The sequence below is a fragment of the Clupea harengus genome, chromosome 8 (genome assembly GCF_900700415.2).
Source record: "Clupea harengus chromosome 8, Ch_v2.0.2, whole genome shotgun sequence".
Taxonomy (NCBI): Eukaryota; Metazoa; Chordata; class Actinopteri; order Clupeiformes; family Clupeidae; genus Clupea; species Clupea harengus.
The window spans coordinates 24,131,166-24,275,344 of record NC_045159.1 but is presented as its reverse complement, the minus strand read 5'-3'; the positions used below and the strand labels follow the sequence as shown (position 1 = coordinate 24,275,344).

The 144,179-nt window shown below is 45.1% G+C and overlaps 4 protein-coding genes across 7 annotated transcripts in view; 1 reads left to right on the top strand and 3 right to left on the bottom strand.

Moving 5' to 3' along the window:
* Positions 1-39,391, bottom strand: part of LOC105896055 (E3 ubiquitin-protein ligase RNF43) — a 75,441-nt gene extending 36,050 nt beyond the window's left edge. Inside the window, exon 1 of the mRNA XM_031572424.2 lies at positions 38,623-39,391. Within this exon, the coding sequence (XP_031428284.1) occupies positions 38,623-38,862 (240 nt within the window). The 5' untranslated portion in view covers positions 38,863-39,391. The remainder of the gene's footprint in view (positions 1-38,622) is intronic.
* Positions 39,392-41,743: 2,352 nt separating this feature from the next.
* On the bottom strand, positions 41,744-44,901 carry hsf5 (heat shock transcription factor family member 5). The gene is made up of 7 exons (XM_042708563.1): positions 44,782-44,901; positions 43,885-44,414; positions 43,406-43,756; positions 43,137-43,231; positions 42,517-43,017; positions 42,220-42,352; positions 41,744-41,855 (listed from the first exon to the last, which is right to left on the bottom strand). The coding sequence occupies exons 2-7, from the start codon at positions 44,399-44,401 to the stop codon at positions 41,800-41,802; spliced, it is 1,653 nt and encodes a 550-aa protein (XP_042564497.1). The 5' UTR covers positions 44,402-44,414; positions 44,782-44,901; the 3' UTR covers positions 41,744-41,799.
* A 2,555-nt stretch (positions 44,902-47,456) lies between these two features.
* On the top strand, positions 47,457-51,745 carry supt4h1 (SPT4 homolog, DSIF elongation factor subunit). Its single transcript, XM_012822783.3, has 5 exons — positions 47,457-47,652; positions 47,770-47,876; positions 49,808-49,863; positions 49,967-50,020; positions 50,131-51,745. The coding sequence occupies exons 1-5, from the start codon at positions 47,584-47,586 to the stop codon at positions 50,196-50,198; spliced, it is 354 nt and encodes a 117-aa protein (XP_012678237.1). The 5' UTR covers positions 47,457-47,583; the 3' UTR covers positions 50,199-51,745.
* An 8,982-nt stretch (positions 51,746-60,727) lies between these two features.
* LOC105896056 (peripheral-type benzodiazepine receptor-associated protein 1) lies at positions 60,728-139,261 on the bottom strand. 4 transcript variants are annotated; one of them, XM_042708559.1, is made up of 31 exons: positions 138,963-139,261; positions 136,915-138,101; positions 99,750-99,857; positions 99,296-99,424; positions 97,047-97,223; positions 95,640-95,783; positions 90,858-91,019; positions 89,292-89,375; positions 89,001-89,090; positions 88,272-88,394; positions 86,985-87,089; positions 86,069-86,119; positions 84,872-84,904; positions 82,590-82,764; positions 81,415-81,510; positions 80,302-80,516; positions 78,871-78,977; positions 78,657-78,766; positions 77,486-78,397; positions 77,038-77,189; positions 76,354-76,866; positions 75,732-76,073; positions 73,952-74,098; positions 71,792-71,879; positions 70,163-70,305; positions 69,366-69,534; positions 67,190-67,243; positions 65,730-65,845; positions 65,444-65,515; positions 64,469-64,600; positions 60,728-63,369 (listed from the first exon to the last, which is right to left on the bottom strand). In XM_042708559.1, exons 2-31 carry the CDS (start codon positions 137,929-137,931, stop codon positions 63,115-63,117), a joined length of 6,021 nt encoding a protein of 2,006 aa, XP_042564493.1. In that variant the 5' UTR covers positions 137,932-138,101; positions 138,963-139,261; the 3' UTR covers positions 60,728-63,114. The 4 variants fall into 4 exon arrangements, with proteins under 4 accessions (XP_042564493.1, XP_042564494.1, XP_042564495.1 ...); XM_042708560.1 differs by lacking the exon at positions 84,872-84,904 and adding an exon at positions 84,380-84,400; XM_042708561.1 differs by lacking the exon at positions 84,872-84,904.
* Between the last annotated feature and the right edge of the window lie 4,918 nt (positions 139,262-144,179).

Sequence of the window (144,179 nt, the reverse complement as noted above, 5' to 3'; positions counted from 1 at the left end):
CTGTTCAGCTGTAGCATGTTTAACACACATGTGATACACGTGATTTTGTCAGATATAACAGATGTACAGGAGCACTGGAGAGGGAGAGAGAGGGAGAGAGAGGGGGCGAGAGGGAGAGAGGGAGAGAGAGAGAGAGAGAGAGTGAGAGAGAGAACGGAGTGAGGGATGAAGGAGTGCATTTAGGGAGAGACATATGGAAAGTGTTGTGAAGGGTGGATCAGAGAGGGCCTCTGCTCTGTGACCAGCCCTGCCTGCTTCTCTGCCCATTCATTTACTCTCCTGCTCCTGCTCCTGCTCCTGCTAAGACTCTGACTCCAGCACACTGCTGCTGCCACCTCTCTCCTCTCCTCTCCTCTTCTCTCCTCTTTTCTCCTCTTCTCTCCTCTCCACTCCACCTCTCCTCTCCTCTTCTCTCCTCTCCACCTCTCCTCTCCTCCTGCCCTCCCCTCCCCTCTCCTCTCCTCTGCTCAACTCAGAGCTACCACATCCAATCATCTCACATCACCTCCTGTCACTTTAGTCCTACAACCTGGCCACTGTATTAGAAACGTCAAACTATAAAAAAGTATTAACCGTCCCCAGGGATTCCTCTCCCTAACCAATACTGCCACACTAGTGAGAGCAAACAGAAAAATAGTCCCTCAGTTTATATGAAAAAAAAGTCCCCTGAGTAAAAATAAAGTGTGGTGCCCTCTGGTTGTTCTGCAGAAGGAGGCAGGGCAGATCACTCCACTGCCAGCCGCCGGGACTTCCAGCATGTGTGGTTTTAACGAGAGACAGGTGTCTCTTTTTATGCCTGTCCATATAAAATAGAAATGATGGTGCTGCCGAGTGAGCTTTTAATATGGTTCTCCTTCTGCAGGATAAGGCGCTTTTACAGCAGTCAGCCCAGTGCGCTCCACTCCTCTCCTACACTCCCGGCACAGCCAACACCTCACTTCTCATCCTCTCCAGATCAAAGGGCAAGATTGCATATGAGCTGAAACGTCCCTCCTTTTTCACCCCCCCCTTCCCTTCCCTTCCCCTCCGCCTCTCTCTTCCTCCCTCCCTATGCATCTGGTCATTTCAGAGTCATTCTCACACACACAGTCCTAACACTCAGTCATTCTCACTCACACACACAGTCCTAACACTCAGAGTCATACTCAAACACACACACACACACACACACACACACACACACACACAGTCCTAACACGCAGAGTCATTCTCACACATACACACACAGTCCTAACACTCAGTCATTCTCACACACACACACAGTCCTAACACTCAGAGTCATTCTCTCTCACACACACACACACACACACACACACACACACACAGTCCTAACACCTCATGCTGTGCAGTGCACTCCTAAAGAGGAGTGAAACTGTGCACCAGCCAGAATCCAGCATGCAACCAGTGGAATTTCAACCCCCCCCCCCCCCCCACCCCTCCTTTTCATGGGACATGTCTTTCTCAGGCAGTGGAGGAGGCCTTCAGACCGGCACAAAGGGGACGGCTGGAGTTCTGCCACCTGAGCCGCACGTCAGATCTCCTATCTCCCTCCTCCACTGTCCGACCCGAGCGCCAAACAGCCCTTAACCCACAATGCAGCGTTTATCTCCATCTGATACCTGTATTGATCTCACACACACAGCCATGTTAAATGAGGTTATACGAGACGGCTTGAGAAAACCCACACCCCGAAGACTGACATTTGAAAGGGAAACCAGGAAACATCAGACTTGTTTCAGACCGAGCGAGGGAATGGAAAAAAAAAAGAGACTAAAAACAGAAGAACTTTCAAATGCAATGTAGCATTTAAGACCAGGACTTGAACTGGGGAGGCATTTAGGGGCAATTAGGCCAGTTTGGGAAGTGCACTCAATAACTCATAGTTACACACTGTAATATGAATTGTGGTGATGATTCACAGTGTTTGCCAGGGGAAAATCCCCAGCATGGTTGGTGACGGAGCTGTGTGTTTATGTGTGTGTCTGCATCTGTGTGTGTGTGCACGTGTATGTGTGTATGCCACTGAGAGAGAGAGAGAGTGCGAGTTAGTGAGTGTGTGTGTGAGGGGGGAGCCTAATTGAAGAAGGGAGTAGTTTTTGCGGGCGAGAAACACATCAAACCGCGCTGTAATGCTGACGTCCCCTCTCCACAAATGAGCTTGTTCTCTCCCGCTGGGTGAGTCATGCCTGCGACGGAGCGAGCGCCCGCCCGCCGCCCGCCCGCCGTGGGGAGTCTCTCTGGCCCAACCCCGTAATCAGCCAGCCAGCCAGCCAGCCAACCAACCAGCCAGCCGGCCCTCCGCATGGCCCAAGCCCCGGGGAGGGGAGGGGGAGAGACGGAGAGTTGGAGTCATGGGATCCACTCCCAACACTGTCCACAGCAGCGCCACATGAAGGCCTCCCCCCTGAACCCCCCGTCTTTATTGTCGAGTCCGTGCCAAAGTGTAAACATGACCAAGTCACACAAACAACCTCCATGACGGCACGCCGTTAAATCTCCCGACATCTGCCAGCGACCTCAAGAGACCGAATCAATAATATAAACGAGGGGGGAGCAGCTAAATGAGATCACAAAAATACCCATCTTTTTCTACCGATGCCAAATGGCCAGCGCTTAGATTATACCTAGCATGCTCTCACTGTAGACAGACGCTGAGTAGAGGAGTCGGTCTGTTAATGATGCTTTACATGACCCCAATGAGGCCCCTCATGGCTCACGGCGCTCACTGGACTTACAGACGGCATCAACGACTCCAGAAAAACATCATCCCGCAGTAGATCAGGGCTAGGACATGCTGATCAGCATTTGGCTCCAGCCTATGATGTGGTATGCAAGGTAGATGATGTCACATATCACTACTTAGCACTAGATCTCAAAATGTAAGGGTGGTTGCTTGAGGCGAAAGAGGGAGAGTCTGGACATTTGAGGGCCAGCCATTGGCTATCTTCGGCCAGCTGTACAGTCCGCCGCCACTGAAAGAGACAGAGGGAAGAAGAGGAAGAGAAGCTTTAGGAGGGAGAGGAGTAGAGAGAGAGAGAGAGAGAGAGATGAGATGAGATGAAGGGGGGGGGGGGGGGGGGTTATCGCCAAAGCCTTCGGCTCACAGCCAGGAGCGCAGGGCAGCTCTCGGAATACCATGGAAAAATGCGAGGCAGGAATGCAGGCTCCTGGGAGCAGTGTAAACAGTCCCGGCCGGGAGAATGCTGCCACACGGCTTTGAAGTCACTGATCCCCCTTCTCTCTGCACCCTCCACTCACTCCACACCCCCCTCCACCACCACCCAATCTTTCTTATCGCCACGGTGATCAGCCAGATTGGGGTGGGGGTGAGGGGGTGTAGAGACGGGGAGGAGTGTGCTGTGGGGAGGGACAACACCGGACAGCGGCAGAAAAGAAATTCTCTTTCACAGTCTTGAAGATTATGCCGGATTGGAGATTTGTGGAAAAAGAAAAAAAAAAAGAGTGTCTGATGGTTTATCTCACCCAGGCCTCCACAGGCTTGATCTGAAGTTTTTTGGTGGAGCATGAATGCACACACACACACAGACATACACACACACACACACACATACACACACACACACACAAACAGACAAAGGGAACATAAACGCAACATGAAAGCAGAGTTGCATCTAACTCCCCCAACCCAGTCACCATTATCTTGCCTGATAAACATCACTGTAGCAGGTGGATATAGGGGTACCAATTTGTCAGTTTATCACAAAACCATAACAATGCATCAAGGCATTTAGCAATCCCTCTCTTCTCTCTCATAGAAACCCTGGGGCTGAAGCCCAGCGGCGTAGCCAGAATTGTATTTTTGGGCAGGCCTCTGTGAAAGTGAGCAGGCACAACCCAACTCAACGTTCATCACAGTGTATTACAGCTGAACTGAAGGCAGTCTTCGGCTAGACCACCACACAGCACGAGTGTGGTAGACTCAATAATCAAGCAAGTTAAATCTTCCGTTCTTTGTTTTCACTGAAAAGGAATTTATAGAAAAACAAAGATTACAGCAAAAAAACACAGTGCCTCTATCCATCATGCATACTTTTCTAATCGGAGGTAAAACAAACGGCCTGCTCTCACAACAACTGAATGCACAATATCGCAACAACAGGCACAATAGCCTACAAGCAGGTTTACATCACTGGAACTATGTGGTCAACATTTTTAAGAATCTCCCACGGCAACAACAACCAGTGTAAGGGCAGACCGCCCTCCTTATAGGGCCACATAATAAAAACCTTATTTGCTTTATGTGCCTTCAGGACGTGTGGCAAAATTAAAAAATTCTCCCTCAGGTTTCAATTTCAATATCTCGAGAACGACTTAAGCTAAAGTTTTGAAATTTGGTATACTTCCACTTGGCGACATTCTTCATTCATGTCCATAGGGGGTGCTGAAACTGACATATCAATATCTCTTTTAGTGTACAGCGACACAATCACAAAGTATATCTATATTACAGCAATTTTTGGAAACCTGCAGATCATTCCTATTTAGTGCGGTTTTAGTAAATAACCCTATATATATATATATATACACACACTATATAATGCCTGTTGTATCATATTTGCTACATGAGTTTTTGAGACGTCATTATAACCTGTTGTATGCGTTGACACGTCTTCTGTCCTCTGATGGATTATCCGTGCACTGTAGGTGCACTGTTGGCAGTAGTGCGCCTTTAAACGCTATATACAAAATGGCTGCCTTCATGTAGTAACTCACAAGTATTTGGCAGGGGCAATTTTTTTAAAGTTACTAATATGTCACTATAATGTACTGTTTTGAAGCGAATTATAATTGCTTCATACATCATTTTATTTATTTTATAGTACAATCTTATTGAAAATGTATGTATCAAATATGATACAGCAGGTATTTAAGGTAATTTATCTGTGAATCCCTCCATTGTCTTTGTATTGCAATTCATGATGCTGACAGAAAAATCATATCTCAGCAACTCTTTGATGACATGAAACTTGGACCCCTTCCTGAAGTAGTGCTAAATGTTGCCTCACCTCAAAAAGTTGCCTCACCTCAAAAAGGTTCCTGTTTGAAAAAAAAAAAAAAAACTAACCAACATAAAATATTCCCTCCATTGTCTTTGTATTGCAATTCATGATGATAACAGAAAAATTATATCTCAGACACCAAACTTGGTTTATGGACTAGAATCCATTCCTGAGGTGCTGAAAACATTTTCATTCGACTACTGGGTGGCACTGTAATAAGCAGCAATGTTAATTTTTTGTATTGCAATTCATGATGCTGACAGAAAAATCATATCTCAGCAACTCTTTGATGACATGAAACTTGGACCCCTTCCTGAAGTAGTGCTAAATGTTGCCTCACCTCAAAATGTTGCCTCACCTCAAAAAGGTTCCTGTTTGAAAAAAAAAAAAAAAAACTAACCCACATAAAATATTCCCTCCATTGTCTTTGTATTGCAATTCATGATGATAACAGAAAAATTATATCTCAGACACCAAACTTGGTTTATGGACTAGAATCCATTCCTGAGGTGCTGAAAACATTTTCATTCGACTACTGGGTGGCACTGTAATAAGCAGCAATGTTAATTTTTTGTATTGCAATTCATGATGCTGACAGAAAAATCATATCTCAGCAACTCTTTGATGACATGAAACTTGGACCCCTTCCTGAAGTAGTGCTAAATGTTGCCTCACCTCAAAATGTTGCCTCACCTCAAAAAGGTTCCTGTTTGAAAAAAAAAAAAAAAACTAACCCACATAAAATATTCCCTCCATTGTCTTTGTATTGCAATTCATGATGATAACAGAAAAATTATATCTCAGACACCAAACTTGGTTTATGGACTAGAATCCATTCCTGAGGTGCTGAAAACATTTTCATTCGACTACTGGGTGGCACTGTAATAAGCAGCAATGTTAATTTTTTTGTTTGTTTTAGTTTTTTTGCCTACGACAAAGAACCAACCCAAATGAAATATTACAAAATGTTCCAAACAATAGTTGTTTTTTGTTTAAATTGGTCAAAGGTACCAATAAACTCAAAATTAGATGCATCAGTCTTTACAGGCTTAAATTACACACGCACATATATGAATATATATTATTCTGTCTTCTTATATATTTTTCAATAATATTGTTATTTCCTAGTCTAACACTTACACAGCGCTATGCAGGACATCTAGTTCAAATACAAATTGAGAACAGTTGTATTGATTTCAAGCTGTTTGTGATTATATTACTATAAAAAAAACAATATTTTATTGAATAATTACATGATGCATTGTAACTCGGTGGGCCTAGCATTACAGTGGGTGGGACAAGGCCAGTTATGCCCGTCCATGGGCTATGCCCCTGCTGAAGCTTGCTGAGGACAGTAGGTCTGTGAAGTCAGGCTATGGAGTCATCTGCCCTCGCGATGTCCCCGAGCCCCTTCTCAGAGCACTTCAATCTGGGCTTTCAACATCTTTGTTCCCGGCAGGCTAGTGATATCAGGGTAAGAATGTGTCCACTGTCCAAAGCAGACTGGCAGGCACCGGTGCCCCGGCCCGGCCGTTTGAGGGAGCCGAGGAATCCGGCAAGGAAGACAGGTAAACACTATTCCCTTAGGAGAACTTTAAAATGAGAGTGTGTGCAACTATATGTGGAGGTATGTATATGTGTATGTGTGTGTGTGTGTGAGTGAGCAAGTGAGCATGTCTGGTTGAGTCATCTTTGCAGACACACAAACACACACACACACACACACACACACACACACACACACACACACACACACACACACACACACACACACACACACACACACACACACACACACAAACAAACTCAGACGACTACCCTGGATTCCAATTTTTCCAGTAAGATTTAATTGATCCCCGGATTAAAGGCTGCTCAAAACACCCAGACAGATGAAATGCCTTAAAAACAGTCATTATCTGAAATTATGGAAGACAGCAGACAAAAGGCAAATGACTACAGCAACAAGACACCCAGGTAATTACCCTTCAGAACACAGGACAATGGCCGACTAAACAGTGTTCTACATAAACATCCCCTGACCACACTCAGACATGTTGAATCTGCACAGCTATACTGCAGTCAAACTCTACACATTATCATAGGCAGCAATGATCTTCATGAACATAACCTTCATCGGGTCAAACATGGCTGGGTCTGAATGTGAACATACTTTTCTGACACACAGACACAGACACAGACACAGACACACACACAGACACACACACACACACACACACACACACACACACACTTGAGAGAGACAGCAGCTGCCCGACTGGAGACACACCAAGTCCAAGAGGGCTTCCTTTTTCACAGGCTGGTGCCACCCCAAACGGAGCGGAGTCAGTGTGCCTCAGACTGCCAAGAAGACAGCCTAAAATTGATCCAAAAGAAGAAGACATAAAAAGAATGTCTGCCATGAGAAAGAAAGTAAGAAAGAAAGAAAGCAAAAAAGAAAGAAAGGACGGAAGGAAGGAAGGGAAAGAGAGAAACCTTTGAGGCACAAGGGAAACCCATTGGGTCCAAAATACCCCCTTTGAGCACACAAGGAACAAAATGGCATTTATTTCAACATCATTCCTCTTTAAAGTGTATTTTTGACATAATTACAGAAGGGGAGATGTCTTGAGTCACCCTGGAGGCCTACGCACACTGCCTCCCACAACAAAACACCACAAGACCAACACTCCCTACATTTTCTGAAAAAATCCGGCCTTTTCCCTGCTCTCTACTTCTGCAAACGATCGAGACTAAGCAAAGAACGAAAGCGCCTGTAAATAGACGTCAGTGGACTCTGTCAGAGTAACACACCCTTGATACTATGGAGCGACAATTTAATTGGTGGCTTTGGTGACACTAGTTGAACTCAACAGCCGCTTTGTTAACCAGTGACTGTTTTTTCCATACGGTGAGATTTATGTAACGGGCAACACAGACAAGTCCTGTCTGGTCCATTAGCATTGATGAGCGCACTCGATAAAGACACACCGTAAAAGTCCCTCCAAGCCTAGACAGTCCCAGCGTAAGGGGGGGAATAATCCTGTTTTATGTAGACAGGAATCCTGGCAGGGACGTTAGACTTCTCAACATAGACCGTCCCAGACAGATTCTTGTGTTTTGACCTTTTCTGGCAGATGTTCTACGTAAACAGTTCTGGCATCCTCGTGTCCTTTGATGCCTCTCCGAGAAGGGCCAAAAAAAGAACATAAAACAAGTTTAGTTTCGGACAGAAACTGGCATATTATTTTTTTGTCCCCTCGCTTTTTAACACAAATATATTGCAAAACCAGTCCAGGCACACTTCCAAGGGCCTCCTTAAGTCATTTCCTGCTGGTATATTTATTTCAATCACGGCTCTTCAAAGAGCGTCTCTCCGCTCAGCGTCGCTTGCTTTTCCGTCCTCGGTTGCCACATTCTCTGAAATGTCACCACCTCAACCGATGCACAGATTTATTACACCACTGCATTTTTTTTTTCTGATTTTCCATCCTAAGCTCATTGAAATGCACATTTTCTTTAGTACCGGAACAGATACATTTTATACCCAGATGACTTGACTTCAAGTTTTTCTTGATGCTTTGTTATTTTTTCCTCATGGCTTCCTCATCCGACCACGAAGTCTTAATAATAAGTCTTAATGTTCAACTCATTTCAAGTCCATCCAAGTACTTAATAAATACCAACAACATTTTTTTTAGCATTTACCACAGACAGGCTTGACTCTATGGCCCAAACCTGTTGGGCCACAATTACGTTTACACGAGGCCACGTTAACCTCTATTAAGGTTACACCAAGACACCTTGCGGAGACTGCCCTATGTATGTGCACCTTTGCGGTGTGTACTTTTCTCTGGAAACTTTGTGGAATAGGATGTCCTTTATGCGGGGGCTTCTGCGCCTGCAACCTGGCCACTGGTTTAGTTGGGCTGCCTCCAGACATGTAATCTAAGAGTCTGTGTGATGCTTAATTAGCTCCACTCCGCTGACTCATTGCAGTGTAATGTAGTGTAACTGTGACAGCAAACTCAGTGCCAGTGGAAAGAGCACAGGAGTGTTGGCTTAAAGGTGCACACCCTTTTCCATAAGGCTCCATTGAGCTAAATTAAACACTAGCTGCTACCTGACTACAGGCTAGTGAATGTGATCCCCAGCACACAGAGTAACAATAGCACCTAGCCGTGTGGCTGAGGCAGAGGCAGAGGCAGCCTGAGGCTGTAGAGAGGGCTCTCCTGCGGTGACCTTTGACCCTACACTGAATCCTTCCCCTGACAAAGACAGATCAGGCCAGCCACCCTATTAGCAGCAGCAGGATGAGGCTTAGATCCTGAAACTGAAGCCTCTCTTGGCATGCACGGTGTCAGTCACACGACTGACAGGGGGGTTTCACTTCCTCTGTGACGGACGGACTGCTTCTGACTGAGCCTCCAGGTGACAGAGACGATGCAAGTGTGTAAGTGTGTGTGTGTGTGTGTGTGTGTGTGTAGACAAGCCTGTGTGTTGAGGTCAAGGGACAAAAGGCTAACCTCACATGGCTGAAAGTAAAGCAATACTGCAGTCGAATATGGACACTATGGACTCAAATGTCACCGCTTTGTGTTTGCAAGTGTGTGTGTGTGTGTGTGTGTGTGTGTGTGTGTGTGTGTGTGTGTGTGTGTGGGAAAGAGAGTACAATTATTACATGGAACACCTATATCTCTTGATATAGCACTCAAAGAGGAGCAGGTTTCTACTACTCGTGATATATGGACGAAACCATAAATTCTTAACATGGTGAGTTGCCTTCAGTTTCATAAAGCACAGACATGAGGTCTGCCTGTAATCCTGTAAGGCAGAAAACAACTGCTTTTATCTGAGCCAGGAAGCTGTTCCATAAGGACTGCTGCTCGGGGAAGAATAGGATCTTAACAGCTTTTATGATGTGAAGCACTTTTTTTTTTTAACATGGGGTCAGGACAAAGAGAAGGGTAAGGAGGGGAAAAAAAACCTCCCACCTCCATTTTAAAGTCTGAATCTTTGTAGGCATGCCAGGACACAGCCTCATTCTAGTGCATACACACCTGCACACGGCAGGAAAGGAGACCTCTCAGATCAGTGGAACTTCACAGGCAAACCGCAGTAAATAACCGCAAAAAAATTAAACTGCTGGCAGTGAAATGGCGACTATTTAGGGGAAACACAGCATTCTTTCCCCACGTCCTCCTTGAGCACTGCCACGTGGGTGGGCCACAAATCAAATGCAGCTTTACAAACACGTCCACTACGGGAAGCAGGCCACCAATCAAAAAACAGCTTCAGTCACCTTTTAGGAAAAGAAGCCATCTTTAGAGTCACACAAACCAAAAAGATCAAATCCTACATAGCCGCCGTAAGGGAAGGTATAAATGACGACGAATTACCGCCCAATAATTCCAAGTCTTATTTGAAAAATTATTGTGTGAATGCTTTTGGGTTTTATTTTTCTTTCAGATAGCACCCTTGATTGAAGGTTTTGGCTGTTTTGAACTGCCGTGGTTCCCCTTCACTGGTGTTCTGATTGCTGGGCTCTCCAACTGCTGAAGGTGTAAAGAGTCTCTTGCTCAAGCACTTGAGAGGAAGCCGACGCTTGTCCACCTTGACCTGCCCCTTGCACACACACGCCTGCGACAGAAGTGGAAAGTGACATACGGCCTTGATGAAACCACACAAAGCAATGACCACCAAATCACTCGGGAGCGAGAGTACTTGAACAGAATCAATGGTTTGCCAGAGATAGCATCACACAGTATTAGGATGGAGAGAGAGAAGGAGAGAGAGAGAGAGAGAGAGAGAGAGAGAGAGAGAGAGAGAGAAGGGGAAATCCCAACTATCTGAACAACTCTTAAAGAAAATACTTAAATAAAATCACATGGGACATCAGAGATGCCACAAGCGCTTGATCCTGTTGATCTCTTCACAGATCATTTCCTTGTTTTACAAGCTTCCTTGAGCAACAGAGCTCTCTCTCTCTCTCTCTCTCTCTCACACACACACACACACACACACACACACACACACACGTCAAATGGTGTGTTTTGATCTCAAACAAGCTTTCCAGGTTATGGCTGGTATGATGTTTCTGGACTGCAATTTTTTTTGCTACAGGGCCAATGGAACATGCCCAGATTTGCTGACTGATTTTGATTCCATGAACAAGGAAACTAATGGGCAATCATCACTTAAAACAGCATACCCTGTGAACTCCTGCGAAGGCACCCTGTGTAAGCACGCGCAAAAATCAGCATTTGCATTTGAAGATCTGTTCCAATACACATCAGAAGGCTTGCGTTATGAAAAGGAAATGTACAGAACCAGCTGGCTTTGCCAGGTTAAACTAGGACTGTGCCCTTTGTACGCTTAAAAATAAACTTGATCAATCAAAGGCACACAGATGAAAAAAAATACTGATATAGCCAAATGTGATGCGACTGAAGGCGCTTGAAAGTGATTCCCATGGAGAATCCTCTCTGGAACACCCTATATCAAAGCCTGGGTTGTGGTTCCCGACTCGGGTTCCATCGGAAAAGCTCCCTGCCTTGTTCCAGTAGCACAGTGGTTTATTGTTCCAGAGCGATGGGAGCCGATAGGGAACGTCCGTATCACTGATGCTCTGTGGTTCTTGGCGCGGTGACAGCATTTCTGTGCAGAGGTGCCAGAGAGACATGTTGTGCAAAAGGTTAGCAAAACACCAGAGGAGTAATATGCCCTACAGTGGTACGCCTGCCGTCTGCCGTGCAACCCCGCTGTTTACAATTACACAAAATTAGATCAAAACATAAAAGAGGACTATTTTTAACACTAGAGGGTAAAGAGTCAAATGTAATGGCTGCACGTATTTTGTTTAAAGTGTGTGGACTGTATTGTGTGTTTTCTGCAGTTCTCATTTTCATATCAACTGAATCATGGCAACGTTTCAAAAGGGAAGAAGAGTAAAGCAGAAGTTGTTGTGCTTTGCATTTGCAAGGTAAGCAGACAATTTTTGCCTTGTATTGCTGAAATATACATTATCAAAATCCCACGGCAATTAGTGGAAAAAGGAAATGAAGTCAACTAAAAAAAAGAGAAAAGAAGGACTAGACCTTGACTTAAACGATGTTTTCCTCCCTACACACCACCCACTGATGACAATGTGGGAGGTGAGCAGACCGGGAGACATCTGGGGAGCTGAATGAGATGCTCCGGGCCAAAACTTCAGGCCCACGGTGACTGGGTTTGCTCAGCGCTGACGGCACCAGTCCACTCTTTCATGTCTTTTAATCTTCCCAATCTCAGTTTGGGGAGCGAGTGAGTCACCACGACAGACTGAGCGCACTGAGTCAGAGGCCTCAGGTGAGAGTTCAGCCTGTGTTCCCCCACCTCTCTCTCTCTCTCTCTCTCTCTCCCTCTCTCTCCCTCTCCCTCTCCCTCTCCCTCTCTCTCTCTCTCTCCCTCCCTCCCTCTCTCTCTCTCTCCCTCCCTCCTCTTTCTCTCTTTCTTTCTTTCTCTCTCTCTCCCTCTCATTCTCCTCTGTTCATATGTGGGCTATGCTAACTTAGAAAAGCTTGTCATGCATGTGTTTGTTTTTTAGCGACATCACAGCACACGTCCTCCCCTGCTGTCTGTCCTGCTGGATCCCTCCAACACACACACACACACACACACACAGTTTGGCTGAGTGACTGTTTTTACTTTAAGAGACAGAGGGACTTCAGAGCCAGAGGGCCTCTGTGCCGGTCGCTGACTGGAGTCTCTGCTGTTCTTGGAACCGCAAGGCAACAAAATACCTCGAAGGCACTGTCTCTTTGGTGAGACGGATGCGTTGAAAGAGACGGAGAGAGAGAGAGAGAGAGAGAGAGAGAGAGACGGATGAGGAGACAGGAGAAGAGGAGGATGGGGGGGGGACAGGTCAATGAGAGAGAAAGAGAGCAGGAGGGAGAGGTAGAAAGAGAGTGGGGGTAGAGAGAGAGAGAAGAGAGGTGTGCCTCGGCATGCACTCCCTCTTGGAAGATTAGCGAGAACATCCCAGCCACCTCCTCTGTCCCCTTCCAGAACAACACACTGGCAGGATGCAGCCAAACAAAGAGGGCCTCAGAAAGAAGGCTACTTGATTCTTCATTAATTCACTGAGAAGTCTCACTAACTAATTAACATCACATTAACAATGAACTGCTTTTCTTGGTTTTCATTACAATGGACAGAAAACCCCCCAAAACCATGGGCTCAATTCCTATACGTCAGCAGGAGCCTGTGCACCTACTGATCTAGCCCACTACCTGAGTTCTCAAATAATAACCGTGTGTCCGAGCATCACACTGATATTACAGCCTTGAGGGGAAAAAAGAGACATAGTTCACATAGTTCTGGCTGAATTCTGCAGAATAAACTACAAATCTTCAGGGGATTATAAAAGCCACTGGCATGCAAAGCCCCATGGTTTGAGGGGGAAGTGGAGCCGGGGCAGGGTGGTTTCCACATAACACAGGGCCCAATATCAAAGGAGATAGCAATCCCAGCTGCACAGGCTCCACTACAGGCCAGTACAATATCATCTGCAGGATCCATCTCAGGCCTGACCGCCTCAACCCACCCACCCCCCCACCCCCACCAATCCCAGGAATACTACTGTTCTGCATACACACACACACACACACACACACACACACACACACACACACACACACACACACACACACACACAGACACACACACACACACACACACAGAGACACACACACACACGGCCAGCCAGAAAAAAAACATTCACGCAGATGAGAAACACACCAAACACAATAACAAACTGTAACACTGGTGAGAAACACACCAAACACAATAACAAACTGTAACACTGGTGAGAAACACACCAAACACAATAACAAACTGTAACACTGGTGAGAAACACACCAAACACAATAACAAACTGTAACACTGGTGAGAAACACACCAAACACAATAACAAACTGTAACACTGGTGAGGACTACACTGATGCCGGGCTTCTAATGACTGGAGCAGGGCACCTGAGGAGCACAATAGGAAGCCAACATTTAGCCTTTTGTCTCAGCACTGCTTTGGGGAGCAGCCTTGTTTGGATTTCTTCAAAAGGCCACAAAGGCAGTGGCATGGCCTTGGCTACAGCACGCCTGAAGTCAGCGCTGGCAGATCCTCATTCAAACCCACGTAACAGCTGACCTCCGGTGCAGCCCTGGCCTCAGGCCATGCCGGATCGGGGCCAGGTCGGGGCCAAATCAGGGCCAGGACTTCGGCGGCTATCTGGAGCAAGCTCTATATGGGAACATACAGGGTATATATGCTTAATAAAAATCTGCCCTGTGCCTAAGCAGGACTTAATTAGAGGTTATGACTGCATCTGATCTGCCTACAGGCACCAAATGACAGAGACAGGAAAAGACAGAGTGGGAGAGAGAAAGAGAGAGAGAGAGAGAGAGAGAGAGAGAGAGAGAGAGCGGGAGGGAGAGAGAGCAAGGCAGAGAGAGAGAGAGAGAGAGAGAGAGCGGGAGGGAGAGAGAGCAAGAGAGAGAGAGAGAGAGAGAGAGAGAGAGGGAGAGGGAGAGGGAGAGGGAGAGGGAGAGAGCAGCTATGCTGTAGTTTAAAGCCAAATGTCTGTCGGACAAAAAGAATGTTGTCCTTGAGCTTTCAGTGCAAGGCAACATGCAACATAATTGTATGTGCTGAATGCTTCTTAAAACTAGATTTAAACCTAACTGGACAAGTAAAAAAAAAAATATCACGTTTTTCTAATCGTGTAAAATGACAACAGAAAGGTTTAGCTTACTAAGGCCCAATGCATAGAAACCAACTGAACGGTGAGACAAGCCTGTAGCATCCATTTACATTTACATTTAGTCATTTAGCAGACGCTTTTATCCAAAGCGACTTACAAGGATGTATACGCATCCAAACTACTAGTCCATACAGATATTATAGGCAAAGTGCTGGAGCCTAAGGTTTCGAGCAGTGTAATTCTCTGATGGCTCCATATGTACACAACACAACACAACAGCGGAGGGCCACAATGAAATACATGAAATGCTAACTAGTTCTACATGAAGTCAAATGAACAAATGAAAGAAGAGACACTCATCCTGCCATTCAAATACTGCTTGACTCAACACCGTTAAACCATAAATGACGAGTCTTTTACATCTTAAGCAGAGAGGAGAGAGTAAAAGGAGAGCCTAAAAATAAGGAAAGTGAGAGATTAGCGCACAGCAGAATGTACAGATATAGCGCTGGTATCTCAAGGAAGTGATAAATCAGGTTTGTATGACTGGAGTGGGACACGTCCATTTGACTGATGGCATTTTAATGTTTGTAGTATTGGTTATCTACTCGGCAAAGTCCATAAATGTCCCTGGAGAATAACCTCAGTTTTAATCGGAAAGGTAAACAATAATCTCGTTTTCTAAACAAGCATATCTCAGGGCTGACACTGCCGTTTAACGGGATCTCTCTGACCTCATGAATAAAGAACATGTTGACGTGCATGGACATAATCTTTACATAAATCAAACAAACAAATAACAACCAAAATAGCAAACCTGCTTCGGAGGGCTTTGCAGAGAGGGGGCACCAAAGACCTCTCTCTAGCATGAAAACCCTGGGAAAGTGATTAGTTGACCTCTGCACAGAGACATTAAACAGCCACTTCCATCTCATTTCCCATAATTAACCCCATTTAAACATCAGGAAGTTGCAGATTTGTTCCAAAACGCATCATCTATACGCGTTCTGAAATCAATTCGGAAACCTTAAATCAAACGCTGAATACCCTAACTTCCCAAGTTCAAGCTAATGACCAGTGGCTTTTATTATAATCGTTGAACTTTCCAGTGTGTCCTTACCTCAATGCGTCAGAAGGATTTTCAATTTGGTCCCATTTGAACATAATGGGAAGAGCAGAGACAAAGGAAAAAGCTGGACGAGCTTGTGGATGACACAATTTCGAACCACTTAATTAGGGAAGGCGCAAGGCATTCGTTTACAAAGACATTCCAGGCATACTGTATCTTTAAAGAACAAGAGCAGTTTAAAAATCAGCTCTTTATTGGAAGGAAATGTTCAGGCCCGGCATGACTGGAGGATGATAAAGTCAAACCTTTCCTCCTCTAGCTCACATCACTCTTTCCCTTTCCATCACTCACTTGTTTTTATTGCGGCAATATTGTCAGTGAACACTTCAGGTTCATCGAGTTGCCATTCCTGCGCTATTTGGAGACGTCACCCATTTGGAGCTAGGACCTTGATGTAGGCTTTATTATGAAGGCTCAGAATGGAATAAAAGCTTGCCGACTATGAAGAGAGGGGGAGAGAAAAAAAAAGAAGAGGGGGAAAAAAGCTTGCACATAAAAGGAACTGATAAGAGATGTGGATTACTGATAAGACACAAAGGCCGTACGTGCAGAAACGCGCAAAAGACTAGAGAGATGAGAAGCTGAGATAAGAGCCAGTGTGAAGGTGGCAGGGGCAACAGGATCTGGAAGAGAAAGAGAGAGAGAGAGAGAGAGAGAGAGAGAGTTAAAGAAAGAGAAAGAGAAAGAGAAAGAGAGAGAACGAGAGTTAAAGAAAGAGAAAGAGAGAGATGCTGAAATGGATGATCTGAAAACACAGAGAAACCTGAACATCTAAAACAAAGGTATTGAGAGAAATAATGTGGGAGAGACACAAGAAGAAGAGAGGAGACACCATGAGAGGAACAAGACCCAAAGAGAGCGAGAGAGAAAAACAAAAGCGTGCCCTGCCTCTTCCCTGCACCTGTGAGCAGCCGTCAGTAAGTCAGCAGAGCCGTCAGGGACCCCAGCAGGCATGGCTTCCTCTCTATAGCGGCAGAAGAATATGTAATCTGTCCACATTCATCTCCATTGATTCCGCTGCCTTTTTAAAGGGCCGTCTGTTGCCTTTGGTGGCTTCTGCAGTCTGTGTCTGTTGGAAAGCACCCAGACGTGATACGCAAGACACACAAAAGAGGGGCCAGATGATGATAATGCCGCAGACCCCCGGCATAAGATAAACACAGTCTGCAGAGCGAAGCTGATTCACAGGTTCCAGTCACAGGTACTTGTGCCATATCTGGTGACTACAGAATCTCAAGCTTAACGTTCTGCTCTGCCGTTCCATGAATGAGCAAGGATTCCGAGACAGCTGGGCTCTGAAACACAATCCCAAACAGGAGTATATGGGCATGCCTTTCGGCACCCAAGACGCCCCTATTTTCCCTCCACGCTATTGAATAAGGCGCTGGTCTCCACTGAAGGAAAATGTTCTCCATCATGAGACCCTGTAGGGGGCAACATGTCTAAGCTGGGTGGTTGGTGGGGGCTTGGCACGGGAGGTTGGTTTGAGGTTCATTGGGGAGTTTCCCTGGTTCCAGGCGTGCTTCGGGCAGTGTGCTGGCTTTCCCTCCTCAGTTCTTGTGCACTGTATGATCTGGTTCCTACAACTCATGACTTGATGACTTGACTGCTGGTGCTGGAAGATGGTGGATGGACTCGCAGGTTTGGCCTATCCCATGACCCCCAGGGGCCAAACTGTGTGTAGGGATTGGGGGTGTCAGTGACAGAGAGAGGACACGCTGGGCCCTCAGGGGGAGAGATGGGCTGCAGGGATAAGGGGCTTATGTTATGACTATAAACAGTATCTGATTTGTGCCGATAGTAGGGCTGTTAGAACAGGCCTTATGTTTCGAGATGGCAAGGGGTGGGGAGGGAGCTCAGTCCTGTCTGTGAGAGAGGGGGTGGATCAGGATGCATAATCAACATCACACCTTCAAAAACACGTTGGCCACTGGGGTCAAAATCCTCTCGATACAAGCTGGAGCACCGAATGTGGTACGTTAATACACGACACAGACTGTGCAGACGCCAGCCAGCAGTGCCTGTTAAAGGGGGAGGGTTATAGTTTAAAGTTTTGCACGCAGGGCTTATCTGGAGGTCTGCAGTGTTGTTTATTCCCCCAACGCTCACTCTCGGAGCTGGGTGAAGAGAAACAAAGGGCTTGTGACATCAAAGGCCGGCCCAGCCAAATCTACAACGCATCACGCATGCAAATGTCAAGGCTTTAATCGTTCGGCAAGACCAAACCCCCGTGGCCTGATCTTCCACCGCTTCGCCCTGACCAATCTCATTTCAAGCCGGTTAGGAGGAGAGCGCAGAGTTTTTCCTGGATCCAGAAAAGCTGCTCTTCATCCATCATCCAACAGCAAAAAAAAATGCAACCAGTCAGTGTGTAGGTTTGACTCCTTTCTTCCTCCTCCTCCTCCTCCTCCTCCTCCTGCTGCTGCTGCTGCTGCTGCTGTGCCAAACATGCCAAATAGCTTCATCCACAGCTGTGAGCAGGCGGCAACCCATCAGTGAAACAATGTGCTCTTATTAAAACTGACCCACTTCAGTCGGAGGGGAAAGGGAGGCTAAATTAAAGGAGACAAAGGGGAGGGGGGAGGGAGCCATCTTCAAGACCTGGCAACTTTTCACAGAGGGTTTTTTTTCTGGCTTTTTTTATTAAACCTTCCAATCTCCCCAGCCTCACAATGTCCGACAGCAGTAGAACGAGTCAAGAGTCTGAGTATTATTTACACAGCCACCTAAAAGTTTGGAGTCCTAGGTCAACGGTGTGGAGTTATTAGGTAGTTTTAAAACAGACAATATTTCAATGTCATCAAATGAGTTAGGCATTTGACTGCCACATAATGCCAGATCTATACAATTCCATACGGTTTCAATCTGTTTTAGTAAGTGTTACAAACATCCAGAAAGTGCCTGAAAGGACACCTATTGATTCAAAAACTGCATATTACTGACAGTGATGTTGTAATCAAAGTATCACTGAAAATGCCCTGTATCTTATAAATTATTGGATCAAAAATACAATGTATGAAACTAGATATAAAAACACTCTACACATCACCGTTCATCTCTGTTGTCGCATTAGTTTACCTTTCAGGTTACTGAAAGGAGGAGGAGAAGGTACAGGAATGGCGTCAACTTCAGAATTCCTTCAGAGTTCCATCATTACAGCAGGATTAGAATCATCTCATCTTTTATCGACAACAGAAACTACATACTACACCCTAAATATGACAGCTGATTCAAAGAAGCAGGTAATGTATTAAATGTAGTGAATGTTTGCCCTGGTGGGAAACGATCCCGCGGGTGGTCTCCGCCTGGGAGGATGTGTAGGGCGTTATAAGTTATGGTAACCCTAGTCATGAGAATGCTGGATGTGCGGATCAGTGGAGCGGCCTTCTGCTGGGGGCCCCACAGTTCACACGAAGGGCTATGGGACAAGCGGGGCTGTGCGGTCCTGTCCTGGACTAATGGTTAGGACCCTACAGGAACTATGAAGGGTTTCTATGGTAATACGCCTGAGCTACCCAAGAGTGCACTAATGCTAACATACACCTGGAATAGAACAGATCAAGCTCCGGCAAGAGTTGGAGGACTCTTCAGTGAAAATCCACAGGTTTTGGTTGAACTGACTTTGACAGGATTTAAGGATTCGAGTCTGGATTAGTCGAATCAGCGGCACCGAGGAAACATTTCAAACCGTTTAGAATGCAACTACAAAACCAAGTGGGTCAAGCTGATGACAACCCAAAATAACACCACATAAACCTTCAGACCAATGCAGCCATCGACCCGTCGCCATGGAAAGTCTCTTTCTGTTAGACTCATGCTGACTAGAACTAAACATATGGGCTTCCTCCATAAACTATAATTCCCTACAAAGAGTCTTGTGCCTGGGAATGCAGCTCCCAGCGGCAGCAGCAGTCAAGAGGTTTTTTTCTGAGGGGGGAGGCGGCCGGCAGCATTATAGCCTGTTGTGTTTCTATTTCGGGTCGTATGGTTAAGATTTACAGAACTGTGTCCTTGCCACCGGACCTCAGATTGGATGAATGGAGCCCTGCTGGCACTGCAGCTCGTCGCTAGTCGCCCTGTGCGCTAACCACATCCTTCTAAATGAACATACATGTGCCGGTGCAACCTGATGCCCACTGGAAACAGCGCTTTAGCTGCATGCTCCCTGCCAGGGATGCCTTGGCTCAGTGTGGACGGGGGAGGCTGGACAGGGCTGAGGGTGGGAGTGTTGGCAGGAGGAGTGGATGGTGGGGATTTTGGCGGCAAGGCAGGAGCCGGAAGGGGGGTGGGGGGGTTAGTTGCCTTTGGACGGGGTGGAGAGGGGTAGAGGAACAGCTGGCCTCTCACTGACAGGTTTTGAATGCTACACTCCAAAAGGGGAGGGCAGTGCTTATTCCCACTGATATTGTTCCAAGGGCAACAGCAAAAACAAGTGATTTTCAGACTAAATAACTAGGCTACTCGCAAATTACTTGGCACTTTTTACCGCAAAGACAGGACAGTGGATTTGGGTCCTGGAAACTAACCGGAAATGGACCAGGACATGGTGTTTGGGCTAGGACAGGCTTCTGGACCATGTGGTGACTCGAGAGTGCGGACATACTGGCACACATTGCGTCGCACGTAAGGTTAGGATGGCATTAATCGCCACACATGTCAACTCAAATGGATCCGCAATGCACACACTGTTGCAGCACCCCCACCCTTCTCTCTCTCTCTCACACACACACACACACACACACACACACACACACACACACACACACACAGTTGAGGGCTCTGAGAGGGAGAGGTGGGATTTGGCACGCAGCCCATTTTTGCTGCTCCCATAGAATTAATGGCCTATTATATAGCTTGCAATTGCAGAAAAAAAGAGAAATGTACACAAAGCATCTTTTTAGCCACTTGTTAATTGGTTTGTTACATTTGCTTCCTTATCAAGAGGATCATCACAAAAGCAGTATGAGAGCGAGCGTGAGGAGAGAGAGAGAGATGGAGAGATGGAGTGAGAGAGAGCGAGAGATGGAGAGTGAAACAAGGGGTAAGGAAAAGATTAAGAGATTAAATTACAGAGAGAAAAACAGTAAATGGAGTATGTGTGTGTGTGTGTGTGTGTGTGTGTCTATGGATCTGAGAGTAAGTGTGTGTCAGAAAGTGTGTCTGTGTTTGAGAGAGAGAGAGAGAGAGAGAGAGAGAGAGAGAGAGACAGAAAGTTTGACAGAAAGAGAGAGGCTAGGGTTCTTGAGAGGCAATGATGAGGACACATTTATGGAGGGGTTCTGTGTGCCACTCAGCACCCCTCCCCGTCCGGTGGCACAAACGCTCTACCCCAGCACCACGCTCCGGCCCTCAGCCCTCAGGCCCTCACAGAACTAGGCCAACCAGCTAAGACATGAACATGCTGATTGTATGCGCTCGATGACATCTTCGCTAACCCCCATCTGGTACACACGGGTGCAGCCGCTTTTTCCCACACTCCCCTCTTGTGGTGCACATCAACACTTCCCCCACCTTACCATGGGGCCAGCAAACGATGACCTCATCATGTATGGGCCCATATGCTCACCCCCCCCCCCCCCCCACACACCACCACCATCCCCCCCTATGGCAATCAGATCCCACAATGCAGCCATGCAACTGTCACATTGGGTCTGGCCCACAACCACCTCCTGCCACCCCCCATACCTCCCAGCAAAAACACACACACACACACACACACACACACACACACACACACACACACACACACACACACACACACACACACACACACACACAAAACCCCTACAAACTGGGCAGTCCACAGAACAGGCCCACTGACCCCCATACCCCTGAGTTATGTGAGCGCAGGGCCGCACGCGAGGTGCCAATGCTGATCCATACAGCTCGTAACAAGTTGGACACACACACTATCGCTGATCTGATATTTCTTCAATCTGTCTCCACAACACGTCGGCTGCATTTACAGGAGCGTTGCTGTGAACCAGGTTTTCATGGTAGTTCCTGTTGTGTTTTGCTCTGTTTTGTTTTCTTAAAACCTCCTTTGGATGCTTGGCAGAATAAAAAAGCTCTCTGATCAAAGAGGTAGATGAGGCGAGTGCACGGGCTGCTGACAGCGTCAAAACCCAAAAAATCCCCTGTTTGTTTACGCTGCATTGCCATGACGATATCAGATAACAGATCTAAAAATACAAGAGGAGAAAGCCGCGGGCATGAACGTGTTCGCAAGTAGCCTTCAGGTTACAAGGAGCAAGGGCACACAGGGGAGGAAGCTCCGATAGATAAAGAGGAAATGCAAGGTTGGCCTCCGGCCGGATAGAAGTACTTCAACCGAACGGTGATGACTCTTTATTAAATATCTCCAAAGGACTGTAAAGTCAATTTACTGTTCCTCTTAGGCTCACTGATTAGGTTTAATCACAAAAAAAAAAACTGAAAAGAATTTCTTTTGAAGTCACCGTCTTGTTAACTCAAGCACACACTCGTATGGAGGGCCACAATGATTTCCAGGTTAAAGTGCAAGGATTTCCATTCGCGGGGGAAACAAAGCCCAGCTTTAAAATAGCCGGCTCAAATGGAGAGGCCCTGTCTCACTTCTATTTACATTAGATTAGGCCTTCAGATGAGAACTCAACAATGAACAATGCCGTTCAAAGTTTTCCAACTCCTCAGCACAGATATCTCAGATGAAAAAAAAATATAAGATATGTTGAGTCGTCTATTTGTACATAGTAGATCACATTATAGTGTGCTACAAAAATCACAGCTCAAAAAAGAGCATCTTTATTAAAGCAACAATACCTCTCTCTCCCTCTCTCTCTCGCTCTCTCTCTCTAGAAATCCAATATCCAACAAGTCATGGGGCAAATAACATTTAAAAAGCCTGTCACTTTGACATATGTTAACAGTCTGTGGGTGTTGCTACTTTTCCTGATTTCACGTTTGTCGAAGCATGGAAGCCCTGTCAGGAGTCACAGCGCCTGAACGAGTCCAACTGGAGAAGCCTCAGTACACCTGCCTCACCAGTCCCATCTTGTAGGTGGCAACAGATCCGAGCCCAAATGAAACGACTGGCGAGACAAGGTGTTAACCTCAGGTGAAAGGAGGTGTACGCCTGGAGACGCTGAGCTTGAAAGGGAGCTTGAAACTCTGACTTGCAGCTACAGTTACTTCTCGTGTCATTCAAAACCCTGCTGCTGAAACCCTACACTGATTTCAAGGGCGGGGCTGAGGCCTTCTTCGCACTATTTATTTTTCCAGGGATTTATTACCTGTTGTCTCTGTCTGCCGGGGCTTTGAAGTGGGAGTTATTAAACAGGTTGGGATCCAAGTGCTGGAGCTCAGTCTTAAAAAAAAAGGTGTAAAAATGCCTAACCGTGTCAATGATTGCCTGGGCCCTGGGAGTGAACCCTGAACTCAAGCCACCACCACCGCCCCACTACACACACACACACACACACACACACACACACACACACACACACACACACACACACACACACACACACACACACACACACACACACACACACACAGTGAAAGGAGGTTAACTTGACTTGTTTATGACTTGCTCCATAACACTTCCTAAAAGCTTGCAGAGGTTGAACAGCCAGGCCTGTTTTCCTTTCTCCAGGTCAGGCACCCGCTGAGCACCCGCTGAGCTATGGAAGAGCCAATGGACACAGACTAGGAGGGGCATAGGCTTTGTGGGGGGTATTTTTTTTCAAGTTCCAGTTTTGTCTCTCTTTTCTTTCTTTCTTTCTTTCTTTCTCCCTTTCTCTCTCTCTCTCTCTTCATCTCTATCTCACACTTTCTCTCTCAATTACCCTGTTTCACAACATTATTGGCTGCCTGGTGGTGCACCTTACTTGGTGGGGAGATAGGAGCAGTCTCACCTTTGAAGATCAAATATGAGGCTTTTATTATATGGGGAGAGGACTTATCTGCCTCGCTCTATCTGATGGTCCGTGTAATGGAGCTCTGGTGTGCGTCTCCACTTTCACTGCCCTGAAAAGCCCGTGGAAGTGACCCAAAAGGAAATTATTATGGCGAGAAAACAAAAGCCTCTGGTCCCTTTTAGCAAGCATGGAAAACATGTCTAATGGCTGTCCCTCCCTCCCTCCCTACCTCCTTCACTCCCTCCCTCCCTCCCTCACTCCCTCCCTCCCTCCCTCACTCACTCCCTCCCTCACTCCCTCCCTGCTCGCCTCTGCCCTCGCCCGCTGCTCCTCGACCCATCTCAAGTTCACCCCGGCAGGTTGAGCCAGTGTTCCGCGCGGGGCCCCCACCATCACCCAACACCCACTCTTCCCAAAACACTTCGACACTAGGCGAGGGTCTCCCAACCATACCCGACGACTCAAATCTCGAGACAATGACGACCAATGACAAATGAAAAATCATTGAGAAATTACAAGGCGACTGGAGACACCAGATGACCCGGTGTATTATCAAAGCCTCACGCCACGGGCTATCCATTTACCAGCATTTAACAAAGGCCCATGCAACTCACCCAGGCTATTTTATGCACATTATATAACTGCCTATAAAAGTTCGTCATAACGGCCCAGCTTTGAACGAAAAGAAGAGAAAGGGATCCTATAAAAGCCATCGCCCAAAGGCAGTGCACTCAAAACACGTAATTTTATCATGTCCTACAGGGCAACCTTTGAAGTTACTATATTAGAACTTTCTGGAAGAAAGCAATCTGAAATGCACACACGATTAGCCAACGACATGAGGCGCAGGCCGAATACCTTGTGAGGCATTGTTGCAAAAAATGAAAAGCTGTGCCAGTCTGTCTGTCTAATGTTTTGCCACAGAGCGGCAGATTCACTTCCTCAGACTCCCAGGGTGCATCTCTTGTCCAGACAGTACCATTGTCCCTGGAGCCCGGGGGGGGGGGAAGCGAGCAGTCCTTTTCTTTTGACTTATTTAGCATTGGAAGTGAATCATGTATTCAGGTCACAGATAAAAACAGATAGACGCTGCCATTGTCTGTCCTCTTTTATTACAGCACCTTTCCTTTGCATGAAAGGCACTGAGGCAGCATCAGGAAATTGATACCAATTTGGAGAGATAAGGGCCCCCGATAATCGTCCAATGAGAAACTCTGATCTTGGCTAGGCGGAGCCCGAAAAGGTGACGTAGTCTCCGGGGTGATGGGTACGCTCTGTGGGAGCAAGTTCCAGGAAGGGTTTCCCCCAACGCTCCTAACAACCAGATGCGGCACAGCCCCAAGTCTGTGGCTGCTAGTGGCATTCCCTGCCAAAACAACACCAATCAAACCCCATCTACTGCTTAACCTGTCTAACATGCAGAGGCCGTCCTTTCGAGTAGAAACAATTGTGGCCTTAACGGAGTCAAATAGGATTTGCATGCAACTACACAAAGACACGTCTGGCTGCACAAGAGCCCGTGCCATACCACACTAAAAGCATGAATGTGATCAGTCCACAATGTACAAATCACATTCCATTCGATATGCCTCCAGTTGGAACAGCTGACATCACTATAACCAAACTCCATTTCTGTCAAACGTGTGCCTATCACCTTCTGAGGGGCCGAGGTGTAGTCACATGACACAGAGCTACAGCACAGTAAGTAAGTGAGGCCCGTGCAGATATGGACAGAGAAATGACTGGTCAATGATTTATTTACTTACTTACTTAATTATTTATTTACTTAAGGTTTGCCTATAGCGATGCTATCATCAATATCTACTTTTCCTAGAGTTCAGAACACCTTGTGATATGGCAGCACAATGCGTGACATCACGGCATCTCTGCTCCACACAGTCTGTAGGAGAACAATGCATGATCTATCCTAGTCGACAAACAGGCAGGGAGACAGCTGTTGATCGTCCCTGCTTTGTCTTTGATCAAGCCGCATTAAACGATAAAAGAGCAGTTTGGGGTTGGGGGTTGGGGTTGGGGTTGGGGGGGGGTATAGTGACCTGACCAGGTCTTCCCGTGTGGCTGTTTGTCTGTTGGTCGTGCAGCAGGCGAGGGTGCTGCAGTGGTGGTGGGAGGAGGCAGAACCTAGCTCTGGGTTTTTGGAAGGACTCCAGCCCCGTAGTGCAAGTCCTCTTTGATAATCGCCCGCGTGTGTGTAACAGTTTTGGGATGCAGCCAAAGTACACAGCGCTTGGTAATAGTTAACAGAGTCAGCAAACAGTGGAAGGCAGCAGAAACACCAGCAGCGGCGGTGGCGGCGGCAGAGGCAGTGTGGAGGTGGGTTACACTACACGCCACTTTTCATCGGCGCTCTTTTCCATGGATGTGTCATTTCTGCCTCCATTTCACACGCCACCCCGTTCTGACTCAACGTCCCCGCACTTCTCTTCCCACAGAATCACTTTCAAAATGGGGTCACGGCGTGTGTCTGATTTACACCAACAGTAGATCAACACGGACAACTTTTATGAAGAGTCCATAAAACGAAATGCGTTCGTCATGACTTCTGGCACCCAAGCCAAACAGCTCGTGATGTTTTGATAGTCAGGCCGGAATCCGTGTCATTTTTTTTTTTAATTGCCAGTGGCACTAAGCTCCCGTCAGAGCTGTTACACCACTGCTCCCGTCAGGTGCTAAATGGAGATGTAATGTCATGAATGGAAAATAACAAACAGCCTTGATGACAGCGTGCCGTATTGGACCCCGGGTGAAAGTATGAAGCCTACAATAACAATAACTGGGTTACAAATGGCTCCACACTGTCAGGGGCTGTGCGAGCACATCTATGTGGAGAAACATTAAAATCATCCTTGGGAGAACATTCCGTGCATGTCCAAACACACGTGTGCGTCTGTGAATGTGCGCTGAATGGAAGGAATGTGAAATCAAGAGCAAACTCGACACTAATTGAGCCCCCGTATTTTTCTAATAAAGGGAAGCACAAGGTTATACAACTATCAGACCGTGCTCAATCATCACCGTCATCATAAGCATCAGTGCCACTCCTTGGCAGGGCATCCCGGGCGAGACTGTAACAGAAAACAAGCACTCCAGAGGAGCAGGACCAGTGTGACTATACTATACTGTACTATCCTATACTATACTATACTGTCCCATACTATACTATAATATACTATACTTTACTGTCCCATACTATACTATACGGTCCCATACTATACTATAATATACTATACTGTACTATAATAAACTATCCCATACTATACTATAATATACTATACTGTCCCATACTATACTATATATACTATAATATACTATACTTTACTGTCCCATACTATACTGTACTATACTATACTATACTGTCCCATACTATAATATATTATACTGTACTTTACTGTCCCATACTATACTATAATATACTATACTGTACTATAATAAACTATCCCATACTATACTATAATATACTATACTTTACTGTCCCATACTATACTGTACTATACTATACTATAATATGCCATACTGTCCCATACTATACTATACTGTCCCATACTATACCATACCATACCATACTATATATACTATAATATACTATACTGTCCCATACTATACTAATCATGCAGCACATTTCCAGTAAAACCACCATCCTTCAGCTTTTGCCTACATGTGTTGTTTCTCAGAGATCAGAAATTCTCCACTGCCCTCCCACTCCCCACTGCACACCCACATAAACACTGTGTGGAAACATGTGTAGGCACTGTGTGTGTATACAGGTGTGGGTGGGTTAAGGTTAGTTTCAAAACTGGTGCAAAATAGGGGCATTATATTTGCCAAGGGCCCCAACCAGGCCTGTCTGAGGCCTACACTGTGCCAGACAGTCCAAGGCCTCAAAAACATGTCATTATCTGAAGGGAGGCCGGACTGTGACAGCCTATGACAGCAGGATCCCAGGGGCCGAGGAGTGGTGGTAAAGGAAAAGCCACACACACACACACGCACACGCACACACCATCTCACTGTGTGGTACTAGGGAACAACCTAAGCCTCTGAACAAAGGGAAGCAACCTTCCCCCTTTAAATAGGCTTTAAATAGCTACCCTTATCAAAACCTGTGTCTGGGCCCTGCTCCATCAGAACTATATATGTGTGTGTGTGTGTGTGTGTGTTCAAAGTGCAGAGCACAGCATAGAGCCCACTTAAGGGACAAGAAGCTATAATGCACTGAGCAAGTGGCAAAGAGGACAGAGAGAGAGAGAGAGAGAAAGCGAAGAGAGTAGAACTGCAAAAGCGATCACTTTAAAGCAATCACAGTAAAACCTTAGCAGGTTTTCTCTATAATCTGGACTGAGAAAGTCCCACTATTTATAATTGTGACCAAACACAATAACCCACCTTCCATGACTAAACAAGGTCAAAGGAGCTCGGACATCCCAAAATACTCCAAACGGCTCCCTAGGCACCGTCGGCATATCGTTTGATCCCGTGCGATCCCTATCCAATCAGCTCGGACCATTGACTGTGGACTTTGGAGCACCGAGGGTCATTTTCCTTTAAAGATTCTAGGACGCAGGAAGTGCCATGTTCATGAAAATGTAAATAGAGAGATTATGTAAGAGATGAGGCTGATACTGCACGCAGGATTGGGCCACAGACCACCTTTTTACCAGCCTCGGAATGTGTCCAGCCCTTAACACTCACTCAACATCACAGAACAGACTGCTTAAACTTACATATCAACATATAAAACACACTCAACACACTCCTCCACTGCACTATTCTACAGGAGAGACACACAATGTAAACTATGAAGCTGTAGGACATTCAAATAGCTTGAGATTTTCATTAGACAGAACTCAGACTGAACTTATACACTTGAGATTTTGAGCCGGGCCTACGGATACAGTACAGGCCGTATCAGTGGGAACAATACACTGGAGTGCTGTGCATTGGGTGGAATCCAGTGTGGTCATTTGAATTCTGTTGAGGATTGCATGGTGTGTGTGTGTGTGGTGTGGCTGACTGTATGGCTCCCGCCAGGATGGAAGGGGTTAAGTGTGTGGGCACAGGCTCCTTGTCCAGCCCCTGTAATCTCACTCCGAGAGACTGGAGCAGCAGTGCTTAAACATTCCTGCACAGTGCCAAGGCATTCACTTTAGGCAGGGAGGGAAAAAAAAGGGAGGCAACGAGAGGGACAGCTTTTAATTAGGGAGGGGGAGAACGAAAGAGAGAGAGAGAGAGAGAGAGAGAGAGAGAGAGAGAGTCAGTCAGTCCAGAGGTCAATTCCGCTGAGCGCGCTGGAGACGACCCTTTCGTGCCAGACATACCCAAAGCATATTTGTGAATGGCTACTCAACTCAGCGGGGGGGTTCCCGTGCCAACCCGGGGGGGGGGGGGGGGGCGCTCCGGGACGCATCAGTTGTCTCGGCAGCATGTGGCGCGGCAAGCGGCCGGGAGGAATTTCTAGTAACATTTTGATCCGGTCTCAGCAGACTAATTGTGAGTGGCCGTTACATCAGGGCGCCATGCTGTGAGTGCACAGCACAGCACTGCACTGCACACCATACCCCCGCCCCCAAGCTGTTTGGTGCATGCCCAAGTATCCCATACACTTTAGAAAACTCTCAAAGGCTTTGTGGCAGTTAAAAGCCATTTTGAGATCCTCCCCGTTTGCAAAGATGTTCGACGTAGAACCCTTAGTAAAACCCCTTTCCATACTAAGAGGACCCTTTGCTAGCCTCCGACAACAGCTGGCCGTGGGGCGATCCTGGCCCTAGTTGTCCTACTCCAGGGGTGTGCTTTCCAAAGGCATTGCTGCGCAGCAACCATGGTAACTGAGTGTGAGAGAGAGAGAGAGAGAGAGTGTGTCATCATAGCATGGCACAATAAAGCTTTTAGCCAATGCAGCCCGGATCAGGAACAGAATAGTTCCAAACTCAGCGGCAATCAAGGAAGAGTTCTTTTGACCTACTACAACCCAGTTCACCAAAAGCATTCCACTCTTCAATGGGTTCTAAGCGGTGGCCAAAGACTTTAAAAGGAGTCCTTCTGTGGGGAAGAGGCTTCTTGTTTTTCGACAACGTACTTCTGTCAGCAACCGCAAACAAACAGAAGATTCTTTATGTCTTATGGTTTTGACCTGGTGAGACGAGTTACAATTCTCACTAGGCCAACTATCCACTCCACACAAACATCCGAATGGTTGGCAGCCGATCTTGCTCGAGATTTAACTCTCAGACCCCCCGTGCCATGGAAGCTTAAAATTTCAGAGCTGTCTGTCGGCACGGAAACACAGTTATTTCAAAGACGTTCTCTCTTCGGGGCGACAGCACTTCCTGACCTTACTCTGTCTGGGTCGACAAAAAAAAAACTCAGGCCAAACTGTCACTCCTCAGTAGCACCCCATAAAACTCAACGCTGTCTCACAGCAAACTCACTTCTGGTATGGGAAAGAAAAATCTGTCAGTTTTCACGTCAAGACTTACATTACAACTGTCGATTACAAAGTGCTGAAATAGATGGCGGTTATTCAAACAAACCCTGAACCCAGAGCAGCACTCCACTACTGCATGCCCTTGGTTACCTTGCATCTTAGGTAGTGTTCTAATCATATCTGGATCATGTTTTCACGGGATGGCATTTTTAAGAAAACATTTACAGGTGAAAATCAGGGCAATCCAATTGTAGATGATATACACACCATCACACCTTATGAAGAACTGGTTTAGTTTTAACAACTATGTTACTTGTTTGAAATCCTTCGGGCCTGTCTGCCGGTATTCTTTAACTGGAAGACATGAGATGAAGGAATGGCACACTGACACTCACTAGACCACAAGCTACACACAAAGACAACAAAACAGGGAGATTTGGTCAGCATGGCCAGCATGAACCCCAATGTCAGCCTACAAGAAATATTTGACCATTACTTTACTGTGCTCCTAGGAATGGTCAATTGATGGTTACTTGTCTTTGGCCTTTCTCTAATACTTTTCCTTCAGGGAGGGCCAAGCCTCAGCCCCAGTGAGAGCCAATGGCAGAGCAAGCACACAATGTCAATAATAAAGCAGGAATCCGCACATACTTTCCCTGTCCCGTCTGAGAGAGTGTCATTACCACACGGGCCAATGTGAGAAAACCGTCTCTCACCACCAACATTCACAGCTTCTTGAGATCATGAAACAGCAAATTAAACTCACTGGCTGTTCCAACTTGCTGCGCCTTCTCAGAGGGTAACAAGAGAAGGCCAGCGTGTTGTTGTTTTTTTCTCTCCAATTGAAATCTATTTGTTTAACCATACGCAGACACACTGCCATGGTAACTAATCTTCTGTAAGGAAACCTATTTTGACTAAAGCCACCTTTTCTAGCCAGACGTCTAGGAGCTCTGATTTGTTGAACAGGCATATTTAAAGAGGGTAGGGTAGGCACTGTTTTACAGGTGCTTAAATCTTTTTAAAAATAAAGACAGAGAAAAGGTCAAAAGCAGGACACGTTGTATGTTTATTGCCAATGCTAGATGCATCAGTGACCATGTGATTTTGGGACGGGGGACAGGGGGGGGGGGGGGGCGGCACATAAAGCATTTTCTGTCAACTTCAGTATCTGAGGTTACAATATGGCTTTTGTTGTCAGGGCTGCTCTGAGATCTAAGTCACTTTGATCCAAGTTAATAGAGTTTAGTAAATGGTCACAGCATGGACCAACCTCTCAGTCTCTCCCTTTGTGTGTGTGTGTGTGTGTGTTTCAGTGTCAGAGTTTTTGGTGCAATGACCCAGAACCAAGGGTTACACACAAAATTAGATTAGCGATAGACCTTTTTTCGTGATAGAAGGAAACTTTGAGGCAAAAGCCTGCCAAATAACTCATACAGCCTGCAATAAAGACTACAAACATACGAAACAGCTTCAAGCTCGAAAGAAAGAAAGAAAAAAAGAAAGAAAGAAAGAAAGCAAGAAAGGGTGAGAAGCGTTCGGCATCGTCTCTAAAACAACTCGTCTTAGGATAATATGGATATTTAGTTTTATTTAATTTTATTAAGTATTTGAATATAATGCAGCATATCAATGATAAGTCATCACAGAACAGAAACACTGAGTGGAGTCACTGCAGGAGTGGAAATAAGAACAGCTGGTATTACACATGAAGCTGCACCCCACACCAACCAGGTGGCTTCGAACAGGACAAGTACAGTGCAAACAAGAGAGAGAGAGAGGAGGCTATGGACGGTCACATGAACTACATTACTATATCAGCCAAGTGGGGCGCAACCTTTACCAAAGCACAATAACACATACATAGTTCCACATCTGCATGCTGAAGTAGAGAGACAGAGACAGACATGAAGGAGATATGCTCCCTAGTCCCTCTGCTCTGCTCTGCTCTGCTCTGCTCTCCACCAGGTCACCTCCATAGCATCATAGCATCTCTGCCTCTGTGCGACCTACATATGATGTGTGTGTGTGTGTGGGAGTACATGAGTGTGAGTGTGAGTGCGAGTGCGAGTGTGAGTGTATGTGTGTATATATACACATATATATATATATATATATTCATTTTCATGATCACATACACTTAGCTGAAATACACCAGTCCTGCAATAAATCCTAGCTTAATGGTTATAATATTCAGTATTTGTTTAAAACTATTTATAGAGCTGTTGACTAAACTGTGTGTTCATTTCGGAGGCTGTGGTTTGTGGTGCCGTTGAATTGTATTGCACTGACATGCGTTTCTATTGTTTTGACCACCTCATTTCAACCAGTGAGGCTAGGCTTAATAACAGAAACACTTTTGTGTTTAATTTAATACAGTTTAACAGCACCACAAACTACATCCTCTAAAATGATCATACAGTTCAATCACCACCTCTATTAAAGTGTTTAAACAATAACTGAACATTATAACAATCGTGAAGGGGCATTTACAGGACAGTTGTATTAGACTGCCTTAGTTTTTCGCTAGGTGTACCTAATAAACTAGCAACTGAGTGCATGTTGTAGGGTAAAGGTTTACATACATGGCACTGTAGATTTGAGCACCACCAGGCTGTCCATAACAACAACAACAGAAACAACAACAACAGCAAACACAACCACAACAACCACAACAACCACCATCCTCTCAAATGCTGACTCTAATTTCTCCTCACTGGTGGTTCTATGCATCTCCTTTCAAGCAGCATAGCTGAAGAACGCACCCGCCCACGATCAGACCTGCCACTTAAGCAGGAGGGCGAGGGCCATGTCCAACTATCCTGCAATGACACACGATACACGGCACTTGAGCAAGTGTCTTCTGCGTGTCAAATGCACACCTGCATTCACACACCGCTCTGGGTAAGCGCATAGTGGCTGGTAAGGCCAGCAGAAACAGGTGGTGGATTTCACAGTGTCTCTACAGATCCAGGTGGGGAGCGCCCTTCTGCCCTCTCTGTGTGGTGTGGCGTGACAGAGGGAGAGAGAGAGAGAGAAGAGAGAGAGAGAGAGAGAGAGAGAGAACCCCAGCATTGACCAGCTAGGGGGCTGGCTTTGTCCAGTAGTTGTCAAAATGAAAAAAAAAATGGTGAGGGTGTTAGAGGACAAGCTCCCTTTAATCTTTGGGAAAGCTGTGTGTGTGTGTGTGTGTGTGTGTGTGTGTTTGTCTGTTGTAGCGTTGGCCTTTCAGTGATACCCCCCTTGTCTTCACTCTACCAAACACACCTTCACCTCTAGCCAGCCAGCCCGCCCGTCCCAGCTCACCCCACCCCACGCAGATCCAGTTCAAGGGTAAGGTAATGCCTTTTCCATACTGAGCAATGCGGTCCCTCAAGCCATGGACTCAGCAGCAAAAACAGGACACGGAGTGCCACTGGGCAGCGCCTGTGGCCTAATATATGGTCACAGGGTCCACGGACTCCACAAAGACCACGCAGACAACATGGCGTCAAGGTTGGGTCATGCCCCATCCACGAGGGCAGTGTACGTCCCAATCTGAAGCATGTCGTTTCACTGTAAAGCTTTGTAAACTATGTGGATGGATTACACGTGCTCACAAGCTTCAAGATGTGGAGATCGGCTTGCAAAACATATGGAACAGAAACGGATAAGACAGGTTGAGATGTTCAGGTCTTGTCTTTTAGGAGGATGCAACAGGTCTGTACAGAAATCTATAGACAGTTATAAATAAGACCTTAAAATACACTCCTGGGAAGCTAGTATTCAGCTTACATCCATAATTATGAGAGAGACAATGGCAACAGAGGCCTTCCAGGCTTTTGCATGAACAGAGCCATGAGAAGTGGAAAAGAATGTGTTGTATAACATGGCCCTGACAGACGCAAACACATTCAGGCATTCCAGGCCAGTTCTAATGACTTAAAAAGAAGGCCCGGTGGACTTAAGGGATTTGCCATCTCTCTACCTCCCCGGCCCCCTAACCTCCCCGCCTCACCCCACCCCAGAAACACATTTTAAAAGCAGCCCCGTGTGGACCAGGACAGGCAGGACAGCCCCCTTTCCTGTGTTCCAATCCAGATATTTCTTAGATGCTTTTTCCGGACCAACAGCTTTGAGGAGGGTGCCTGTGAACTGTCTGAGGCAGATGTGTACAGCCGTGTGATGATGTACAGCCCATAGAGCCTGTCCACATGCGGCCATATATAATACACAGGTGAGGTTTACTTTTTGACTGATGCCAGAGAATAGACACCATCACTGACTCCTGCAAAAAGGGAAGGGATTTAGCTAAACAGGTTTTCATTTCAGCTGGCTTTTTTGGCCGAGTGTGTGCGAAGGCAAAAGCACTGGCTGTGTCTATTCAGTGATTATTCGGTGAACGAAACCTCACCAAACCCACAGTCAAATTATATGTCTCCATGCAAAAAAAAAGAAAAAGAAAAGAGAGACTTTCACTGGGGAGGAGCCCACATCAAAGGCGCCACCACTGTAAGAAAACAATCGGCACAGCGATGATGTGTGCAGGGAGTCCCTAATCAACGGGAAAAGGAAGTACAACAAACAACAGTGGCACAGGAGGAGTAGCGAGCCAACGAGGAGGGGTCAGATCAGTCATTATCTGTTTTGGACGGGGGAGGAAATTTGGACAGGAAATCCATCCGAATGATGGGGGTGGTAGGGTGGTGGTTGGTTGCGGGGGGGGGGGAATCGGAAGGGCAGAGTAAACAGCCTCCTTTTTAATCATCTCGACTCACGTTTTTCACTTGACACACTTTGATCTCTTCCCCTGACGCATCCCCACCCTCCTCTCCGGGACCCCTAGATTGGCAGACAGGGTACAGAGATAGCGCCCCCCCCCCCTCCCACCCCACCCGCCTTAGGAGAGGAAAAGATGAAGACGCACATGGCAAACTCCCGAGACGCAGAAGGGGGGCGATGGCAACACGAGGCAGCATGTTGCTGGGGCTGCCTAAAACTGCCGCTTGGCCCTCTGCTGCTCCGCCTGCTCCAATTATACCTAATGCCTTCGTGGGCCGTCTCTGGAGGACGGACCCCCTTTCAAAGCCTTCAGCAGACCGAAAAGAAAAAAAAGAAGCGGAAAAGGAGAAGTGAAGCCTCGAAAAATGGTTTAGCTTCTTTTAATTGGGAAGAGGGTCTATCAGAGGATTAACTTCAAAAGGTGCAGCAAGCGGAACCCCCCCCCCCCCCCCCCCGCCTTTCACAAGGCCTCTAGGATAGCTGCCTTTTGCCTCAAGTTCAAAGCTATCCCACAGTACACTTCACTTACTCACTGAGAATGCAGTGGGTTTTGTTATGGTGCTTGGTAGGGGGAATCTGACACATCCAAACATACATATGCAAAGATGGCTAAATCATAGGTGTTTATAACCTCTAGGAGATATGGAGATAAAAAAGGCTTTGTGAAAGTGATATATTGAGATCAAAGTAAAGGAAACAGACAGTGGCCACTGAATCAGATTGTGCTAAAATTGCAGTGTTGCTATTCAATGAAACTGACAAAGTAATCAATTTGCTGCTCAACCATGTTCCGGTAAAGTAAAACTTACTATGAGACAAGCCATCCGTCTCAAATGACACAGATGGTTGAAAGGACGACTACTACTGGTAAAGTATCCTAATAATTGAAAATCAGTTGATTTTATTATCCAGTTTTAATCCAGCTGAAATAGTGTGATGCATCTCAATGTACTGAAACATAGCCTATGCCTAAGTACCATCATATACATTCAGTGCAGTAGTGTTTACTCAAATTCTGCCATTGGAACTACTATACTGACACAGACGCTTCACACTAAAGATAAAGCCTTACAGCAAAGTCCTAATAGGCAAGTCTCGCCACTCAGCAGCCATCTTGGCAATGCCTCTGGGCAGCTATTTTGGGCAAACAATATCAGGCCTCTATCTAAAGGAATGGGGAGAGATCCATAACTCCACATAGGATGGTCAAACAGACATTCAAAGTATAGCACGTGAATCTGCATTTAAATCTGACATAAACAGTGTGAATGTTGTTTCCCCAACCGCTCAAATAAGGCTAGAAAAGACTATTCTCCAAGTTGACCTGCTCACTGTGCATGCACCAAATGTCATGGCACGGCTATTACTATGGCAACAGTGGAAATACACAGAACGTGCAGGGAGGAGAAACGTCAGTTATGCGGTTTCCTGAAATGTGATTTGCTCTTACAAATACCCCATGTTCAGGCCTAGCGTTATGGATTGCCTCCTATTTCCCCCATTGCTTTTCCTGTCAGTGACTGGTCTCCTCCCTTATGATGTCTCTGCTTACAGCCTACTGGTGTCCACTTCAGATCACTTAACCATTCAACTTTCCAGTAGTCTAAAGAACATACCCATGTCACAAATGTTTATCATACCATTGACTGATGGAGTTACTGGAGAAAAAAAAAATCAATAAAGCCAAGAGACACAACCTCACACGCACAAACTTAAAGAGTCTTATTGCTTGAGTTGAAGCTCTCTGAATTCAGGTTTTTGCCTGACTTTGGGAAACATTACTGTAACTGAGACTCAACAACCTAACAGAGAATAAGCTCATTTAAGGCCAATAGTAGAGCTCTCTCTCTTCTTCCCCCCTAAAATAAAGTGCTTCCACCATGTCTAATCTTGTGTTTCTCTGTGATCCACCGACAGGCCAGAAAAAGAGGAAAATTCAGGGGCTCTCCTCGCCAACCTGTGGCCTAGAGAAACAACACGCTTAAGAAGATCAAACGTGGTCAGAGAGGTGTAATTACTGTGGGTTATGAAAACTGGCTGTCATGCTCCACCACGGATGAGCGAGTCCAATTCGGAGTAGCCTGGGGATAGCGAGTCAGACACGCCTGAAAACTGAGAAAAGAAAAAGGGGGAAAAAAGAGCTAATCCTAAATGGTAAGAGTGAGCTTCACTTCGAGAAGATATTTCTCTGTCTGTGTGTTTATTTTTTTTTTCAAAACACTCGGGTCGAAAGGGTAAAGCCACACATGTACTCACAAATCAATGTTCGGTTAGACGGTTTATCCAGGGAGCACTCAAATCAATATAACCCCCCCCCCATCCCCCTTCCCCCCACCCCAGTTGGATACTATAACCTTCATAACTTTTACAATTTTTCTAAGTGATGGGAGACTTGGTGACAGAGGACCAAAGAATGTCCCATCCCCTTTCTTCCACTCAGTGTTCTACCCTTCCTCCCCCCCCCCCCCCCCTCCAATCCCCTCAGGGACAGGACTAGAAAGAGAGAACATAAAGTGGCGGGCCAAGGCAACAGAAACCTGTTGCAACAGGTTGGCACTGCAACAAAGAGCATCTCGCATAGTACAACACTGTCTCTGTGTGGTGAGAGAACCCTTTTCTAAAATGAGGACCCAGAAATACACACACACACACACACACACAATCTTTAATTCCATAGCTCTAGTTGTGATGACTGACATGTCAACTGCACCTATCAGTACAGTTCAATACTGTATTTGCACATGCACAAACAACTTATACTAAGGATATGGACCAACTTTGCTGAGAGCAAAGAATTTCTGAGGGCCAATATGAGGATTATCTATCTATGATCCCATGCACTTTACAGCTGATAATCAACACAGGTAAATGCAAACAGATCCATAACCAGAGGTAACAACACCCTACACAAATTGAGCAAAATAATGGACAAAGTACCGTTTCACAAGAGTTTTACACAGTGTTCAGAAATTATTGTAATTTATGTGCATTATATGCCCACACCCTGATTGCAGACGAAGAAACACGTTTTTAAAATAATACGTTCGAGCCAGGACGGCAACAACGAGCATGTTTACATGTGTCATTAACACACGGACTTACAGATGTATGTAGGCCTACACCAGAGATGTGAAATATGAAGAAAAGTATTAGGATTTGAGTTTTTGTGCTAACTCAGAAAAGGGTTATTGTCAAATTCTGTGACCACATTCAAACTGTAGCCAAACGGTTTGTTCGTGAATGACCATAGGTTGAGCAAAAATATGAATGGAAACCAACTCAAAAAGGAAAAAAAAAAAACATGGGATATCACAGTCAAGTTTGATATGTGATGGACTGGCAACCAACTTTAGTTCAGTCAACTAAAAAGTATTACGAGAGACTTGTATCAAAACAGACAGGTAGCCTACCTCTGACAGGTGTATGAGGCCAAAATGTCATGCCCAACAATCTATTTCACGAGGCCTACTGCACAGTGACAGCTAGGCTGCCCTATGTTGTTGGCTAGCTTTAGCGTAGGCTCCTAAGCTAATTTGGTCTACTTTTTGAGACATGTCCTCACAACTGAATGTTATCATTGTATTGAATGTATCAAGATATCTGCTCAATAAACTTCGCAAACAAATCTGACACCTACCTGCATTAATTTCCCTTCTGCGTAGCCGGCGCTCCCTCCAGCAAACACCCCTTCCAGAGTGATAGGCCTCCCTGACGGATCGTGTTTGAGAAGAGTCACCTTGATGACCGCTCTGGTGGTTGATCGCTCCGACTCCACTGTAGCCGCCAGCACCACGCCAGTCTGGCCAAAAACCACCTGAAGGGCCGCCATTAGCAGCCACGGCCAGAGCCCGGCCAATCGCCGCTGGAGAACGGTCATTGCACCGGCTGCAGCGGCGGGCTCCGGCCGCACATTGTGGACAACAAAGCTGTCAAACCTTCGACGAGTAGAGTCAAGGGGGGAAATGTTCCGACCAATCTATTTGTCCAGTCTAAAGACTACAACAACCGCTGGTAAACAGGAGACTTTGCATTCTATTGCACACGGAAAGTCTGTTGTTTTACACCATGTCCTGAATGTTTTCTCCTTCAGAAAATAGTCGCAAAAGAGTTGATCTCATAATCAGAGACAATAGTAAACCGTGTCAACTTTTAAAACAGGCACGCATCAGCTCAGTTTAAAAATTATATCATTGTGTTTGGAAAAAACATCAGCATGAGTATTACTGTAAATTAAATGGTAAATAAATATGTTGGCTACCCTGTATCGCTTACAGGAGAGGCCAAACATAAAGCACACACATGAATCATGAGGCCAATTACTGAAAATACGAACTTGAAAACGTGCATTAATTCCACCTTTCAAAGACACGTATTTTGTCTTGATGGAGGTACACGGTCTCTTCACTTAAAAAGTGCAGGTTCCTTCTTGATTAAACAAAGTTCGATTCAATCCAGTTTGTTTCAGAAAACAATTTAGACTGATAAAAATAACGTGAATAATTGTGATCCCTTTTCGACAAACGACCCGTCACGTCGCGATAAACATCACTATACAGCTTATTCCAAATCATTCAAGTTACATTTCCATAGCAAATTTTAATGTAGCGACTCAACAGGTTGCTGAAATACTCCCAACGCAAGTCTCCTCTTCGAAACACTTTGAAACTCCAGCGCATATGGTATATCTCCAGAGGAACCGAAGCTTCATATTAAAAAGACCAGGTATGCCGCACATCATTGTTGATAAACTGAAACTGATACAACATAGAAGTTCAGGCTAAAGTTCTGCTCGTGGATACGGAGCAACAGAACATTTTAAACATACTGTGGCTACAACGTGTTCCGTGGTCTCCAATGCGGCAAAAGTCGAGCGTAGATGTAGAGCGAGTATTCGTCAAAACCTTATAACTCGAGTTTTCAGAAATGATTCACATAGGCTGTGGAACCATTACTTTACCAACTAGTAAGTATCTAACTAACCACGAACGTCTGACTCCCGGCCACACGTGATAATTGCTGATGTTGTATCCACTTGAAGTAAATTAATAATCAAAATTCTGAACAGCATCTAAAGCCTGCTCCGTCCCCAAGCACGTTCGACAGTGTATTTTCCTTAACTCCCAAGTTACAGCTCCTAAATGCCGGGATCTTTTCGAGAGTCTCAAAAGGCACACTTCAGAACTGTCAGACACACAGGGCACCAGAAAAAGTTGTCTGTTGATGTGAAAAGTTACTGTTTCAAAATCCCAGAGTATACGCGTCGTTCTCCTTAAAAATTGAGTTCCAGCAGAGCTGTACATTTGCGAAGTCTCGACTCTTACCCGAGTCTCCCTCCCCTGGGATCTCATAGATTGCCTACCTGCTGACTGCCTGTCACCGAGGGTGGAGCAGCGGTCAGCCATACTGATGAAAAGGGGCTGACTGACGACCTCATGTGGTGACATTGGCAGAGAGCAGGTACGCCAAATTACTAGCAGCAGAAAATAGTATTTTTAGAATATTCGCTTCAAACGCCGTGTGCACTAATTTTAGGTTTAGCTTGGTATAGGTGCAATTTAACAAACAAACACAAAAGAGAGACCAGAACTGCCATATTAGACAAATATTCTCAGTGTTTTAATAAAACAAAGTAAAAATGAGAATCACTGTTTAGAAGGCACGTCTTAATTGTAAGCAAAATAATAATTTAGATTTCAAATTATTACAAATATTTATTTTTATATAACATAAAAAGAATGTGGATTAAACCAGAATATTCTTTTAAATTAAAATTAATATTCATATTTGCATTTATCAAAAATAAAAAACATTGAGGTTGCATTAAAATGAATGTAAGCACATTTATGTTTCACAATGTTTACATTTTTGATTGTCTTGTTATGTAGTTATATTATTATTAGTCACTGGCTACTTTAAAACTGTAAAACTGTATAGAAAAGCATGAACTCAACTAATGAAACCAATAAATAAATACATAAATAACATAACCGCATACATGTCAAAACAAAGTTAAATAACTTAAAGCATACAATCTCCATGGCAGATATAGTATGTCATAAGGCATGTTTTCTAAAATAGGGCTTGAATTTAAACCATAGGAAACTTGCAGAACTGTGCAGAACTCTGGGCAGCACTGCTGGTGTTGAAATTAGAGGACTGGTGACCATTAAGGTTCCTGCTTGCAGGCTACGTCCACCAACATGTTAAGATCTAAAGGGGCGGTGAAAAAACCAAAGCAGACATTCAGACATGCACATATCAAATAGATCAAAATGAGCAAAACTCTGTACACATAGCGTGCTGCCCAAAAGCATGTGCCCGTTACAATAAAGTGTAACAAACCTATGTAACCAAAATGTAACAAACTTTTGTGTCAAGTTATAGTCATAAAAAACACTGACATTATTTTCATTGATATCTGTAAAATACATATTAGTCAAAATGTAGAAATATTCATTGTGCCTTATATCTTTTACCTTCAAATACTATACTGTGTACAGTGCTATATATTACTCTATAATTTTTCTTTCATTAGCCTTGAGATGTCACAATAGCTTGCACTTTTTCTTAAAACAGTTTTTCAAATATGTAAAGAAGGGTTGGTGACGGGGGGCGAAACACAGTCTGTACCTTTATACACACTTCTATACCACCCTTCAGGCAATCAGTTAAAGGTACAGTTTGTAGTTTTTAGTGGCTTGTATTAGTAGAAATGGAATATAGTATTCATAATTATATATTCATTAGTGTATAATTACCTGTAACTATGAATCGTTGCGTTTTCATTAGCCTAATTTCATTTGGCCCTTTGTATCTACATTGGGAGCGGATCCTCTTCCACGGAGTCCGCCATGTTGCACCGCCATGTTTCTACAGTAGGCCAGAACGGACAAACCAAAACACTGGCTCAAGATAGGGCTTTTCGCGTTGTTATGGCATTTGACAGTCACAGTAGGTACTCGCACACACTTGTAAAGGGAAAGGTATTCAGCTGATTGCAATTCAGCAACCTCACCACTAGATGCCACTAAAAACTACACACTGACCCTTTAATTGTCCCGCAGGAAAATTATAGAAAAGTGCATCAATCTTGTGTCAAGCCAATTTCAAATCCAGACATATGAGCAAGGAGTTCTAATGTGCATGTCCACAGTTACAACATCTCAACCCCAGTATCTTTGAGTCCGTGACTAAGAACATTCAGAGTAGGTGTTCTAGAAAACTAAAGTCTCACCAGGTGACTTGCTCTGCTTTCTGGAGCTTCTGCCCTCTTGAGACATTGTAATGTCACTCAGGTTAATGGTGGTGTCTGCCTCATTCTTCAGTGCCTTGTCAGAGGACCCCTCGTGCACAGCATTGCTAGTCACCTGGAGATAAATAAAACATGTTATCTTTATGGCAAACTCTTTAAATTGTAGTCCATATGCCGTGTTCAGTGGCATCCCTACCATAATCTCTACAATAATCTCTATTTTGTGCTGATGATGAACTGAGATCATGTAAATGAAACCATACAGAAGGACACCCTAACCTGGTTGACATAAGTGGATGTTGATTCCGCAGGCTCTGGCAGGGAAGGCCTCTGCTCAGTTCTTCCTTCTGAGGCAGCCTCTGGCAGATTGGAAGCAGTGCCACCCACAGTGAAGGCAATTCCCGACGGCACATTCCCTGGCATAGCCATGATGATTCCACCCATTGGGACAGGGGCATAGGGAGCCATTGTGTTAGAATCCATGGCAATGGACATGCCAGCGTTGTTGACTGAGTCACCAGCATTACCCTGAGAAGAGGCTTGGGCAGACAAACCGTAGACTGTGCACTCAGGACCTGACTCTGCAGGAAGGGCAGGACGGTAATGTTCCTCTGCCGTCTCCACTTTCACCATGTGAATCTTTGGGGAGGCCTGAAGCTCATCAACGATTTGGAAGACGGTGTCCAGGTTAACATCATTCTTCTTTGTATCCTGTAACTCTGTGCTTTGCCAGTCTTGGTTCTGGTTACTGGGATGTAGGTAACCCACCTGATAATTTGGCTAAAATTCATCAAATGAAAAGTGATTATGTTAATAAAATCAAACTTTTAAATATGTAAATATTTTTTCAATGAAGAGAAGGAGCAAACATAAGTACAACAATACTAAACAAAAACTACCTGATAATAGCTATAATGCGGAAATGAGGATGCAGTCTGGTGAACACAAGAACTCATATCTGTGTCCATGGCTCCTGATGTACAGCACTGACACACTGCAACAAGTAATAGTTAGTTATAAAAACAAAATCGTGTCTAAAGAAACGATTGGAAATGTATAGTTTTAATACTGCAAGTATGTGATTGTTGTATTTCCCCCTTTAACGAAAAAAAAAAATGATGGGTGCATCATTGTATTTTGCATGTAGTGTGCAATGTTACTTGCTTACCAGCAGAATAAAATCCAGGCCGATATTGAGAATGGTGAGGTGCAAAACCACTCAGTTTTTGCCCATTGATTGAAACGCTTTGTGATCCCTGCTGGACATGTACAGTGGTAGGGCTAGACTGCACAGGGCAAGGAGGATCCGTCATGAATCGGCGTATTACAGACACAGGTATCCCTTTGTCGGTGTAAAATGTAGTAGGAGAGGAAGCATCGCCATGGCCCATTATCCAGCCACGGGCTGGAATAGGGGTTCTGTCGTACTCTTTAGGTTGAACTTGCCCGCGATGATAAGGATGGGGAGCTACTTTATCCCGAGAGAGTCCCCGATGAATTGGTCCAGCAAACATCGTACCTAATGGACATAATGAAACACACCAAAATGTAAAATGTAATATAGGTCTAATATGACAGTGTACTTTACTCAAACAAACCAAATCGTCCACTACAGCTAACTGTTGAGTTTGATTATTTTAGCTTTACCTTGCTTTTCTATTTGGTCTCTGTCGTTGGCGTCTGGAGAATTTACCAGGAGCCTTCTAAAACGACTTGGTGGTCGGCAGTTAACTTCCAATCCTGCTTCAAGTTTTGCTTTATTCATGCTGGTTAACCTTTTAAGATTCACTAATAATTCTGGGTGATCCTTTTTAAAATTCGGATTATGGAAGTGGTGTTGAATTCCATCCATTAGAGTAAGGTCTCTTTCCCCAGACCTCTCAGAATTGCCTGGCGCGAGCACCACCTTTCTGAATCCGTAAAGGTTCAATTGACGAATGAAACTGGTAAAGTTTGTTGTTTTAAAAAGGTCCGATGACTCTCCATTGGGTTTCACTGGTGACAGCAATTCTGCTTCAAAGTGCTGCTGATCGATCATCACACCTTCCCCACAAGAATCCCATCGAATAGAACGATTTTTGGGACTGTTGACTAAACGCCACAGCTTCGCGGGGAAATTGTTAGGGTTGATAGGGATGGTAAGCAGAGCCTCTTCGAATTCCATGGTAAATTGATCACTGCAAAAGAAATATGAATTATGTCACTGAATCTTTTTCAGATCAGATCATCCGACCAGAATGATCGAACTTAGACTTTTCAAGCCTTTTAGATGGCACTAGCTAAGTTTCGCTTACATTTGCTAGTGTTAGCTAACATGGATGTCCAGCTACAGGTAACACACAAAATAGTATGACAGTAGAAGAACGTTAGCTAGCAAAGCTATGCTATAACTAAGTTACAAAGCTATGTGAGAAGCATAAAGTGTCCGATTTCTAAACAGATCAGTGAATTTATTATACAACCAGTTAAAATTGATGGAGGCTTAATATTTGTATAAATAAAAATGTACTTGTCTCTCGCTATTTGGTAGAATTATCAACTTACCTACGCCTTCTTCCAACAGCTAATCTAGAGTTTTGAGGTGTCTTCTCAGAACCGTTGAAAGTATTCCCGAACCGTTATGCGCGATCTCATCAGATGTGTTTGAATTCCATACAGAATGTCACGAGTCATGTCAACCAATTGGATGAATGTTGCTGCCCTGCTGGGTGGCACACAAGTTCCAAACACATGTCATGTTGTCATTAGTTAGTAAGAGGGAGCACATTCGGCCAATAAGTTAAAGTGAAATGTTTTTCATGGAGTTGAGTTGAGTTTTCATGCTGACTACTGACTTTATTTTGCCCTTCAGTGAAAAATGGTGGCATCATGTAAATGTTTAGCAACAGTCATTGACACTTAAAAGTCATACCCTCTTCTTTTGTCTTTGAAATACATTGTGAGACATTACTGTGGATGCACCTTGCCAGCACTGGAAAATGCATGCCATGTCCATAATGTTGATATAAAAGATGTACTGTGGCTACGCTTACCATACTTCACAAGCAACTTCATGAGGAACAACACTACTTTTCGCTGGGTTTCGCTGGTGCGTGCACACCATGTAGGAGGTCAAACAGAAGCATAAAGACAATCAAAAATGTAACATCCAGTGCAGATCCCAGTAATTCCATGTATTTTGTAAATAATGTACTTTGTTTTACTTTATATTCAGTGTAATATTGTGATTAGGGTCTTATCATGTTATCACAAGCCGAGTCACAAAACCATAGCATCCAATTCAACTTATAGTTGCCCAAACTCCAGCTATAGAATCAGCCCCAAAGACACTGGAAAGAGAACTGGCTAAACTTGCGGTTCCAATCAGAGTTATTAAATATGTGGTAAGAAAGCAAGAACCAAGACACAAAGATGAACAGATTTTAACATGGGGATGTCATAATAGAATGCAGGCATGGAAAATGAAATTATTATCTATAATAATATGAGGATTCTACAAGAAATAATAATTAATTCATCAATCAAATGAAAAGTGCTTGATTTGTACATTTTACACTGATTAATTGTTATGTAATTACTTAGGATTCATAATGCTGTGTGGTTGCCTATATTATGTTGTGATTGTAGGCTGGTCTTGTCAAGCAGAAAAGTGTGATATCAGGGAAAATGAAAGTCTAATTTCAACATAAAGAAAGACAGTGACGATGCACAGAGATATGCTAACTAACACAGGGAACTAACACAGGACTTAAACGGTACAGAGTACACAGGGAAAATAATAACAGTCACACACACTAAAACTGGACACAAAAGGGAGACAATCAACATTCTAAGATCGAACATGCCCATTATGAAACACACACAGGACACAGGCTAGTCTCTGTTCAAGGCATGCTGGGAGTCTCTTTCTTATGTACGCAGAAGCTCCACTACCCCTTGCACATTACAATAGCAACAATAGGGATTTTGTCTCACCATATTTTTGGGTTTTAGTCCCTAGAAAAAGACAAATAATGAAACGACATGTATTCCCTTTGTAGATTTTCCAGTTGGTGATTTTTAAATATAGGCCTACCACTTAAGTGTGTCTCTTATGTCACCATATGTTACAAAGGAACTTACAGTACAAACTTCACTGATATTGTACTAATTCACATTGGTATGTATTTGCCATATCTCCATTCAATGACCTTTCAAAAAAATTGCATTTAGGTAGGGTCAGAATCACATCAGGCCCTGGTAACTGTTTTAATTCAGGCACTATCTAAAATCTTTGAGAGCGCAAACAGTCTGGATCAGTGATTGTAGAATACAGCACAACAAGACCTGACTGTCAAAACATTTAAATGTAACAGTTACAAGAAATGATAAGACAGTAACTATGGTAGGTTAGATTAAGTTCTAATGGCCTGACAAACTCTACTACAAGCTCAGCTGAATGAACTGGAAGGGCGTGATGCAGGTGCTGCAGCTGGTCTCTTCCAGGGAAGGCTGTTAATCACTTAATTCATAAGTATATACACACCTTTTAACAATCTGTGTTGAAAGTAACACGTTACAAAGTAACTCATCACTCTAAATCCATTACTTTGACAGTAACTAGTAACGTAACTAAATACTTTTTCAAATTAAATAACACAATTACAATTACTGAAATTGAAATGGGCTCATTAGTCACTTCTGTCCTGCATGAAAATAGTAATGGACAACTACAGACGATAGCAGACAAATGCACTCCAATTTCCTGTTTATGATCTAATGTCACCTGACTTGGTGGCACAATGAATCAGTGTGAATCAATAGACTAGCCCACACAATGTCTGACAGCGCAGGCAATGTGAGCTTGCTGTCCTGGAAATATAGACATATATTTTCCCTCTTTGAGATCAAGAACAGAAATGTACTGGTGAGTTGTAGTCTATGTGTAGGTGTGAGGAAGTAAAACAACAAGCTTCTACAAAGCTTTTCGCAAAAGACCCCAGTACTAGCGCGGACCAAAGAGACACTCCTTCCAAACAGGCAAACAGTATTTTACTATTGCACTACCTACTTTTCACCATAGTGGTAATGGGTAGGCTACTGTGATAGATAACATTTGATAGTTGTCTTGTCCCACACACCTTAAGAATTGATGTTGCACATTGTACCATGAGGGGCGCTAGACCTGTGGTTGCTTCACTTTTTAGATACGATAAATACCTACATACCATACATTATACGCTGTCCGACAGAAAGCTGACGCTTCTTAATGACGTCATCAAAAATAAACGCGGAAGCGTGTGTTTTGCCTTGTCCATAGCTTTTCTTCGTTTCTTTGTTTCGAGTTTATGTATTTGTGAATCTGAAATGGCATTAGACACCGTGCCTAAGGATTTGCGCCATTTGCGGGCTTGTCTTTTGTGCTCTCTTGTGAAGGTAACGTTTAATGCCATTAGATATCTAGAAAACGTAGCTTGCCTCGTACCATTGAAACCTTAGCTCTCCTTTCATTTTTGTCTTTCTAACGTTAACTGCATTTATCTGTCTCTACAGACAATAGATCAATTTGAGTATGATGGCTGCGACAATTGCGAAACGTATTTACAGATGAAAGGAAATCGTGAGATGGTTTATGAGTGCACGAGTTCGTCGTTTGATGGGTAAGATTGGTGTTGATTTGTCATGCTGTCTTGTGATCATACAACTACGCTTAAAATAGCTAAACATGCTTTTATTGCCCTCTCTCTGTCTCTCTATGTGTGTGTACGTGTCGTGCATGGTCTACATACTCCTATATTCTTGTAAAAAAAAAGCAGACCTATAAGCAAAGTCCTTAAGTAAACATATGTATGATGGCCCTGAGATCTCATCGTACTGCAACTTAACATGCAAATAGACAAAACACAAGCAAGTTAAGAGCACATGTAACATAAAATGTAAGTGTTTTTGGTTTACTTTGATATTATTGCAGATATCAGCTGTTAACCTAGCACTGTCCTTTTGCTACAGTGTTGGGGAGCAGATAACTGTAATTAAACTAGTTCATTAACTACATTTTGATGTTTTTTTGTGATGAAAAGATGTTTTATTTTTTATTTTAACATTGCTTCTTTACAGTAAATGAACCTCCTTTGACCAGCCCCACCCCCTTTCATCCTATTACTTTGACTGGGGACAGTCTCCTTATTCTTTTCACCAAGTTTCATGTCTGCGCCTCGAGTGCTCTGCGACATCAATGGGTCAAATTTGGAGGTGCGTTTAAGCACGTTTTGAACGGCATGCCCGGTTTTCAAAAATGAAAATGGTACCATTGGATTCCTCAGATCCATCCAAGTTCAACGTACCCCATGACGTCAATTTCCAAAATTGGAAATGAAAAAGTTGATCAAAAATGACAGGCCACTCTTCAAATTGGCACAGATGATCTTCAGACAGAAGTCTCACAGAAGTTATCACACAGATTTTTGTTATTCGAAAGTGTTTGTCCATCACAGCCAATCGAGATTGGTTGTAAAGTCGCCGTACAGGAAGTGAGGTCATACTTCAGCAGTGCTTTGATTCAAAGCTAATAACTGTATTTTAATAAGCTGTATTTTACTGTATTTTACCTGTGCATGGTGATACCGTAAGAGGTCCCAAGGCCGAGATACGACAACTTGTCAAATCAACCTAATTGATGAGGCCACCATTTTGGATATTGTGGCTCAGGTGCTTGCACTGCCGCCTCACAGCAAGAAGGTCCTGGGTTCAATTCCCAATGGGGCGCTGTTGGTCCTGGGGGGTAGGTTCTCCCCAGGCCTCCAGTGGGCTATCTCCTGGGCCTTTCTGTGTGGAGTTTGCATGTTCTACCCGTGTTCACAAGGGGTTTCCTCCACTAAGAACCCCAACCGAAAAACATGCAGAAGAACTGAACTGTCCGTCCCTGACCAAGACAGATCACTTGACTAGGTCCCCGGGCGCCTGAAGGCTGCCCACCTGTCCTGGAGTCCCGGAGGAGGGACAGTCCAGGATGGGATAAAAGTAGAGAGTAAATTCACTGCGACCTTGGCCTGCATTTGTCTTGTGTGTACTGTGTCGCCACCTATATATGCACGTGTGTGTTGCTGTGTGTCGTTTGTGCGACAATGAAAACTGACTGAAGTCAGCCTTGTTTATTTTACATTTTAATTTGTTAAAACATTTTTCACAGGCCAATGTTCACCAAATTCGCAACAGATCAGACCAAGCCTTACAAAAGTTATTAGGTGGATTTTTCTTTTTCTCAAAACCATTTGTCTTTTTGGCTACAGCCTATTGAATTCACAAAACAGGAAGTGAGCTCATATAAATTTAGAAATCTTTGATCAAGTTACCATGGTAACTATGCCCTGCTGGGAGGCCTGGCCCATTCATTGCTGCTTGCAACTATATTTGCATGTGTTTTCTTAAGTTGCAGTGCTGTGAGCTCTCAGGGCCACCGTACATATGGCCCTGCTAAACAAATTACTGTAAAGGTACTTCTGTATGTATGTCTATATATGTATTGTAAATAAATCCGTACAGTTATCAACATTTCAGGTTTCCCGTTTCATACCGTGCTTTTCCTTTTTAGAGTAATTGCCCAGATGAATCCTGAGGATAGTTGGGTTGCCAGATGGCAGAGAATAAGTAAGTGCCCATGTGTTTCGTGACAGACTGTCTCAGAACATGACAAGTGTGTGAAAGGAACAAGTTTACCCGTTAGGCCTAAATCATCTATTGCTGTTTTCAGGTAACTTCAAGCCTGGAGTTTATGCAGTAACAGTCACTGGTCGGTTACCCCCAGGTGTGTTCATATGCAGATACAAACCCATACAAACTTTGTGGTGTAGCCTATTCCTAAAGTGGAAATGGGGTTTCTGACGGCATGTTTGTTTGTTTGTTTTATTTTTGCAGGGGTGGTTAGAGAGCTGAAAGGCCGAGGAGTGATCTACAAGTCCAGAGACACATCTGTGAACACATAAACCTGGTTTTTACAACTCAATCAATTGTATGATACGGCTAAACTCAAACCAGAGAAATATTGCCATGATTTGTCTCTAATTTTGTAATGACTGTCATTTTTGTGTTTTTTTTTTTTTTCATAATTCGTTGAAGTGTTGAGGCAACAGCATGTTAATAAAGATACAAACTGAACTTCAGAATTGTTAGACGACTTGTTCAATACAGGTTGAAACACATAGTGTAATGTTAATATGCATGGTTTCAGACTGTCTCTAGTTGCTCTGTCATGTCCTCTATCTTCTAAAACCACTTTGCTGTTCTCTGGATACCATGCTGCCGTCTAATTCGATTACCTCAGAGAAAAGTTTCCACAATGAGACAATGACTGGATGACAAGTACAATATTTAGAGTAAGTAGAATCATTTCTTTCAGTGGAGATGTGTTCTAAGCAATGAGCTATTTAAGTTGTCATGGCTTAGTTATGTGGTAACATCAGTGGTTTGTTTAGATTATGTAGAAAAGATATGAAAAAGTTAAATGGTTAAATAGTTATGTGGTACTAGGCACTTTTGCAGTCTGTGCACAATATTTAATATAGAAGTGAAGTACACTTTACTACATTCATAGTCCCTTGTAGTATAGTCAAATCATAGCACTAGGTGGCGTTGTTGCTCAAACTGAAAATAAAGTGAAACTGTCTGATCACCTTTAGTGCAGTGCAAGATGCAGTTGGATAGCAAAGATCTACTTTGTTCCAATCAAGCTAATATCATGACCTCAGCTAATGAAGTTACTAGTTTCAGTGTTGCATCACATGTTAACCAATTTGAGTTATGTATGCTAAACTAAAAATCCCTTTAACTTGATGCCTTTGACACAACAGTCTGAAGGTATCTCTGTAAACAAATACCCCAAAAAAGAGTAAGAAAAGGGTTGGTGTTCTAAATTGCACACTTGTTTACTAAGGAATGTAATACAAGCTCATCTATCTTTGTAGTGTCAAACTTAAAATCTTGCCACTCACAAAGATGAGGTCTTGTTAAAGTTTCCCTGATATAGCAGTACATTACACAGGTGGACAGACACAAAGCTGCCCAAGGTTAATCATTAATTATGAATGTTCATAGATTTTGGTACATCAAGTTTGGTCAGAGTTTTGTTTTCTGTTTGCAAACACATGGCAGAGTGCACTTTGAAAGTCTGTGCCCTAAGGAGCATTTCAAAATGCACACTGAGAATCCACGGCGCAAGATAAACATCCTGTGTATGCTGAGAATTTCTATTGCCAGCTCATAAAACCAACTGAATGAGCACCGCCAGCCTCAGCTCCAGATGACTGTTCTGGAATGTTCTAATATCATTCTCCTTAATACACCCACGCATGTAATGTTCCCTTTCTTTGTGTGATCTGTAAAATGGACCATTTATGTTCCTGACCAAAAATTACATTACAAGATATAAAGCATTAAATCCTGTGTACTGTGAAACGATTTGTTTCTTTTTTTGTTTTCATCTCAAAAACTATTATAATACATAATGTTACATATAATATAATATTTAATTTGATTCATGTCTCATGGGTTGTTTTATTGACTGTGACCCTCTACCTCACTCCATCCATACAGTTGAGCACCTTCAGTTATAGGCTTGTCCACCAGCAGTGCCACAACATGCCAACCAAGGGACTTCCACTAGCTCATAGTGAACATATTAACTGTAATATTTACAACAGATAATCCTTTGCATATTTCTGTATTAGCAGTATTCCATAATAGATAATATACTGACCATACAGCACATCTACTGAGGCATTATATAACACGTATATATGACGTGTTCATGTGTTTTATGTCTGAGAGATGCCATCTTTCCTGATGTTTTGTAGTATTTTGTTGTGTGTGGCTGCTACTGCAGCACCTGCGGTAATGGGTTGTATGTAGGTTTACATGAGTAACATGAGGTATACACACAGTGACATACACACATACATACATCCCCACTGGCTCAGTATAAACCCACATGTACCTGGTAGTTAGAATGTGACGAGAACAGTTGGGCAATGTGGGATCTTTATAGGAACCGGTGACATTCTATGCGTCTGAAACACATTTAAACCACAGAAAAGAGGAACCACTGATTAGGTCATCTTTACCACTCGGACATATGGAGTTTCAGATTGGTCATTGGTTGGGTTCACTTCAAATTGTCCTCTCCCTGTCCACCGCTGACTTCTTTAGGTTTGTCATTAGGGAACCACTTCAGGAGCGTTTCTCCACTGCTTTCTCGCTCAACAGACAACTGTTGGGATGCTACCACTGACTGAATGTGTGTGAAGTGCTGATATTTTGTTGACATTTTAATCCATTTATTTGGAACAACTAAGACTGAGTCGGGGTTATACATGAACAGCATTGGACAACTTGGATTTTCAGTTCCTCACTCTCAAACCACAGGCAGTTGAACTTTTATGTGCGACCTTTATGTATGTACTGAACAGGTTGAATACAAATAAAGGTTGAGATAATTTGTTGTTTTTTAGTCTGATATCTAACCTCTTCTTTTTAATGTTTGTCATACTGCTTTAATAATATACTATGTTTTGTGTAGAATTCCAAACAGAAATACAAATATACAGACACGTACGTGTTAATATTCAAATATGAAAAATAATTGCAGTTTATGCTGTCATTTAAAGTGAATTTGTGGATCCTGGGTCATCTTCTAGGAGAACACTTTCTTTATAGTATCACCTTACATCATAAATACAATTGAATAGCATCTCAAAATCATGTCAGTGGGACATTTTAGAATAGATCTTCTGGGTAATATGTGTGCTGTACATCAAGAAATTCTGTGTGGCAGTGGTATCAAAATGTAAATCACATATACCAACCCTTTCTGTATATTCTGTGAGCTTGGCAGTTAATATTCAAATGGAGTGAATGAAGTGAAAGATAGCGTACATTAAGCACAGTATTCACAGTGATAGGTGGAAACAGGTGGAAAGAGCCTTGGTCTACATCAGATCTACAGACTATGTGTAATACTTGTTCATGCCTGGCCCTGCGCTTCGATAAGGTCTTTTAGATCTAGAGTGTTAAGCAGTACTGCATATGTCCGTGGAGAAATGGACAACATTTCCATGGGACATTGATTGTCAGATGAGACACGTGCCTAACCCACTGAACCTTATATCCGTGTCAGTGCTCTTCCTTCCTATGTTGACACCCGTGTGACTTCCCCAGATCTTCCACACATAGCCTCGAGTGTCATCACCATCTCCATTTCCTGCTGGGTAAATGGTGACTGTCATGTTTTCTACTTCTTCTAAGTAATTTTTAGTTTGTTCTATGTGTGGAACTGCAATCTTACAAGAGTTCTCTGCTACTGTCTTATATGACATAAGGTTCATTAACATGTTAGTCATGTGTGCATTTGCTGCTGATGATGATTTCAGTGAGATTCACCTCCTAACTGTAAACCATAAACATCAATTGTAATTACCCGTGTGTGATTTTGATCGCATATGCCTTCTGTTACACCATTTCCATTTAGGTGTGAAAAGGCTCACATCCCCAACTGACTAATATCAAAAGTAAGCTAGCAGCTATCTGTGTCTTAGAGCAGAAGGCCCCTAACCACAGGCTTTGTAAATGGAGCTTCATCGTTCAGCCCCACCTTCCTGATGTCACCAAAGGCTTTCAGACTGCCGCCATTTGCCATTGCCCAGAGGCCAGCAAGTTCGCTTCCTAACCACGACTGACAACGGCAAGAGTACTTTTCATTGGCTGACTCGTGGCTGACTCCATATTTGGACATGTCTGTTGACTTGACCATTTAATGTACGGCAGATATGTAATATTCATTCATTCTATTTGTGCATTGCAGGTAAGAATCTTTGAGTAGATTTGGAGGTGTTTTGGAGTACTTGCTACAGCTTGTAGGACACATGACTGAGATGAATATTTCTTGTAGGAACTAAGATACTCAAGAGACAGAGACACACAGAGAACACACACACACACACACACACACAGTGTTACTCATAACCCTGCTTCATACATGTACATGACCTACATCCATTGGCATTATACAGCAGACAGTTATAATGTCCCTTTGTCTCTTTTACATCACCTTAAACTCAGCTGCCTGTGAATGAGAAGACCTTGCTTCTGTCTTTGCTCTCTGGTGTTTTCCATTTGCTGAGCTGTGCACTGTGGTACGCAGTCTAACACAGAGACCGGTTTAGAGCTCCAGTGGGCTCTGGTCTTCGGGCTGCACTAGCAGGGTGGTTGAATGTCACACGTGGTCGAGACTGTAGAGACAGAGAGAAGCTGGGAGGGGAAATGGCTGCCGGCCCAGATAAGGTATATCTGGGCCGACACTAAGGCTTCATTAAGGCCTACGCTTTATGCTCAACACACAGACAGTGATCTCAACCTGCTGCCAAATGCATTAGGAGCATGTCATGTCACTTTCGGGTCTCGCCGTACATACACTGCACTTACATGCACTCTGAATAAAACATAGCCAGGATACTGAATGGAATGGATGTCAGTAAAAAAAAATATGGTTGTTAGTTAGAGATACACGCTCACATATGCTTTCATTCGTAGCAATCGTTTATTTGAAAAAAAAAAAAAAGAATGATTTTTGTATATATTGTAAACATGACTTAAAAACATTTGGAAGCTTTCGAACATAGTTTAAAAACCATTTGAAAGCTTTCGAACATAGTTTATGGAGCACGTGTCCCTGGAGTTGTTCTATTATAGATGGAATGTGAAAGAGAGATAAACACACCTGATGTTTCCACCAGCCACCCACGCTCTTCACATGTAGTTTTGTGCACTGGCTAAGAAGGCCCGCGAAAGAGGAAAAACAGTTTAAACAGCATGATGTAGCTTAACATTTAGCTGAAATACAGTGGGGAAAATAAGTATTTGAACCCCTGCCAATTTCCTAAGTTTGGCCACTTGCAAAGAAATGTTTGATCTATAATTGTAATGGTAGGTGTATTTTAACAGTGAGAAATAGAATATCAACAAACAAATCCAGAAAACTGCATTTTATAACATTTATGACTTTATTTGTATTTGATGCAGAAAATAAGTATTTGAACCCCCAAGCAAACAGCAAGAATTCTGGCTCCCAATGACCAGTTATGTGCCCAAGAAGCACACAGATTAGTCCTCATTAGGCCTAACAAGGTACACCTGATCTCAACTGGTGACGTGTATAAAAGAAACCTGTCCAAAGAATCATACTTCACACCTTCAACCTCACCACCATGGGCAAGACCAAAGAGTTGACCAAGGACGTCGGAGATAAGATTGTAGACCTGCACAAGGCTGGAATGGGTTACAAAACCATCGGCAAGCAGCTTGGTGAGAAGCAGACAACTATTGGTGCGATTATTCGTAAATGGAAGCAACACCAAACAACTGTCCATCGCTCTAGGTCTGGGGCTCCATGCAAGATATCCTCTCATGCGGTATCGGTGATCATCCGAAAGGTGCAGAATAACCCCAGAACTACACAGGGGGAGCTTGTGAATGATCTCAAGGCAGCTGGGACCACAGTCACCAAGAAAACCATTGGCAACACACTACGCCGTAATGGTTTGAAGTACTGCAGAACTCGCAAGGTCCCCCTGCTCAAGGAAGCACATGTACAGGGCCGTCTGAAGTTTGCCAATGAACACTTGAATGATTCTAAGGAGGATTGGGAGACAGGATGTGGTCAGATGAGACCAAAATCAAGCTCTTTGGCATCAACTCGACTTGCCGCGTTTGGAGGGGGAAGAATGCTGAATATGACACCATCCCCACCGTCAAGCATGGAGGTGGAAACATTATGCTTTGGGGCTGTTTCTCTGCCAAGGGTACAGGACGACTCCACTGCATCGAGGGGACTATGGATGGGGCCATGTAACGTGGAATATTGGGCTTGAACCTCATTCCCTCCCATTGAAAACGCAACCTTAAGGATTTGGAGAGGATCTGCAAAGAGGAGTGGACCAAAATCCCTCCTGAGATGTGTGTAAACCTAGTGACCAACTACAAGGGTTATTCCACCAAGTACTAAGTCATGTTCTGCTAGGGGTTCAAATACTTATTTTCTGCATCAAATGCAAATTAAGTAATACATGTTATAAAATGCAGTTTTCTGGATTTTTTTGTTGATATTCTGTTTCTCACTGTTAAAATACACCTACTATTACAATTATAGATCACACATTTCTTTACAAGTGGCCAAACTTGCGAAATCGGCAGGGGTTCAAATACTTATTTTCCCCACTGTACATGCGTTAGAAAGTTAGCTAGCAATTTAGCAATTTTAGACAAAGAACTCTGTAATGTCTCTTGAAAAAGCAAAGACAAGCCAATACCCTACAGTCTTTATCATCTACTAATCATCATGTGGCTACAGAGCAGTATACTGACCTCTGCATGTGAACACAAACATAGGAGAGTGGGATTATGTGGGATCTGTCACTAAGCAGTGGATTCAAATGCCATACAGGTCACACCTCTCCTCTGACTTAGGGTCAGTTTTCTGTGACACTTTTTTTCTTTTCACTTAAGTCCTCATTCTGTTTCCATGCAGACTGAAATAATGCTTTTAATAGAATAGAATAGACTTTATTTGTCATTGTGCATTAGATACACAACAAAATTGGTTTGTGCAACCACTAAAAAAAGTGCAGTTGTGCTGGGTGGAGGGTAGGAGGGTTGTGTGATTATTTAGTTCTGTGATGGCCCTGGGGAAACCTCTCCACTCTGGTGCTATTGAAATCCACCATGTTGTGCTGAGGGCCCACTGACCTACACCATGGCCAAGTGTACAAAGTAAAAAAGTGCCAAAGTACAACTTTCTAAAAAACAAAAAAGGTCTAACTATAAACTCTACTTGATGTTTTGCATACAACGCCCCTGGCCTTTCCCAGATTTGAGGAAAGAAATCTTGCAATAACAACTGGTGATAATCAGCATTTCTGTATCTTCATAACAGAGGGCGGCACCTTGTATTTGCCCTCTTGTATGTGTAGCCTGCAAGTGAGGGTTCGCTCATTTTCCACCAGAGTTTCTGTCTTAACTGACAACACACATATCTGAACTAAAAGGAGGCCCCAGACTTGTGGGTGAAGAGTGGGAGTCGTGCGGCAAGTAATACTGAAACCCTAGCAGCCCTCTGTCGATCGCACGTTCGTTTACCGCACCTTTTTTTCCAGCATGCTTCAATAACCTCCTCCACCTCAGGCTCCTCCTCCTTTCTGATCGTCCGCGCGTTCTCATGGTTGCGAGCAGTGTTGCTGTGCTACCGTTCCGAGCATTCACACATTAGATGGGGAATTGAAACTTTTCTGTGTATTCAGATAATAGCTCTCAGCTCCCCAGCAGCATGTGAAATCCCATAAGTGACTGACAATGTGAACAAATAACCTGTACACTTCTGAACGTGAAACAAACTACAAAATGAATCTAAAGAAAACATGAATATGGACGCAACAGCAACAGTTAGTGTAAAACCTGTGTAAATCATCAAAATGACAAGACAACCCACAGTCACTGTTATTGCAAACGCTGTACCTTTAAGAGCGTTTCTGTAACTATTCATCTGTGACGATGTCCTTGAGCAAACCTGGGGAAAACAGCGATGTGTGAAGTCCCTTCTCATCGAAAGAGCGCCCTTTCTGGTGCTGCGGTGCACCCCTCCCCACTTCCTCTCGCTCTTTCTCTCTGACTCTTTGCTGAGACAATGCGAGAAAATGGCTTCCTTTGAGGCCTATGGGTATCAGACATCTTTTCCCTCTCGCTCTGACTCTATAGGGATATCAGACATCTACACAAAACAAGTCATCAGTGCATGGTAGGGACAGTACAGGACCAAGTAGGCAAACAACTGAAAGCATGTTTATATGCCTACTTAAACGGTCATTGGTCACTGATGTTCTTAAGTGATGGTAATGGTTTCAAAACTACAACCAGATGGCTAGGACAAAAAAAAAAACTTCTAGGAAGACCATGTTATGGTTCGAAAAGGGACGTGTGTAACTTCATCCATCCACCTTTAAAGTGTATAGAGACTATTGTTATTGGCACTATATGTCAATCTGAGGCACTCCTGGTCAACCACATGCAGAGGACAGAACTGTGTGCAGTAGCCTCTCAACAAAAGCAATCATCAGTTTGAGTTACCCCTTGCCATTTAGTTTTCATTAGTCAGGTGAGCATATATGAGCATATTCAGTCAACAAACACCGGCTACTGTGCTCTTGTACTCGCATTATACAAGGGCCTTCCGACTAAAGGATCAGCATTAGGAAGGTGTTCCAATGACTGCGCTCTTGCCAGTCCACTGCTTGTTCTACATAGAAACAATTTGCCCCAAATATGTGAAAATTCAGCACTTTTACAGCCGTTGTGTTGCAACAATACTCAACACAGTAAATTAGGATATTGAGATGCCTGGTCGTGTGATCTCAGGGACAGCATTGGGATTAAATGGCAGTGAGTTGTGACTGGAGTGGCGCAAGAGGGCAGACATGTTAATAAGGGAATTATAGGCCAGAAATGAGGAGTGGATGTCTGGCCTGGCAGGGAAATAATGAACCAGACTTGGAATAGACCAAATGTTCTTTTCTTTAACATCTAATGGGTGCTTATTGAATCCAAATGATTAGCAGAGCATATGTTCTTCTCAGTAAACAAGGGTTACAAGTTGAACACAAGGACAGTTGCTGAAATGGGCATTTTTGGTCTCAGTGGGGTTCTGCAAGAACTTGGAGTGAGTAGCCGTAGTGTTCCGATTGCACACACAGAACCTCGGGTCTAAAGAATACTCCTCTAGAGTTCTTTGTGGTTTTGGTTTCAAGTCGTCCAGCATATGTGTCTGTCTCTGCGACAAAAAAAAAAAACAAAAAAAAAACACACGTCAGGGACTTCATCAGAAAGAGAAAGAGTACAACTCTTGGTGTGATAGGATGAGACTGTGACTGTTAGACCTCTTCCTGTGGTTTGGACCACGTGAGGTGCGACGAGGTTAAAAAGGAGAACTTCTCCTTCTGTGCCCCATTACGTTTTGAGCCAAGACAAAGACAACTGGTAAGCTCTCAGGACAAGACCACTACTTTTTTTGAGAGGAACAAAAGAGCCACCAATGGATCAGGTATGGATGTGTGGTAAGGGCTATGAAGCATCAGAGGGCTATTCTGCATACATTATTATCAACACGTTTTAGGAGATAGAAGGTAAATGTTCATTTTGTTAAACGCTTGTGTAATTGAATATGCATATAACATATATAGCATTATTAGCTGGAATTTGATTTGAGGAACCTGTTGCAATTACATTTTTTTTGCTATTCTAGTCAGGAAGAAAGGGCCATTTTTATTTTTATCATACTAAGAATGAACTAAGTAACCTTCCTCCAAGTGCGATACATTTGAGTGCTTGTTTGCTACTTTGTCATATCATGTGAAATGTCAGGTAGTTTTTTTTCTTTAATCATTTGTCACTTGGGAGAAATAGCCTTTTTATATTATTTTACTTCAGTTGCAAAAAAAAAAAGCTTACTCACGCCAGACAAAATGGCTTCCATTCTTGTGTGCAACGGATCCCAGTGGAGAGTCTTTTAAAAATGATTATTTATTTTGTTTTAAGGAACTGTACTAAATACTTCACTTAATATTTTAATCCACTTTTACAACGACTGTACTGTTAAATTACAACATCTGTTCATACAGGATAAGTGTACTCTGAAGTACAAACAGACGTCTTACTTATTATTTTCCATTTATTGTCCATGAAATGATGAACTCTTGGCATGTTACATATCATTGAATGTGTACTGTTTGTAGCTTTGTACATAACAACACAGTACTAACGAGTGCAGGCAAAGCATTCAATGACTAAATGGTCGTTGGGAGGTTTTGGGTGGGGCTGTGTCTGCAGTACGAAGTGTGAATGTCCATGTTCTCCAAGTCGTGTGGGGGGTCAAGGAAGCTCTGCAGATGACACCAAAGAAGAGGACCCCGGCAAGTTCAGTATAGTCATCCATAAAGTAGAAAGCACTACTAACCCCCTAGGCCACAGTGTAGTGTTTCCTACTTTATGGATGAGGGTACTGTTGGCAACGGAGAGTCACGACGACGCGGAGACAAGCAGAGAGGGAGGGAGAGAGAGAGAGCAAAAGAGAAAAAAGGGAAGCTGCTTTGTTTCAGAATGCTGTGCACAAGTCACTGTGTTACACATCTCACACAGCCACGTGAACTGTGCACGCACATCGAAACTCTGCAGAGACTCCTTTCCATGGCTGGATGAAGATATGATGATGCAAGGAAAATACCTTTTTAAAAGTTATTTTATGGTTACTTAAGGTTATTTAGTTACGTAATCACCTGTATGTGGATTTTCTGTTTTTTTACTGAAATAAATGCATTATGAATGAAATCAAAAAGCAGCATTTTCTTATTCTAAAATGAGGATGAAGTCATACACACATGCACACACCACAGAACAAACCCACTGTGCAACACCATAATTCATATTTTATGTGAAAATAGACTTTAATTTTCGTAAAAAGGTCCATATTGAAAGATGAAAGCAATCTCTGCACTTTCAAGTTGTTCTTGCTCCTCAATCAAAACACTGCTGTATCATGCAAAAAGACAAATCTGAAAACAATAACAAAACAAAAAAACAATCATATTTACAAGCAAGTGTCGAAAAAAAAAAATCGGTAATAAAAACCTCAATGTACAAAAAAAAAATGGAAACAAGCTTTGTTTGGACGGACAAAAGAATAAAGTCTCTCGCTGTATGAAAAAATATCATACCAAAAGTCAGAGCCGTGCCACTGATTGGGACCAAAACACTGTACATTATATACAGACCTGCCTTCTGCAGTCTCAGTTCAAACACACTAGTTCTCCTCTGCATGTACTAACCCCCCCACCCCCTACTACAAAACACACTGCAACAAAATGGTCAAACTATAAATATATAAATAAATCCAATAAGGCCAAACATGGGCATAAAAGTCATTATGCATGCAGTCAGTACAAGTACAGTGTAAACAACAACTTAAGACTAAACAACGTCTTATAAGGCTAAACATTACAGCTGGTAATCTAGAGTGCTGCGGTCGTCTTCTAGTGAAACTGCGGAGCTGGACAGGCGGAGGGCTATGGGTGTGTGCATTCCTTGCAGTAGCATCGCTAACGGTGAACTCTATTGCCTAGCGCTGCATGGGAAAGTGCAGGTTGACTAAAGGCCATTGAGGAATATGTAGTGAGTGACTGTACAATTCAGCAATTTTCAAACGACCTCTGACCCCCACCCCCGTACTCAACCAAGTTGGTACAGTCCTTGGCATTTTCCCTCCATTTCTGCTCTGTTGCAGGAGTTTTCTCAAGTTCAGTAACCTGAGACTTTAGTAAGTTACTAACAATACTGCTGCAGTCCTGCTGATTCTCAGAAGTTAGTCGTGCTTTGACCCCCCCTCCCACTTAATGGCAGGTGTTCGATGATAGGTGTCTAGTTGTCATAGTAACATGCCGAGCACCTAATGTTTTGGCAAGAATCAGATCCTGCGGTTCAATCAGCCACGGCTTAACACACAAAGCTGATAAACTACAAGTTCAACCTGAGAAGTGATTTCACATGAGCCCTGTAATGACACAAAAAACAAACAAAAACACATAAACGAAAACATTCCAAAAAACGATTACTGCATATTGTAGTGGTGGTACCAATGAACTAACAGTTTGGCTATACCCACGTGTCTTTAGTCCATGGTCCTACAACCATTTGTGTGTTTTTGTGATTTGCTGTGTAAATGGAAAATCTGTAGCCTGTAGTGTCAGTGAGTAAGTGTGAGTTTCTGTAGAATCGTTACAATAATTCATCACTCCTAAAACGGAGGCAAATGAAAAGAACAAAAGTAACTGATCTTTTCACAAACAAAATAATGACAGGCTCAAGGCAGACCACTGCAACAGCGTCTCACACACCCACAAGTACAAACAGACACACACACACACACGTCATCATCAAAAAAAAAGAAAAAAAAAGACAAAAAAAAGAAAGAAAAGGAAACCACACTCAGGTAAGAGTTCCGCGACAACATCTGAAAAAAGGCAAAGACGAACTTCACTCGTACACGCTCACCTCAGCCTCACATGCTTCTTCTCAGAGATTGCGCAGACTAAAATCTCACACAGCGTTCACCAATCACTTTTTTAAAAGACGTCCATCATTCTGGTCAAGCGCAACTTTTTAGGGTTGATGCTGAAAGGACGGGGTACTCTCCTATGGTCCCTTGTGTCGGTGTACCAGAGAGATCAAAAGCGTGAAAATATAGGATATAGAATTGCTTGCGACAGTAAAGACAACTATGAGTTTGGTCCTCCTAAGAGCAAAAGCTGCATAATGTCATAAGCATCTTAAACCCCACAGATGGCTCTGAGTGGGTGTGCAGCGTATCCACGTTAGGAAAAGGTTAACAGACATTTATGCTTGCCGCACTGTTTCTTGTTATACTCAGCCTCTTCCAAATGGACCTACACAAAGGATGCATTTTTAGTGTTAATCTATGTGTTTTGAGACCACTGCTTAATCTAAGCACACCACTTTTCCAGTGTCTACTACTCTTGTTTTAGCTAGTGTCTTGCCATGGGACAGAAGACACACTTCAGAGCCATGCAGCGTGCGGCTGATTCTTAAGATGATGTTTATCCAAAGTATTGTGTTATATTATGGTATATATTCTTAGGAAAGCTTCGCATAGGAGAGCCTGCCACAGTGAAACTAGTCTTATTTGATAATACATTATTACAATTAAATAGGTTTAATTTAAGTTAGACTAACCAACATAAAAAAAAAGTGCTTCCTGTGTGGGGAGGAAAACAAAGAAACTTAAGGTCACAGCCTTCACTCCTTCTTGCTGGAGCCCAGCTTCTTAAACAGCCTCTTCCCTTTGGAGAAGAAGCCCTTCTTCTTCTTGCCGGAGGGGGATAGGTCTGTGAGCAGGGCGCCGTCGGAGGCTGGCGTCAGGGGGACAGGGCCACAGCTGGGGCTGGCCAGCGTCTCAGGGAGCGGGCCTGGGCCAGGCTCTGGTGGGGGGGCCTCGTCTGGTTCAGCAGCCGCCGCTGGGTCCTCCTGCTCCAGGGACGTCGCCTCACTCATCTGTGTGTGTGTGTGTGTGGGGGGGGGGGGAGGGTTTCGATATAAATGTTTAACCCAAATGCCGGTAGGTAGAACTAAGACATTTACACCAACTTGTGTGCATGGAAACAGGGAGTCATCCGTATACAATTGTAAACACAGCGCTACTGGAGCTGAACCACTTGGTCTTTGTAATGTTACTTACCTCCATTGACTTAAACAACACAACTAGTTGTGGTAGAGTAATGTGGCTTTACTAGGGGGATTCCATGAGGGCTGACAGAGTTAAAAACAAGCACTAAGATGTGCACTAAATAAACATTAATCTAACTGGTAGTTGGGAAAGTGATGAACTATATTCATGAACATATTCTTAATTTATGACAATATTCATGACGAATTGTCATTGTCATTACTGGATTAATAGCCTTATAGTTGTATAAAGGCAACATCATGCTTGAGGTTGTGCCGTTGATGCGTTATATAAATAAGCAAGTGATCATTCTTGGTGCTCGGCTTCCTGTCTTAAGAATCACATCTATGCTGATATTGATCATAAAAGCACTTCCTGTCATGTGATAGTGTTCCAAGAAACTATGAACATTTCTCTCTACTTCTCACTGTGAACACATTTAGCCTAAATAGGTGGAGAGGGAGGCCAACAGAGAAGGTAATTAAATGTCACGGCGCTACACGATCACAGCACATAACAAATGATGGGGCGCGATCTTGGGTCCCACAGACAGACAAATTAAGGGCATGTTATGAGCAAAGGGTCCCAATAATGTTAGGGTCTTGCTAAGTGCAGGGGTTTGAGAATGCTACGGGGTAAAAGGACACCACGAGGGAGGGTCTATACTCATTCAGAATAAACACTTACGCTTTACGCTTTGAGTGCACACTTCGCCTGTGTCTCTGCATTGGGGCATGCAGGAAATAGGAGGATGGGGGAAAAAAAAACAGTGTTGAAAAATGAAAAGCATGCAAAACTCCACTACAACAGTAAATAAACAGAAACCAGAAGCGATACATGCCATGCTAAGAGTGATGGACGATAGAAAGCTGTAGACGTTTGAAAAGAAAGGAACATTTCAGGGATGCAACGCCTTCATAAGCTCACCTGTGGGTCTCTCCTGGCGTCCATCACGACAAGGTGGTCCATCGCTGCAGGCCCAGCCGCCTCCTCTGCCGTCTCAGGGAAAGGCTGCAGGAAGTTGGACGGGACCAGGCCTTTGTGTCCGTTCAGGTCTCCCTGCAGGTTCACAAACAAACGTCCAGTCAGGTCAACCTCCAGGCCCTACTCCAGTCAGCCTCCAGGCCCTACTCCAGTCAACCTCCAGGCCCTACTCCAGTCAGCCTCCAGGCCCTACTCCAGTCAACCTCCAGGCCCTACTCCAGTCAGCCTCCAGGCCCTACTCCAGTCAGGTCAACCTCCAGGCCCTACTCCAGTCAACCTCCAGGCCCTACTCCAGTCAACCTCCAGGCCCTACTCCAGTCAGCCTCCAGGCCCTACTCCAGTCAGGTCAACCTCCAGGCCCTACTCCAGTCAACCTCCAGGCCCTACTCCAGTCAGCCTCCAGGCCCTACTCCAGTCAACCTCCAGGCCCTACTCCAGTCAACCTCCAGGCCCTACTCCAGTCAACCTCCAGGCCCTACTCCAGTCAACCTCCAGGCCCTACTCCAGTCAGCCCTTTTCTAGCCGTCCATTCAACAGTGAACACAATACCTGCCAACTGTATCAAAAACACCTCAGTAGAGGCTGGACGCTCTGCCACTGATCAACGGTTTCCTTACTTACAGGTTTTATATGGGATTTAAAATGTGCATATTTGGGAGACTGGGAGACTAATAATTATGATACTATTTAAACACGCTTACTATTAATATCTTTGGCAGACTAGATTTGTTTCCTAGAACATGTCTTTTTTTTCTATAAAAAGCTGCCTGAGGTAGCATGTAGTGTGGTTTTAGACCATGAGGGGAAATTGACTGACATTTCACTGTCATGCAAAAGCTATTTCAGACGTAGGTTTTGAAACGGAGCTGTAGAGAAACGAGAGAAAAAACAGGCCAGTTCTCCACTACACCCACTCACATAGAAGAAGCCATCGGCGTCCATGTCACCGAGCACATAGATGATGTCCCCCGCACTGAAGGTCAGCTCGGCCTGTAGAGGGCGCGAGGGAGAATAAAGGAATGAGACGCTCTACGAGGTGTGAAGTGAAAATTGTGTGGTGAGGTAACAAGGCAAAATACACAGGGATCCGTACATATGTATTCAATATAATACAAGAGTTATACATTTATTCTGAGTGGAATCATGTTGTTGTTCAATTTGGGGAGGAAGTCACTAGCAAGCCAATATCTAGTGGAGCCCTCACCTCTATGTCTGCGTTGGGAGAGCTCTCTCGTGGATCGTAGTCAAAGATGGCCACCATTCTGCGTGGCTGGTGGAGGGGTCCTGGGTTCCCCATGGCTGCCCCTGATTGGCTCCGGTCTGTAATGACAACACAGCATTTAAGCCCCCTGTTGACTGAGCACTAGTCATCCTGACATCAGAAGTGTTCCCTCATTCACCTCCAACCCCTAAGCTCTTGGTCAAACTGCTAGGAATACACCATAAAAAACTGAGCTGGAAATGAAAAAAAAAAAGAATACTCAACATACTCAGCACTACCATACTCTGAACATAGTTTGCCCTTTGGACGATCACGTCTGAGTTCTGAGTTTGTTCCACACAACACACACGCATGCATATATGCTACTGCTGTCAATCGGTTAAACAAATTAATCACACATTTTGCTGTGATTAATCACCTTTTTTCCCCCCCTTAAGACTGAAGCTTATAAAAATGGATATTTAAACGTAAAATCACAAAATGAATGTGGAGTCTACACCAATTAAGTATATTTAAATTAAAATACTATTATTTAATAGCATCTTTTTAACCTTTGAACACAGATTTGCAATAAAACCATCAAGGCCATCAAAATTGCCTGTCGGCTTGAAAGGCATATTGCTATATATGTAGCACGTAAAGTGACTTTTATTTGGAAACTGGGACTAAGAAGAGAGACTGGAGGGAGATACTTTAGAGGGAGCAAGTGACTTGGTCATTTGGTCAAGTAGTTTGAATGTGGTGTGCAGCCCTCTGGGTAAGTTGTAAGTTGAAGGGCTCAATAAACGTGTACGTTTGTGAATTCAACTAAGCTACACGTCAGGTATACGTTGGATGCCCTCAGATATTTTAACTATTACATATGCACTAACAGAAATAAAGTAAAACCCTGCGTTAATTGCATTATTTTTTTTAAATATGTCAATGTTTAATGAGTCACAAAAATAAACGTGTTAATTCTGGCAGCACTAATACATACATACATATATCAGATGCACACATATTGTCAGTTTGGTTACAAACACAACAGGGAGAGAGGAAACATGCAGGATGGTGAAAAAAAAGGGCAGAACAGAAAGTTATCAGTTAAGAAACTCATGCATTTTACTGGGTTAATGAGATGAGAATTCACTTGAATGGATCTTCACTCAGCAGATGGCTCCTAGATAAGAAAGAGAAGAGCTGCAGGTGAACATGGAGTGTTAGAAGAGGTTAGACATCTGAGTGGACACACATGCGATGGGACACACTGGCCATGCAGTCCAGACACATGCTGTTAAGAGTTACAGTCAGAAGACATCGCCGACCCCTGACCCCAAACTCCAACCATGCCCATGCTGAAGACGAGGCCGGAGAGAGGAGAGAGGTGGAGCAGTGGAGAGCACGCGGGGACAAACGGAGAGGTGTTGGATTGAAGGGGGGGGGGGGACTGGGGGGCAAACCTTGACTGGAAGAGTCAACCAGAGAGCGGTCCTCCCAGACTCCGGCCGATTCCACTGAACAGGAAAGACAAGCAGGTTAGTCAGGTGCCTCTGGGCTTTACACAGAGAGCAACACAGCACATCAATCTCAGGCCAGGGGAAAACCCCAAGCACACACACACACACACACACACACACACACACACACACACACACACACACACACACACACACACACACACACACTACAGGGGACAGCCAGTCACGGGAGGGGTTAGGGACCCACCAACCAGTCACACCAGGAAGGAAAGGACAGAACAGGGACAGGGAGCCAGAGATGAAGGTTAGAAGGGAAGGGAGAATGGCCAACTCCAGCTCTGCCATCACAAGGGTGTCCTAATGCTTATAGGTATGGTGGGCAAGGCTGAATGGTGAGTATGAGTGGCATGATCTCCTGCCAGCATGCACTCAAAGATTCTCAATGAAATACGAAAGATAAGAGGGCAAGGTTAATTGATCTGGCCATAAACTACATTACAATATACCTCTACTACTTCTAAGTGTGAGGGCGTTTATGTAACAAGGACAGCTTGCAAAAGCAGAGCACATAGAAAAATAAAAATAAAATGGCAGTATATAAGAAAGAGAAAGCGAGAGTGAGTGAGAGAGAGAGAGAGAGAGAGAGAGAGAGAGAGAGAGAGGGAGAGAGAGAGGGAGAGAGAGGGAGAGAGAGAGGGAGAGGGAAAGGATGAGGGAGAGGGAGAGGGAGAGGGAAAGGATGAGGGAGAGGGAGAGGGAGAGGGACACGGGCGAGCACTGAGACACACCTTTCTTGGATCGTCTAGGTTTCGGCGGCGGAACAGGGCGGCGTGGAAGCTGTGCGTGTGAGCGAGTGGTGCCTTTATGGAGGGATTGGTTTTTGGGGGGATTGACACATCGTAAACAGAAAATAAGCAACGCAAAAAAAGCAGACCAAGACAGCAGACTTGAATGAAGAGCACAGAGAACAAATAAAAGGCAAACCAAAGGATATAAGAAATATATAAATAAAAAAAAAGAACTCAACCAGCAGCGGAAGAGGCAGTGAGACAAAGTGAAAAGGAGAGGGGGTTAAACATTCTGAAAAGGAAGAAACAGGACACAGGCTAGTGTGCTGTCAGCTCGCCCATCCTGGGGACCGGGTGCCTAGCAGGCCAGGGCCTCCCTGCAAAGCCACAGTTTGACAGCAGCACGATGGCACGAGTAACGACCACAGGCACTTCAGTGCGTCAGCTTCTAGGGGGGGGGGGGGGGGGGGGAGTGGGGTGGCAACTCTCTCTAAAAGAGAAGGCATTTCAGTCAGTTGGCTCGCAAGTGTTAATCCCAACATGGGCTGAAAAGGATGAAACTTGTGGTGCCATTATCAGTTTTAACCCACTGCTTTAATAGGGTAAAAAGGTCTCTGCCAAACAGCCCTTTCTAACAGCTAAACTAAGCTTGTTATGGTCTTTAAATGATGCATTTTTTTTTACATGTATTCTGTAAAAAGGCCAAATGGCACAACAAAACCAGAGTTGGCTATCTTAGATTTCAAGGCCCTGAACACATAAGAGTTACAGGTAAATAACTCCGGTAACAATGTGGTGAATAACCTATACTCTCAGCGGCTGGTTGACTTCAGAACTGTGGAGGAAATGGAGTAGCTTGAGACGGCTGCTGACAGTTGTGGAACTGCAAACATCTGTCCAAAACATTACAGCTGCAATGTGCATCTAGACAAATGGACACTTACAGATTACAAAGATTGAATGTGAGGAGTGGACAACAAAAGCCATCGCATGATCTTCAGACCCCCCCCCCCCCCCATAATGATAGCCAGAGCAATTTCACGTGATGGTAACATTAGAAAAGGTCAATACACAGATGGCAATTCCATTTAACACATTCAACATCAATGAGATCAATACAATGAAAAACAGTTCAGGCATGCTGGTATGTTACTCCTTTAACAGCTGTTCCTATACCATATCTCGACTGTTACTCTGATGAATTAGGAACAGCTGATCTGGAATCAGCCATTAGGAGGGCGAAACAACCAAAAGCAGCTTGTGGGAGAGCTTTTCTCTTGATGGAGGCTGATGCTGATTGAAAGATGAAAGGGTCGCGTGTGGTGAGGGGTGGGATCAGGGTTAAGGGGATGATTGACACCTCGGCCTACCTATCTTATCCATGGAGGCCTCGGTGGTGAGGAAGCCTTGCTGCAGCAGCTGGTCACGTGTCTCCGTGTCGTCCACCTGGATCTCAGACACCATGTTGCAGGGGATGTAGCCCATCCGGCCGTTACACTCGCCGTGGAAGAAACCATCGGCATCTTTGTCACCGTATACCTACCACAGGACATGGATATGTGTGTGAGGAGGCGGCAATTATACGTTTTCGTTGCAATTTATCCACCGTGTTTTCATTACTTATATTTTGTGCAAGATCAAACCAAGTTTTGTAATATAATATAAATACACTGTACATCACAGTCTATAATCCCACTGGCAACTGCACACGGAGATTGGGCGTAAGAATATAATCAAAGTGATTTGAATGAATTAACACAAACTTGAACCTGAAAGAGAAAGATACTAGGGATATGGACTAGGATAAAGCTTTAATTGTATTTGTCATGTTATACTCCCCACCTGGGGTGAGTGGCTGGAGTGTGGTGTGGTGGTGGTGGTGGTGGTGGTGGTGGTGGTGGTGTGGTAGTGTTTGGCCACCTTGGGTGAGGTGGCTGGAGAGTTATGTGGTGGTGGTGGTGGTGGTGGCAGTGTTTGGCCACCTTGGGTGAGGTGGCTGGAGAGTTATGTGGTGGTGGTGGTGGTGGTGGCAGTGTTTGGCCATCTTGGGTGAGGTGGCTGGAGAGTTATGTGGTGTGGTGGTGGTGGTGTCAGTGTTTGGCCACCTGGGGTGAGTGGCTGGAGTGTTATGTGGTGTGGTGGTGGTGTACCAATGCTTGGCCAGTACCTTGATGATCTGACCCTCTCGAAAGGGAAGCTCCTCCTCGGCCGCGTCAGGATTAGGTGACATGCTGACAGGGTCGTATGGGAACAGGGCCACGAAAACCCTCACCGTGTTCTCTCCTATCAGTCTCCCGGCCTCTTCAACCTCTGAGCGAACACAAGCACGCACACACACACACACACACACACACACACACACACACACACACACACGCACAGTGTCAATGTTCACGTGTCGGCTGACGACCACCTCCTCCCCCCGCCTGCCACCCCCGTGCTCGTAATGGCGCAGCCCAGGCGTGTCCCTAAGAGAGGTAATCATGCTAAACCCCTTGAGCCTAAGCCAATGTGAGCCGCTTGAGGAACGTGCGTTCATGATCCTGAGGGGAGAGAGGGAGAGAGAGAGAGAGAGAGAGAGAGAGAGAGAGAGAGAGAGAGAGGGAGCAAGTGGAAAGATCGATCCACCATCGTATTCACACCTCACACATATTCATCCCCACTGCGATGTATAAATCAGAATGTTTCTCTGACGTTTGAGAAAGCGAGCGAAAGTAATACAAGGCACCACATGCCAGGGAAACGGCTCATGCGACGAGCGAGCAAATTAGAGAGACGGGGCTGAAGGGTGACTTGGGGACCATGACTCCCTCTCCCCTCTTCCGGCCTGATTACCCATGAGCCTCTGGCCACGGTGGACATCCGACCTGAAGGTGACCAACATCAGCTCAGTGTGTGTGTGAAGGGGACAGCTCAGTGTGTGTGTGTATGTATGTATGTGTGTAGGGGACAGCCTGTGCTGGGTGCAGGGGCCACACACTGACGATGGCTTGATAGGGAGCGAGGAGGGCGGGTAAGGGAACTTGACTGAAATTTACAACAGGGGCAATTAGTGTCTCTGTTTGACTTTGGCTTTACCAATGAGACGCCTTCTATCTCATTAGGCAGGATCAGTCCTTCTGCACTGGGCCAACAGTCAAGGATGGACTGGCAGGACAAACTACGCCACGCTGTCGTGGGTGTGTGTGTACGTGTGTGTACGTGTGTGTGCTGAATGACCGTGTGTGCGTACGACGCTTCTCTCTTCCAACTCTCCTGCAGAACACATGCAGGTCGCTGCCGTGAGTGATGGGAACATCTGTGTGTGTGTGAGCGAGAGAACGCCATGAGAAAAAAAAGGGTGTTCGCGGGTGTAGTGGTGTGGCTTGGTTTTCGCTGCTGGCTAATCTGGGTTACTATTTTCATAGTTGCCACTTCCTCCAGTCTCATGACAAGCCAGTTTGGGTTAAGCCTGTTCTCAGCTTTGAGCTCTGCATCCACCCCAGCTGAGCTCCCCTCCCCCTCTTCACCTGCCCCTCCCCCCTCCCCCGCTCTCGCTCTCTCTCTCTCTCTCTCTCTCTGCTGAGTGATAATCTGACAGCAGCATTCTGGACTGGGGGAGGACTGCCAAGATACAGACAGCAACACCTCTATAGCTCACACCTAGTCCATTACAGTATGAGTGTGAGTGAGTGAGTAAGTAATAGAGAGAGAGAGAGAGAGATAGAGAGAGAGCGAGAGAGAGAGACAGAGAGAGACAGAGAGAGAGAGAGACAGAGACAGGACCATGGGGGAGAGGACAGTAGTGAAGTGTCACCTTTCATCTGCCTGGCTTCAGAGCGGGTGAGTTGAGGGGCCATCCCCTCCTGAGGGCACCATGCAGGGCCGGCCTCGCCTGTGGCATCCTGGGGGAAATGAGAGTCAGGATTAGGACGGCCTCACTAGAGCTCTAACACTCTAACACACTAACCTGCAGCAAATAACCACACTCGCTTGCTCACACACACACACACACACACACACACACACAGAAAGTACTCACACTCACACACACACACACACACAAACACACACACACATAAACTTTCTGAAGGACAGTTGGAGTTGTTCTCAGAGACTGAGGAGATTTGGCTAACCTTTAAATGGCTCTTTAAGACCAATCTAAGACCAATCAATTACTATACCGTTACTAGACAAACAGTCATTCCTGTGAACAGCTCCAAACCCATGTCCTTAGGATGACACCAATCAATGTCACTAGGACAAAGGCACAGCGAAGGAAGAGCAAGGACGTAAAGCAGAGGGCATTGGTGTTCACGGAGAGGAAGGGAGTCGTACACCACATGGAAGCGCTACGGCTCGAGCAACACAGGGACTCCCAGCTCCTAGCTGGACACAACAGCCAGACGGAGGAGGAAGCGGTCAGAGACAGGACACAAGACAGCCAGTCGTTTGCAGAGGGGCTATGGAGGATATGGGATCAGAAACCAGACATCTACACGGGGTGGGTGGGTGGGTGGGAGAGACAGCCACAGAGGGCAGACGAGTACCGGCTAAAACCTTTTGCTCCCTGCCCTTTGAGTTGGGAGTGAGCGCTAATCCTTTCATGAGGAGCCCTTTACAGTGGAGTGGAGATGCTGGCAACTGCACGGCTAAAAACCTCCTCCTACATGTTGGCTCGAATGAACCCGGGATGGCTCCACAGAGGCACACTCAAAAGGACGCAAAAGGTTTCATCCCTGTTTCCCTGAGGTGAGAGAGGGGTCACTGCAGAGCTGGGGGTTACTCTTGGGGGGGGGGGGGGGGGGGGGGGGGGATGTTAACACACCCATGCGTGGTGCCCCGAGGATGGGAGAGCCCGCGTCTGGCCTTGTGGCCTCCGGGGAGCCGGCACGGGCCGGTGGCACTCATGGTGGCCCTCCTCCACCCACCACTCCGAGCTCATCTGATCCACAACCACCTCCCCGGGGTCGAAGGATGGCGTATCCTCGTCGTTGTCCGTGCCGTACTCCACGTCGATCTCCACCCTGGAGCCCGTGGGCGACTTCACCCGGTGCACCGTGCGGCTCACCAGGTATGCCCCATCCGCGGCGGCGCCGGGCGTCTCGGCCGCATGCGAGATCATCTGCCTACGTAGCAACGCCTCCCTCCTGAGCCGGTCTCCTCCTCCTCCTCCTCCTCCTCCTCCTCCTCCTCCATAGACGGCCGAGCGCTGGGGAGCTGCTATCGCCTCCCGGTGCGACCAGATCTTGTGGCTGTCGGGCCCGTCGTACAGGCTGCTGTCCGACCCGGCGTCGTCCTCCACCTCGGGGTAGCTGACGGTGGCCACCTCGTCGGCGTAGTGCACGTGGTGCTGAGCGCGGCGGCCCTGATGGCTGGTGGCCCGGAGGCTAGACTGGAGCGGGACGGGCTGGGCGCGGCGAGCCTGGGGGTGTGGGGCGGCTCTGGATCGGGCTCGGGCTCGAGGTCGCTGAGGCTCGGACTCGTCCATGGAGTTGTCCTCGTCCTCGGTGACCTCGGGGATGCTGAAGAGCTGCTCTCTGCGGCGGGCCTGAGGGGGGAGCTTCAGGATGCGCTCCCGGACGTCCTCGTCGCTGTCCGTCTCCCAAGTGTCACGTTGCTGGCGCCGCTGTTTTGGAGGCGAGTTGTGACGGAGGGGAGTTGTGGGGGGTGGGGAGTGAGTGGTTGAGGTGAGCATAGTGGTGTGAGTGTGGTGCGCCCGCCGCCCCCCCGAAGATTCAACACACCAAGACCCAAGAGTGGGGGGAAAAACAGGCAGGGTGTTGAGAAAGAGAACAAAAGAGAACATAATTTAAAGACTGAAATAATAGAGGAAAACAAAGATGGCAACAAAGAAAGGCTTGGACTCAGAACAGTTTGTGTACGTGTCTGTGTATGTGTGCGCGCATGTGTTTGTGTGTGTGCATTTGTGTGTGTGTGTGTGGACGTGTATGAATGTGTGTGTGTGTGTGTTTACCCTGAGGTAGCCCCTGCCCTGCACCTCTGCGATGGACTCTGAGTACATGTCCTCCTCCTCCTCCTCCAGGATGTCAGACAGGTCTGAGCCTCGGCTGGTCTCCAGCTGGTAGTCAACGCTCGGTTCTGCCACACCGCCGCCATAAGCCTGGAAAACACAACGCAGAACTACGTAAACACACATTGCACTTTAAGGACAAAGGACATATTTATTATATTCGGATAATTCAGTGGTAATGGTATGTCTCTAGGCAGAACTGTGTTTTACATTAAATATGAGTTAGACTCACGTGATGTACAACCAATTCAAAGCTAAATGTACATTTTTGCAGTGGGTTGCACTTGACACATGAGTATATGGCACTATCATTAATGTTCTCCAAACTATTCCTTTCAATAACATACTTATGATGATCATCACAATCAATCCATAATCAAAACGGAGATTTTTTTAAAAACAAATACAGACTACATCTTTCAGTCTGATATTGATCATCCCCTCCTAACAACAATAACCTGTCCAGTTGAACAGACAATAGATTATCCCCACTATTGAAGACGTTACCATTATTGAAGACATTTTCCATCCACCTTTTAAATGCGTATTTTGGCCATTCGAATAAGAAATCCTGACTGGAAATGCTTGAAATTCGCATACAATTTTCCAATGCAAATTCTATTTGCTAGAGGGGGTTGGATTAACTCCCGATTTGCCTAGGGTATAACGCTACTAAGGTTGATGGAAACTGGTTTATGACCTGACAACCTTACTTTTTGATCCTAGCTGTTCACACTGCTCCCTTGATAATTTTTTTATTATGCATAACACAGTGGATGGAAACACGCAGGCTTTTTCATTTCTTTAGGCGAACTTTCATGAATGCGCTTAAAACATGCAAATGACTTGGATGGGAACCCAGCTACTGCTGGCCCAATAGACAAGGCCCAAAAGCCTCCTCCTGATGAACCTGAGCTATGTGGAATGTGACCTACAGCTGGTTACGACTCATTTAACCAATCACAACATGGACCTGACCCCAGCCACAGGGACTAACAGATAGCAGTCCAGCGGACACACACGAGAGGATGCCCAACAGAAACACACGCCTAATGCTCCTCTCTCTGCGGACACACACAAGAGGATGCACAACAGAAACACACGAATAATGCTATTCTCTCTGCGGACACACACGCCTAATGCTCCTCTCTCTGCCACTCTTTACTACTGCTGTTATTGCCCCAACCAGAATGGAGTGTAAAGCAACACTATGCAACAATTTGTATGTTGTTTTTTTGCAGCTACTTTTGGTATCAAATAAAATTCATCTTGATGATATCTGGTCACGTGAAGGACAGATAAACATGGTGTTGTTAACACTAGCAGTCCAAGCTATGCAGTATGTAGTTCTGTGGTCTGGGACAACCACACCCCGCGGACATGAAAGAAAAGCCCTTCATAGCAGGACATTGAAAACAATATTGCCAAAAGACACCAGATAGCATGTTAGCAAGCTTTTATCAATGCCAACCAGCTTGTTGCAAGGGTTTGCAAGGTTTTTGCATGCTTTTACGGCAGTTAGCTTGTGTTTGGACCAAAACTCCATATTGTTTTACATACATAAGATACATGAATAACCTTATGTCAGTCTTACAATTTTAGGAGTTCTACTGCACACAAAAAACCCATTCTACACAGCACAAAGCTATTTCCACATAGCGAATCATGCTAGAGGCTGGCTTTAGTAAAGCTGTTTAGGTTTATCTGACTACCGAAGCCTGACCTGGTGTCTGACAGCTGGCCTCCCGTGGCCCAGGAACTCCTCAATGGACACCAGCCGCGTGTTCTCCAGGTCCTCCTCAGCCTCCGACCCAAACGGGGACGGGTTGGGGGGCCGCATCGGGTGCGTCTCTGGGGGGTTGAGGGAGTCCACGTACGGTGCCGGAGGTCGAAGCACGGGCACGGGGCAGGGCTCGGGATGGTGGGGCTTGGCACGGGGGTCCTCCAGGAAGTCGGACATGCAGACGACGGGCCGCCCGGCCCCGGGCATGGGCACGGGGCTCTCCATGTCCCTGCTGGGATCCAGCGACGGGGAGACGCAGGATGGCACGGCCACGCTCACCTGCTGAGAGGAGTGGAGAGGGGAAACGGGTATGAGGAACGTAAAACAAAACTGAATGTGGTCCAGCTCTTGGAGACTCCCATGTTTTCTATCTTTCAGTGGCTCAGCTTATAAGTCTTAATTTACAGAGCACACCTGCTTTGGCCAATCAAGACCATTTGAATTACACTGATTTCAATCAGGTTTGCTCAGAAGCAGGGCAAAATGGAGCTTATTCCAGTGCAGGTCAGGGCGCAGCAGCAGAAAGTCTGAATCTTATCAGTAATGCTATTGGGTAACTTACCGGTACACAGACCGCTGGGTAGCTGATGGCAGAAGATGGTGGTAACGCTGGAGGCTGCTGTACTGCCATGGCCATGGGCATGGAGGCACCTGACACGTGAGGGTTTGCCCAGGCCTCCGTGTAGGAGCCGGAGGGCAGGGGGGCATTCGCGGTGATGGCTTTGGGAGTGTTGGCATAGACCCCCCTGCCGGGGACCAACGTGTGTGCATCTGGCGGCAAGCTGTAGGGCACTGGCGATTTGGCAGGCGAATTGGCGAGGCGGGGCGACACGGCAGGTGAGGTGGGCACAGCAGCAGCGGCGGCGGCTGTCAGAACTGGCACAGGTAGGCTTGGGGGCACGGGTCCTGCCATGATGGCAGCGAGTTTGGCCTGGACGTTCATGGGCACTGAGTCGGAAGACTCGCCGTGGGGGGACATGGTGCGCACGGTGAGCTCCTGAGCCGCCTTCACCGCCTGGATCTGAGACGGGCCCAGCAGAGCACTGCCTGCCGTGGGTGATGCCACCTCCAGCACCTGCAGGACAACACACACACACACACACACACACACACACACACACACACACACACACACATATATATAGATCAAAGAAATATAGATCCATCTACATCCCACAAGGGAGACCAACCCTGGGTCCTTCAGGAAATGTAAAAGGTATGTAATGGAAAGAGTAGTTGACCATACCTTCTTCTTGTCTGCGTAAATGGTGTAGCCCGTGACGGCGACCCCGTTTGAGGTCCCAGCAGCGTCAATAGTGACAGGCAGCCAACTGACCAAGGCGATCCCTGGAGACGGCCCCTGCTCCAGCTGCACATCCAGAGGGGCATCTGGGGGACCTGCAGGTCAGCAGAGAGAGAGGGAGGGAGAGAGAGAGAGAGAGAGAGAGAGAGAGAGAGAGAGAGAGAGAGAGAGAGAGAGAGAGGGAGAGGGAGAGAGAGATCAGATGCTTTGAAAATGGGGGGCTACAATGAAGTCAACAATCATACCATTTATTAGAACAAAACTAGTTGTTGAGCTACAGGCTTAGACATCACGTAAAGACAACAGTATTCCAGGACTATGGCTTCACAGGACCAGCCCTGTGCCATTTGTCTGTCTCCTCCCCCCCCCCCCCTCCCCCGTTCATCCTCACCAGCGGGGAGCGTGCTGAAGGAGGTGACCGTGATCCTGCGCTCGCGGCGGTCCTGCGGCAGCTCCCAGGGCGTGCGGTGCGGCCGCGCCTCCACCTTGACGCAGTAGTGCAGGTTGGGCGTGAGGTTGCTGAGGCAGAGCGAGTAGCAGCCGGCCTTGACCAGCTCGCACTCCTCCTCGTTCAAGGACACGATGTGCACGTAGTTGCTGTTGCAGGGTAGCCACACCAGCGTGGCCGAGGTGGCGGAGACGCGCTCCACCCGCAGCTGCGTGGGCGCCACGCACACGTCGGCGCCCACCAGCAGGCTGCAGCGCAGCTGGTCCGAGTTGCCCCGCTCGGTGAGGCTCTGCACGGACACGCGGTACGCCTTGAGGCCCACGTCCAGGCGCTCCAGCACGGCCTTGTGCTGGGAGCCGAACGGCACGTTGAGCCGCAGCTCCTGGTCCACGAAGATGTTGTAGCTCCAGATGGAGCCCCAGCCGGCCGGCACCAGCGGAGGCTCCCATCCGATGATGACGCTCTTGGCCAGCTGCTTGATGAGGGTGAGCTTGCGTGGGTAAGGCACTACGTCCACCTCCTCCAGCTCCAGGTCCAGGCCGTTGGTGATGGGGACTGTGAGGGCTGGGGTGGGGGACGCCTTGCCCAGGGTGGGGTCTGGGGTGGGGGAGGGGGCGATCGAGGCGTCGGTCCGCTCCGAGGTGGTGGTGGTGGTGGTGGTGGGGCCGAAGCGCACGTGCTGCTGGTGGTTGTGGTGCTGGAAGCGCTCGCTGCCGCTGTGGAGGCTGCTGTCCTGGAAGGAGTTGTGGGACTGCTCTCCGGCCTCGTGAGCCTGGGCACTCATGACGTCGTCGTCCGACACGCGCTCCACGAAGTTGGAGGGGACCAGCCCTCTCCGTCCGTCCATCAGCTCACCTGCAGGATGGGAAGGGAGCGGGAGACAATGTGATGGTCTGAGACATGGATGTCCAAGTAGGACCAATCAAATTGTCATATAATATGGCAAACAGGCCCTTTGTATGTATTTTTCATTTATCTGGGAAAAAAAAAAATCTGATTATCAGAATCTAATTGGTCATCAAGAAATGTATTCTTCACATGTGAGAAAACCAGGAGTAAGCACTTGCTTCCCCAGATTCAACAAATGAGACTATAAGACTGGCCACAAACTAACCTTCAAAGAAGCCATCGTCATCCATATCCCCATACACATAAATATACTCTCCCGCGGTGAGAGGGAGCTCCACTTCTGGGTTATCATTGGGGCCGTCATAGGGGTTATAGCTGCACAAGAAAAACAAACATCACAGAGAGGAACAGTCACAGTTCATAACGCAAGCATGACCGAGTACAGTATTAGTGTAGAGGAGTACTGCCGAGACCCGTACCTGTATCTGGAAATGAAGACCTGTAGTTTGGCAGCCCCTCTGCTTGCAGGATAGGGAGCAGGAGACACATCTATGTCCAATTCCTCTACTTCACTGGCCGTGTCCACCTGTACCACAAGTCATGTCCAAAATATGGTTAGCTTCTAAACTTTTTTTTTGTCTGTACTGATGGTTTTGGAACTCTTTTGTTTGTCAGTTGAGAGTCACAATAGTTATGACCAGCGGCATTGGGGATTCTGTGTGTGTGTTAGTTGTATGATTTCTGTGTGGGCGCTCACACAGGCCTGTGTTTGTCTTTCCACCAAGACAAGTGATTTGTGTATACTCGACCGCTGCTATTCCGACTCATTTGATTCTAGGGGCGGTTGTGTAATGAGGTTTAGATTCAGGGGGAAGCACAGTTCAGGGACACGGCTTCATAATAACAAGCTGCTTAAAGAGAGTGTGCTTTGCCTGCGTCGCATTAATACCGCCACATCATTCGGAAATATTGGCCAGACAGCCTGTGTTGCTGTTGCCGCAGCTAAGGTCAAAGCTAAGGCTAACGGGTTTGTCTACAGTAAATGGATATATTTAGTGCACGAGCCAATACAAATAATAAAGAAAATCAAATCAATCGTGTCGTGTATTATTGATAGCTCACCGGGGGAACTTTTTCAGGATAAATCACTTACAACTACTACGCCCTTCATAATCCACCGTGGCCAAAAGATTATCTCACTAAATATGAGATTTAGCGCGCTGGGCGCTGGGCGCGAGGCTGTCGGCCTCTAAAGGCGAGGGGGACATGTGCAAGACACTATCAAGGAAGTGCAAATCACCCAATGGGGAGCGCAGTATTGTTTAATATACTGACCCGTGAATGAGTACAAATATGAGCCATATTTGGGTCTTTAGCTTTACAGGATAGTGTGTAAGAGTGAGTGTGAGCCTGTATGCTGGCCTGTGTGTGTGCGTGAGTGTGTGAGTGTGTGTGTGAATGTGTGTAAGAGTGAGTGTGAGCCTGTATGCTGGCCTGTGTGTGTGCGTGAGTGTGTGAGTGTGTGTGTGAATGTGTGTAAGAGTGAGTGTGAGCCTGTATGCTGGCCTGTGTGTGTGTGTGTGTGTGTGGCTTTTGGCAACAGAATAGTTAATGAGTTTTTCTTTTAAATCCATCAAGACCAACAAAATACATGTGATTGAGTCTTTGGCTTTGTAATCTCAACAAGCAATCCATCTATGGCCAAAGAAGAAGAAAAAAAAAAAAAGAAATTACAAATACTTGTGCATATCCTATCCTACATAATACTATTTGTGTTGTCTGTCTATCACTGTATGTGTGCATGTTAATGTGTGTGAGTGTATGCCAGAGAGAGAGAGAGAGAGTGTGTGTGTGTGCGTGAGTGTGTGTGTGTGTGAGTGTGTGAGTGTGTGAGTGTGTGTGTGTCTCACCTCATGTGTGGGACTGGCCTTGCGTGGACTGTGTGGTCGGGACTCTGATCTGGGTGTGAGGTGGGTGGTGTCGGACTTGGTGGTGCTGGAGGTGGAGGCGGACTTGGCGCTGATGGTGGGCAGCTCGCGGTGCTTGGTGGCGGGGGAGCGCTCGGGCCTGGACAGCCCTACGGCGTGGGGGGTGGAGCCGGCCCTCAGCATGGCCTCGACGTCCACTGCACCGTCACAGACAGAGTTGACACGAGAGAGAGAGAGAGAGAGAGAGAGAGGAGGGGAGAAGGAGCTAGTTGAGAAAATCATATGAGACAGCACTCGCTTGTGAATAAAAATGTGTTCCCACACAATTGCCCAAGCCAGTCAGTAGATCTCACACAACGGAGACAAAAATCAATAAGCAATGCATGCCTGGGAACATAAAGGTTACTGTCTAACTGCTCCACATTCCAACACGTTAGTGCAGTACAGTACAGTACTGCAGCATGACTCATGGCTTATACTAGGATACTACTTGGATGTAGTGTTAACTGAAATGTTATCAAACTCCTACGCATAGTGTGTGTTTTGTCAACATACATATAAATGGATATGAAAGGTCAGAATGTGAGACTTCATTGTAAAATGGACAAAACAACCAGACAAAGAAACGAAAAAAAAAAAGAAAAAAAAACCCGGCTGAAATGGTATACTCATAGTATAATCTGAGGCTCAAATGGGATTTGTGTTAATACACATCTCCAAAACAAAAGACATGGGCAACCCAGATCCAAATCAATCTGCATCTGACATCATTCCACCTGCAGATACAGAGCTGCGCACACGCACACACACACACACACACACACACACACACACAGAGTGTCCCATGCTCCAGTCATGCATGGTGTTTGACCACAGCGGTGTGGTCAAAGGGGCCATGACCATGACCTGGTCCACTTCACTCAAGCCAGGCTGTGACCAATCCTGGGGCACAGTGACGGGTTTCCTCATCATGCATTTGACTGCGGGACAGCAGAACATGCAACGGAAGAAAGGAAACAAAAGGAAAACACCAAAACAAAGGGGCGGGACCAAGACCGTGACGGACGACTAAAAAGCTCTGGGTGGAGAGGGTACCCTGTTCCGAGGCGACACAGGGGGGAACGTCGGTCCCCTCCAAAGTCCAGAAGGCAATATCCCCGAGGGAGAGCATGACCTCTGCGTCACTAGCGCCTACAGAGAGAGACAGCACAAGGCACAACAGAGGACCGCCTCCATTTCATCACTCAGCACTGGAATGCATCTAGCATGAGGAGCGGAGTTTCCTTCTCTGAGTCCACTGCTTCATGTACTGGGACACGGTCAACACCATTACACCATTCATGTGTTTTCTAAGCCAATATGTGTTGTCTGGTACTGAACACTGGTTATTGTTATTTACTGTTTTTCTTGTGGTGGTAGGCATTATCAAGAGCATTAATACAGACTGCATCTTCTGCTAGAGTGTCCCGTTATACAAAAATACTGGAATCCTACCAGCCAATCAGGCATGTGCATTTTCTATGGAGCAAACCTCAATATTTCAATGCATGACACCCCAATAGTGGGCAGATCTTGTATTGAAGCTGGGTATTATGCCAATACTACATCATGTGGATTCTAGTGATTCCCATGCCTAGAGGCTCATTGACCACATTTACACCTGGCATTCAAATGCGTCTCTTATCCGGATTGTGTCTAGATATGATTTTAACCTGATTACATTTACACCTGGTATTAATATGCGTCTCCTGTGTCCAAATTGAGAACCAATTGAGATCCAATCGCTGTGTCCAGCTTACTTCACGTCCTCCTGTCATTTGCACGGGTCCAACAGAACAAAAATAAAAAAAAGATAGAATAAGATGGTATCCATCCGTGAAGCTGCGTTGCATTCGCTTGCTTTTCGACACGGGGGAAGTAGCGATTACGCGTTTTCCGCCCATGTAGTTCTTGCATGTGGATTGACAAGGCAATTGTATTGACACTTTCGAGTGTTCAATGTGGTCACAGTGCGTCACTGACTACCTCCGGAGGTTGTTTGGCTGATCGGATCCCAATCAGTGTACCTTCATGTGGTTAAGCACTATCTGACTGCAAGCCGAAACACCCAAAACACATTTTAATGCCAGATGAACATGGGTTAATAGTAGATAGAAATTATTGCCCAGAAAATCCCCTCACTCAGAAGATAGAGGTGAAAGGTCAGCATTGAGGAAACACCAATTCAAAACTGGGGGATCTAACGGGGGGGGGGGGGCTTTGGACGCTACCTGTCTCCCCCGGGAGGCCGTTGGTCAGGTGGGCGAGGCTGGGGTGGGACAGCAGGTCGGAGCTGTCCAGGTCGATCTTGGAGGCCTGCAGCCGGAACTTCTCCAGCTCCTGAGAGAGCAGGCCGAACTGCTCGCTCTGACTGCGGCATTTATCCTCCAGATCACGCACCTTTGACTGCGGGCGGAGAGAGACAGAGTAAAAAAAAAGGGTGACGCTCTGCTTAGCACATTTTAAAGCCTCTACTCTGCTGTATATTCAGAGAAAAATGCTTTACATGCTTTAAATAGTCCTCTCCTCTCTCCCCTCATGTTATGCTGTAATTTTCATTCCTTTCTTTACATTTCGTTGCCTCTGTACTTGTACTCTGTGCAATGACAATAAATTGAATCCAATCCAAAATCCAATCCAATATCTAATTATACAATTAGCATGTCTATACAGTACTTAAAATGATATGACGTTCAAACGGTTTTTGGTATATATATATGCATTTCACGTGTAACTGAGTGCATATATACAAAACCACTGAAAGGGCAAGTAACAGATGAAAAGGCTTCCAGGAAGAGAGACTGAGAGGTATCGGTAAGTGAGAGGCAGTTGTAATGTAGAGCGCAAGCATGGCGGTCATGTGCAGCGCATGGTGCAACTCGAGCTGCAAAGCAGCCTTTGTTTGCTCCCCTCTGCTCGGAGAGAGAGAGAGAGAGAGAGAGAGAGAGAGAGAGAGAGAGAGAGAGAGAAAGAAAGAGCGAGAGAGAGAGAGAGAGAGAGGGGTGCGAAGCTGAGCTTTGGCTTCCGGCTGCGGTGGGGCTTCCTGTCACACACCCAAGCACGCACATGAAAGCACGCACACGCACAAACACACACACTAGAGAATGAATGTACACACAAACACATCCACACAACCTCTTGAGCATGCATCCATCCATACACACACACACACACACACACACCCAATGGAGTATGCACTCCAAAATATCCCTCGTCGACACACAACCACACACCCAAATGTGTAGCGCACACTTTATCCAAGATCACAATATGACAAATGACTGGAGAACTTACAGATGTCGTTTATTTAAAAATGTGCTTCTCTGTATGCTGTTACTGCTACAGTACGTTCAAAATGAGGCCTTTAATGTGCCTTTAATGGAGGGCTCTGAGGCAATGTGCCTTTAATGGAGGGCTCTGAGGCCCACTCCTGCTGGAGATGCAGCATGCGAGAGGAGAGGACACAGCAGGACAGCTTAGCATTCAAAGAGGATTCCAGCGCCTGTCAGGACCACACTTGCTCCCTCACACTAAATATGGATATACGGAGCACAAAAGGCATCCACACGGAGGCTAAACCTCTCTATCTGTGAAGCTCAACACTACCGTCCCCTACACACCCGCAATCACAGATGCACACACACAATCACACACACCTACACACACACAGCAATGGCTTGCACTCAACAAAGATTTGCGGTATCTGCTGCTGACAGGCCTGCAATATGTGCCACTGCTCAGGCAGTTTGAGACTCAGACACTAAACATGCACATGATAATATCAAGGCCAGTTTCCTGAGTACAGCTTAATCAGACACATTTAATACACACACACACACACCCCCACCCACACACACACACACAGAGGCACACACAGACACACACACAGAGGCACACACACAGAGTAGTTGTCATGGTTTGGTTGATGCTAGGGGCTGGGATTAGACTACAGAATAACAGCTGACGGTGTGGGACAGGAGGGAATGGAACAAAGGATGAGAAACTCGTGTTGAGCTAATACCTGCATGCAGTCCAGTGTGTTCTGATTAGCAGCAAAAAGAACACACACAAAGAACACACACAAAGAACACAAACAGAACACCTCAGAACGTCATGCATGCTCGTCAAACATCAGGGGTTAAAAGTCATTAGTGTAACTCCAGCACTCAGAGGCCTGTCAGACCACATCACTGTGAACATTCTGTCTGAAACCTGACATCTCAGAGCAAAGGGGCAGCATTAGCTGTCATTCTGATCTGACACGTGATGTGCAACTCATTCAGATTCAGTGCATAAGTTCCATATTGGATTGATACAAATCAATTTTGACAGAACAAAACTCTGAAAGGCTCTCTGCGGACTATTCGATCAGATTTCAACAATATGGAGAGGATGTCACTGTGATATGGCTGAGAGAAAGAGAGAGAGAAAGAGAGCGAAAGAGAGGGAGAGAAAAGAGTAGGAGAGAGAGAGCGAAAGATAGCATTTAAAAAAAAACTGGAGGCAACTGTACCAGCTCCCTCCGCAACACAAGCTGGATCAACTCCTACAAATGAGAATTACACACACTTCATTAATTGAGTGGGGACAGAGACACTAACAGTCTTTACTGCACAACACCACTTTACGTAGGCTGGAGGGCGTCTTCAACACATTTTCACTTTCAGACTTTCAGTGAAATTAACATCGGGCCCCACTGGTGTGTTCTCTGATGCACTCACACTTAGTAACAGAACACTGATGGGCCGGAAGAGAATTTCAGCATCTGGTTTTTGTCTGTACCCCACGCATAATGAAGCACAAAACTGCTGGATTGGCTTGTAATGGGGAGATGGGGGAGGGGGGAGGAGAGGGGGGTAACGTCACAAACCCACTGGGACAGCGATAAGCGCCTGAGGTGGCACTTTGCATTTGACACAGGAGAGGGGAGCTACTTCCTCTTTTTGAGCAACAGAACACAAGGGACGAGAGAGAGAGAGAGAGAGAGGGGAAAACAAGTCAAGAAAGTTGGCGGGGAGAAAGTACACGCTGAGGCGTACATCCTGATGAGTGGCGAGCGCGGTGTGGCACGGCACGACATGTAGGCGGGCGTTTAGAACTGCGTCAGTGCTAACAGGTGTTTGAACAGAGAACAAAGAATCAATTATGCATTCAATCTCCATTAGCGGCCAAGGCCTTTTGTGTCGTCTGCTAGGAGCAGAGATAGAGCGAAAACCATGTTTAAATATGAATGAGGCTCCAGAGTATATATATATATATATATATATATCTCGAGGGAGACAACTGGCTGTAAATAATGAACGGATTTCTGTTTGCTTGGCGAGGGCGGTGGCCAGCAGATACTTCACCACTCGTGTCTTGAACTTGAGCCATTTCAACAGTCAAAGACAGTGTTGCAGACACACTCAGCCTGACCCTCAATGGATTTTAGCCCATATCAAAATACAGTACATATTAAACTACAGCAAAAAAAAAAGAAAAAAAACGAGACCACTGAGTTAGGTGAAAAGCTGTGACGTCACAACATCAAGGGCAGTGTGCGTGCGTGCGCGCGTGATATTTTACTGAGGTGCTCAGAGTGTATTCTAAGTGAAATCAAGCATCTTCTCTCCTGTGTCAACGCTTCCAAAGTCTTCCTAAGGGCACTCTGGGGGCTTGGCTGAAACCATGGAACACATGCAGGGACGCAGCCATGAAGACTGCCGCTCACCTCCAGCACCTGAACGACACCCTCATGCTCCCGTTTGGCAAATACCTGGGCCTACAAAAGAAAGAAAGAAAGAAAGAAAGAAAGAAAGAAAGAAACAAACAAACAAACAAACAAACAAAACAAAAACAAAATAGAAGCAGAAGTTCAGAAACCACAACTCATGCACACTATTACACCAGAAAAATTATGAAAAAATAAACCAAACAAACATGCAATAACCCTGTGTATGAAAAGCACTTGCATGTGCCAACAGAGCGTGTTCACTAAGCAGTGTGTTTATTATGTGCTCTGTGTGATCGCCACTCTGTTAGCAGTAAAGGGATTAAACTGGTGCCTCTATAATGAAGCGGAGCCCAACATGGCCTCGGGCCCTGATGGCGCCCCCTGCTGGACTCCTCTTTATTGGCTGGGTGAACAGCAGGCGGGGCTCAGCTGGCTAATGGGGGCCTGAGGCTGACTGAAGTGGGCTAAGTCTGGTGCTGCTCGTGGCTAATACCCAGATGACATGTGGGGAGTCCGCTCATCGTGACAAGGTTTGTCTTGCAAAGGCCCCCTAATAACATAATCTCATATTGCTAGCATCATCTTCAATAAGGTTTGGTTTCAGCTGGTTGACTTATTCATTTTCTGTTGTTGCTTTTATATGTAAAGGCTTAATAATAATAATAATAATAAACAACAACCCTAATAATAATAACAATAACAACATATTTTTTCACCGTCAGCTATATTGCAGGTGTTAATAAACTAGCTCTGTCCAAACAATGTGTACAAGACTGCTGAATGAGCCCTGTGTAGAGGCGCGCCCTGAGGGCCTGGGGGCCACACACACACCCGCTGCAGCCGCTTGATCTCATCCTGCTTGAATACACACACACACACACACACACACACACACACACACACACACACTCACCCGCTGCAGCCGCTTGATCTCATCCTGCTTGAACTTGAGGATCGCCAGTGCCTGATCATGGTCCAGTTCCAGCTGCTGCCTCCGCTCAGCGACCTCTCGCATGTGCTACACACACACACACACACCCCCCAACACACACACACACACACACACACACACACACACACACCCCAACACACACACGCACACACCCCAACACACACACGCACCAACACCAAAACATACACGCACACGCACACACATACACACACACCCTGATTACAATGTGGACTCTGTGCACTACAAAATATAAAACACTTAAAATACACTTACATTCCCCTATGCAAAAGCCTTTTATTTATATTAAGGGGTTCAGAATTTGCACACATTAATTTCAACTTGGATTTAGCCAAGCCCTTAGTTACTCCTTAAAAAATGTCCTGAAATATGTGATAAAAAGGTATGATTAAGGTCTTTTCCTGAGTTCATCAAAATTCAAGGGATTATTGTGGAGCTACGTGATAACAGATTGAAGGCAATATCTTAATTATCCTTTAATGACAGATACCTTAAATGTTAAAGTTCAAGATTTATTTCAAGGGACTACTCAAATGGTCCGCGTCGACTACGCCTAGCCTTAGTGTGAACTCTTTTTGTGCAAACGTAAGTGTGAACACTAGTGCAAGAGTATTGTTGGAAACTGATGCAGTTTAAAATGCAAGCTTTCACAGTATGACACTGCCAGCTATACTGCCAAAAGACACCAGTTAGCACCTTAGCCATCTCTCATCAGTGCCAACTTGATCTGTTGGTGGTATTTGCAGGGTTTTGAAGTAGTTAGCTAATTAGTTTTAGTCCAAAACTTACTGTTGCTTAAAAAAAAAGAGCAATGGTTTGTGTATCTTGCTTAAACAACTAAAACAGGAGCTGCAAACCGTTGAGATAAGGATGCAGTCACTTTGTGGTTCAACACAGAGTCACTATATATATGTTGGTGAAAGTAAAAGTAGAGACAAAAATACTCAAGTGATTATATACATACTTTGCATATTACACATTCAATATTGTATGGTATGTCAAATTACTGTAATGCACTATTTGGAATTGAAGGTGAAAAAGAAGAGCCTTTATAGGTGTTATTTAAGGGGTCAATTTCCCCTGCTTAAGAGACAAATTAAGTGGTTTTGGCCCTTAAAAACTTTAATCTGTGCACAAATCCACAGTTTTCCTCACTAAAAATCAGTATTCTTTTTTTAAGGATAATTGAAGGTGTAAAGAAGGGTTTCTGGGGTGTGGTTGAGACCGTACCTTTAGGACCTGCTCTAAGTTCTCCAGTTTGGCACGGAGTCTCTGGTTCTCCTCGAGAACTGAATTGTGTTGAGCGCTCAATTCAGAGAGCTCCTGCCTCAGCTCCTCATTCTCAGCCTGGGACTGAGGAACAAACACACCGAATCAGGTCACTTTACATCACAGCACAGCCATGTTGCCTCTCCAGTCCAGAGGATCAAACCCTAACTGGGGATAAGGCGATGGGTGCTCTAACTAGGAAGCCAAGTAGCTGTGACCAGTAATGCAGTGACTGCATTTACATAGCGCTTTTTTACTCATAGAGCACTCAAAGGGCTTTACAAATGAATGCCTCAGACATTCACACACTGATGGCAGAGGCTGCTATCTAAGATGTCAACCTGCACATTGGGAGCGGTTGGGGATTCAGTGGCTTGCTCAAGGACACTTCGACACTTGGTGAGGAGGAGTCAGGATCGAACTAGCAACCTTGGTAGTTCCTTGGTAACCTCCGATTGGTAAACGAATGCTAATGCCACAATGATCAATATCTGCATTTACAGTAAAGGTAGAAGGGGACAGGATATGATGCAGCAGATCCAGGGTTGTCATAGTAGGGGTGCAAAATGCACTTCCTGTCAGCTGCAATTGTACAAATTGTTCTACCTCTTGCAGGGATGTTCAGCTGAATTAATGGAGAGAGAAAGAGCGGGAGGGGGTGGGGGGATTGGCAGAGTAGCGGTCACTCACCTGGTCAAGCAGCTGAGCCTTCCGCCTGAGGAGTTCTGCCTCCTCGGCTAATCTCTCATTTTTGCCTCGCTCGTCATCGAGCTGGCTCTCCTGAAAGCAAAACACACACACACACACACTTTACAACTCAACAAGACAATACTGTGCATGTACTCTTACTCTACTAGGCTAAAGGTGCATCACCTAAACTAAACATGACCTAACCCTAACACATGTATTTGTTGTGTTACGTGATGCATAAACACAGTAGGATGCTAGCTGCATTAGGAAAAGGGAGGGAGCACTTCTTACCAAATCCAGACATCTCTTCTGCCTCTTCCTAACATCATGCTCAAGACTTTCACATTCTTTTCTCTTTTTGCTCAACTCACTTTCCTGCAATGACAAAAACAAAGCAGTTCATTTATGAATAGAATGACCAGTTCAGAGAAATATATGAACTGCATACACTCTTGAGGACACACAAAACAAATACTAGGGCCATTATATCATCAGTAAAATAGAAAACATGAGATTTGAGATATCAAAAGGTTTCACTAAAAATCTAGCATAAACACCACCTGCTGTGTGGGGTCAAGAATGATGGTGCATATATACCACTGCATTAATCTGAAATCCTGGAAGAATAAGCGCGCGATTTAAATATTGACCTCTGGCACACTAACGTCAAGGAATTACAAAGCTTAGCATCCTTTAATTATTCTAAATGCAGCTTACACACAGGCCCAACAAAAGCAGAAATCAGCTTATTTCAGTATTGCCACGGTAAATAATCAACTATTACTGGCGAATGAATACGGAATACGGCCCAACAGAGGGGCTAATTGCCATGCTAGGGCAGGGGGTTCCTAGACTTTTCATGGCAGGCACCCCCCCCCTTTGCCAAATAAAATAAAATAAAAAAAAACTTTTAATGAAACAAAAACCCAGAAGCCATCAGCTGTTGCATAGCATTTCTCTGTTGTTTACATTTGAACAGTTAAACGTTTTTGATCAATGATGATCAATCTATACAATGTTCACGTTAGGTGGTTCTCTGATGCATTAATGTTTAGGCTTGCTATCTCTGCAGGCTAAATGGTAGGCCCTGGCCATATTATATAAATAAAAAGTAGGCTATAAACTCATCAACAAATAAGCTAGTTATAGGTAACTGTGCTGTAAGAGCACTGTCATTCAGAGTTAGTTGTTTAGGTTTCTTGCTTTGTTTTGTCACCCTCAACCCGCACCCCCCTTGCTGCAACTCTGCGTCGCCCCCTGGGGGAACCAGGGGCAGTTGGAGTTGGGACAGATACGCATAGAAGGGGTCACCCTTGAGTACTTTACAGCTACCGATGCAATATTCATTATTCAAATCAGAGACCCTGAGATACTAACACAGGGACAGACTGACTATTCTGCAACAGTAAAATGTTGATGGACTGTTTAGACTGTATAAACCTGTTTATACATCACCTGTATTTTGTGGCAGCACTATAAAACATACAGAACAAACACAGAATAGTCTGTCTGAAACGGTAGGAATTCAATACTTTTTATTTTAGTTATTTATTTTAGCATTATTTTAGTGCTGGGTTTGTGTGCAAGAGCATTTTACTGTCCCACAGTTACCTGCCCGTCAACCATTACCGCATGCTCAGACATGAAACAAACAGCAACATGCTTCTAAAGCAAGAGTACAGGCCAACAGTTTCTGCTCCAGTCTGTGTGCAGTATGTACATGGGCAAAACAAAAGGTTTGTGTTGACAAGTGGCAGTATCTGTGCTCTTTGTGCGCAATTCCAACTAAGTATCCCGAGTATCAGTGCGCGTCTACGTGCACCTGTGAAGTGCTGTGGGGATTCTGCATGTCCTCACCAGAAACTCTATACGCGTCTCCTCAGTCTGCTTCTCCGGTTGGGTGGGGCTGGGACTCGACTGAGGCGTCACTTGTGGCCCCGGCTCCGCCTCCTCTGCAGGAGTCTCCTCGCGCCTGGGAGGAGCCTCATTTAACGCTGGGGGCGGAGTCTCGGCCGCGGCCTAGCGGGGAGTCAAATCACGTTAGCACGTTAGCAGGTTATCACCCTCCACAAACCACCTCTGGACAGACCACAAGGAGAGAAAATGACAAAACTATCAGATAAGTACTAGTGATCTTTAAAGAGAGACACTTATTTTAGACCCAATATCCCAATAGTACCTCTGACCACTCATAAGCACAGCGACGTTTCCTGTCCCAGAGATTCAAGGTCTCAGAAGCAAGTTTTCAAATCGAGATGAAGGACAACCCCACAGTTAACAACCCTGCCTTCTGTTTTACTGCGACATTGTATTAAAGGATAATTCCACTCGTCTAGGCACAGGAAATGGAGCTCACAACCGTCTGTATATTGAAAGAACAAAGACCGGACCAGAGCGGACCGTTGGCTATGACCTTGGGGTGGCCAGGAGGACAGAAAGCACTGGACATGGACAAACGTATGACATTGCTGTCAGCTTCTCTCTCCTCAGAGGGCTAAGAGTCGAGAATCAGCGGCTAATTTTAGACTCACACCTTTTAATGCTCTCGGCAGAACTATGCCACTGCGGCCAAGGCCGTGACCAAGTAACAGGATCAAACGAGCGGCGCAGAGGGCGAGGGGTGTTCTCACCACATGGCTTTGCCTTTAAGCTGGGCTGATACAAACGTCATTCGCTCCAACTTTACAACATGACTGATGACTTTTTTTTCAGCGCAATTCAAGTGAGGTTTATTATACTTTATGAAAAACGATATAGTTAGAAAAGTCTGTACAGTGTAAAACTGAACTACAGCAACAGACAGAGCCCAACATTTAACACTATTAGATATTATAGTGTATGTGTATAAACGTCTAGCCCTTTCTGAACGACATAAAACAGAGATGGCTGTAAGATGCCAAGTTTAAAACAAGTTTAATATAATTCAACAATAGTTTGAACACTATTTGTCAATATCCACGGAGGAAGCGGCAAAGTTCAGTCCAGTCCAGTTACACATAAAAGAACTCCAGGACAGGAAGGCAGGTGTCAAGAGTCAGCATCGGAATTGAAGTAACGTTGAGAAAGTTTAGAGCGATAAAGTGGATGTCGACTGATGTGTGTGACACTCCTGGAATATGCAAATGAGTGGTTTTAGAACTTCAGGAGCAAAACAACAACAACAAAACTCAAATGGTGCATTGTTCCAAATCAGCAACTACTGTCTGAAGTTAGTACATTTGTACTTTCTGAAGTTTGCACATTTGTACTTTCTGAAGTTTGCACATTTGTACTTTCTGAAGTTTGTAGGATTCCAATCTACACAAAAACTACAGCAATGCGGCTCCTGTGCAAATTACTTCTGTGGGAAAGGGAGAGCCATGAGGCATGGTGCCTTCAAGAGAGAGAGAGTGAGAGTGAGAGAAAGAGAGAGAGAGTGAGAGAAAGAGAGGGGGGAGAGAGAGAGAGAGAGAGAGAGAGAGAGAGAGAGAGAGTGAGAGAAAGAGAGAGAGAGGGGGAGAGAGAGAGAGAGGGAGAGAGAGAGAGAGCAGCTCAGGGCTCCCGTGTTGAGGTGATCACCTGCTGGCCTTGACTGACCTGCACCAGTGACACCCAGTGGAACATCTCACCCGTGAGTCTGAGACTCCATGGCTCCCACAAACCAACATCTCAACCCTTCACACGGAGTGGCCGTGGCACTCTAGGCTACGGCTGAGGGTAGCCCCGGCTGTACAGTCTTCTGTATGATCTTACAAAGTCAACCCTGTGAAACCTTTGTAGGAAGGCAACATGCGACCCGGAGGTTTATTCATGAATATTTACGTCGAGTTTTGAGAGTGTGTAATCTAATCATCTGGGGATTGTAACCCATGAGACAGTGTAGTTCAGCCTTATTGGGGGGAGATGGGAATTATATCTGCCTTTTCCCATGGGAAACAGGATAATCCCAACCCCTTGGTGTCACCATTTCTGAAAACTTCTAACTGATATTTCTGAGCTCCTACAACCACAAGTAAACCTGGAATCTGCTTTTTTTTTTTTTTAATAGCCAACATTATACAACTTGACATCAGATCTGGAAGTGCTTCAGCACCTTTACACATACTGTAAGCACTATCCGTTTCATTCCCACTGAAGAACCCATTCGACCATTCCCACTATATCAAAGGCACTTCTAACCGTCCTGTAGTGTAACACCCAAGGCCCATAACTCTTCATAATGGCTAATAAGCACCTGGTGCTAGCTAACCATTCAATATTAGACATATTCTTGTCTGCCGGCTCCTCGGCGTGTTAACCAAGGTACACCCAGTCCTAGCCCATGCTTAGGAAGGCACACAGATCAGATGGGGCAGGCCCTGGGTGCCATAAGCACATTGCTGTAATCCCCATGGAGTACTGAAACGGGTAACTGGATCACTTCTTTTAAAAGCACCTTAATGGATTGGCTGGTGTGCTACGCTTTCTTTTTGAATACATATCGATGCAGAGATATCGCACAGCGCGTGGCCCAGTGGCCAGGCCGTCTTGAGCCGTGCCACGCCACTTAAATTCCCACATCTGGACACGGAAACCTCGGGACTGTTACAAAACAGAGATTTTGTCAGTCGTCACTCGACTAGGCCTCCTCTCCTCTCCCTGCTCCAGCTAGCGTGTGCTAAAGAAGGGGGAAGCTGGACGTGCCGAGGCACAGATACAACCACGTTTCTGATCCAGCAAAACAATGCAAATGTATGGACAGCAGAAATCCACTTAAATGTAAAGCTTGGTGAGCAGTATGTGGGCCACAACGATAATAAACAGTCGCGGGTGTGCACAGAGAGCTATAATCTGGCCGGCATCCTTCGGTGCAGCCTAAACTCTGAGCGACTAGAGATAAGTTGCAGAGAGAAAAACAGCCCTTGCGCGTTGCATGAGAATCTGGCCCTGCCATGACGTGGGCAGAGCGTGCACGCAGCGTATATCTCTAAATGCCAACCTGGTGGCATGGCCCAGCCTGCACCCTAAACACTGTAGTCCTTAGCCTTATTCCGCAGATGTGCACAGACACACGCACACACACACACACACACAAATACAGACATACGTACGGCAGGTGACCTACCCCTCTCCTGAGGTTTGTGGAAACGTGTAGGCCGTCCCCAGCTCCCTGTTGTCCAGAGCTGGGTGCGCTTGAGCAGTCTTTGGTCCAGCTAGAGTCTTACCTACCATCCAGAACCCTCTCACCGCAACCACGGCGACACAGAGAGGATTACTGGACTGTACCATTCTGTTGCCAGGGGGGATTAGCGTGTGCACACACTCATGTACACACGCACACACACACACACAACATGGCCCCTTTCTGTGTGCGTTTGTGTGTGTGTGTGTGTGTGTGTGTGTGTTTCACAAATGACAGATTACTAGTACTGGCATTCTCATCTGAGCTTTAGAGAGAAGGGATGAGATTCACAGAAAAAAAAACTTTAAGTGGTCAGTGAATTGCATGTGCTTGCAAGAGTGTAGGCCCAAGTCATACATAGGACACTGCAGTGTTACATAATATGAAAGGAAAAGTTATTTTATTAATACTAATTTTAATGTCACATATTTCTTGTACTGCTGACGGTGAAAGTGGCTTTGTAACCTGAATTACAGGGACAATCTTTATTCTGTTCATTTTAAGAATATGAGGAAAATCGAGTCAATTTTTATATTACGAATTCCTTTCAGATTCTGAAATAATAATGCTTTTAAAATGCTTAACTATATGTGATGTATAAGGGTAAAATCATAATATATCTAAAAACATACCAATTCTGCACATGCATTAAAACACCACTCATATAGCAGTCATGTCCTACCTGTAAAATGTTCTCAACAATTGGGCTCAGGGAATAATGCTGAAGATAAAGCAGGGCAGACTCAATCCTTTTTATGGACCCTAAAAAGATGTATCTACAAGACTCAAATCCTGCCTTCTCCTTCCTATGCAGTGTTCTTAAAGCCCCACACAATAAGGATGCTAAAAGAACATTTGCTAGAGGAGGAATTTCACACCCCTTTCTTTCTCTCTCTCTCTCTCTCTCTCTCTCTCTCTCTCTCTCTCTCTCTCTCTCGCTCAACCTCTCGGTTTCACTCGCTCGCTCACAGGCCCAAGTTCAAGATAGGGAATCAGCTCATTATGACTTACAGCAGATTACTGGCAGTTTGTCCACCAGAAAGCCATTATATAACACAGCAAAACAGCATCCATGTCAGTGTAAACATACGCTAAGCTCCCAAAAAACCCCAACGCACCAAATTCCATATTAACAAACACTCATAATCCTGATCATGGTCTTAGAAGGTCAACCCCTGCTTCGGAAGAGTGAGTGAGCTGGTCCATGAGGTCAGGCCCCCCCCCCCCCCTCCCCATCACAACCCCATGTCCAGTGCCATATCTCAGCTCGGACACCGCTGAGGCCCGGATGAAGAACCCAAGAACAGCCATAGGTCAAAAGAAACAACACCTCCCTGAAAACAACACCACCTGAAGCATTCAAATGAATTGTTAAATGATAGGGTATTGATTCGAATGCGCTCTCTGTTAGCTTTGTGCTAACACCATAAGCATACTGGGCAACCTTCCCTGGGACAAGGGGGGATTAGAGGGAGGAGGGGTGGGGTTGGTGGTGTCACCTTGTCGGTGGAGTCGGGGGCCACGGTGTGGCTGGCCTCGCGTGCGGAGCTGACGGAGAGCTGCCGCTGCAGCCTCAGCACCTCCTTCTGAGACTCACGCAGCAGACGCTCGAAATCAGCCACAGCGAAGGGACCCTGCACACCCTACACACACACACACACACACACACACACACACACACACACACACACACACACAGAATTATATACTCTAGCACTCACGTGCAGGTACAAGAAGACGTGTGTGTGTGTGTGTGTGTGTGTGTGTGTGTGTGTGTGTTTGTATATGTGTGTGCATATTTTCTTACGGAGACCTTAGAGAGAATGTACAGAAATTTCATTCAATTCAAGATGGTAAAATGTGCAAGTTTAAGGAAGAGTGTCGCAAGAGTGTAGGCCCAAGTCATACATAGGGCACTACAGTGTTACATACTATGAAAGGAATAGTTATTTTATTAATACTAATTTTAAATGTCACATATTTCTTGTACTGCTGACGGTGCAAGTGGCTTTGTAACCTGAATTTTATATTACAAATTCCTTTCAGATTCTGTAATAATAATGCTTTTAAAATGCTTTACTATATGTAATATATAAGGTTCAATTAAAATCATAATATCTAATATATCTAAAAACATACAAATTCTACACATGCATTAAAACACCACTCGTATAGCAGTCATGTCCTACCTGTAAATCAGTCACTTTTTGTGAATGATTGACTGCTTTTGTGTTCTGTGATGTTGCCTGAATGGCCCCGTTGCATTAACTGGGAGAAGTGTTACCACAGGGTGGTGTGACCACGTTTGCCACCTAGTGGCCATTTTCAAACAGCTTACAATACTGTTTCAGCACATCCATCGGCATTTAGCCAATGATGTTGTGCTTAGCAGGACATTTAAAACGAATGTCTCTGCTTTTACATGCTTGTGCAGTAATCCTTAATTACCGCCAAAAATTGTAAATGTCTGGAATTTGTATTTCTATATGTGCTTTATAAAGACACACAGTTGCCTTGAAGAATGTTAAATACAGGATATAACAGAGGACAGGCACACTTATGGCCCTGCAGTATGCAACAATGTTTCTTTACCATGCTGAATGAATTACTGTGTAATATACGGAGACTACTGGGGCAACTGAGGCTAACCGACAGCAATGAGTGGCCGCAAAACTGTTTACATAGATGAAAATGTACTGAAAACAACCTCTCTATCCCAAAAGGCAAGGATGTGAACATCACCATAGGACCCTCACGAACCACACAGATATGCCAGCTCCAACTTCAGTGTAATGTTCAAATGGTCCACTAGGGGGCAAGCTAGACATAACTTGAGCAGGAGGAGTGTGCAGACTGCAGGATGTTGTCGCTGGGTCTGACGAGTGATGCTGTACTGCGTGCCGTACCTTGCCCTGTCCGAGGCCCGTCTGCAGCTCCCTGCACTCCTGCTGCAGGGCAGCGATCTCCTTGTCCTTGTAGAGCAGCGTGTCTGCGTGCTGGGCCAGGTCCCGCGCTCTCTGCCGCGCGAACGCCCTCTTGTACTGCTCCACTGCGCCAGCTTTCACCGGGAAAGGGCTGTTCACCTGCAACACGGACAAGAGCAGACAGAGCAGTCAGAGGCTCAGCTGGGGGTCATTAAAGATGAGCAATACTCCTCGCTTATGCAACACACTGGATGTGCCTGCATCATCCCTCAAGGCCCTACTGTCTAAAGACCTTCTCTTACCATCTATGTTGTTGGACTAGTCAGAAATGTGTCACTTGAGGATAAGAGCTCAAATGTAGGTGATTCTTATTTAACAACAGTAGCCTGATTGAGGCTACAAAACCAAGTCCCAGAATGTTAAAAACTGCACTTATCCTCTCCTAAGTTATGCTATGCCAAAGGCAACTAATCAGAGGTAGTTTTGCATTTCCAAATGCAATGTGAATCAGAAAGCATTTACAAGCAAAGTTAATTAAGCCCATATCTGCACACACAGTGAGAAACCTCAGTACCCCAGTAGCTCAAACGTAAACTGCCAGCGTTGCAGTACTGAAAGAAGAATCTATGGAGGAACGCCTTTGGATAATGTAAATGTATATGAGCATGGCTTTGCTTCTATGACATTTTGAATGTGCATACATGCATGTGTGTTTGTGTACGTCTGTATCAGAGTGTGTGTGTCTGTATCAGAGTGTGTGTGTGTGTGTGTGTGTGTGTGTGTGTGTGTGTGTGTGTGTGTGTGTATGAATGAATGAGTGCTGTGGTGGTCTGCAAACAACCCTCTGCTGCAAAGTGCTTAACAGGTGCTCTGGGAGAACAACCCGGCCAGTGCACATGGCCACCAGGGCTGCGACAGGTGGCCGTGCAGGTGGCCTTCTGAGCGAGGGTTCCTCAGCAACCCTCACCAGGGCAACAGGGGGAGGGGAGGGGCTGCCCTCCCGCACAAAACTGCCCGGGAAGGATCTCACCAAATTAAGCCTTCAGCATATGCTCCCTTCTCGACACATGCGCAGGGGTTTTGTATGCAAAATATTATAGGATTGATTTGGCTGTCTAAAACAAAAGGGTTTAAAACCCGTGCATAGTACCCATAAACAAAGGAGGAGTCCGGTTGCACTCTCTGCTCTCACTCACTCCTGTGACAGTAACTTTCAGTTGAAACTAATTATCCATTTCAAACGGTTCTCGTTGCTCGAAAATGCCCATGCATGGCATATAGGGTTTCACTGAAAAAGCATAACTGGGCTGGCATTGGATGGCATTGGAGCACAGGAAGCATGCCAAGAGAGAGAATTTATTTACGTTCACATAACTACCCATAATGACCCAATCTGCTGTTTGCCTGGGGTCTCGCTGGGGAGACAAGGGAGCCCATTCATCTCAGGCTGAATTGCCTAGTTAAGTTCATTAGCTGCCATTGGAGACATCTGATCTGCGGCCTGGCTCTATGGGGAGCATGTGGGCAATGCAGAGGAAGGGGAGAGCCAAACACACTGCACACATCCAGGAGCAAAACAAACAAAGAAAGAAAAAAACATGTTCTTGACAGGTTTCTCATGAAGACAGACGAGTTGTTGAGCCTGTTGGTGATGTTTGTGGCTGACTAACACTGAAATCCATCTCACCAAACGGGAGACACAAAGAGAATAAAGTGGGGTACCCTTGGCGACATTGGCGAAAACACTGACGTTGCCAACATTAACTGTTACAAAGTATGTTACAAAGAAGGAGCAGACGGATTCATATAACCCAGATTATCTGTCAAATGAACACATAAAGGGGTGTGGGGTGGGGGGGGGGTTCTGTGATTAAGACATTACAGTTTCTACAGTTTCTTTACAGATATTGAGGAAAACAGACACAGGTCTATCTCTGTAGGGATCCCTTCCATGTTGACAGACACGCAGACGCTTGCACCATGGGATTACATAGTAAGTAAGACATTTTGCAGTTGCCGGTTATAGAGTTCTAACTCAATACTGGACAGATTTCAATTATTAATTGTCTAAGTAAAAGTTTAGACCAAAAAAGATCTAAAAAAAAAAGGGCCCAGGTTGAAAAATCCCCAAGTTCTCCTTTAATACAGTATGTTATCATCAGGTAGGAACCTATTAAACAACAACAAAGATGGAGGTGGAACAGTAGATGCTTTACTCCATATGAGCCTACCACTTTAAGGTTCGCCTCCTGGAGCTTGCGTGCCCTGTCTTCCAGCCTTTTAGCAATGACCGCCAACTCCGTGTTCTTCTTCCGCAGTCTCTTCACCTTCTCTTCCGTCTCCGGGGAGCTGCTCTTCCTCTGCACAGGAGGGGGGGGGGGGGGGGGGGGGGGGTCACAGGGGTCAGCTGGGAAACAGCCCATCAAGCCCTGCAAATGACTTCCACTTCTGCCCTCTACCTGACCGTCTTTACCACTGTGAGGGGCCATGAGTTCAAGAGCTTTGGGAGGCTGCCATCTTTGTTAAAGAAAATCTATATGTTATCCATTTGCATGCCATGACAGTCAAACCAGGAATAAGAAATCACAATTGGATTAAAATATTGGATTAATTTGGCTAATCATCCCTGCTAATCAATTATGTTAATGGCTTGAATTTCAGTGAACTTTAGTGCAGAGTTCTCACCAGAAGGCTGTTCTCCTCTTTGAGAGTAGCACAGGTCTTCTCCAGGTCATCCAGTGCCCGCAGCAACTCAGAGTTCTGACGCACCAGGAAGCCATAGTCCATTCCATTCTGGGGAGGAGAAAAACAAATGACGCCATTAAAGAAACTTGCCTATCACTAGCATTTCACCCAGAGGCCCACAATTTTGTTGGGAGAGGTTTCCCCCCGTAAGAAATTCATTCTTTTACTCCAGGTCCACCCTCAATATTATGTCAGAGGTGGTGTCCTGGTATGCACTGGTGTGATGTCACCCTTATACACTCACATCACACCACTTCCAGGGGCATCTCCTACACTAGTGGCTAAAGTTGAACCAAAAAACACTATGGATAATCTGTGGTGCAAGACTGACTCTCTCCTAACGGTGCCCTGCAGACATCAGAGCTCCAGGCCTGATTGATCTGTGATTCATTGTTGTAATGAAGATAAGTTTCCCTGACGCAGGCCTCCAGAGACGCGTCCTCAGGTAGCCAGAGCTCCTCTGCACTGGCCTCCTCTGTCTGGTGTCGGCTGAACAGACAGCTAATCTATAACTGCCCTGAGTGCACATCCCGCATGATAAATGGCACATCAGCTCTTTGAGACAAGACCATCTTCAACCGTGCAGACGATTTGATTATGCACAGACTTAACAGCAGGATTTACAAATGCACAGATACAGCTGGAGTGAGCGAAAGCGATAGAATGCTGTAGAATGAACGCTCTAAAAGAATATCTGGGTCCATCGCATATAACGTGGAATTTTGATTGCATTCTTTTATTAGAATGTTCAAATCTCCCCCGCTGAAGTGTTAAGTACCATAAATAGACACTGTATAACAGTATTGCCTTTTCAGAAAGCTTTCAACCATTTTTATAGTGCTGTCTGAATGCAAAGTCAGCAAATTTGTATGGGCGGCAACATAGATTCCCAATTCCCTTCATTTTAAGGCACCCTGCCACCTTGTGAGCTGCTGGGTACAACAAGGACATGCTCATAACCAACAGAGGCTCAGATTAGGGCCAGCTGGATGGACCGCACGAGTGGCAGCTTTGGTTTCCACACGGCTCTAATGCCTCAGATCCAGGGGCACCATGGGAGGGACATGTCAATGCCAGCTGGAGAGGGCTGCTGCTGTGCCCTCAGTGGCCCACCAGAGAGAGAAAGGGAGGGGGAGAGAGAGAGAGAGAGAGAGAGAGAGAGAGAGAGAGAGAGAGAGAGAGAGAGAGAGAGAGAGAGAGAGAGAGAGAGAGAGGGAGAGGGAGGGAGGGAGGGAGGGAGGGAGGGAGGGAGAGAGAGAGAGGGAGGGAGAGTGAGAAAGCGAGAGAGTGTGGGAGAGTGAGGGATGGACGCCACATATTCCTGGAAACAGAATTCAAACCTCAAACTTGGCATGGCACAATGTGTTGTATGATACACAGATGTACTCAGTTGGATAGGCAACCTAGAGCCAACCATGGAAAGAAAAAAAAAGAAAAAAAAAACAGTAACATGACTACTTATGGTGGCTACTATCGCATGCCACTCACTGCATCACATACGGCCAATGTTGAGTCGATAGTGAGCTGAGGATGCAATGTGGTATTGACACCAAGCAATGACATGAGGGGACCGGTCTGGCACTGGCCATTTAGTACGAGAGAAGCATTTAGCTAATCATTAACTACACGGCAGTCAAAACACTCCAAAGCAATTGCGCCCAATTCATTTTTCAAAGGCCTACTTTAAATAAAAAATTGTAAGGTGGATTTGTGTGATAAGATTGAGAGAAGACAGTAAGAGGTAAATGAAATGGAAAAACTCAAGACGAATCTAGTAGCGGGATACAGGTTTAAAACCACTGGAAGTACTACTGTCTAGCTCCCTCTCCAGGCAACACTAATGATCATCTGTTGGTTGGGCCTACAGCTGTGGCGTTTCTTAGTTCTCTGGCCAAGGAGATTCATTAGAAACTCTTGCCGGCTCTGAGTGTTTTATCAGTGCCTATCTGGTGCCAGTAATCCCAGCTGCCCCAGATTGAAAACAGACACCGATAGCAGACACAACATTCGGACTGCCAACACAAACACAGACAAAACATTTCAACTGTAGCCACCATCTGTGATGAGTAGAATCACACTGGCGCAACCAGGATACATTTACAAACAATACAACCTAGCACAGCCAAAAAAAAAAAAACATCGTTTCAGATACACACAGTGTTTATGTGTCACCATTTCATTTGCATGTACACAGCACCGTGTTCTGCCACACTTTATGACCTTCATGTGCAGCACACACTAAACAAGGTGTGAATAAATGAGACCCATCTACCACACCCTGGGCTTGTATATCTGTGGGGATTACTTGACAGGCTGACATGAACTCAGCCGCTTTGACATGAGTGATAGCCTGGGGACGCTGCACTTTTGCGATGATCGATGTCTGCCTATTAACGGGTGCATCAGCAGTCTGGTCCTCCCTGGTCACATGCGCTGGAATGAAGGCCAACTTTAAAAATGTGAAACTCAATTAGCTCCGCAACGAGACCAAAAGGGTTTCCCAGCTTGAAGGATGAGGCTGAGTCTGCTTAATGGTAAGCACTACAACAGAGCACAACAGAGAAAAATAAAAAGGTTTATGTTCCCAACCTTTCATGATGCATCTGTCATCAGAATAATGAGAAAAACATTATAAAAAAAAAAAAAAGAATTCTATAATTACTAATTGAATCTGCAAAATGATCAAAAGCTTCATCAAAGAAGGACAAACAGAGGAGGGTAAGAGAAGTAGGCCAGATGCTCTCTGCAGCACACACCCCAGTACATCACAAGACAAGTGCGATAAACGAAATGCATTCATCAGAATCTGCCACACTGTAATCCTTCCTAAAGCTTTTCTCAGCAACCACACTCTTGACGGCAGCATGTGACGGAGGAGACAAAGGCCCGGGCAAGGTGTCCTCGAGTGCCTCTGGGAACGCACCTTTAAGCCACGCTGTCACTGCCGACTCCAAACACACACAGGGCCAAATCGATCCCTCAGTACGGTGTTCATATTAGGACATCCTCAGATCTCAGACTCAGGTGTCAGACTCAAACGAAAAGGCGTCAGGTCTCAGACCAAAAGTGGTCAGACTCAGGCGAAACGGCTTCAGTCTCAGAAAAACCTCTGTCATCCTCACACAAAACGTTGTCAAACCAAACGGCGTCATCCTCACACCTCAGCCTCTCTGTCCTCCCACACCTCTCCTCTCTGAACTCGGGCTCTCAGGCCAGAGCCTTCATTCACATCCCAGCCCATGCACACAGCGTGGCGACTCCCCTCTCAGGCTCGGCCTTCTGGCTTTTGGCCGCTTGCTTTGGGTGTAGAGGGCTCATGTGGTTGGTGTGCCACTCCAAGACAGGACACACATTAAAGTGGAGCACTCTGGCAATGAGGAGCCTCTGGCTATCAGGTAATGAACACCCCACTGTCAGATCTGGCAAGCAGCTCCCAGCATTAGTGAATGTGCTTAACTGCTTTGTGTACCGCAGGCTGGCAGGCCACTTCTGGTTCACAACAGGACACCTCAGCCAGCCCCCCCCCCCCCCCCCCCTCCTTCTTCTTCTTAACCAAGCATCCCAGAGAAGTGCAGATGTCCGGCACAGACTGAGAGCATGGCTGGGAGTGTCAATGGTTGTCTGCCTCCCTTCCGCCTCCCCTTACGCTATGCCAGGCTGCAATCAGGGAGGATACGAACACATAATTGAGAGCTACGCGGCCAACAAAAGGACACCCTGCCAGGGACGACAGCGGTTTCCATGGAAACACACTTTTCCAGAGGAGGCGGTAGTAGGCGAGAGCACTGATCACGGACGTTCTTTAGCTGAAAAATGTCAACTGTTTGCTTGTTCTTTATTGATTGTAATCGACTAAAAAAAAAAAATTCAGATGCAGTACCTGGGTAAATATAACAAGGGGGGGGGGAAGAAAAAGCTCCTCATTGAATTTTACACAAGCACATTAAGCACAGAGTTATAACAAGCTAGAATTATTTAGCATGACAAGAATGAGCCAACAAACTGAATATTACAAAGCAGAATTAATTATTTAATTTATTTCATAAAATATGAGGGGGGGCTTCATTTGCCTCTGACTTTTTGGGAGACCATAAAAGGTTCATACCTGTTCAAGATGAAATCAGTAGATAACCTATGACTTACACTCTGACATATACTTCATTAACACATAACCTGCGACTTGATGGTTTTACCGATTTCGGTCGATAATGTAAACCTTCTTTTGCCATGAATCCAGTATGAAGCCACCACCCAAAGACATGAAAAGGAGTAAGTATGGAGAAGGCGACGGCACTGTGAGCCAGTCTATGACAGGAGACAGGGATGTGCAATGTCACTCAGAGATCTGGGTCAATGAAATGTAGTGTGTGTGTGTGCGCACTGTTTTGACATCTTACAGAATGAAAAGCAGAGAAAGGATGAGTGAAAGAGACTGACAAGCTAATCTCAGGGGCACACACATACACATACACACACGCAGCCACACACACACAGCTGTATATTCCCTGCATGATACACTACGTCTATGAAGCCAATAGCTCTCCCCTTCAAAAGCGCACCAGGCAGACTAGATAAGTAGGCAGGCAATGAAACAGGACAGAAAAAAAAGAAAGCAAATAAAGCAAAAAGCCCACCACTACTACAGCCATTAAAAACGGAGCTGCTGCTGGGGCTTTTGAGACTGCCATTAATGCTCTGATAACTTTGGCATCATGATTCTCAGAGATTTTACATCTATTCAATTGGACATTCTGTTCCTAACCATACAATACCAGTGTTTTCTACCTACAGAACTGTAGAGCCATATCAAACAGACGGAGTAATGAGAATCCCTATTAGACTACAATATCCACAAAAACACTATTTTGTGACCACGCCCTGGTCCCATTTCCAGAATGATTCATTGTGCTGGGCTCCCTAACCAGCTGCTGTAAGATGGGGTGCTGATTCAGAAGACACTGAGGTTCCTCCATCACCTTCTTTGAACTCCATTTTAAAAGCCCCTCTTTGTGCTCAGGTGAAGAAGTTTTCAGACACGTAACAGGGATGGTACACAGATGAGATTTCATGTCAAGACAGCCAAGTGGCACTGCAAAGACATCAGCACCATTTACATTCTATAGGCAACTCTAGTCTTGCTTTCTGCCTCGCGATCAATTTTTAATTTCCCTTCTGAAGCGTTTTTATGTTCAAGGATGTTTCTGTTTTATAATTTAATAAGCTAAAAGCGATACGCATCAGGCTATCATGAGGATGTGTTGAATCTTGAATGAAACTTGACATGAATCCATATGTTGTTTTGCTGGGCTGAGAGCAGCATGCAGACATAGAGACTGATACTCTAGCTAGCGCTACCAGCCATGTGCAATGGGAAACATTTCAACCGCTGCGACACAATAACACATTCTATTACAAATGGACTCCTTCTTCAGTGAAAGCTCAAAACACAAATGGAGCGATATTCATGGAGTAGTGTAAATATATACTGCTAAGGTCTAGCAGTTGTACATAACGAGTGACTTAAGCCTACATATGATAATTCAGGGTCACCCTTGCCTACTGCATTCAAAACACATTTGAATTTCCATGTTTTTGCAGGGCAGGTAGTGGAGCACAGCATCATGCTCCCAAAGGTGCAACCTCAGCAAGAAAACTGGGGTATGGAAGACTATTCATGCTGTGACAAATAAATGTAGTCGCTCTACAATGTGAACAACAATAGAAGCCAACAGAGAGACAAACACATACATGCAAAATCTCTGAGGGGGTACTGTGCACGAGAAATTGATGAATAGCTTATTCGCACGGAGGCACATGTGCAACACCCGTGTTGGGTTGAATTATGTTAAAGATCCATAGGGCCGACACATTAATGCCGGCTCCCTGTGGGGTTTGCCCCAAAACACAGGCATCAGCGCTTTCTTCGTGTTAGTCGACATGTGAAAGCATACATAGGGGATTGTCTGACAGCAAAAAAGGGACAAAAAAGCAAAATAAAGGCTTTGGCTGAAAAGCCTTGATTTCCACGGAGACTCTCTGAAGCCTGTTTGTCAGAGAAAGACGAGGTGTCCAGAGTGTTGCTCCCGTTTATTGTCTCTTTGCTTAGTGTTTTTTTCCCCCAAATAGGATCTGAAAGGAACTAGCAGATAAGCGACGGTGTGGGGAAAGAATAGCTAAGGTGCGGTACACTTTCATTCGATTCACAAGCTGTACTGACCAGGGTCCCATCGCACGGGCATCTTGGGAAATCTCTTGAACTGGACAAAGGACGGCTGACCAACTTTACCCAGCAAACAAAAGCGAAAACAAACTGGGAATTTCTGGCTCAGTTATGAAGTAGGGCTGCCCTCCCTCTACAGAAAACGTGTCCTGTGAAAACCAGGCTCTGGAAGAGAGGAGATGCGTGCAGTGGGACGCAGACCATGAAACAAGGTTCAGTCCAGTCCACATCTCACCCACTAGTGGATTTCAGAAAATATGAATATGTTCACACACTGAGCAGTGACTGTGACTGAAAATGTACTCATATTAATCGAACTTTGGATCATGGATCAGTTCATGCTCGTTCCTGACTTCAAGATAAAACCCTGGATAGATCCTACACCCCGTGTACACAGTAGGGAATTCATTCATTCAACATGCAATGTGAAATATATAAAACATGTCAAAAAAAATATACTGATTACTGTAGTGACTTACGGATGCATGTCTGAATTTACTGTGCATCTGTGCTAATGGACGGAAAATGACCTCTGCTTCAGTCTCCCTAACAGAGCCACATGGGGCTCTCCTGATCTGCAACCCAGTCTCCCTAACGGAGCCACAGGGAGCCCTCCTGATCTGCAACCCAGCTTTAATTAAGCAGGCAGGGAGGAAGGAAACACACAATGGCCCAGGAGAGGGACAGGAAATAATTGCATTCCATTGAACAGAGTTCCATGGAGCACCACTGACTCGTTAAGGTGGCATCCCAAATCAATGGCCCCCTCTGTGCCATTCCTGCACCCGTACTGAATCATTAGCTTCATAATGGGGTTACTTGTGATGCTCTGTTGATATCAGGCCTGTTTCTGACAAATAGAGAGCTACAGCCCAGAGTTTTGAATCAATGCTCTGTTATATTTAGATAGCTGTGTAGCAGTTAGCTTAGATGCAGCCTAGTTGTTTTGTAAAAGCAAGTACATGCAATGGGAATCCACTGGTTGAGAATATGTAATGTTGCTGTATATGTTATTTTGCTTATTTGATGATCATATGACAGTTCTGACATTGTGACCATCACCAAGGACATTTTCTGAATGGGCATGATGTGATGACATTGACACCAGTCCTTGCATGTGCAAACCTGTGTTATATAGGACCATCCATACACCTGCGCACAAATACATCTGAAGAAGAAAGGGGGGGGGGGGGGGTTTACATATCACAGGTGAATTTGAAGTGACAGTAATTCTGGATGAAAGTTATCCATTAGTTAACCACAGTAGTTATTGTTTAGGTGGCAACAGACTTGAAGAGTGCAAGTTTCTCAAAAGAAGGCAGGTGGTGCTCATGTTACCCCACTGGCCAAAATATTAGCTTTTAGCTGACAGAAATCCAATGTAGCACAATGAAAAACCTTTCACCTCTTTTTCTTTCTTTTATTTAGCGAACGTGAATTTTTAATGGCCTCAGGCCAACCCCACAAACAGAGTTCTACCTTTGGCAGAATGTCCATATTCCACACCCTTAGAGCTATTAAAGACAGTAATGGTTTGTTTACCTGTTTGGCTATTCCAGGTTCTTCTCTATACATACTCTTCAGAGATTTCCTTTTCAAATAAGTAATTTTATAGCTATTCGTGGATCTCAAATGGTTAATTTGGAGAATACTGAAGGGGGCTGTTTTGTTGGAGCCAAGATTAAAACTGTAGCGCAAGCCATTAAATGACCACCATTAATCCATTAACCATGTGCGGTGACTGGAGATTGGAAATTTTGCTAACGGGGGTTATTTTTCATTTGTCAATTATGATGGATGTTTTTAATTTGACAGAGGGGTGCGCGCCTGACTGCTGGTGGAGAATAGGTGGTCTGTAAGTGGTAGATAAGTGAAAGGGTGTTCAGAGGAGGCAGTCCATAAATGTCTGAGACCTCCGAAGACAATAGGTTCCACTTTGTGCGACTCAAAACTAGATTTTTATCCCCTCGCTTTATCGAAATATTTCATTGTGATCTGAGAGCCTTCCATTAAAATCAGCCATTAGCGGTTGAAAAGAAAGCAAATTGAGAAAGTGACTGCCTTAGCGAGGGGGGGAAATAAATAACAGAGGCCTCAGTGACATTCCTGTGAAGTCCTCTATTGTGATTTGGATCTGCATAACAATGACACACTGCTCATGTTCTCCATCATGGCGGCTTTGCCCCCCCACACACACACAGCATTCCTCCTCAAGAGAATTCCCATTATTGCTTCTGCTCCATCTCCACCGCCCGCCTTTGGTTACCCATGATGAGAGCAGATTTCATTTCTGCCACATAAATTGGATCATGTTGTGAGGTCTTTGGAGGACCAGCGGTGGCAGCGATTGATGCTGCACATCGGCGAGCTACATGTCTGGGAACACAGCCTGCAGCCACAGTATAGAAGATTCTCAATAAATAACCAGTGCCCGCCGATTGATTCCTTTATCCCAAGATCAATTTAATATTTAAGGACAGACATCAGTAATTAAATTCTCTCAACCTTTAGTACTGCCCTTCAAGGCTTTCAAATAGATGTATTGGTTTACTACATGATACATGTCTGGTAAAAGCAACTGTCTTTGTCCCAAACCGCACTTCAAGGCATTTATTTGCCAGGTTCCTTTTTTTGCTCTGTACATCTACACAGAGCCGCAAAAGTTAGCCAAGGATAAAATTGAATTTAGACCTGAAATATTCATTGCAACCTAAAAAGAAATCCCACTAGTCTTAAACGTGGCCTTCCAATTTCTTTGTTCAACAGAGCTTCAAACAGGACCCTTAAAAGCCTGCGGCAGAAGCAGCTCAGCTAACTTAACAAAAAAATAAAGATTCAAGGCCATATTTGGACAATAAAACAGTGTGCTTATCTGAATGTTCTTTAACTGGAGAATTGGCAAGCATGTTCTGCACTGACATACATGTTCTACACTGACTATCATGTTCTGCACTGACTAGCATGTTCTGTACAGCACACTGGCTAGCTAGCCAAGAGGGCCTCATAAGAACCACTAACAGATCGGAACCTCAGATGTCATGTAGTTATTGTCGGCGTAGGTTTGCTTAAATGTGAATTTACAACTGGTGAAGGCATGTCCCACTAATGATGTGCATTTAGATGTTCGCTAAAGCTAAGAATCTGGTTTAAAATGTAATTTCCATATTTTTTTTTATGTCTACCCAATTTTTTTCACATTTAACTTTTACAATTTGAATTTGTAATTTGAATGTAATGTCATTTGAGTTTGTTCATTTTATGGATTATGGGTGCTATATATATATATATATGTTTGTCACATAACTACCCACAAAATCTGTCCTTACATTTTTATAGTATGAGCACTGATCGTAAAATCCACGCCTGACCAGTTTTTATTTGAGGGTCAAATCTGCCAGTGGAAAGAAGGAAGACATGACAATGAACGGCAGTAAAGTTCAGGGCATCATAGGCTACGGAATAACGAATATTATTCACTCAGCTACCTACTAACGCCAGACTGATCCTCAGAAATCTGGATGTGAAATGTACAAATGTAGCTATTAGGAGACAGTGTGAATGTAAGCTTGTGTATTCCTTTGGGGTGGCAAAAACTTCAAGCAAGATAAATCAATCAATAACCACACAAAAACGAGATAGGTGATTTAAAGGGCTGAAGATGCTAGCACTTTTTCCAACACCATGTTACTGACTATTCTTTCCAGGCAATATCTCATTGGTGATTACTGGGACAGATCAAAGGCTTTAATGCCTATAGTCTAATGTCTAAAATCATGTGACACGTAAGTAACTTCAATTAACACGCTGCTGGTTTCTGGTCCACAAGCCTTTGGTGTATTAGGAGCAACAGCGTATGTGTGTGTCTCACAGAGTCGGATGTTAGGATATAAATCTATCTAGCTAACTGACTGATCTTTTTATGTAGGCCGTATGAAATGCATGGTAGTTTTTAAAAATAAAAACTGAACATAATAAAAATGGCTTAAGATCCAAAGATCTACTCAGTCTTTATATAAAGCCAGCATCTCCACAGAAACTCCCTCAACAGGAAAGATTCTCTGGGCACTCTGCATACCATCCAACTGCATATGTGGTTTGGAGGAAAGGTTTCATTTCACACGGACCGGTCAAAATGAGCTCTGCATGAGCTACAGTTTTTCACTGGCTATTGAATGGGAAATGTGACATTTCCAATTCTGTCATACTCTGTAAATGAAATGTCGGGCTAAATATTTCTGCCCGTCAACTGGGAGTAGTCATGACATGGGTATTTTAAACATCCGACATCTGCAAGGAAACAGCTGCATGTCCTTGAAAAATAGGTCACAGTTATTAAAAGTACAATCAGACGAACTAATCTTATATCCTGGTCTAGTTCATGATGATTTGTATGAAATGCTCTTCCAATAAGTGATGCTACGATTTGTCAGACAGACGGAATGAATATATGATGGCATCTGCTCTTTCAAAATGGTACAAAATGACATATGTTCATCCGGTATTCACACGTTGTCATCCAATTAGAGCGCTGTAAGGGACTTTGATATGTCTGTCTCGCATGAAAACTAGTCTATACAAACATCTGTATTTAAAAGGATCTATGGAAAGGCTTGCCACGTACTGGTGAGCGGCAGCTGTGAAATATCAACTTGTGTGGTCATGGTGATAGCTGCAGAACACTGAACAACCATTTGAAGTGTCCACAATTTTGAACCAAAGATTCTACTTCATTGACAGAAATCAAGACAAGAGCTACATTTAAATGATGAAAATGTAGTAAGATCTCTACATTTAACCACTCCTCTATACAAAAAATGGCTAGTGAAATCATCTCAGCATGCAGCATATTTAAACATACTTCACCACAGAAACATCTGCTCTGGTAGACAGTAAATCTCTGAGAGTGGTTATTTCCACTAGGCTATCATGCAGCCACACATAGTAAAACATCTATGTCAAATTTAGTCTTAAATTTAGGCTTAAACTGTCACTGCAGTGCATACATTCAGCCGGGCTTGCTGGCTTGAGACTCAGCAGTTTTCCCCATCATACATCTTCCCCTTGAATCTGGGTCACCATTGTGTTAGAAGTCTCTTTGGCAGCAGTTTGCAGATGCCAAGTATTCCTGGTCTCTTGGGACGCTTTCAGCATGTAGAAGATTTTTTTTTCACTGTAAAAATGACAGCTTTTCCAGTTACAGGCCAACTTCTGTCAAGATACTGACAGAGCCATTAGAGGGGTATACTGTGATGAAACACATCAATGCTGTTGTTAGTATTGACAAAATCACCATTTGAATAAAAATCAACATTTTATGGGTTGAAAATGATCCTGAACCTTGCAAGGCCAATGCTGATCATGACATTTATATATATATTTAGATAGAAAAAAAAAAAGACTGCTAACGCCCTCTAATCAGCCCCTCCGATGTTAAGAATGTTAGTCTCAGCTCCTCGCCCACTTCTTAGCATTTTCTCAAATTGATGCTGTGGGTGGAGTTCAGCTCAGAGCTGAGTGTACAGTTAGACTTTAAGAAGTCCCTTCAGTTAGACTTTAAGAAGTCCCTTCAGTTTGACTTTAAAGAAGTCCCTTCAGTTTGACCGGCCTTCTGGAATCAAAAAGGGACTGCTAACCAAAGGTCAGGTTATTCTTCCTTATCAAACACAGTCGTGTCTACTTACTCCCCCTCAAGAGCAAACTGGAGCTCAGGCAAAACCACAGGAGTTGGAATTTCCAGTGAGATTTTCCAATGACAACAGATTAGAGAAAACGTCACTTCAAGATTGCCAAGAGTGTCTGCAGATTAACACTTGTCTGTCTAATTAATATCTGCAGTATATAAGAGGTCTTAGCCAGGCCGGTGTGAATCACTGAGGTTGAATTTCTCAATCCGAGAGTGGGGAGGAAAAGGGGATTACCAGATATTTCTTACGGGATAAAATTGAATGAGGGCCCTTCATAATGAAATCAGCGGTATTCTGTTTTCACGCTGTAGGAGCTAAAATTGCTAACCCATCACTCTCTCCTCATCTATTAAACATGAGGTGGACATCTTCCACACCGCATCCCTTCCCCCCCTGTGATCAGTCATGGATCCACTGCCTGCGGACACCTCACAATGATTGTTTCGGAGGCTACGGTGGGGCTCAGCAACCAAACAATAGACTTCCTCCTCCACTCCTTTCACTCCCCAAAAATCACTTCCCCTGCCCCGGCTCATACACCCTCTGTGCATGCCCTTCTCTCCCCCGACTCCTTTTCCACACACCACTGGCTCCAGAGGACGGGGCCTCCGACTGTGGCGGTCTCCCCTCAGGCTGTGGCTAAAATTGAAATGGCCAATCTGCCCATGGCCCCAGGTGCAGGCTTATAGCCATATGTTTCAGGAGCATCTGCAAAACTGGGGTTTGGGGGACAGGATGAGGGGGAGGGGGGGGAGAGACTTTCCAACAAAGGCAGGCTAATCTCTGTCCTTGAACAGTCTTTTGCAGTTAACCACTGTTTTGGAGTGGAAGCAAGATTCATATCACAGCACATGTTCCAGGGTAGAGTCTCCCAAAACGAAATCTTGCAGGTTCCTATAATATTTTGGCCAGGGAGAATTATTAAAGCAACCCTACTGTCTGAGAGCATCAAGGCTTGTCTTGACCTTCAGTTGAGGACAAAAACAAAACCAGCGAGGCCAGCACATTTTCCAGCCGGTTCTCCTCGTCATGCTAGACACATGTCTTAATTGAACGCAAATATGGTGCCACATGGTCATAATGAAGAGGGGTGGCTTTTCAACAGCAAACCGTCATCAGAAACAACAGCTACAATTATAATGCTGTTTCTATGTCAAATGAAAAACAAACCAGATAAGATACACAAACAAATCGAATCCCGTGCCATAACTGAACAACCTCACCGCTGCTCGTGTTAACACGGTCTCTGTGGCATCTCCACACGAGTGGCGGGTGGTAAATTGGTTATGGCAGCTCAGCCACTCGTCCTACAAATCTCCCTTCAATTAAGACGACGGGAGAGGGCGTCTCTGATTTACCCCCGCCCCTGAACTTCGATGCCCTTACAGCCGAGTAATTACTGCTCAGACGGCGCGTGCCTGGCGGACCCCCCTCATCATATCACTGGGGCTGCTGAATAAACACAACCCCATTTACTGCCACAAGGTCAGAAGTGACGTGTCAAAATATGCACGAGCCGTCTGGACCCTTTTAAGAAAGGAAAAGGCAAAGAGGACAAAATGGGGGTCGGCAAATTATTCCATTTAAGCACTGGGAAGGCATAAAATTGGGGCTGTGAATTTGCGGGTATTGTGAGGGGGCAGTTTTCATTGCTTCTCATCCCACAACCATGTCTTCAAACCCTTTAGGCTTCAAAAGGATATAAAGCCTAATCCTGACATAAGATTCAAAGAGAATTGCATATCCCCCTCAACCCTATTTCAGCACAGCATGGCAAACGTACAATTCTGCAGATCCATGCAGAAAAATAAAACGAGCAAAACCTAAAAGTGAAATAGCCAATATTACCATCCAAACTTCTGCAACCTACCGGTCTATTATCTCCTTAAATCATCATATTCTCATCACTACAGCAGGTTGATTGCATTAATTATAGTTGAGGATGATGCAATCATTCAGCTCATATATCCACCTCGAAAATCAAACGCCAAACAAAACGGAACGGACAACAGAGCTCTGCTGCACTGTAAGCAATGGCAGACACAGAGAGTGCAGGAGGCCGGGGTGGCCCTGATTGGCCCTGATTGGCCCTGATTGGCCCTGCTCTCCACCAAGCCCCACAGGAGGGGGTGTGGGTTGAAAGCAGCCCTCCGGACCAGACCAGACCTCGGGGTGCTCACCTGCAGCGCTGCAGCTCCTATCTCCCGCTCAGATAAGAAGGCTCTTGAAGAGGAAAACAGCCTCTCCCTCTCACTGTATGACACAGTCTAGCCATAATAAATGACACCCTGGGGCTTGTTCAAGGAGATCTGGAGCCTGTCAGCTTAATCCTGTGGGTTGAGGTGCAGCAAGGTACTTAGCAACCTGTCACTGAACTAAAGGAAAATCTGAAATGCCTGCAATATGAAGTGTATTCTGCTCTTTATTCAACATTCCAAATATTTGAGCCTTATTAAAAGTCTGGTCGGGTCTAGTCTATTTTTGTTACGATACTGAATGTCACCTACACAAACCAGCCTTAAAGCCCCGCATTATAGGACATGTTGCCTGACCTTTGTGTCTGGGCTCATTTTCTTCAGTCATCCATCTTGCTTTCACCGTCTATGGCAGAGCTGACCTCTGGGAAGTGAAAACACGTTCACTACATTTTCAAGCCGGAATGAAAAGCACAAAATGGTATTAAACAAATGCCTCGGACAGACATGTGGAGGGCGTTCGTCTCCTCTCGGCCAGACATGTGGAGGGCGTCCGTCTCCTGGTGTCAATCAGTAGGAGTGACCTCCATCTCATAACAAACAACTTGCGCTTGCCAGCCAAGACGCCCACCAAGACGCCCACCCCCTCGTTCATCACTGTCACTGATGCGACGACAAGTGCTCTCTCCACCAATCCTCATAACGGTGTTCCAGACTGGATGATCCACACCAGACAACACAGACTTTGCTGTCGATTGTGGTCGATGTGGCCCATCACAAGAAAAATTCATTAGCGATGATGCCGTGGAGTGGATCTGTGTGTTGACGTATTACTGATCATTTTGAGGACGCGCAAGCCATGGGAGAACAGGCTAATGTGCAGCTTTGTTCTCTCATTCTAGACATGAAGACACAACCTTGTATTGTTCACAGTGTTTAATTACAGACGTAAACACTAAAAGGTTGAATATATGTGTGGAAATAAACACAAAAGGTAATGCATAATTAGCTGACCATCATAGCTGCAGGAAGACTCACATGAGTAAACAGATGATGAAGATGATCATGCATCCAGACAGGAAGCAGACTGAACAGCACAGTCTTCCCCCTGAGAGGAGAGGCTGAACCAGCCCAACCCACCACACACCACCATCAGGACAGCATCATCTCCTTTCTTTCTGCTATTGTTACAAGCTGCTGTCTTAGAGATCCTCATGAAATGAGTCGTGTTTGATAGTCCATACATGTTATGGTTGAGTAATCTGAGTCAACTCCAACCCAACACTTGGCCAGACATAAGCCTGTGAATCCGGTGAGTTGGAAGAAAAGGAACGTATTTGTGGAACTCTAACAAAGGAGCCAGAATATGCTTTAGGCACCACTGGACAATGGAGACATATGATGTCACAGAACTTCTGTTGCAAAGGCAAAGGCATCATGAAGAGTCGAATCTTGTGAATAAGGCAAGGACATCCTGATGGCTGTTCACCATCTTCCTCATACCCCCAACCCTTCCCATCATCGTCCGGTGCTGTCTATGACCCTCACAGAGGGTACGTTTCCCGCCCCTTTGGGAAAGGGGGGCTGAGTGAAATGTCAGTGAAATGTCAACGAGGGCAGGTCATCCCCAGTGAGTGGCGGTGAGCCAGAGTGACCGTCTGCGCGGGCGTCTGGGAGAGCGTCTGGGTCGGCCCCTCAGCTGAATGCTAATACACACGGGGAGTCCCAAGCCTACCGTCGGAGGCAATGAGGGGTTAAACGAGCTTCTAATGAGGCAAATAAGACTCTCATTACCAACGACAGGAAGTGGAAGTGGGGTGTGTGTGTGTGTGTGGGGGGGGGGGCGGGTGGCAAGGAGAGAGAAAGATAGTGAGAGGGAATAGGAACTAAATAGAGAGATGATGATATAGAGTGCAATACAATACAAATAAAGAATGCACACATACACAAAAAAAATACAGATATCTAAAAATATAGATGGATCTTCAAAGGTGCAGTATGCAACACTGACACAAACATGGGTAAAGAATAAAACTGGGCTCATATTTTCCCGTGGAGGAGGATGGTTTGTCAGAGTGATACGGTTGCAGAAAACGATACAAAATGTCATTCATCTCCACTGACAGGGCGCAGGCTGTGAATTAGAAGTGGCATTCAAATGCAAGGCCACATGTGCTGCCGGAGCACTGAGAAGCAGGGCATTCTATGGCAACAATGCAGTGGTTACCCTCCACCGACTGATATTCACTCTCTCTCTCAGAGCAGAAAGTAGAAATAACACAATTCTACAGGAGAGGAAGCAACGGTATACAGTAAAAGGCTAAGTAGCTCAAAGAGAGCTTAACAAATTAAGGGGCCAGTGTGAATACATGCAGGTGAATGGGAGTGTGTACCTGTGTTTGTGTTTACACAGAGGGGGGGGGGGGGGGGGGGCTCTGCCTTCATGGCTCCTCCACACCTAAACAGTGTGACATTGGGATGATCAAAGACTTAATAAGGGTAAAAGCAAACAGGTGCAATGTGAAAGAAACTCGGAATCTTCTCCCTGTCTGTCTGTCTGTCTTACCCCCAACACTCCTGGTTCAGGGAGATGCTCTATAGCCAACAACCATAATTAAAGCAACAGTATGTCACTATGTCAATATTTTCAGGAACATTTTTGTGGGACGCTAGTCTTTGTCACCCTCAAATTGTCATTTATTTTACAGAAAAGCTTTGCTTGCAAGGCAAGTCTGTTGGGTTTTATCTACTTACCTTGCTAGTTTTACACGCTCCAAAATGAGTTCTTATACACATTGTACCTTTAAAAAAAAGATATAGAAGAGAAGCCAATAACATTTTCCAGAAGATGTAGGCCCAGCCACTGAAGAGGCCATGGCCCTCAGACACCACAGAAGATGCTTTAACTCTGGGGTTGTCTCTTTGAGCACACAATGGCAGACCAGACGGAAATAACCCTGGAAGGAACAAGAACTGGAACAGGAACTACCAAATGGGCCTTTGATGCCGGTGAATACTAAAGAAACAGAAGCATTGCGTCAGCATACCCTACTATTATTAACAAATGACCTTTCCACCCCTGCAGGAGAGAGCCTGTTGTGTCGGAGATGGCTGTTGGGGGTGGACCGTACTGAGTGGATGTTTGACCTGTCAGGTGTGGAGGAGATGAGACGACACACTAGGGGGTAGACAAATATCTCTGCTGCTCTGATCAATTATTTACCCTCACGGCCTGCCTGCCGGCCAACCACACACACAATCACTGCATATTCACATGCACAATCACAAGCAACACACACTTTCTTTGAAAGAAGGCCACTCTGCTTCATCCAGAGACCCAGTGAAATAGGCTGTACACACACACACACACACACACCCTGAAACCTAGTTCAAGATTTATAGCACTGGTACAGAGAGAGACAGGGCATATTTTTCTAAACTGAATCACTGTGCTGGATTCCCCAATCTCAACGCTGTGTGCATCCCTGGAGCAGGGGGTTGGAGGGGTCATGACTGAAATAGGATAGGATCATGTAGGGTCATCGACCCCCAGGGATGACCAAAAAGGACAAAAGCAAAGGGTCACATATTTCATCACCGCATACTAGCCCCAGCAGAACGGCCCCTCCTACACAGCTCCTAAAAACGGCTCACCATCTCCTAAAAAAAGCTCCTCTATGCTAGTGGCAGAGGCCCTAAACAAACAGAAACCCACATGCACCCGACCACGCGCCGAACACACCAGCCAGCTACCTGAGGACACGTTACAGTGCATGGAGAAATGGCTGTTTGTGAAGGAGCTCTGCTTTCTTTTCTTTCCTTAAATACACAGACATGGTTACCAGAAAGAATGAGATGACGGCCTTCGCTAAACATTACATATACATATACATATTCACAGTTCAGACTGGATCACGGAATCAGACGAGATCTTAACAAGAGATATAAGTGACAGACCCATTAATTCGACACAACACAAAGACACTGACCATGGGGACATGAAGAGACAAGCGTGATATCAGTATACCACTATAGGAAAATGTGGGTCTCCAGATCAGTGGATATCAATATACAGTGGCATGCTAACAAGCGTGGAGGGTTATATAATTCACTGTGCTGAAAGGGAACACTGATGCACATGGGAATGGGTGCTAGGGGGCATACATTGCACATAAAAAAAAAAAAAAAGTAGTACAATTCCTGATTCCTGTAAACCCAAAAGCAGGAGGGAAAAATGCTACCGTTTCCTCCCTCCCACAGGCGATTTGAGGGAGAACACACATTAACAGATAAGAGGGTTTCAAATCACAGGAAGAGAGCCACAGTGTGGGGAGATAGAGATCATAGGCGCCTCGTTCCCAGCCTACATTTATGGAACAAAGCTCTGAAGGGTGGGAGACTAGGACGTTGACATTAACAAACTGACTATCTATCCCACAATGGTATCAGTCAATCAACCTGGTGAAATACACCCACACAAACCTCCATTGACTATTCCCAGTCGAGCTGGCCAAATTGTTTGGGGAATTTGCCTGAAACAGCACTGTCGGTTGACTAGCCAAGCTCATCAATATTCATGTTTTGGTGTTCTGATGTGGATTACATATAAATAAATAAATACGGAGTCAGGCTTTGATCTTTTTTCATCAACATTAAGCTGCGTGCATTTTTGATGAACAGAAGTCATGTGTTTATACCGAGGGCAATGAGGGGATTGCATTCATTTAAAAAGGAGGAAGATGCGGGGCTCACAAACACACAGCCTCTGACGGAGAGGAAGAAAGAGCCTCACATCTCGATCCCTCATCTACAGCTTCAAAAGAATGAGCTGATTTTCAAACAGGACAAAAGGACAAAATCAGACTAGACCCTTTTCAGCTATCAGAACATTGCTCAATCGAACATGATCAGACGGTCCGCTGCCTGGCTGGAATTCTGTGATGAGTCTCGCCATTTAGCTCCCTGAGATTCCCTTGAGACACATCCAGTGGCTTTGACACCAGTGGCTGAGGCAAACACCAAGAAAACTGCCTTTCAAGTGTGTGACAGACACCTCCCAAGCTGGCAGACCAAACACGGCAGACAGCGTTACTGGCACACCAACAGAGGAGCCTGTTTGGGGGGGCAGGGGGGACTTCACATACACAACACAGAGGGAAGTTGTGGGAAGGATCTCATGTTCCAAGCAGTACAAGTGGGTCACAAGACCACCAAGGGTTGGAGGCAATGTGCACCCAAACACGTAGGCCCTGAATATCAGAAAATGTGTGGAGAAGATGTTTATTGCGGCAGTTGGGTGTACAAGCAAATCCGATTCTACGCGGAGCCCGATTTCTATTTGGACCGTCTCATCCTGACCTGCAGACCTCTTGACAAACAAAGAGTTAATATGCATCCCAATCTGCTGTTTTAACCACCAGATGAAGAAATGCAGCATGACGGGTTAATAGCCCAGTCAATCATCGTTCACTAGTCTCATTTGCAGTTTTCAGTATTTGAATAACTGAATGCGTTTACTCCCTGTAGTTTGTTATTCTTAAAAGACTGGGATACCCTGCATAGTCCTTTGCAAGGATCTATCAGAATACACCTTTATTTTACCACAATTACGAGTAATCCTGAACGGACAAGAGTCTTTAGTGGCACGTTCTCCTGCTTGTTTCTCTCTGCTTCACTTCACCCGGGATCTGAATGATTTTCTATATGTGGGACACGGAGCATGGCCTCTTGGCTGGACTACACTGATAACGTAAAAGAGGAATATGAAACGGGAAAAGAGGAAAGATAAGGGGATTCTGCTCTTCTATCCTGTGGCTCCTTTATATCTGGTGCCTTCATGTCAAAGAGTAAGATACTGAGCGGCAATACATGAAAGATTCAGAACATCACACAGGGACGTGCGCGAAGAAAATAGATTAAAAGAAATAATGTAACTACAAAGACTTCTTGAGAACTTACATTTGACAGATCAATCATAAAAAATGTATTCCAACAAAGGCATTCCACACTGTAAGAGTAACTTTGAAAACAGGAAGTTACTGAGAACTTTTAGCAGTAGAAATGGAGCAGCACATATGTCTGGCTGGCTGGATCGATCGATGGGAAAGGATCTCTGAAACGCTGCCAAACCTCAAGCTCGTTCATCGCTCCCTGGGTTGTAATTGAGGGATCATGACTGAGAGGAAAGCTGATCAGATAAAATTAATTGGCTTACTGCTGGGATGGAGGAGTTCAACTTTCTTAGCCTGATTCCACCTCTATTTCGTAAAAAAAGTTATACTCTTGTGTATTCCTACTGAAGGCCTTTTAGGTTGAAATGTAGCAGTCACCGTGGTTACATGGATTCGAATAACTGGCTTAGTCGGACTGAAATTGAATTATCCGTTTCATGTAAACACCTTTGTCCGACTATGTGCGGTCCGACTACGATCCGACTAACACCCCTGGATAACTCGATCCGATCCAGTTGATAGTTCGACTATTGCGGCATGTAACGGTGAATTGGATAAGGAACTGGACTTTGCGTCTTTGCGCATGCTTGAGATCCCGCCGCCCTCCTCCCTCTCTCCCTGCCATGTCGTGACCCGGAAGACGAAAGAGGGATAAGTTGTCTCAACTGTTCATACTAATGACACAGTTTTTTTATGAATATCCTGCAGACTGTCTCACAAGCTTATTCTTGTTGATTATGAACAAACATAACAGAAGAGGTCCGAAGATATGAGCACCTTTACAACCCCTCCTTAAACACGTATAAGGACGTTCCACATTTGATTTGCTTAAAACACACAGCAGTACTGTCAAATCAGCTGTCACTCAGCTATTACCTGACCAAGGTTCCATGGCAATGTTCCAAAAGCCCATTATTCCGACAGCCCGCTGTTCCGAAATTGTGAGCACAGCAACGTGAACCACTAAAGCCCACATGCACATCCCAATGAATCACACAATCATAAACATATAAATGCCTTTATTTCACAAGCATTAACTTGAATTCAGAATATTATTATACACACATGCATTTGCATCGCGATGATACAAAAATATTTGTATGATTGCCAACGCATGCATGCTTTGTCAGTGCTTGACAAGCTCTGCGTAATGTCCTGCGACAATCTGCCGGTGATTTTCTTTCGCATGAGTGGTAGCCTACCCCATATTCAAAACCAGAGTAGGCCAAGTTAACAAATATTGCCTAGGAAAAGTTATATGCGTGATAGCCCGGTGAGCGTCTCCGCTCTGCTGTGCAAACGAAATGCTGTGTGTGTTTTGTGCCACTTAAAATATTTCTAAATTTTGCCAGGGGGACTATTTTTCGGAATATCGGGCTTTCGGAACACTGGGCCGTCTCCCCTGACCAATACCTGTCAAACTCGGTGATACTATTCACAACTAATTTGTCCTTCATTTTATCAAATATGATGAAATTTGGTATTGTGCCCGTGAGGCAAGCCTGAGTTTAGTTTTGTTCCGTTATCTGGCGCTGAAAAAACCCACGAATAAGTACTGTCAAATCAGAAAGCAAATCAGCTGTCACTCGGCTATTACCTGACCAATACCTGTCAAACTCGGTGATACTATTCACAACTAATTTGTCCTTCATTTTATCAAATATGATGAAATTTGGTATTGTGCCCGTGAGGCAAGCCTGAGTTTAGTTTTGTTCGGTTATCTGGCGCTGAAAAAACCCACGAATAAGTACTGTCAAATCAGAAAGCAAATCAGCTGTCACTCGGCTATTACCTGACCAATACCTGTCAAACTCGGTGATACTATTCAAAACTAATTTGTCCTTCATTTTATCAAATATGATGAAATTTGGTATTGTGCCCGTGAGGCAAGCCTGAGTTTAGTTTTGTTCGGTTATCTGGTGCTGAAAAAACCCACGAATAAGTACTGTCAAATCAGAAAGCAAATCAGCTGTCACTCGGCTATTACCTGACCAATACCTGTCAAACTCGGTGATACTATTCACAACTAATTTGTCCTACATTCTATCAAATATGATTAAATTTGGTATTGCACCCGTGAGGCATACGTGAGTTGAGTTTTGTTCGGTTATTTGGCGCTGCCCTCTAAAGACAGAGACGTGACAGGTGGATCGAGATATTTTCCCGTTGCATTACCTTCCTTTATAGACAACATCGATCATACACTCCCATTGCACTCAAACAACCACACTCAAACGAGGAGATATTGTATCAATTAGCCTATTATGTATTGTATTAATTGCACAGAGTTCCAGTGGCACATGCAGCCGTACGCACTGTGCGTACCTTCTGCTACGCGAGAAGAAAAAAAAAATATCATGAACTCATATTTATTACAATGGGGAAACTATAAAATTGGAGTACAGACAACTAATGCCCAGCGTTGACGATGCAGATATAGAGCTGGAAACAGCTAAATGAGTTACAGCCAAAACGCAGTGAACTTTATCAAGCCCTGGAAAGTTCGGCAAATTTCTACCCAAACATTCATTGCGTCCTGAAGATCTTGTTGACAATGCCCGTTTCCACAGTGTCTGCTGAGCGGTCATTCAGTACAATGAGGCGTCTTAAGACATATCTACGAAATACGATGACTGACAAAAGACTGACTGGACTTGCTCTCATGAATATTCACACAGATTTGGAAATCAACAGCGAAGAAGTACTAAAACAATTTGATGCAACTGGCAGAAGGGCAATGCGTTTAGGCTGTAACCTATTATTTGCGCGCGTGTGTGAATGTGCGTGCGTTTCTCTCGCCTTTTATCTTTCACCTTTGAACAAACAAACGAACAAACAACCCAAGAGGCAACACGCATTTCTGGGCCGATGAACAGACGCGATTCATGCTCAATCAACTGTTGTTGTTATTGGTAGTGGTGAAGAGGTCAAGCGGAAATGGCTGTATCACCACTAGTTGTAATGAAAACAGCGCCACCTATCGTATCGGATATGACATGCTTTCGGCCAATGATTCGATTTATTCACTGCCATGTATATTGGGATAATAGCACTTGCCCCAAAAGATAGCATAGTCCGACTAAGCAAAGATTCGAATTATACCATCATGTAAACACACTGAGTGAGGGAGTGTGGATATTATTCTTCCTTCAAACTGTTGTGAGGCCATTGAAGCCCATCAACTGCTTATCACATAGAACTTTCTTTATTAAAAACCTTCAATGCCAGATATTTCTTTCCTTGAGCAATACTTAATTAAAAGACTGACAAAACACAAAGTTCCAAAGAATCCGCTATGCGCTGCACCAGAATGATTTTCATATATGCTGCATTTGTCAGGGTGTCACCTTGGGCAACACAAGACAAAAGAGCAACCATTTGACAGGGGAACAGGTGCAGTGTGTGTGTGTGTGTGTGTGTGTGTGTGTGTGTGTGTCTGGGGGGGGGGGGGGATCTATCCAGCACCTTATTTCCTCAGCTCACAGGATTAGCCGTATGACAAGGAAAATAAACAACACTGCACACACAGTCAGACCTGACAAAGGCACCCAAGATTAAATATTACTGAGGAGAAAATAGCAACGAGTTAATCTTTATAGCTGAATTCAGTGGTGTCAGACAAACCCAAAACCATAAATAGGTTAACTTCAAACAGACACAGCAAGCCTTCATAAAGCTAATCTGGCCTTCAAACGAGACCATTCGGAGGGAATGAGAAAGAGGGCGATTCGGCCAATTCCCTGGATGATGGAAGGGAAACAACAACAACAAAAAGACTCAACAACAACAAAAAACAATGGGAGGGAGGATAAGGATTTGAAGGAGTGCAATTATTCATGAAGACCGTCATCATGTCACCAGTGAGGAAAGATTTGGGGGTTGGGGTACAGGGATGCACCAGGAAGCTAAAGCGTTGAGGACACACAGTCTCGGGAAAGACATGTTAGGTCTCCCAAGATACTGCCTGGTGGGGCATTTAGCCAAAGGCTGGTATGGTTATGCTATGATGAGCTCAAGGCCCTCTTAATTCACTTTAAAGCAGCCATATAAAAACACCCCATTTTCATTCTATTTTACAAGAACATGTGAATTTATTCATGGCCTCCCAATGCCATTTGATGCTGTGGAAAGACCTCAATTAAATCATTTAGGGGCATTTAGGTCATAAAACATGACCAGAGTCGTAAATCATGACCAAATTCATATAAATGCCACAAGAGTTAAAGCCCTGAATTAAACATCCAAGACATTTTGAAGCCTCAGACTCTGAAATATTGATGAAATAGTTTTTGTTGAAATAAACACATAGCACTATAGTCTTTAGAGGCAGATGTCCCACAACCATACTACAGCTAATGCATATGTCAACTAACAATGGTGTTCTCATTTTAAACTAACTAAAAACACGATTCATGGAAATACACACTGATGCACAAAAAAGTGCTGAGAGTTCTGAGATAGATGTGACAATTACGTGGATGTTAACAAATTGCCCTGCAAAAGAAAGGTTTGACTCTTCTACCACCTGATGGATGAACAATAAATATTTAACAAGGTTAAGGCAGTGATTCTCTAACACCAATGACCCTGTGACATTCTGGCAGACAACACACACTCTGCTATTAAAATATGAATCAATCAATGTTCAAAATTAGTTAATTCATCCATTCATTGTGGGCAATGCACATTATCAAGATCTAGGAAGAACTTGACCACTTTGTTCCTTCAGAGAAAAAGATAGCAATCAAGACTCTTTTCATTAGTGGTACCTCGGTGGTGGAATGACCTACCTAGTACTAGTGACAAGCCAAGTGACCGCCATGGTCGCCTACATTCAAAGAATATCACAAAGTGTTTAACCCTATGGAGTCTGAGGACTGTCAGGCACCTTTAAGGTAGCTTGACATTTTTATATTTTTTCCCCCCAATATGAAAACATTGATCCCAAAGTGTTACATATGCTGCTATTTAGCATAAACTCAGCAACAATAATCTAAGAGCAGTAAGAATGTAACTATTATAATTTTTGGTAATTCAACTGTAAAACTATTTTCAGAGGGGCTGAGATATTGTAAAAAGAAAGTACACACTAGGTGTCCCCAGTCCCCACTGCCAAAGGTAATGACCCATCAGTGGAATGTCCTTGTGGCACTCTCTGCCCCTACACAATCATTTTTCAAAATCAGTGTGCATTCTAAGAAAAGAAGAGGGAATAAAGGCCTTTTTAAAGTTGTTTGAAAATGCTGTAGTCCAAATCCAAATCTGCAGGGGATTTTAATGTGTAGAAGTTCGTGCAAACTCAGCTACTGCTGGGCGAACGATGATACTTAAAGCGTGCCACTAGAGACATATTACTTGCCCCCATCCATTTTCAATGGGAAAGTAAGCGATTAAAAACGTCAATAAAAAAAGGCAGCCAAGCCAAGTACACCGCATTAAGGCAGATTTGTAAACTCTAGAATAGTGTTGATATGGTGAACACTGGGTATTTTTTTAATTGCAGAATAATAAAACATAAGAACAACAATATGAGGTTGCATGCACAGTCACATAATAAGCAGCAATAGTATTGGGGTGGGGAGCGCCGCCGCCCCCCTCTCTCCAGTACCCCTCCAGCTCACTCTCCCCCCTCTCCCCCCTCTCTCAGGTACCCCTCCAGCTCACCAGCCTTTCTCCATTTACTTTACTCCATCTCCCTTGGCCTCTCTTTCTACATTTACCCAATGTTTCACTTGCTACCTCTTAGCTTCATCCATCTCAGCATCTGGACAGAGAAGAGGGCCAGTGTCTAACTGCCACAGTCAATCACACTCTACTACGCAGGGGGCTTTATGAGGCTACCAGCCGACTGCAACACCTCACGCTGAGGTTTTCATTACAGCGTGCGGCGCAGACCATGAAACAAAACCGCATCAGCTCATTATGCCTGCAAACGGTGATGAGCAGATAAAAGTCCTCCCCCCATGCAAACGCGCGCACGCGCACACACACACACACACACACACACACACACACACACACACACACGGGAAAATAAATAGTCACCTTGGAGGGTCCCCAGCAGCCCCCATTTGCTCTACTCCCTGCTGGGCTAAAAGGTCTACAAGACCATCCCTAATGCATCACGTCAATTGGCCTTCGCAGCCAAGGCAGCCAGAACCGCCACGGATGCTATAGCCAGAGGCAGAGCACAATGCCCCCTCAGGCTCCTGTTTATCACTCCGACCCCCCACCCCAGCACTACAAATGCAATTACACAATCATCAGCAACTGCAGGGAACTCAGCACTTAACAGGGAGGATGAAATTGTGCGTTTAAGGCTAAAAACTAAATGTACTTGTAAAGGTAGATTATTCATTTAATAATTCCCCCTCAATTTTGTGGGGATCAGCAAGCTAAAGCAACGAAATGATCACACTTGCATGTGGTTTGCATTCTGTATTCATCCCCCTAAATCCCCCCTGTCCAATTCCAAATCAGACTAAGCAAGAGGAGGAGAGACCGATGGAAGTGGAGGAGCTTTTTCCTTCATGTATACCAACACCAGACAAACAAGACAAACATCCACCTTGTACCCCATGAACTCTTGTGTCATTTATGAGAATATTCAGCTTTCATAAGCATCCATTCATTCTTCAGTAAGCTTCAGCTGATCCTGTAAGCCATGTTTCATCAAATTAATAGTTTCAAATGGCTAACATCAACTAAATATTTACAGATAGTTATAGTTAATATATAAAATGTTCCAGTTGGAGGCTCCCACCATCATTCATATCCATTCAGATTCAGTCAACATATATGCCAAGCGATCTAAATCAACTCTCCCTTTTTAAGAAAGGCCAGCATGGCTATTAGCCTGTATCACAATGAAGAATCTATGCCAGTGCTTGGATGTTTGTGTGTGTAAACAAATTGATATGTGCACACACACACACACACAACTGCATTAGGACACATTATCTACTGCACATGTGTGCATGTGTTTTGTAATGACACACAAGTGAAACTCTACAGCCTCCACAGTTGACAACCACTATGTGATTCACAACAACAACGTAACGCTCACAACACGCCGGCTGAGCACAATTACATGAAAACAAGGGGAAATCTTAGCGCTGCTCTCATTGATTTTCAATGAAACACCATTAAGTGGATCCTCCACTGTTCCACTTCGGCACGGCAGCCGTGAGAAATACGGGTTAAGGTCACCCTCTGTCTCTCAATATAGCAACGGCAAAGCGCAGTCGACTGTGGCGTCACCATCACGCCTTCAGCAGCACTGAGCCACTGCCCTATATAGGAGACAGGTGACCAAAGCAGAGCAGCGGGCCGCTGCATGTCATCCGTGTCCCATGATCGATGCTTGCACGAGATCCAAACTCAATTTGTGCTTAAAAAGGTCAGAGCTCGACATTAGAAATAAACAACAGGCACAGAACACAAACTGAATTCCACATTCAGACCTCCTCCATGTCATCTGCCGCTCACTCACTCACTCACTCACTCACTCACTCACTCACTCACTCACTCACTCACTCACTCACTCACTCACTCACTCACTCACTCACTCACTCACTCACTCACTCACTCACTCACTCACTCACTCACTCACTCACTCACTCACTCACTCACTCACTCACTCACTCACTCACTCACTCACTCACTCACTCACTCACTCACTCACTCGTTCTTCAGGGACGCGAGGGCCATTTGTTTGACTTTCACAGCTTTCTGTCTGGCACATATCCACAGGGAGAACCTTAATTACAGCATCAAGGGAAACGAACAAAAGGATGAGCTAATGCACAGTCACTGCTCATCAGCAGCGCTACCCTGCTTGTATCCCTTTATCCTTGTCATATTGTACGTGATGCATAGAACCTTCCATCACGTTCATCCCCATGTCTGCATGGAAGTGTACAAGGCTATGCATCACACCTACCTTCCCATAGGCTGCATCTTCACAGCCATTCACTCCTTCACATAGTGAGTGCTGGCGTTTCCCCAGAACGCTGGACGCTGTGGGAAACTTGGTGGGGGCAGCAGCATCATCTTGGCTGGAGTCTGCTCCCTGCTCCCCAGTCTTCTCTCCATCCAGCGGTCCCGAGGCAGTGGGGGTCTTCACGGCGTCCCCTCTGCCCTCCGGCTCACCTTCCGCCGGAGGGGGCACCTGCTGCTGCTGCTGCTGCTGCTGCTGCTGCTGCTGCTCCTGGGGAGGCTCTGGCCTGGTGCACAGGTCGTACATCTCTCACTCCCTTTCCCCGTCTCTCTCCGACCAAACACCCAGGCAGATCAGTTCAGCCACATGAGGGGCACATCCAAGTCAGTGCCAGGGCCACACACTGGGGGGGAGGGCAACACGCTTGCTGATTGACAAGGATGTGGTGGGAGAGGGGGTGGGGGGGGCGCAGATTACTCCCAACAACTTCAAAGGAGAGCACTGGAATACACTCGCCCTCCGATTCTTCCTGTCCGTCACTCAACAGGGATATCCGACAGAGCAAAAGAGAGCAGGAACCCCTTTTTAGTTGGGAAGGTAACCCATCCAGGATATTTGAACGTCCAGACCAAAATTAGAGCGATACGATCAGTGCGCTCGGCTCAGCAATTAGCAGCCTTATCAGAGAGTAAATATAGCGTCCAAGTCTGCTAATGCCTTTGATGGAAGGAAAATGGCACAGTCACAATGCAGTCCCATCTGGCAGCTGCCTGCACCTCAGCACCAGGGTATCAGTAGCCACGGCTACAAGACCAGAAGAATAACCTCCCTGCTGCATGTAAACATCTCTGTCAATGTTTTAAAAACAACAGTCATGTGGTCTTAAAGACCCGAAGCAAAATGAAAGCATCCTTGTGGAGGTTTTATAAAATAGGACAAGCCTCTCTCCAGAAAGAGCCAGTAACTGCCATGAAGCTCTTTCTGCATGGTAGAGCAAGCCAGAGAGAAAGAGAGAAGGAGAGCGGTTGAACCGCCTCAGAGATGCAGTGATGGGCACACTGCTCCACTGACTAAGGGCTATGTCTTCCCTGTGCTCCCGCAAATGACAGCCCTCGTCCACACAGAGCCCGATCTGTCAGCGCGTCTCATGCGGATCCAGTGGTGGATGAGGAGACGGCCAGGAAGAGAGAGAGAGAGAGAGAGCGAGCCTTTTCACATCAGCAGTCCTCGGCTCGCTTAAAAAAATAAAAAAAACACAGAGTGGAGAGCCAGCCTTACTAACAGGTCTCCTCTTCAGTCACCTCCTCTGCCTGTGAGATGGAGTCAGGTGCTGTGCGGGGGTCGGGTCCATGCGTAGCACTCGTCTCGTCTCCCGCGACGACCACAGAGAAATCTTGGTTGTCCGTTGCCGTAGTACGCTCCGTGCATTGAGGTTCAATGAACTGCCTAATCACTGTTTTGGGGCAGATAACCACATTAAGATGAGGGGACAAGAAGGAGGAGGAGGAGGGGAGATCTCTGTGTGGGTGAGGGAAATGGGAGACTCTGTGTGTGAGTGAGTGTGTGTTTGTGGTAAGAGTGGGGAGGGGGTGGGGCAGATGGGCTCAATCCTCCAATCACGTAGGGCCAGGCTCTGGGAAGGAGCCAATCCTGACTGCATCGGGAGCTCGTTTCCATGGAGATGACGCTGGAATGATGTTGGCTGCCTATTGATTGTTCAAGAGGCAGAGCAGAGCGTTGCGGGGAGGCTGGAGTAAAGCTATGGGATGGTGTGCGTGCACACTCACAAAACATTCACCATCACTAATGCTCAACATAACATTTCACTCCATGTTTGCTCTATACTTATGCTCCATACTACACTTGTACCTATAACAGGTAGACCAAACCATTGCCTTCTTGTAAAAGATCTACATTTTATTCAAACGAACAGGTTCTTTTAATGCAAAGCAAATAAAATGCATGTGATCCTCCATCACATGGGCCACTGCTCTTTTGGATGAAAAACACATCCTCTCGACAACAAAGCAGTTTTACTGAATGTGACCTGCTGACAGAATTAAGATGTCAGATGAACGCAAAACCTCCGCTCTGGTGCCCGATATTAAGATTCACCATTAGGCTGTTCGGCTTCTCTTGCTAATTACCTTTCAGCATAGCAAACAGATAGATGGGGAGTGTCACCCCTGGGAGATTACATTCTACCAAAAAAGAGGCTTACCCATTTATGAGTGTGTGACTGTGTGTGTGTGTGTGTGTGTGTGTGAGAGTGTAACTGTGTGAGTGTGACTGTGTGTGTGTGTGTGTGTTTGTGTACTGAGAAAACATAAAAACCATGCCCACCCAATGAGGTGTACAAAATTCAAACCAGACTGCACTTCATTAAGACCAAGTCATCGTTAAGGGGGGAGGGGGGTGTTATTGCACATCACAGCTCAGCTGTTTCCCTCACTCAGTTATCCATCCCACTGAGGAAGCCTCACACTAGATTCACTGGTGACAATAACTCCAGAGTCATGGGGTCCAATTTATGACCACACTCAACTGACAGCCAATGTCACCCTGATCCTTCTAACCCCAACCCTTCTCCATGTCCCCCACAGAGTTCGACACGCTGTCCAGCATGCTGTGTGTGCTGCTCAATATGACCAGAAAGGTCACTATTCAGTCCCACCAGGGTCTTGGGAGGGTTTGTTGTGACACATGCGGTCAAAAATGACAGAATTGTGCAGTTCAATTGAATTGAAATTAAAAAGTGAATATTACCGAGACAGTTACTTTTCTATTATAGCATACTGATGATGTAATGTACCAAGGTCTCTGATAATTCTATAATATATCTCAGATTTTTTTTTTTTACACGATATCAGCTACCAAAAACCTATTCTGAAGGATAAGGTTATTTCACATGGAACGTTTTAAAAAGCAGGCACGTTTTTTCAACAGACCGTTCTAGTTCATCATCAGTATAAAAACCTAAATATTAAAAATAAATAATTATTTCTCCAAAAGTATGACATTGAGCGAACGAGATTAGGCAGCGCCTCCTCTCACACCGATCCCAATAACAGCCAACCAATGAAAGCCTTTTGAGTTAACAGCAACACTCAAGAATCACGGCAATGCTTCCGCCACCTTGCAGTCTCGGTTTCACTGTCTTAAAACCATCAGCGTTCACTGCCAAATTGGGGCTAATGAAGGCTTATTGGGTAAAAGCAGACCCTGGGACTCTGCAATCAGCGAACAAGCACGGAGCAGCAGGGCTAAAGCAAGCGAGAGTGAGTGATTATCTCCCTAAAACTGTTACGGCAGCGTGTGGGAGGCCCACCGGCTCGGTCACGCTTCCACATTTAAGGACTAAGCCGTGGAACTCATCAGGCGGAGCCTTTCCTGTCATAAACACCTGCAGGAGAGATGGCACCATGCCAAGAGCTGGAAGAGACAGACTGCCGCTCTACCTGGACAGCTCTGTGGGCACAGGGGGTGGGCAGGGGGTGAATCTGGGTCTGAGGGCAGGGCAGGGCATGCCACACCTCATCCATCCATGATATTAATGTCCAGCCGCATGTATGATCCTATTCAAGGCTGTAGAGTACAAGAGCCAACAAACTAAAGGAGCTGCTTTTATTACACGGCCTCTGGGGTACAGTGTCGACTGACACTCTGTGTGTGTGTGTGTGTGTGTGTGTGTGTGTGTGTGTGCGTGTATGAGGAAGAGAGAAAGTAAGTGTGTGTGTGGTCTGCCATTCTGAGAGTGTGTGCTCATAAAAAAAAACCACACCTAAAAAAAAAAAAGTGTCAAATTGATGCATTCCGGTAGTGTGGCTTTAAATAAAACATTTTCTGTCTATCTCTCTCTCTCTCACACACACACACACACACACACACACACACACACACACACACACACACACACACACACACACACACACACACACACACACACACACACACACACACACACACACACACACACACACACACACACACACACACACACACGAGTAACAGACTAGTTTCTCGATCATACCAAAACATAACCAATGCTAATAAATGCAAACGAAACCCAAGTCAGTCCTGAGGCTCATCTCCACCCTCATAAATTCTCCCTGCATTCACATTCCAGCATTCATTTCCAATTCCTCCCTGAAGAATAACCTCGTAGTGTCTCCTGTTCTACACACACACACACACACACACACACACGGTGATAAAGCCCATCACCCGGACATTAACAAATAAAAACAGCACACAGGAGTGGTGTAAAAGCTATTGTTATTATATAAGCTGTGCTATGCCATTTATCTTCCCGGTTAAAAAAAAACGAATTCAAACACTATTAGTTTGTTGCTCAAGTGCGAGAGGGTAAAGGACAAACAGGCAAGAGAGAGAGAAAAAAACATGAATAATGAAAGCTAGTGATAACCCTGTTGCTCTCCTATGGCAGTTATATTTCACCGCTTTTCCTTGCAGCCAAACTCTAATTAGGAGTTGCCTACCTAGGCACGACCTTGACTCTAAATCAGCTGCACCTCAGCATGCTCAGTCGGTCTCCAGCCTCTCCCTCTCAAAGACCCTCTCAGTAGTCTTCCCAAGGTCATCCTGCTCACAGCACATGCAATATTCAGAGGTATGGTGCTTAGCACAAATCTATGGCCATTTACATTAACACAACAATGACCAGCTTTGTGAGTGATCCTACTGTCGCTCACTGAAGACTACAGGTTATTGTTTTGTCCCACAATAATGGTAAACATTGAAATGGTTCAAATATAAATAGAAAAAAAATCACCAAACTAAAATATTGGTTATTGGCATGTTATTCACATCATACCAGACCAAACAGTGACTAATGTTATCTGTAGGTGTTATAAGGACTAGGCTTCTTCTGTAAACAAAAGAAAACATGCACACATCCCAGGGAAGAGACACAAGCCATTATCACAACACTGAACAAAGTAGTCAGGGTTTTTAAACACAGTGCTTTAAGACCACTGCTTTTCAGAACATTCTCCACCACAAAAAAAATAAAAAAAAACTGTTTAAAATGCATCTGAACAAAACAAATATTCCCCCTTTGCCGTAACATGCTGTGCCATTTGGGTGGCGCTCAATCTTTTATCAATTATTTAAAATCCCATCCAGGAAATCTGGAGGCCGTTTTGGGAGGGGTGCTGTACATTGACCCACTTATGCCAACCCCACCCAGACCTCCCAAAATGTGACCGACTGCAACACACTTTGCCATTGAACTGACATGACTTCCCTCCAATGGAGACAGAAGATTTAAAAACCATACAGGACTTTACTACTGCTGTTGTTGAAGATACAAATACAAACATGACACTATTAGTCATGTATAATCTGGCCTTGCAGTACATATGTAACTCTACAAGACAACAAAAGCAGACTTCCACCTCTATAGGAAAAGGTACAACACGTATAAGAGCAGTCAGCAAACGTACTATGAATTTTTCAGACTGGGTTCAAAATAGGTCAAGTAGGTTCAGAAAACTCAATATTTTATTCATTCATTCATTCATTCATTCCACGAGTTATTAAATACACTAGCACTTTGCTCTTTATGCTAGGCACCTCTGGAAATTGGAATGTATTCGACTGGACTGGAAAGTGGGATTTATTACATCTGAATTGAGCACTTTATCAGTCTCATTCATTGGGTTCACACACACACACACACACACACACACACACACACACACACACACACAGACACACAGACACACAGACACACAGTGTCATAGTGCCTTGCTAGCTTTCCAAGTTGAGTGTGTGACCCCATCACAACAATCTCACTGAGAGTCACAAGCAGAGGTCGACTTCAGTCCAGATTAAAGATGAGAGGAGTCTGACGACATGACACTCGTCACCTGCCCCGTGTTTCCAAACACACAGGCCCAGAGTGTCTCCTGCTCCAAATCCTCTCGGGAGAAAAAAAAAACACCACACAACTCTGCCTTCACACTGCTGAGCCTGAGGCAGTGATAAGGGCAGTCAGTTCACTGAACCCGTCACACACTCCCATTTCATCGTTTGAGATCTCACTGAAGAAGTAAACAAAGGATGACTCAAATTGCACAAAAGTCACTTGTTAAAAGCCTTACTGTTCAGGGAACATTTATACTGCTGGGGAACAGTATGATTATAGTGATCTTATTATCTGCAATATGCTGAGTAATAGACGAAAATAGAATCCAATTTATTGCAAATCCGTTCACTTTTTTTGACTGAAGTGAAATCCCCTTGGCAAAACACAGAAGTCGTTTTATCTAATGAGAAAAAGGATTCATTCAGTCCATCTGCCTTCTCACTGCAATTGAAGCATTGAGCATGATACTAGCATGATTTTATAATCCTAATAGTTTACCAATAGTATCTAGAACAAGTGAAACCAAAACAATTAAAAGATAAAACTGTAATACTTGACAGTCAAGATCATAACATTCTGTATTTGGAAAAGTTTTGTAAAACCGTCATATCAACTTTCTGCCCATCCCAATTACGTGAAATAAATATGCCCCGTCAGCCATGAGAGGCTGTCTTTCCCGTCGGAACCCAATGATTTAGTGTGCTGCGGTATACGGAACAGCCCACACGGGGAATGTGACGGGGGTGTTTCAGAGGCGGGAGTGTTGACCCACCTGTGCCTGGCCCAGGACTGAGGCAGCCTGCATGGCCCAGAGGCATGCTGGACATGTGGGCAGGGCGGAGGGCAGCGGGGGTCAGACACAGACCAACACTGGAACAGGCAGAGGAACGAGGCGCGGGCACATGTGTGTGTGTGTGTGTGTGTGTGTGTGTGTGTGGAGGGAGAGGCAAGCACCAGCATTGACTCTAAAAATGCTCTCTGAGAATGGCGGAAGGCATCATGGCTGGAGACAGCTGTGCATTTGAAACACAACCTCTTAGGACACAGATAGCCCATTATGGGGGACTTTAAATCGTAATCCTACTACATATAGGGAAAGACCCCCCTCATTTCAGCATTCAGACACTCAAAGGGATCCAATAGGGAAAAGGGCACGCATCAGCAAAAGAGAAGCAGACAGAAATGGCAGAGCGATGAACACAAACATGAAGACAAGAGAGAGACTTCTTGGAGAGAAGTGGTTGTGAGGATGCCTAGTCCTTCTGCCTGTCAGCTGACTCTCCAGTATCACCATTCACAACCGCAGTTCAATTACAGCCACTGACAGGAGGGCTCGGAGGCCACAAATACCCCCTCAGCTTCAAATAGCAAAGGCCACAGACTAGACCGGATAAACAGACATGCACATGCTGCTGCCCCCCCCCCCCCCCACACCACCACCACCACCATAAGATGTGCTAGCTGGGACAAGACACTGCTTATGTGGTCCAACTGAGGCCAATTCGATTTTCTAAAGCAAGAATGCTCGTCTGTGTGCAGAGCACTTCAGAGGAACAATAAATACTAAGAAAACGTGTTTGTCTTTTTCCAGGAAAAGTGAAAAGATTCTCTTCATTTGGAGAAGAACAATGAGTGAAAAACCCGCCTGTGCACTCCTCTGAGGGGAAGTCATGCCTCCGTGCTCATGTTACGGCTGTGGGACTGGGGTGGTCTTCATTAGCATAATGTATGGCCGCCACAGGGATTCACATTAACTTCAACCCAGGGGGTCCAAATACTGTACCGTGTGCTTGGTGGAAATGCATGCAAATCACTGATACGCATAAACATGCCAAATACTATAGCATAACTGCTAAACATTGATTACGTTCGTTATTTTCAAAAACAAACAAAACAAAACAAAAACCGCCAATCAAAAATACTCCAATAGTAATAGTAAAAGCACAAATCTAAAATTTTGAACTGACACAAATGGAAATGGCAATTTCCCCTCAAAAATTAATGACAGCCATTAAGGGAGCCAGAGACAGCGCTGCCAGAGGGTTGCTATTCTCTAGTTTGCAATGGTGTGATCCATTATTTATTAAGCTGGTAGGGAGCTAACAGACGCTGTGACGGCACAAAGAGGGGGTCCTACAAGTCAGACACTCTGCTTCCACTTTATCATGGATTAGACAGCTTCATACAGGCTTAATGGTCTTAAGGTTCTTCGTGGCCTTACGCTTTGTGCTATTCATTCTGGAGAAAAAAAACTGATTATGAATAATGAAATGTTATGATAATGAAATGTTTGAAGATAATTACACAGGATGTGTCAGTAAGCCAGCTTTTTACAGCAAATGTTCAGCCAGTCAGGAAATACCAGCCAGGTGCTTTGATTTTTGACATTTTTTATGATACACTGCTATCATCAGGTCCCTCAGTCCAACATCAATAAGGGTAAAGGGGGGTAATTGTAATATTGGGCACTAATCATCCCCTTTCTTTCTTTCTGAGCAGGACAGAAACATCAGTCTAGATTAGGCCTGTCCATAACGCTACAGCAAAGCATTTTAGGAGAGTGCACCCTGCTCCAGGAAAATGCTCTCCGTCTCATGTGGTTTGGCAAATATGACATGACTCTACAACACTCCCAACCACATACGGACGCTATGATTACGATGTTACAGCACAAAGCACTCACTTTAAAATTTTGAGGAGCTATTTCAAACCAAGCAAGGATAGAGAATGGGCAATGTCAGCTCCTCACAGCAGTTGCAGAATTCCCCTCAGCTCGAAAAAACAAGGTAAAATCCCCAAGGAATTCATCCTTCTAAGCGCGAGCCCCATCTCTTCCCACTTCCTCCATGAATCCCTTCCAAAACAGAATAGATTGCTTGGCTCTGGCCCTTCTGTATACCCTAGCTTTATAGGGCTAAAGCTGCAAGATTGCATCTTTTTTTTTTTTTTTTTTTTTTAAACTTGGCCCCATAGTTTATGTTAACGACATCCTTCCCTGAAGCTAGACTGTTTAATCATAAAGGAAGCGAACACTGAACTTGTTGTGAAGACAAAAGAAGGAAGCCAAGGCCGATGTCCTACGGTTTCAACTGCATGACAGAAATAGGCTCTATGTGGATACATAGGGCATGGGGGTTGCTATGCGACAAAGTTTCAATGAATCAACAACATTTCACCAAAACAAGCCTGAGCTACATGTCAATGCGAGGGCTGGGAAGTAGCTCACCATGTCCTCCTCTGAGCATCTGGACGGGGTTGAGTTGTCTGGCGTGGGGGACGGGTCCGATGGGGAGGAGGAGGAGTGCCTCACCTCCCAGCCTGCGTGGGGAGAGGGCTGCGAGGGGATCTCCTGGCTCGCCACGGGACTGGAGCTGCGCTGCGGCTTCCCCAGGGGTGCAGCGCTCCTGCGCCCGCTCCTGCTCCACTTCCTCAGCGGCCCCTGCTGAGAAGACCGCTGGGCCTTCTGGGACTGAGACCTGGCACGAGACGGGGGGGCGCTTCCAGGGTTGCCGGGAGCGCCTTGGTTCCCCTGGGAGTCGGAGCGGCTGAGCAGGTGCACGCAGCTGGCCGAGCGGCGCCTGGGCACTGGGGTCGGGGCCACCTTGGGGGCCTGAGGATGCCCGTGCTTCTCTAGCAGGTGGCAGATGAGGCGGCTCTTGTCCAGCTCCAGCTCCTGGCGCAGGCCCTGCAGGAGCACCGCCTGCTCCCCGCTCGCCTGCCCATGCAGCCTTGCCAGCAGCTCTTCCAGCTTGCGGTAGATGGCACCGCTGCCTTGGCCGCACAGCAGACCCTTCACGGCCTGAGGGTCAAGCTTGCCCAAACCGGTGCCGCCACCAAGCCCCTCGGCTAGGAGCCGCTGCAGTTCCCGGACCTGCCTGAAGCTGACGCTGCTGCGCTCCCTCTCGCGGTCCCTCCAGTGGCGCAGCTGCCTGAACTCGGAGGCACGCTCCCTGCCCAGGGCCTCGCGCTGCTGCTGCAGCTCCAGGGCCTTCTGCCGCTCCTGCCTGGAGGTCAGCTCCCGCAGGGCGCGCTCCCGCTCGTGCCGCCCCTCGTCGCGCACGCGCCGCAGCTCCAGGGAGAACTTCCTGTAGGCCTGCTTGTTGCGGCACCTCTCCGCCTCCAAGGCGTCGCGGAGCCTCTCGATCTCGCGCTCGGGCTCGCCAGGACTGGCGCAGGAGCGCGTGCCGCACCTCGAGCCTCTCTTGGAGGAGAAAACCAGAGAGTTACCCTTGTCCTTGCCCATCGTGCTCCCACGCTTGAGGCCTTACAAACTGGAGGCCAAGGCACTGAAGAGAGCGGCCTACTCGGTCTCAGGCGGCAGGCATGCAAACAGATGGAGGAATGGAACTCATGCAAAGGGTTATGGGAGTGAAATGCAAACGCATGCACATGCACTAGTAGAATGCTGTTGCACTGAAAAGAGCAGAGATGAATGAACGTCAGGAGGAACAGTGGAGACATGGAGAAACATTTACAGTATAATGGACTTGCAGCATTGTGATATTGTAAAATAAAAAAACAACCATGGGTATTAACTGTGTCAAGTAATGAATTGCTTGCGGTTCATTCATACAATGATTATTCCTCAAAATTGAGACAACTGTGCACAACATAGAGCATATGATAACAATACCAACAAACCAAGAGGAGGGTACATCACCGCTCCTGTTCAGGCGTCTTACACTAGTTACCTAGATATTAGACTTTCAGATGCAGCCTTGCACACGAAACATATCACCTCACCTAGGCTATGAACACTGATGCGCCAGGTCTACATTAAACCATCCTGAGAACGAAATGGGACCGACTTGCCCATCAATGTGGAAACACTGTAACTTGTGTGTTAACTCTTGGTATACGAGTCTGAGTTACTCTGGCTACTCTACACGGTTCATCTCTCTAAAATTGTAGACAACAAAATGGTGTCTGAATACTGTAACAAACACAATGTAATTAGCTTAAAAGGTCAACACCTCCAAACACGACCGTCAGCCGAAGTAACTGCAAAATGTCTCGCGGATAACAGCTTGGGTAGAGGATAAAGCTAATGTGGCTAGCTGGGCACCTAGCCTCATCTCGGGGGTTTTAAGAGGATTCCTCGAAACGTGCCACAGCGACTACGGTTCCTAAACGTACTTGAATGATGAAGATGTAATGCGTCATTTTTAACAGCTTGCCTTAATTCAGTTAAGTGGAAGATGCACATGGACGAGAGCTACTGTTAGGTGTCAGTTAAAGCATGGTGAGAAAGCCAACAAACAAACAAACACTTACCTCCCACACTCGGGAGGGTAGCACAACTTGAAAAGCTAGAGCATTAGGTTGCTTCAGATATCCCTCAGATATTATTACTAACAGTTTGAAATAAGGTACATTTAATCTACGTCAGGAAATACTGAAAGCCGTACATTCTTTTTCAATGAACGAACGGTCAACATCCGTAGGAGGAGGCTACTAAACACCAGTTGCACCAGGCACTGCTGTCCAGCTGACCCCACTTCAAGGCGTCCCGTCATCAAGATGACTGAAGGTGGATTCGCTTAAACAAGAGCGCCAACCTGTGGTCATTACGTGACAATGTTCTAACACAATAGTTTACTGTTCAGGATGTTTTCAGGTAATAAAAAAAAAAACACATTTTAATCCCTCATGTTATGTTCGCAACATGGATACACTTATTGTGGTTCCGGTTGGAATTGACAAACCTGACATAAATGATAATAATGGTTTTAGTAAACATTTGATTTTGATCTGTTTATGTTTAAATATTTCTAAAGATGCAAGTAATTGTCTTTAGATATAATTAATAGTTAAAGACAAGTTTAAGCCTCCTTTTAACCACTCGGTTTTGTTCAAAATAAGGGAAATTCACAACATATTTTAACATATATACAACTACTGCTAATCTAAATATCAGGATTATTAGCATTTGGTGTATTTCAAAATTCACAACACACGTTTAAAATACATAAGAAAAGAAACAGTCCTAGACCATTTATGGGAATTTGTGGAAATAAAAAAAAATTAAAAAATGAATTACAGGTCTACAATATTTAAGGCAATGCTTTTTGCTAGCATTTACTTTAAGGTTCCCCTTACTCTGAAATACCTCTGATATGGCACCTCAGAGATCGTACTATTTAAGTAATAGGAATCACACCCATGGATCAAAAATATCACTATGATTCCTCCCCCTTTGTTCCACTTGTAAAGGAGCCTCTGATACGGGGGGCACGGTGTCTCAGTCGCTTGCACTGCCGCCTCACAGCAAGAATGTCATGGGTTCGATTCCCGCATGGGGCGTTGTTGGCTCTGGGGGGCAGGTCCTCCCCAGAGTGCACAGTGCTCAGGTGGGCTATCTCCCGGGCCTTTCTATGTGGAGTTTGCATGTTCTCCCCGTGTTCGCAAGGGGTTTCCTCCACTAAGGACCCCAACAGAAAAAACATGCAAAATAACAGAACACATGTCCATCCCTGACCAAAGATGGACAGTTCACTTCACTTGGTCCCCGGGCGCTACGAGTTGCCCACTGCTCCTGGGGGGTCCTTGAGGAAGGACGGTCCAGGATGGGAAAAAGCAGAAAATAAATTCACTGTGACCTCAGGCCTACGTGTGTGTGTGTGTGTCCTGTGTCGCCTCCATATATGCACGTGTGTGTTCCAGTGTGTCGTGTGTGCCATTAAAAACCTGACAAAGGTCTTAATTATTTTCTCTAGAAGTAATTCCCTGTATATGTTGCTATTATTGATCTACTGCTAGCTCAGCCCTTTATTAAGGTTAGGATATAATAATATTGTAACATACTGAATCACAAGTTAGCTAAAAAGCTTGTGAGAATTGTGATTTGGGTTTAAGACACTGTGTGATGGTATTGCATCAGACCTACTAGCAGGACTTCTGAGCCAGGCCTTAACCTTGTTCTTATAGGTTTATATAACATTGTACGCATGCACAGATAAAGTGCAATCAATAGATCAAGTAAGAAATTGTATAAATAGCAGGCCATGCAAAAGAAGAAATACACCTTCACAAATCTTCATTTATTAGAGGCTTAACAGTCCACTAAAAGACTTTGATTTAAGCCAGATTTTAAGTTTTCAATTAGAGGCCACAGAACTGTATGGCATCTGAAACAACAGGGGACTGTGACATTTTGTAACGCTGGGGCCTGACAAGTTGCAGTAAAGGTCTGCTGTGAAGAGAATTTTAAAAAGAAAAACATCTCACAAATAGAATGCATCTGTTAGTGTCCATGATCAATTTGGCACAAGAGTGCACACCCAGTTGTCCTGATCCCCCTTGTCTTTGTTTCTGGGACAGCTGTTCTGTGGTTTCTATTTACCCCCAGCACATTCCACTGACACAGGTACCTCTCAGCCCCCTAACAGCTGTTTTGATTTCAGATGTGTGACAGTTGAGACCATTGCTGCGCTATATGTTTTCATACAGTACACAGTAGTGTTGAGTGTCACCACGGAGTATTCATGAACCCTAGCCCCTAGGTAATATCAAGTATCATCAAAAGTAATATCTGATATTGCCACCTGTTTTCCTTTTCTCTCCTCTCCTTCTCTTTCTCACGCTGGCTCTATGCCCTGGTTCACCCCATCAGTTTAAGCTTGTCAGAAAAAAGAAAAGAAAAAGACAACGGCCCACACAGTTGCTCCCATTCCACCCAAATCTATACCTTGTTTACTCACCTGACCAAGATGAAAGGGTGAAATGTTTGCGCTTTATTCTCGTCGTTTCTCTCTCTCTCTTTTTTTTGTCCAGTAAAACCATTGAATGCTGGTGGATTCACATATCCTCGCTCTCAGGAAGGACTTAAGTTTCTTTTTACGTAAGGAACAAATCTCCTGGGATTGGGAAATGGTGACCTCTGCTCTCAGCAGGATGATGGGCTGGGTGTAGAACTATGCATAGAATCCCTTTGTTGTAAAACGCTGGAGGTCAGAGTAACATAAATATCAGAATGCTGACAATAACTGAATGTAATGTAGGCCTGCATACATTCTACAGCTTGCATTGTTGCATTGCACATAATAAAGCTCCAATTAGCAGAAATGAATACAATCCAATTAACAATTAGTAAAGCTCCCATTAACAATTCATAATACTGTACAAGGTTTTTTTTTTGTTGCATTTCAGTGCCCTCTGCACCACAGCTAATATATGTGGGGCCCAGTGGCGCCCCCACCTGGGTGCAAAATACACACACTTTGCACCCCAGCAGTGGAACCGGCGGGCTAGTAGTTTTGTTTTCTTCAGTAGCATGCTGAAGGCAGTAGTGAACTAGAAGTGGAATTGACAGTGAATTGAAATAACATGGAAATGCTGAAAAACACAAAAGAAAACAATGTGATTTAATTTAACTTTTGAACGCAAAAACAACCAGCCGTTAAACAAGCAGACAAACTTATCCATCACTGAGTTAGCATAGTGATGCCCAGTCTGGACTTGGCAGATGTGGTGCTGGAACTCAAGCTGGCACAACACAGTGATGCTGCAGGGAACTGATTCTGATCTGTGCCCCATCCTGAGAGAGATAGTGGACATGTACCCAAACATTTACAATGTAATCAAAGTTCTACTGACAATGCCTGTCTTGACTGCTTTGGCAGAAAGGTCCTTTTGCTGCTTAAAACGTTTAAAGACATACCTGAGGAATGGTATGATAGAGACACTGGCTCCAATAACGGGATTGGCTCCAATTAGTATTCATTAAGACTTTGAAATCAATACAGAGAGAGTTTTGAGGGAGTTTGACACAATAGGGACCAGGAGAGTCAGTCTTTCATTGTAAGGTAGGTCGAGTTTCATTGTTTTAATGAGACCGTGTAAAACCAGGGTTGGATTACTGATCGTTGCACATCATGAGCGATCGACCAAGAAACACATTTGCTTCTATTTATCTGATCAACGATTATTTATTATTATTTATTTATTATTTCAAAATGTATTTAAAATCTGTCATTGGGATCAGTGTTAGCAAGTTAGCCAGCTGGCATCTGAGTGATCTAAAATAGAAAGAAAACGTGAATAGAAATAAAATAGAAAATGTCTATTAACTAAAAACTACAGCAAAATGGCTGGAGCAGTCCCTTAAACTACCATAAAGTAGGCTAGGTTATATAATAAGACAATGTTCCAATCAACTGTTTGCAGAGGTGGTTTGTTTTACAGTTCAGTCTTTGCTTTTATAGTCTTAACTGGGATCAGTGGACCAAAAATATATCTTCAGCCCACGAATAAATCAATCATTATAATTACTCCAAAACATATTATAATTAACATTTGATCATATGATATTCATGCGTTTTCTTATGTTCTTTCCTTGTATTGGACAAACTATTTGTGGACTTATAATGGTAAGATTGCTCTCAACCACCTCTAAACCACCTTGTAAATTCTTCTCTTACCTAAAAGAAAAGCAAAAATAAGAAAACATTGATGAATCCCAGAAATCAATGGGTACTAACAAAGTCTGAAGAGTAAAAATGAGAGGAAATTGGTTCATGTATCCCTTCCTGCATGAGGCCCACTGCCAGTGCTCCAGGCACTTTAATTTACTTCTGTTTACGCCAATAGATGTGTTTACTGAAAATGAGCTGCTGCCAGTGTTGGCACACCCCATGGTGGCACAGCTTTCTTGAGCTATATGTTTACCATTCTCCATATTTACCACCCTCCTTAACCCTCGGCTGAAACTGACATTTCTATAAAAGGAAAGTTAAGTGGCCAGTTCTCTGCAACACGCATGCGCACACACACACACACGCACGCACGCACGCACGCACGCACGCACGCACGCACGCACGCACGCACGCACGCACGCACACACACACACACACACACACACACACACACACACCATCTCCACAGAAAAAGAACATAGGTAAGTAGGGGATTACAGAAAGAACAGAAAAAGCTAAATATAACAAAAACTATTCACATTTTATCATTTTATATGTCTTCACTTTTCATAAGTAATGTTGCCCAAAACAGTGACATTTAGAACGGACAGGGCCTGGCAACTCTCTAGAATGGATACTCTGTATAGAAAAGTTAAAAAAAACACGCAGAGTGTGCAAGACAAATGTGAATGTGAAGAGCATTTTAAATTGGAACAGTGATAATGATGAAGATTGTAAAGGTCACCATCTTCAACAGCACCAGCAGCACCAGCAACAACATCATCAACACTATATATATATATATATATATATATATATATATATAGTGAAATACATAATGTGCAGGATATATATAATGTGATAGTGCCACTACTCTCTGACACTACACTCAATAACCTACAGATTCTTTTAGCTAAACTTGTGTGTAAATTGAGGCCAAGGTATGAGTTTAAAATTAGATAAAATATTTAGTTACAACCTTTCATTGCTTGATCCTTCATATAATATGGCACTTAACAAAACAGGTTAGGTACACTTTCTATAATTTGTCCTGTACATCAGACACCTCCTCTCAGCC

Bases quoted from the DNA above. Each gene is read 5' to 3' on its own strand.
- hsf5 (XM_042708563.1), bottom strand. From the start codon at position 44,401: ATGGAATTCGAAGAGGCTCTGCTTACCATCCCTATCAACCCTAACAAT. The intron at 43,018-43,136 runs GTAGTTTTTGTT...GATGAATTTTAG, and splicing joins CGCATTATAGCTATTATCAG to CCAAATTATCAGGTGGGTTA. The intron at 41,856-42,219 runs GTGAGACTTTAG...GGCCTACTGTAG, and splicing joins AAAGCAGAGCAAGTCACCTG to AAACATGGCGGTGCAACATG.
- supt4h1 (XM_012822783.3), top strand. From the start codon at position 47,584: ATGGCATTAGACACCGTGCCTAAGGATTTGCGCCATTTGCGGGCTTGT. The intron at 47,877-49,807 runs GTAAGATTGGTG...TTTCCTTTTTAG, and splicing joins ACGAGTTCGTCGTTTGATGG to AGTAATTGCCCAGATGAATC. The intron at 49,864-49,966 runs GTAAGTGCCCAT...TGCTGTTTTCAG, and splicing joins TGCCAGATGGCAGAGAATAA to GTAACTTCAAGCCTGGAGTT.
- LOC105896056 (XM_042708559.1), bottom strand. From the start codon at position 137,931: ATGGGCAAGGACAAGGGTAACTCTCTGGTTTTCTCCTCCAAGAGAGGC. The intron at 89,091-89,291 runs GTAAGAAGTGCT...TTTTGCTTTCAG, and splicing joins AGAAGAGATGTCTGGATTTG to GAGAGCCAGCTCGATGACGA. The intron at 82,765-84,871 runs GTACAGTTGCCT...CTCCGCCCGCAG, and splicing joins TTGTGTTGCGGAGGGAGCTG to TCAAAGGTGCGTGATCTGGA.